The sequence below is a fragment of the Numenius arquata genome, chromosome 25 (assembly GCF_964106895.1).
Source record: "Numenius arquata chromosome 25, bNumArq3.hap1.1, whole genome shotgun sequence".
NCBI lineage: Eukaryota > Metazoa > Chordata > Aves > Charadriiformes > Scolopacidae > Numenius > Numenius arquata.
In genome coordinates, this window is record NC_133600.1 from 2353711 (window position 1) to 2467388 (window position 113678).

General features: G+C 48.2%; 3 protein-coding genes across 5 annotated transcripts in view; 2 read left to right on the forward strand and 1 right to left on the reverse strand.

Moving 5' to 3' along the window:
- ACER1 (alkaline ceramidase 1) overlaps positions 1-2936 on the forward strand; it is a 10091-nt gene extending 7155 nt beyond the window's left edge. The window contains exons 4-6 of the mRNA XM_074163868.1: positions 1114-1251; positions 1821-1958; positions 2768-2936. Coding sequence (XP_074019969.1) covers positions 1114-1251; positions 1821-1958; positions 2768-2936 — 445 coding nt within the window. The remainder of the gene's footprint in view (positions 1-1113; positions 1252-1820; positions 1959-2767) is intronic.
- A 16836-nt stretch (positions 2937-19772) lies between these two features.
- MLLT1 (MLLT1 super elongation complex subunit) lies at positions 19773-47769 on the forward strand. Its single transcript, XM_074163770.1, has 12 exons — positions 19773-19882; positions 22958-23138; positions 25881-25963; positions 34691-34834; positions 36477-36602; positions 38338-38883; positions 42671-42758; positions 43586-43697; positions 44986-45085; positions 45311-45382; positions 47090-47161; positions 47641-47769. Exons 1-12 carry the CDS (start codon positions 19871-19873, stop codon positions 47767-47769), a joined length of 1665 nt encoding a protein of 554 aa, XP_074019871.1. The 5' UTR covers positions 19773-19870.
- Positions 47770-54172: 6403 nt separating this feature from the next.
- Positions 54173-74243, reverse strand: ACSBG2 (acyl-CoA synthetase bubblegum family member 2). Of its 3 annotated transcripts, XM_074163649.1 has the most exons (16): positions 72034-72040; positions 69792-69925; positions 68301-68325; positions 67442-67492; positions 65822-66066; positions 63944-64032; positions 63223-63343; positions 62412-62492; positions 61648-61797; positions 61293-61469; positions 60094-60275; positions 59613-59846; positions 58713-58930; positions 57687-57826; positions 56176-56422; positions 54173-55797 (listed from the first exon to the last, which is right to left on the reverse strand). In XM_074163649.1, the coding sequence occupies exons 1-16, from the start codon at positions 72038-72040 to the stop codon at positions 55682-55684; spliced, it is 2217 nt and encodes a 738-aa protein (XP_074019750.1). In that variant the 3' UTR covers positions 54173-55681. The 3 variants fall into 3 exon arrangements, with proteins under 3 accessions (XP_074019750.1, XP_074019752.1, XP_074019751.1); XM_074163651.1 differs by lacking the exons at positions 68301-68325; positions 72034-72040 and adding an exon at positions 74170-74243 and having other exon boundaries at positions 67442-67518; positions 69796-69925; XM_074163650.1 differs by lacking the exons at positions 68301-68325; positions 72034-72040 and adding an exon at positions 67647-67649 and having other exon boundaries at positions 67442-67518; positions 69796-69937.
- Positions 74244-113678: the final 39435 nt, after the last annotated feature.

The window sequence follows — 113678 nt, forward strand, 5'->3', positions numbered from 1 at the left end:
CAGGCTCTGAGGGGAGGGCTGGGACGTTGACACTGATGTGTGTGACCCACAGATCCGCCCCCCACCAGCCCACAGCCAGGTCCCCTGCAAGGGGTCAGTGCTGAGGTTTCCGCAGTTTGCTTTGGGACCAGACCCTCCATCACTCAGTGGTGGATGTGCTGACAGAGGAAGAGTGAGAAACCTTCCCACAGGGAAGGACTGGGCTCCTGCCGACTGGAGCTGCTTGTCTTTGCAAAGCTGCAGAGAAAACTTAGCACGGAGAATTTAAAAATTAATTAGGGAATTAAATGTTCCTGAGCACTGACATTCAATTACCCATCCTCTCAAACTGTGATAGCATCCCCTGCCATCCACAAGGAGCTTTCCCTGAAGGCTGGTGGGGTTTCCCATAGGATGAGCTGGTCCAAGTTAACACCCCACATTTCAGAGGCTTTTTGCAGGAGGACTGGCTGGGCTGGAGGAGCTCAGCAGAAGGGATGGGGAGACTGGGTGAGCATGGATCAGCAGAAACAGGAACCCAGCAGGGCTTTGCTCAAAGGATGGTCTCACTCTGGCAGGTTTGCTGGAGCCCTCTAAGCCAGCCCAGTTAGAAGCCTTGCAAAGGCCTGCTCCAAGTCTGCTCTTCCCATGGGGAAGAGGAGGTCACCAGGAGTTCACTGTGGAGATATGGCTGGGGGAGAGAGGAAGGGACTTGGGAAGGGATTTGCATGTGAAAGGCCCCTCTGAGCCCTATTGTTGTTCAGTCAGCCCAAATCTACATGTTTGCACAGCTCCAGCCCCTGCCCCGGCTGCTGGGACTCCTGCTTTGCAACCCTTCCCTATGCAAAGCTGATGTCTTTGCCTCTCCATGCTCTGGCACCACCACGAAAATGCACAAGTTACATTCCAGACTGTGTTCCCCGCTCTGTCATGGACAAACTGGGGGGCTTTCGGCAAAGCACAGATATAAACAGACCTCAGCCTTCCTGCCAGGCTGAGATCAGCCATGTGCAAACAGGTTGAGGTGCTGGAGAAGGGTTTCCTCTCTCGGGCAATGAGCAGGACCTCTCCCATCCTTATCCTTCCACACTGTGAACCTTGGGGACACTAACACTCACTCCCAACTCTCTTTAGGAAGCATTTCTTCTGGTTGAGTGGTGTCACCACCGTGATCAGTACCTTGATGTCCTTCATCAAACCAGCTTTCAATGCCTACGTGCTCAACTGCATTGCCTTCCACCTGCTGTACCTGACATGGCGTGAGCTGAAAAAGTAAGGAGGAGGCCAAGAGGGGTTCTCTGCAGGTCCATCGCATGCTCCTGGCAGTAACTCTTTGCCCAACAGTGAATGGAGGATGCCAAGACTTCATCAGCCACATGTTGGACTATCAGCTCTGTAAAGAATTGGGGTGGCCTGGGAGGGATCCAGGAAGAGGGACAGGCAGGACTGTGGGCAGTGTGGTACAAGAAGGCCATCTGGCCCAGGTGCCATGCAGAACGGGGACAATCCATGGGACAAGTGCATATTTTCCTCCTCAACTGCCATCTCTGCAACTCTTTCCCCTTTGTGGGGGATTTGGGAACCGGTGTGGGATTGGGAGAACCCCCCAGGATCTGGGGAGAAAGACAGGAGCACCCTGGCATCTTCTAGCATCATTCTCACCCACAGAAAGTCAGAGACCCCCTCCACAGAGCCACACTTCTCCAGTTCTTGTGGTCAGAAGAAACTTGCTGGGTTTTGCTCTGTTGCATTAGCACTTGCAGACAGGAACCAGCCTTCTTTAAAACTCTCTTTCCTTCCAACACGATACTCCAGTCCCTCTCTCTCGCTGTGTCTTCCAGGTGCAATGACAAAAGGGTTCACCGGATGGCCGCGGTCATGGTCGTGTGGTGGGTACTGGCCATCAGCAGCTGGATAAGCGACAGATGGCTCTGTGGGCTCTGGCAGGCCATCAACTTCCCCTACTTCCACAGCTTCTGGTAAGGGCTCCAGCGCAGAAGCAGGAACCCCAGTCCAAACATTTCAGCAGCTGAAGGCCCGCAGCTAAGGAGAGATGGCAGCAGGGACGTGATACTCCACCAAGGAGCAGCCGCATCTCTGCCCAACCCTCTCCCCCTTTCCTCTGTCGCTATTGATGCTGCTCCTCACCCTGGCTCCAGCCCAAAGATTTGGTCCTAATCACTGCTTAATATCCTTTACCTCCTCCGCACCAGCCAAACAGTGTTTTGCAAGTGAAATTGAGTTAAAAGTCCCTCCAGGTAACAGCTTGCTTTCAAAGGGCTGCATCTGCTCCCAGGAAGCTGCATGAAGTGCAATGTTCTTTGAGTTACTACGATAGACAAACTGAAAGACAGTAATTTGCTTGGGCAAGACATTTCAGTGCCCGGCCAAGCGTAGCTGCAAGTGCCACACACTGGGCACATTCTCAGATTCATCCTCACAAATCACTGGGATGACTGGGACAGACAGCCAGCGCTGCTGGGCTAGGCCAGGTGAGGTGGAATGGGTGGTTTGATTTGGGGCTTACGTCCCCTGTACCAACCCACCCTCTCTGCCCCAGCCCCGGCTCACAGGGATCTTCTAGGATTTCCCCACAGGCACAGATCCTGCAGGACACACACTCCCTGAAGCTCTCATGCATCACAGGGTTGGGACCTTTGCTTGCCATTGCCGTACCCCTTGGCTTTAGCCACACGGTGGCAATGCCAGCCACACACTGCTACAAGGAGCAGGAAGAGCAGATGGAATTATCCCTGTACAACACGTGTTTTTTTGGTTTCCTTGCCAGGCATGTGCTGATCGCCATGTCCCTCCTGTACTGCTGCCCACTGGTCATCTACTTTGACGTCAACTATGAGATGCCATCATTCAAGCCGAAGCTAGGATACTGGCCCGGTGACTCTTGGCCTGTCGTGGTGCCTTACGTTGCCCTGGAGCAACCCCACAAGCAATGCTAGAGCTGGTTGCCCTCAGGGATCCCTCGGGCACGGGGTGCGGGATGCGCACGTGTGCATCTGCATGGGGAACCCCTCGGCTGTGCTCCTGTTCTTCGGACAAGGGCAATGTGGCTAGTGGATGGGGCAGGGAGCAGCTGAGGCCTCATGATGCCGGGCATGAAGCAGGGTGGGAGCCCGCAGGTGCCTTGGAAGACTCTGCCCAGACTGGCATCCGGGGAACTGAAGATCTCCTCCTCCAGCAGATCCCCACTGAGAAGGGGAGGGAGACGGTTCTTCTTCCGTGTCTTCTGCATTAGTCAAGCGGCGGCACCCCTTGCTGACCAGGGCACAGCGGAGAACACAGAAGCCAAACTGGTGACAGCTGGGTTTGTTGGGGCTGCTCTAACTATCATTATTAATTTTATTTATTGATGTATGTGATCTCGCTCAGGAGAGCTGTGCATTAAAGCTACGGACACTGACTTGCACTGAGCCCCCTTTTTTAACCCTGACTGCACCACATCCCCTGTCATCTGCCGGTCACTCCCACAGACAGGGTGGCCAAAGCTCTCTCTGACCTATGGAGAGCTGTTTATAAAGAGAAATATCCTCCTGGGTGACAGCCCAAAAGAAGCTCTTCTGGCCCATTTCCCGTGGTGCTCTACCCCAGGCTCTACCCCTTCTTCAGCCCCCAGTGGCCCTTGTTCCCCCCCAGGTCCGACAGTCTCCAATGGCCATGTGTCACCTGGAGAGTCCTCTGCAAGGGCTGGCTGGTGGCAGAGTGAGGTAAAGGAGCCAATACATTAGATAAACATGTCGGTACCTTTGGAAGAACAAAGAAAAGATGTAAAGCCTCAGAGAAAGACCACTGCTGTGCCACGGGTACAGGATGATGCTTTCCAGGCTCTTCCCACCGCATAATGGTGAAGAAGTTGCTCTCATGGCCATGGGACACGCTCCTGTTCTCCAAGCCTTGCTGCATCAGTGAAGAGTTGAACCATGTGTGGGTCTGGGTCCTTGCACAACCGGTGGGGACTGTCTCTGGAGAGCACCATGAGGCTGGCTCCCTGCAACGTAGCCAGAACAAAGTAATGTCACCCCAGGGACCACCAGCTTTTGGGGCCCCCATGAGTAAACAAGCAGAAGCACCCTGAGCTTAGCCTCGGAGGCAGCCACCATGCAGTGCCCAGGCCAAGGCCCTCCCGTGGCCACTGCTGCCTCGTGGGTCCCTCTGCAATGGTCCCCAGAGCCACTAGATGGCAAATTTGGCTCATGAACCCCAAGCAATATTTCACCTTGGGAAAGTGATGCCCTGTGCAAGGAGTGAACCCTCAGGCCTGGTCCCCCTGCCCTCTCTATCCGCTGGCACTGGGGTCAGACACCTCTCCACCAGCACAGCCACCGATGAGACACCTGCACAAGGTGCAGGACAAGGGGGACTCAGAGCCCCAGCCTTTGTATGCCCTTGAGTTTCCGTGCTGGTGCCCACCTCCTTCTTTCTTGCTTCTTTGTCTCTCCCACATGCCATCACTCTTGCCTCTCCCTCCACCACCTCGTCTCCCTTTCGCTGACCCTCCCCATTTCACTCCCTCTTGCTCTTCTCCCCCCTCCTCCTCGCCCCTTCCCCAGCCCATCACATTCTTCTACAGCCTATTAATAACTTCTGGGCAATTGCACCGGGTCCCTGCTGGGCTCGGCCCCTCGGCCGCCGCAGCCCCGCGCAGCCACTGAGCACGCCGGCAGCAAGTTCAAAAGTGCAGCGGGGCTTTCACAGCCCCTCTCCCCGTCAGGGGGTGGAGGAGGCCGCTGGAAAAGAAAAGCCGCGTTGCCAGGGAGCCTGGCACAGGAAAAGGGGGTCACCTTCACCTCCGAGGGGTCCGCTGGAGATGGACAGGCGCCAGCAGCCCCGCGGGCCGGAGATGCTGGGAGACCCATCAAGGGATGGAGGTGGGATGGAGGCGAGGAGGGCTAATTGGCCGCCTCCAGACAGGGAGCTGGTATGATGCTCGGGGGAGAAATCCAGCGGCAAAATCCCCCGTGTGGTATGGTAATAAGGGAGGTGTCCCGGGCGCCGCTGCCTCGAGAACAATGTTGCTGCAGTTGAGTGACTGTAACAGGCCCCGATGACAGCCGGGGCCACGTTAAAAATGCCTATTCAAGCAGATCAAGACATTGAGAGGCCTCGTGGGGATCTGAAACCCTCAGGGATTTCTGGATGAAGCCAGAAGCTGAATCGCCAGCCCTGGGAACCTGGGGGAAAAAAAAAAAAAAAAAAAAAAAAAAAAGAGAGAAAGAGAGAAAGGAAGAAAAGAAAAGAAAAGAAAAGAAAAGAAAAGAAAAGAAAAGAAAAGAAAAGAAAAGAAAAGAAAAGAAAAGAAAAGAAAAGAAAAGAAAAGAAAAGAAAAGAAAAGAAAAGAAAAGAAAAGAAAAGAAAAGAAAAGAAAAGAAAAGAAAAGAAAAGAAAAGAAACCCACAAAGCAGCTTTAAAAGGACTGCAGCACCTGAGGCGGGGCCTCCTGCTCCAAGCGGGGCCATAGCCCGAGAAAGCAAAACAGCCCCAACACCAGTGTGTGACTGCAGTCTGGGCATCCCCGGGGCTGCAGAGGGTTACCTGAGGCTGGGGTCGCACCTCCGAAAGGTCCCTGAGCTGCTGGGGATGCTCTGTCCTTCCTGCCATGGAAGCCCCAGCTCCGGCTTGTTGGGGCAGCACTGACAAACACCCCATAAAAACGAGTGGGGCTGCCAAAGGGACAAGTCAGGGCATTTTTGCCTTGACTTCCATAGCTGACACCCCTTCCATCGTCCTGCAGAGATGAGCAGCACTCTGAACCGGTCAAGCTGGCAGCCCTCAGAGGGTGAAAGGCAACAGTGGCCCCTTCTCATCCCCCCCGCCAGGCCATGGGGAGCTCTGATGGTACCTCCTGCACCAAGACCCTTGGCCGTTCGAGTCCCTCTCTGCGTGCAACCAGAATAACACAGGCAGGGCAGGAGGAGCTGCAAACCCCGCACACAGGGCTCTGAGTTAAGACCGGTCAAAATTAAACCTTTCCTTATTTTTGCCAGATGAGCCCTAACCCGCATCATTTCCCTGCTTTGGTTCGCCATGTGGCTGCCTAAACCACAAGAAAAGAGGCAAGAGAAGGAGCAGGAATGAGGAAGAGGATAGAGGTTGCTGCTTTCAACCGATGCCAGATTAAAAAGGTTGTGAAACGACAGCACCAGTTGAGTCTATTCGGTGCAATTGCAACACAAATGAAATAATAATGTTAATAACGCACCAGTCCGGCGGCATCAAGGATTAACACTTACCTGTTCTGCGGCACGGAATTGCCTCCTGCTGTTACAGATTTTCACTGCAGGATTTGGCTCGCCGGCTGGAAACTTTTCAAGGCAGAGTGATTTATCTGTAAAGGACATTGCACATTCATGGATCTACATAAATAATGCAAAAGTAATTAATAATAACCCAGGCCCCGCTCTTAACAATGCCAGGAGGAGAAATTGCTTCACTGGAGTGTCTCTTATGCCTTTTGCAAAAGATCTTTATTTGTTAACTGTCTCAAAGAGAAGGGAAGATAATGGTTTTGAAACACGGGATGGATGTCGCTGGGTCCTGGGATTTTATTGCCAGCCTGGCAATTTTTACAATTGATTTAAAGAACCCTCTGCCAGAGTCATGTTAAAACAACATCGAATCAGCTTTGATTTTTTTTTTTCCCATTTTAATCTTCTAGGTCTGCAGTCAAAAGTTTGAAACCATGAATGCAAAGGGCTAAGAAACCCAGGAAGGGAAGAGATAAGTTCCAAGAATTATTACCTCTAAAAGTCTCGTCCTTTCAAGTCTAAATGCTACTTTTGAGGTTTGACACAGGATTTCCAATTCAGGGGCTGGCAGTTCTGTTACACCCACCCCACAGCTGCTAGGAAAGCTGTTTCTTTTTATTTTTTTCACTGTTTTACCTGCATCCTTACTATCCACTTTTCATATAGACAAAATTAGCCACAGGTACATAGAAAGTGCCAGGATTTTCCAGCTATGGATGGCTGTTCTGGACAGATGAAATGTATCAGGTCCTGATTAGCTGGAAGTCGTATCTCAGTGAATAATCTATCACCGTGTTTGCAGCAGGGTCTTGAGGTCCCCTGTCTATGTTTTCCTGTAGTAGCTCACACGGTGGCTGCACACATAATCAGGGCCGGTTTTGACCAGTGATCATAGAGGAGATACGGGTAAAAGTCGCTTCTCAGTAAGGAGAAGCACGGCCATTACAGGGCCAAATAAATGGGTTGATAAAAAATGATTTTTAATCAAAAGACCAAATGATATCCTCAGCTCTTTCTATAAACCCCCCTGATTTGGTTCCACTTAGTAAGACATTCTCACTGCTATTTCCAGAAGGAAAACAAGCAGTTCGCATTTGTCTGGCAAAGTGGTTCAAATAACTTCAATTCTCCAGTAATGGCTGCTATCAAAATACCCAAAATGGAAGGATCGATGTTCCTGTGCCTTCACGTTACAGCAAGGAACATGGTTTCAATTAGGACTGCTCTCTACTTTTTATTTATTCACTTTCTATGAACATTCAGTCACTTGGGTCCCAATTCAGGAGCTCACTTAAGCACACGATTTTTTATAAATGTGGTTAAACGTAAAGCTCCAAAAACGGGGCACTTAGTTTCAATGTCTCAAATATTTAACAAAAGGCAAAGATTTATCCCAAATCCTGAAGTGTTCACCAAAAGCAACATTCAGTTGTGCATCGGGTTATAAAATTCACAATCTGCAGTCGATGCTGCATTGATTTAGACAGACCTTCCATAAGAGACCAGCTGCCTCAGTTCACTAAAATGCTCAAGCATATGTTTAATTTTAAGAATATGAATAATTCCATCGATATCAATGGCACTTGCTTGCACTTAAGAATACATTTTGCTGGGCTAGAGCCAGAAATAGTGCCATGTAATGCCAATAAAGTGCAAACTGCAATATTTCTCTAAGTGCTTTCTGAGATCAATTTAAAAATTAATCAATGAAGAACTGTAATGTGAAAATGCAAAAATTAATATATGTGAGATTTTGATGTTTACTATCCTAATATTGCCAAGTATTAACATCCACCAGAGCTCTGCCAAGTGAAATCAAAACCAAATCTGTGAAACAGAGCAAAAATGGCAACAAGTCGGATTTGTTATTCATCATGAATCATCCCATGAGACTTAAAGATTTGCTCATGTAACATTGAATAACATTTACGATCCTTAAAAAAAGATGGAAAGACGGGGTTTGACCCCATTTGTACCATCCCCAATCCATACGAACTCTACCCAGCCCAGAGAGCCAGACCAGTTTGAAGTGGATGCTTGAAAGAGAGAAGAGGATTTACTCTGTAACAGCAGAAATGTGCCTCGAACAAGGATGACTTTAAATGATCAAAACATCATAGAGCACAGGGTCACTAAAAACATGATTTTGCTCTCCTGCTTGCTGTCCCTCACCTTGCTGATGATACCAAACTGGGAGGGCTGGCCGACACTCCAGAGGGCTGTGCCGCCATCCAGCGTGACCTGAACAGGCTGGAGAGCTGGGCAGAGAAGAACCTCATGAGGTTCAACAAGGGCAAATGTAGGGTCCTGCACCTGGGGAGGAAGAATCCCAGGCACCAATATAGGTTAGGGGTGGATCTTCTGGAAAGCACTACTGAGGAGAAGGATCTGGGAGTCCTGGTGGACAGCAAACTTTCCATGAGCCAGCAATGTGCCCTTGTCGCCAAGAGGGCCAATGGAATCCTGGGCTGCGTAGGGAAGAGTGTGGCCAGTAGGTCGAGGGAAGTCATTCTCCCCCTCTCCTCTGCCCTGGTGAGGCCACAACTGGAACACTGCGTCCAGTTCTGGGCTCCCCAGTTCAAGAGAGACAGGGAACTACTGGAGAGAGTCCAGTGTAGGGCAACTAAGATGATTAAGGGATTGGAACATCTCCCTTACGAGGAAAGGCTCAAAGAGCTGGGGATCTTTAGCCTGGAGAAGAGAAGGCTGAGGGGAGACCTTATCTATGTTCACAAGTACCTAAAGGGTGGGTTGAAGGAGGATGGAGCTGGACTCTTTTCAGTGATTCCCAGTGACAGGACGAGGGGCAACGGGCACCAGCTGGAACATGGGAAGTTCCATTTAAGTATGAGGAGAAACTTCTTTCCGGTGAGGGTGCCAGAGCCCTGGAACAGGCTGCCCAGGGAGGTCGTGGAGTCCCCTTCTCTGGAGATCTTTAAGACCTGCCTGGATGCCGTCCTGAGTAATGTGCTATAGGAAATCCCGCTTTAGCAGGGGAGTTGGACTAGATGATCTCTAGAGGTCCCTTCCAACTCTGGAAATTCCATGATTCCGTGATTCTGTGATTCCACAAAACTCCATGAATTGCCCTGTTTTGAGGAACTGACGAAAATTTCCAGGCACCAAACACTCTAGTAATTTGTACTTATTCTTATAACCTTACGCATCATGAATCCAACAGTCCTGATGTTGCCAGTGACATACATGGACTCGGGACATTCCCCTTGTTCCCAAATGATGGTACCATCATAGAAATAGCTATATATCCATATGCAAATCATTGCTGTTTTCAAGCTGTTCGTGAGCGACCTTATACACTGCCCATACGGTACGGTAATATGTTTTCCACATATGTCAGATGTTTCATGACACATTTCACGCATATATTTAAAATAGATTTCATAGCATATAAAAACGCACAGGCGACAGAAGAAAATGGCCCGCATCTGCAGTGTTTACATAATGCACTTCAAAACGGCATGAAACGTGGCCAAATTGATTGTATTCTTCATCTATCTAAAATATTGATGGCATATAAAATGTATGTGTAATGGATTCGCTCATGAGCATGTATTACATGCCTTGTTTTGATGCCTGAGTAACAAAGGGAAAGAATTTGTTACAGCTCTGCCTCCACAGCGCAGCTACGGAGATAATTCGCAATTCTCCCTGTGTTGGTCGAAATGGCATTTGTTGCATGTATAAGTCGCTTTATATTCCATCCTGACTCCCTCGAAACTGCCCTGGCTGGGCTTTTATGCAACAAAATCAAGCCCCGAGGCGTTTGAGATGTGCCACGCTGCTGAGATATGACTTTCCTGCAATCAGGTGCACTGTTGTCTCACGGGGAGCGATATCAGCGATAAGGCTGGAGTTTCAGTGGGACAAATTTCAGCGCGGTGGGACCAGCCAAATTCCCTGAGTCACAGGCAAGTTTGCATAGCCCATACTGCAGCGTGGGGGATTATCTGCGCTGCTATCGTACCTGAGCTAGCTAGATTAGAGGTGGTTTGCATACATTTACATATGTGGCAACCCCACCTCTGGTCGCTGTATGGACAGGTGAAAGCTCATTTCATATGATTCCAACAAAACAGCTTAGTTTTCCTGGAATCTGTGCTGAGAGCAGCTGACACAGAATCCACAAAAATCAGGAGTTCATATTAATTTGAATGTTACGGGGTCTGAAACACTGCTCCGCCAGCTCTGGGATGTCTCACAATCAGAGTATAGAGAGGAACAAACCGCCAGGCTGGGTATCTGCTGATGTCGGAAATGGCCAGTTGCTCTGAAAACCACCGAGCTGATTTACTGGGGGTTGGAAATAGTAGAAACACCAGTCCTGAAAGGAAAAGGCACCACGCAATGTTGAGCCAGAGCTCAGGATGCTCAGAAACGTGGCAAGCATGAGCGCGCAGCCACCGGACTGCTACGTTAGAGCCCTAGGAAACTCCAGCCACCGGGAATACCTTGGGAGAGGTTATATCTCACTTTTTGGACTCTTTTCAATCCAGAAAGCAATTCAGAACAGGCTTTTTGGTGCTGGTCAGACTCCCCTACTGCACTCCTCCTGTCACGTCCTATTTTTCAAGCTTTTTCCCCCATCTGGTATTTTTCAGTGGCCTAATCACAGAATCTTCTTGGTTGGAAGGGACCTTTGAGATCTTTATCCCATCTAGGATGAGAGTCACCAGTCCTCTCCCTGAGCATGCAGATGAGCACCTCTCAACGACTTTGGCATCAACCAAAAGAAGCCCCATACAAAGCAGACACAAATTTCGGCAGTGAATCTCACTCCCTCCTATTGTACTGTGATTGTGTTTGCTCCAATGGGCGCACAAGGTGCCTGGGACCGTCTCCTCCAGCCTGCGGTTCTGCCAGGGACTCGTATTCAGCATTGGACAAATCCAGGCTGTGAAACGCTCGTCGCGGCAGGTCCGAGATGGTGGGTTTGGCACAACATAGACCGTTACATCACTTGGCCAAAGCTGACCTCTTGTCTGGAGAGCACAAGAGAAAGGTACCGTCATCCAACAGCTGCTCAATAGCTGGGCGAAAGGAATTGATAGGTGTCGATTCAGCCTGCAGTGGACCAGTAGCTACATTATAATGCCAACCTCACCTTCGGTGTTAATGAGGCCCCTTCATTAACAGCCTTGAGCAGGAGGGGTCAGGGACTGAATAGAGACAGGCTCCTTTCTCACCCAGAAAGCTGGTCCTTCTCATTCAGAATTGAAGCACGTTGGCGGGGCAGTTTGAGGACGCTTGTGCTGCCCATGCTGCATCTGCAAGGGACGTGACGTATTTGTGACTATTCATCTGTCTCTTTTCACCAGCATTAAATACACAGAAAGAATAAAATAAATTCTCATTGTGTTCCCGCTTACTAAGAAAATTTTCTCTCTTCCTTCTGATTTGGAGGGTTATTGTACGTTAAAAGCCTTTTGCATTTAGTACGCTATAATTTAGATTTTCCTCAGGCGCAAAAGAACTTAGTTAAGCTAAACTGTATTAGTGTGGGTTTTTTTTTTCTATTAAGTCCTTCATTAATGAGTGAACTAAAGAATTTTCGAGCTGCCTGTAATTTTTCCCAGATGCAGCTAGTAGTTGCTAGGAGTATCTTTTTGGCAGTCAGAGTTTTTGGCTATTAAAAATCTGGACTTTGGCTATACTACCCTGGTGTTAAATATGTGCTGTGAATACTGGAGTGTGGAGTGTGAATTGGAGAGGGAAGAGAAGGCAGAGAACAGGCAAAGCAAAAATCATTCTTAGAAAAAGAAATATTGCTCGGATTAACAGCTGATTCGAACGAACACGCGTCCCTGCAGGGATCCCGGTGCTGATCAGCAGACCAGGAGCCCTGCTACAGCAGAACGAGCATCGCTGCGAGCAAACTCCCTCCTCCTCACTCACAGCTTCTCTCTCTGCCGCTGCCTGCTCTGTTTTTCCCCTGGCAGCCAGCACGGACAAACCCTGCGGTGAGTCTGTGCCTTGAGCTAAGGACAACAAAGGCCACAGCCAACCACACACAAACCAAAGCAACACCTCGGTGCCACCAGAGAAACTGAATCCTCTCTTGACTTCAGGTTCAGGACGTTTTCTGAGGCTGCACGTAAGGGCTGCTGTTGGCAAAGCCATGGTAAGTACCAGGAAAAAGATTTCTCTCCCATATTACCTAAAATATCATCAGTTCACAGAATCACAGAATGATATGGGGTTGGAAGGGACCTCTGAAGATCATCTAGTCCAACCCCCTGCCAAAGCAGGTCCACCCAGAGCAGGTCACACAGGAATTTGTCCAGGTGGGTTTGAATGTCCCCAGAGACAGAGACTCCACCACCTCTCTGGGCAGCCTCTTCCAGGGCTCTGCCACCCTCACAGCAAAGAAGTTCCTCCTCATGTTTAGATGGAACTTCCTGTGTTCAAGTTTGTTTCCTCTTGTCCTGTCTCTGGGCACCACTGAAAAAAGATTGGCCCCATCCTCTTTACACCCCCCCTTTAAGTATTTATAGGTGTTGATCAGATCCCCCCTCAGCCTTCTCTTCCCCAGACTAAAAAGACCCAAGTCCCTCAGCCTTTCAGGTTCTTTGTTTCGACTCCAGGTGTCTTCATCCTGGCAATGCCACAGAGTATTGTGGCTCATCAGATGTGCTTCATGAGAGCAGATGAAGATCACTGTCATCAGAGAAGGTGATAAAGTGACTTGCACATGTCCAGAAGAGAACTAAGGGGTCTTCCCACTCTGTCATGTTACATACGGACACAAAGCAGAGGTGTGTATTTTCTGAGAGAAACCCTGTTCAAATGCAAGATTTGTGTCTTAATCTTTAAGTCTGTGGGACTATTAGAAGATCATCATTTGAGACAGCCTTGCTTGTTGGCTGGCTGGTGTCCAAGCCCCTCAAAGCACAGACTGACCGCAAAACTTGTGGTCTTCAGTTCCGAGTGGAAAAAGGGGAAGATGCAACTAAATGAGTAATGAGAAAATAATAATGAGTGACAACAAAGAGTGAAACAAACTCATTTCTCCAGGGATAGGAAGGGCAAGCCACAAAGATACAGATGCACAGATATAAACTGGCGATGGGGCCTTACAGCCAACCATCCCGAGGAGTGACATTAAGCCTACAGGAAAGTAATTTTGCTGCAGCATGAGAGATGGTGGTTGGATACTGGCAATTGAGTAAGCAATTGGGGCACCTTGGGTTGCATGGCAGTTGGGGTTGGGTGTTCTCGAAGGGTCAATGTTGTGTTCACGCAGAGAGAGGGAGCCGAGGAGGAGGAAGGAGAGGTGCCTCCAGGAGCAGTTGTGACCTCTCTTGCCTGCTCCCCAGACAGAACCTCGGAAAAGCTCTGGGGCTCTGTCACAGCCTCCAACCAGTCCTGTCCAAGGAGGTGTCTGTGGACACCCCAGCATGTGCTGCACTGTCCCATCTCACACTTGACATGACTTTCCCCACCGAAGCACTAGGACTAATCATCTCTTCCCAAACACCCCAGTTGTTGCCTCCTTCACTCACACTCCCCAAGACCAGCGAGGTTTGGCCTATACAGCAGCCATAGTGTGTACAGGCAGGAAAGAAAAGGATGTGTTTCCCCTTCCCGGGACTGTGGATTAGCCTTTTCTGGGGGAAACTCCCCAAAAATCTTCCCAGTCCCTGGGTTTACCCGGCCCAGGCAGGAACAAGTGCAGTGCAAAGTCTTTTTTCCACTTTCTTTTCCACTGTTCCCAACTCTCAGGGGACAGAACCAGCCCTTGGCGTAGTCCCCTACCGTGGGCCAAGCCAGATTAAACACACACCTTTCAGGCCAAGACAAGGATCTCTGAAGCAAGACTCTGGAAAGGAAAATAAAAAGCCCAAACAAAAATGAGGGAGAGCTGTCGTGTTTCATTTGCATATTTGAATATGCAAATAAGATCTGTTTCTTATCCATTGGCACTGGCCCTACTGTAGATGGCAGCAACACAGCAGATCTCTGCCAGCATACAGTGCCACAAAGAAAGACGCTAATTGGATTTGCAGACGCTTATTGCAGAACCCAGAAGTTGCTGGAATAGATATAAAGAAACAGGAGCTCAGCCCACGGCTGCCTCGGGTGCGAAGGCGCTCAGCTGACAGCTTGTTAGCTTGAGATGGCCCTGTAAAATTAGAAGTTTGGAGGAGCCTGGATGGCTGCTGGCTACACCTTCCCCAGCGCTACCCAGCACCTGAAACTCCCAACACACTCCCAAACAGCCTGGCAAATTCTTTATCCTTGGCTGTGGGTTTTTTTTTTGGAGCTTGAAAAGCAAATGGGGGCTAAGATTGATCAGTCCTTGGGCTGGAAACTGTTCAGAACTGGGAACTACTAGTGGGGCAAAAGCTGGTTAACGGAATTTCTCTCCTTGAGTATTTTTGAGTCCTCTCCTTGAGGACTTGGGGGTGTTGGTGGATGAGAAGCTCAACACGAGCCGGCCAATATGCACTGGCAGCCCAGAAACCCCCCACAACCTGGGCTGTATCAAAAGAAGTGTGGCAAGCGGGGTGGGATTCTGACCCTCTGCTCGGCTCTGAGGACACCCCACCTGGAGAACTGCATCCAGCTCTGGAGTCCTCAGCACAAGAAGGACATGGACCTGTTGGAACAGGTCCAGAGGAGGCCACAGAGATGCTGCAAGGGCTGGAGCTCCTCTGCTGTGAGGACAGGCTGAGAGAGTTGGGGGGATTCAGCCTGGAGAAGAGGAGGCTCCAGGGAGACCTCAGAGCCCTTTCCAGTCCCTCAAGGGGCTCCAGGAAAGCTGGGGAGGGACTCTGGATCAGGGAGGGGAGCCACAGGAGGAGGGGGAAGGGTTTGACACTGAAAGAGGGGAGATTGAGCTGAGATGTGGGGAAGAACTTCTTTGCTGTGAGGGTGGTGAGAGCCTGGCCCAGGTTGCCCAGAGAAGCTGTGGCTGCCCCATCCCTGGAGGGGTTCAAGGCCAGGTTGGAGGGGGCTTGGAGCAACCTAGTCTGGTGGGAGGTGTCCCTGCCCAGGGCAGGGGGTGGCACTGGATGATCTTTAAGGTCCCTTCCAACGCAAAACAATCTATGATTCTATGATTTGTTCAGTTGAATGTGAGGAGCTACCCCAGCACATTTTAAATTATCCACTTGCACTGCTTGTCCCAGCACAGAGCCCTGAGGTGCTGGCTTGGAGCAGGCGTCGATATAATGATGTGCTTACATCATGGGGCACCCCAACTTCTTCAGTATAGTCTAACGGGCACATACCGGACTGCTGAGGTGCTGCAGAAGCCGAGGCGTCTGACTCAGGGTTTCCCATCCCTGACTGGGAGGTTCTTGCTTGGATCTGACCCCTGGGATCCGGAAGCTGGAGGAGCGACTTGTGTCCAAACCAGCAGAAGTACCTATGGGTGTGCTGAAGTGGGAGGACAGTCGGAGTCCTGCACTGGGAGAGCAGGAAAACAACCGTTAACACCAGGCTGGGCAAAAATAAAGGCACAGAAAAAAATTTTATCAATGGAAATTAAAATAAAAAGCAAATTCTAATGATGTTTCAGAGGAAGCAGGAATTTTTGAGGAAAGGGAAATTGAGGAATTTTTCAGGAAAGAGAAAAGTTCAGGGTCTTGTGTGTCTGAGCAACATCTCTTGCACAAGGAGGAAATTCAACAGAGCAAGAGTGGAGGCAAACTTGGGAAAGACAGAGGCATTTCCAGAAAAGATTCAGGCCTGGGAGCTCGTAACCACCAAGGACTGTGACTCTGATGAGGCTGCGAGTGAATAGCCAGGATTGGGAGTTGGAAAATAAAAGATTTAGACCTAAGAGTCACGTGCATGGGAATAATGTCCACAATTAAAGATATCAATGAGAACTCCCGGAGAAAGAGGCCCTGTCTCAATGGAGAAGAAAAGAGACTGTCCAAGGAGATGTCTCTTGGGACCGCATCAGAGAGAAACATGGAAAATTAAAACTGGGGCACTTAAAAGAATCCAAATCAGGCTCTTTTTTGTTGTTGTTGTTGTTAACTGAAGCGATTAAGCATTTTGCTTTACTAATATCCTCTATCAGGTTGATGAGGTAAACTAGCTCTTTAGAATGATTTGGGAACCGATTAATCCTTGCCTGTGGCTATCAGTTAGCGACACACACAGCGTTATTGGCTAACAGGCATTTTTCTGCTGCCTTACAGAGATCAACAAACTATTTCAAACAAGAAAGTTGCACGGAGAGAGAGAAAAAAAAAAAAGAAGAAGAAATTCTGCCTTGTATGGAAAAGAAAATTTGGGCAGAAACAGTCACAAATCGCACTTGTAGCGACAGCCCCGCGGTAATTTAAAGCTGACAAAATTGAGCGCAATAACTTGTCATTTAGAGCGCTAAGAAAAAGGTAAACAAAACCCCACTTTTCAGATGCAAATGTCAGGCTCGGAGCCGGCGGTGCTGAGAAACCCGCGTTTGCGGGGCCGCCGGCCTTTAACGCTGCCCCCGCCGCAGCCGGGACAGTGACCTCCGGGCCCGTCCCCCAGCTGAGCCCGCGGCTGACACCCACCGCTCCACTGAAGGAATCCCCGCCTCCATTTGCATTGCAAATACCCCCCGCTACAGACCAGAAAACCAGATATTGTTTTCCCCCCCCCGCCACCTCGCCGTCTCCCATCGCAGCCGCGGAAGGCGGCGGGCGGCCCGCGGGGCCCTGGCCCGGGAGCGGCGGCCGCCGGAGGGGGGCTGAGGGGAGAGCGTGAGGGGGAAAGGCGGGAACGTGAGAGGAACTGCGGGAGAAGGAGGGAAGGTGAGGGACAAAGAGGAGAAATGAGGGAGACTGAGGGGGGAACCTGAGAGAAAATGGGGGAGACCGAGGGGGGGGAAAAATGAGATACACAGAGCAAAATGAGAGAGGCTGAGGGAAAAATGAGGGAGACTGAAGGGGGGACTAAACCTGAGAGAAAATGGGGTGACTGAGGGGGAAAATGAGATAAACAGAGAAAAATGAGAGAAATTGAGAGGGAAATGAGGGAGACAGAGGAGAAACCGAACCTGAGAGAAAATGAGGGGGACTGAGGGGGAAATGAGGGAGACCGAGGGGGGAAGTAAACCTGAGAGAAAATGGGGCAGAACGAGGGGGGAAAATAGATAAACAGAGAAAAATGAGAGAAATTGAGGGGGAAATGAGCGAGACGGAGGAGAAACCGAACCTGAGAGAAAATGAGGGGGACTGAGGGGAAAAATGAGAGAAACGGAAAAATTAGGGAGACCGAGGGGGGGAAAAATGAGATACACAGAGCAAAATGAGAGAGGCTGAGGGAAAAATGAGGGAGACTGAAGGGGGGACTAAACCTGAGAGAAAATGGGGTGACTGAGGGGGAAAATGAGATAAACAGAGAAAAATGAGAGAAATTGAGGGGGAAATGAGGGAGACAGAGGAGAAACCGAACCTGAGAGAAAATGAGGGGGACTGAGGGGGAAATGAGGGAGACTGAGGGGGGAAATAAACCTGAGAGAAAATGGGGCAGAATGAGGGGGGGAAATAGATAAACAGAGAAAAATGAGAGAAATTGAGGGGGAAATGAGCGAGACGGAGGAGAAACCGAACCTGAGAGAAAATGAGGGGGACAGGGGAAAAATGAGAGAAACTGAGGGAAAAATGAGGGAGACCGAGGGGGGAAGTAAACCTGAGAGGAAATGGGGCAGAATGAGGGGGGGAAATAGATAAACAGAGAAAAATGAGAGAAATTGAGGGGGAAATGAGCGAGACGGAGGAGAAACCGAACCTGAGAGAAAATGAGGGGGACTGAGGGGAAAAATGAGATACATGGAGCAAAATGAGAGAAACTGAGGGAAAAATGAGGGAGACTGAAGGGGGGACTAAACCTGAGAGAAAACGGGGGTGACTGAGGGGAAAATTGAACCTGAGAGAAAATGGGTGAGGCTGGAGGAAAAATGAGATACACAGAGCAAAATGAAAGAAACTGAGGAAAAATGTGGGAGACCAAGGGGGGAATGAGAGAAACTGAAGGGAAATGTGGGAGACTGAGGGACAAATGAGAGAAAATGGGGGAGAGTGAGAGCAAAAAGAACAGAGACCGAGGGGGAAACAACCTGAGAGAAAACGAGGGAAACTGAGGGGGGGAAATGAGATAAATAGAGAAAAATGAGGGAGGCTGAGGGGGAAATGAGGAAGACTGAGGGGGAAAATGAGATACACAGAGAAAAAAAATCTATAAACTGAGGAACAATGTGGGAGACCAAGGGGGAAACGAGAGAAACTGAGGGGAAAATCAGGGAGATTGAAGGGGGAAAGAAACTGAGAGAAAATGAGGGAAACTGAGGGAAAAAATGAGGAAGACTGAGAGGGGGAAGGAGAGAAATGGAAAGGAACTGAGGGAGACTGAGGGGAAAATGTGGGAGACCAAGGGAAAAAAAGATGAACAGAAAAAATGAGAGATTAAGGGAAAATTGAGGGAGACCGAGGAAAAGATGAGAGAAATGGAAAAAAAATGAGGGAGACTGAGGGCAGTTGAGAGGAAATGAGGGAGAGCAAAGGAAAAATGAGGGAGAACAAGGGAGAATGAAGGAGAGTGAGGAGAAACAACGGAGTAGAGGAGAAAATGAGAGAAACTGAGGAGAAATAAGGGATATGGGGGGGGAGAAGGAGGCAGGGGGCATTGAGGGGGAAAATGACGGACAGCGAGGGGAAAAATGAGACTGAGGGAAGACGAGGGGGGAGAGATGGAGGGAAAATGGGAAGGAAGGAGGGAGGCTGAGGGAGAACAAGGAGAACCGAGGGAGAACAAGGAGAACCGAGGGAGAACAAGGAGAACCGAGGGCGAGCAGTGCCGCTAGCTCGCTCCCTCCCTCCCCAGCCATTCCGGACTGCCGTGCCCGCTGCACTGGGAGCTGTGGTTTCCCTTGTTCTCATTTGTGTAGGAAATTAATAAAGGGGTGAGATTCGCTGCCGCCAGCGGCGGGGAAACGCGGGCCAAGGGAGGGGAAAAGGGGCGGGTTGGCGCGGCCCGGGGCGCACGACAAGGCCCAAGCACTCGGTCCCGGTGCCGGTTACCGGCCGAGGAGACCGGGAACAGGCCCGGGAAGGGGCCGCGGGCCCGAGCCCAGCCACGCCGCAGCGCCGCGGGGGGGGGGCCGGGGAGGCGGTGAGGCCCCGCTCCCTCCCACCACCCGCTTGACCCAGCGCGGACCCCGCCCCTGTCCCCGCCCCCTCGGCAGCCCGCCCGCCGCCGATTGGGCGCAGGGGCCGCCCGTCAGGCGGAGGCGGGGAAGGCCGGCGGCGCCCGGGCGGAAGCCCCGCCTCCAGGCGTGAAGCGATGCAGCTATTGGCGGCGGGCGGGTGCCTCTCTGGTGGCGTCGGTTTCCGGTTCCGCGGGGCGGGCGCCGGGGGGGTGGCGGGGCTGCTGCCTGTGAGTGACACACAATGAGGCGAGCGGCGGCGGCGGGGCCGTGAGGGGCCGCGACCGAGGAGGCGGCGGCGACGGCCGAGGCGGCGGGGAGGGGGGTGGGGGGGGACGAAGAGCGGCTTCGCTCGTAGAGGGGGGGAAGAGAGGGGGGAAAAGAGACCCCCCCCCGCCGACCGGCCAGCGAAACCTCTGCGGTGGGAGCGAGCGAGCGAGCGGGGCCCGCGGTGCTGCGCCCAGCCATGGACAATCAGGTGAGGGGAGCGGCGGCGCCCGCCCCACCGCGCCGCCGGGGGGGTGGGGCCCCTCGGCACCGCCCCTCCCCCCCGCGAGGGGGGCACGCGTGGGGAGGGGCTGGGGCCCCCCTGCACCGGAGGGTGGGGAGAGTGCATCGGGGGGGGGCACCCTGTCCTGGAGATGGGGATGGTTGATTCCCCCCGGTGGTGTTGGGGGGCATCGCCCTCCCTTTGGGGAGGCACACCCCCTCCCCACACCCCCTTTTGAGGAGGGGGGGGGGGTTGCTCAGCCCTCGCCCCTTCATGGGCGGCCGCGCTGCAGCCTCGCCCGCGGCGGGGGGTGGCAGCAGCATTTCCCGCAAATTCCTGCCTGGGCTTATTTACGGGGAGGGGTGGTGCCGGCGTTGCTACCCCCATCAGCCGCGATGCAGAGGGTTAATGCCACCGAGAGAGTTATTACCGCTGCGGGGAGGCGGGTGGGAAGCCGCCCGGTAGCGGCCGGGTCGTTGCGGTGCTGCAGCGGGCAGGGATGGATGCTGGAAGTTTACCTGAGGTGATCCAGAGCAGGCTGGCTTGGGCCTTTTGTGTGCAGGCGAGCTGGTAACAGGTTACCTACCAGCCTGAGGTTCAGGAGGTGAGCCCCGCTATCCTTTGAATAATCATCCAAAGGAGAGCGAATGGAAGCTGGTTATGGCTTTCAGGCAATTAGCACATCAAACAAAAAAACCCAGAGCAGCCTTCAGAATGTTTATTGAGAAGTTGAAAGGCAGACTCCTTTGTATTATTACAAATTGTTTGAATAGGATCCTGATTTCCCTTTGTTGAGAGACACGCTTGGAAAAAAACCCTCCATTTTCAGCGGAGCAACTTTGCATGTTTGTTATGTTAGGAGATCTTATTTTCAAATGTGTTTCAACTTCTGGCTTAATTCATAGCGATCGTTAATTGGACCGATATGCGAGGAGTATAGCAAGTACAACTTTCACTCTCAGTTAAACAGTTCTCTTTTATGTTTAATTTTGTTCTCTTCTACATAGTCCCATCTGTTTCTCAGCTAAAATTTCTCAGCCGTTTCAACTAGAAAGGCAAATCCTGTAGACTGACACAGTCATTTGCACTTCTCTGGAGAGGGGTAGTAACTGGCAACAGTAGCACAATTTAAAGGGTAATTATGGAATCGATAACGTGAAGCTGCCGAACAGACTGGCTCAGTTGATGTGAATGCTTGCGTGAACGCTGTGGGAAGTATCCCAGATAAAGCAGGCCTGCAAGCACCCTCCCATGCCAGCTTGGGATTGAGGCAGACTGTCTCCACGAAATGCTCTTCCACCACAGGAGAGATTGCTGTGCTTCGAGCGAAACACACCTTGCCTTTTTTTCTTACTCCTTAATACGACATGAAAGAACAGGCGGCTGCGTACCTTCGTTTTTAGCACAGGAGCGAGGTGGAGCCAGCGTGGATAAGCCCTAAAAGCGCAGAATGGGGAAAAAATGGTCTGCCAAGGGAACTTGCAGAGGAAGGGAACCTGAAGAAATGTGGTAGTAATACAGGTGAAAGAATTAATTAGATGAGTTTGTCCCTGAGTCTTAGAATTGATGTGTTGGATGGCAGCTGAAGGTATTTTACTATAAAGATAATTTCCTGAGAGTTGAAATTAGAACTGGACTGCAATTTGGGAGGTCGAGCTTTGATGCCTGGTGGGGTCTGTAGACCTCCTGTGTGATCTTTTTACAAAGAAAAGAATACTGAGATTGCGTGACTTCATCTTTCTCGGAAAGTATTAACCATGCCCTGAAAAACACTTCCTCATAAACTGTCAGGTTGGATACTTTTTGGATGCTGAATACTTTTTGACCATTAATCATGGTCGCACTCCTTGTTTGCAGTTCCTCAATGGGAAAATGAGGATAATACTTTTCCTAAACGTTTAGTCTAGAGCTTGGGAAGCTTTCCCTTTCCATGTTCATTGTCTAACATCATGCCCTCGGTTTGGCTCTGTGTCCACCTGTAATGTAGGTAATGACAAATAATGTTGCCTCTCCCAATGGTAATTGAGAACCGCCAGAAAAACAAGGCGCTTATTTTCAAGCCTTAGGTGAAGAAAGGGGGTAAGGACTAAAAACTGCCCCATTTTTTATAAGTTCCAGTTGCTGAAGCTGGGTTTTGTTGGGTTTAATTTGAGATGGCTGTGCTGCTGGTCTAGTTTGTATAACATATATTCCCCAAATTAGTAAGGAGTTGGATACCTTAGGTGTTATTCCATGTCTCTACAAATCTTACCCTGAGATTTGTTTGCATTAACTTGTGCCTGAATCGCATTTGCCTTTCCTCTGCTACATCTGTTTAATTCACTTCCTTTCTTCTGACCATGAAATCTGCAATAATATGTGCATCTTCACAATTAAATTAATCTGTTTTTAAGACATTTAATGGGATTTTTGTGCTTTGAATGAGACATTGACTACACCTTCTCTGTTAACCTATGATTAGAGTAGGATTTGGGAGTGCAAATCAGAATTAGGTCGTTTTAGTGTTGGATACTGTGCAGGTGTGTTATGTTAGTCTTGGTCTTTGAAAGTGTCTTAATAAAATACATTTAAAAGAATACCAGGAGCACCAGAGCTGTGTTCCAATGGATTACATATTCTGGAGAACATCATAAACCACCAATTCATGATCTAATTTTTCCTGCTTCAAGATTAGTTTCCTGTCAGTGCTGTGAATTCTGTAAGCTGTGAACATCAAGTTCTGTCGCTGACACTTTCTAGAAATAAAGATTCTGCAATTAGGACTTTGCTGACAATTTAGTTGATAAGTGAGGCAGATAAACCTATCCCTCTTCTAAAGCTGTTTTCTCTGCAGTGCTAATATTGGGAAGAAAATAGGTATGAAATGGTGCTGGGAGCTATTTTTGTGATACCTTTTCTGTTGACAACACTGTAGTTTTCAGAATTAGATTAATCTCTCTCCATGGAGGCTGTTGTATTCCTCCCCTGCGGTGATCTAGCGTCTTCTGTCTGTGGGGCTCAGCGTTATGCATAACATCTAAGTTGTTTCATTTTGCTTATGGTCTTACCTCTGTCCTAAAACAGTGCACGGTTCAAGTTAAATTGGAGCTGGGGCACCGAGCCCAACTGCGGAAAAAGCCCACCACCGAAGGCTTTACTCATGACTGGATGGTGTTTGTCCGGGGCCCGGAGCAGTGTGACATCCAGCACTTTGTGGAAAGGGTGGTCTTTCGGCTACATGAGAGCTTCCCGAAACCCAAGCGAGGTGAGTGTATTTTTGAAGACATGTTGTTAAGTCTTCTCTGTATGAAGAGCATTGTGCGAGTCTAGATTGTCTTGGGCTGTCGCTTTTCTGTAAAATAGCTCCTTAAAGAGGAACAAAATGTACATTTTGTGCGCTTCAGCTTTAACCTTTACCGTCTTTAGCTGAGGAAGGTCAGGGAGAATGGGACCTTTCTTCTCATGAAAGGGCCGGAGGCGAGATCCTTTCTCCTCTTATTTAAGCATTAGTACCTGCAGGTTCTCAAGATGCTTAGTGACAGCAGAAGATAATTCATGTTTCAAAATGGGAAAGATGGGTTCGATTTGTTAATATTTGTCATGTGTTTGCTGAGAGATGCTCAAATACTGGGCTCGTATCCGTACTGGAGTGTGTAGAGTTTTGCATTGGTCATTAAGAAGCCATCAGGATTCCTGCAGTTTCTAGTCTCGGGTGCCAGTTCAGGGAGTATGAAACCCAGCAGAAATTAGTGATGCCAAAGGGGTGACAGTCTCTTTGCCCCTGGCTGCACATTCGAGCTGCAAGCACACTGCAGTCAGCGTGGCTGGGGAAGAGTATACGAATTGTACTGTGATTTTCTGCTGGGTCTGTTCTTTGCTCTTTCTGACTGTGCGGCAACATGAACCTTATTCTTGGCACGGGGTGGCAGAAACGCCGTGGTTCAGGTGGAGGAGCAGGAATTGCCCTTTTCGGCAGCAGCGCAGAATTAGATCTGCTTAAAACTGTGTGACTGCGTCTGTGGTGTTACTGTTGTGTGGTGTTACAAGGAGCCCTGCCTGCCTGAGAGTATTGCTGTAAATCACTTCGTAACGTGCATTCTTTGAAATATTTCTTTGGAAGGCTTCTGGTCACACAGGATGTCTTAGAACTACCTACTGCCTTGGTTATTTGTGAGAGGCCACAGTGGAAAGTAACTCAAAGCTTGTGCTTGGCTTGTGAGGATGTGATTCTAGTCTGTATGTTAATGATACCTCCTTCAAATCGATGTAGTAAAACTGATGTATGATAAGCAAGTGCAGCACCGAGCTAAAAACTAATTTATAGAAGAAAAGTTACAATCTGCTGTGCTACAATCCTTGTCAGCTGGTGTAATTACTTTATTACAAACAACTGTGTTGGGATAGTACATGGGCTTTGCTCGGTGGGTTGCCGTATCATTTACCTTCAAAGAGACGTGTTTTTTTCCAATCTCTAGATTTTGCACAGTTTCTTGAGCTTGCTCGTGATGCCAGCTTACTTCTGACCAAAGCATGGGTTGTGCATAAATGGTAGGGCAGATGCATACTATTTCTAGATTTGTTTGAAGGGTTTCTTCAGATGATTCGCTCTTGCTTTTGGAGCAGAATCTACTGGTGAAGGTGGGCTTGTGCTGCCAGCTGATCGCCTGCGTAGTCGTTTTCATTTGTTAGAATAGAGCGGCAAAGGAACAAAGGCTGCTTGGCAGATAGTCTTAAGATTCCTGCTGCCATACTGGCACTCTTCTTTGGTTTTGGGCTTTTTCCCTCTAAATGATGGGGTTCTTGTATGAAATTCAAGTTAAAGCAAGTCTAGAGGTTTTGGTTATTTTTAGATATGCTTTTTATTCACAGTTGAATTTGGAGTACTGCTTTCTAGCACCTTAATGACAGTAGAAGTACTTAGAGCTGGGGATCATATATCTACATTAAAGGAAAATAATTTGTGTGCTTTTTAGGTTTGAGGTACTGTTTCCTAATCATATTAATTACTTGGAATTCTTTAGAGAAAGTAAAAAGATTTGCGCAGAATTCCTCTAATTACTTAATTGACTTTATTTACATATATTGTAGTACATAAATTCTATGCAAGTGCATCCGGTTCCTGGGAGGGAGAATATCTGTGTTGGTCTTGTGTTTCTTCTGGCAGCTGTTGTGTATAGCTATGTCACCACCAAACAAATGATCCTAGAATCCTTCGAGTCGGCTGTCACGCCACTGAAATGCAGTGGGAAATGATAGGAAGGATTCAGTAGTGTGAAGGTACAACAGGTAGGGATGGGGGAACTGAGGCAGGAAGCACGTAGGTTAATTTCTTAGAAGCGATTAAGCTTTTGTAGTCGATGTTTCTGCAGTAGGCAGCGCCGTGACCTTAGCGGCAAACTCTTTAACCTTTCTCCATTTCCTTGTGTGTGCAATAAATAGCAGCGCTTACCCTTACCTGCCCGTCAGGTTTGTTACCCGGTTTGGATGAAGCAGCTTCTAGTATGGCTCTTACGTAATTGCAAAGATTGAGCGTTGCAGGAGAGCGTTTAAAGGGGAAAAAAAATCCACTCATGGATTTTGATTATAAACATTGGCATCAAAGTACATTTTACCTTTCCGTACTGTTTAAATTCCCACCTTTTGGGTCTTTGCCCTTTTTTTTTTCTTTTTGCAAGTTGGCTTTAACTGGCAGTTTGCATTGTTGTGGAACAGCCCAGAAATGTAATTGTATCTCACTGCAAAAGGGGGGGAAGAATCTCACGGAGACTCTGGCGTGGAGTGTTTTATGTTTCCTTTCCATGGGAGGAGCTAAGAACAGATTTTCATGTTCTTAACTAAGCCCATGACCACCATCTTACTTTGGTTTTTTTTTTCCTTTTTTCACAAAGGTCAGTCTTTTAAATGTGCCCTGAGTTGTCAGAAGCCCATTTCTCATCTTGCACCTCCTTTTTGGCTCAGATTAAGTTACGTTATATTCGAAATTAACGTTTGTCTGTTCTCTTTTCAGTGTGCAAGGAGCCCCCTTACAAAGTGGAGGAGTCTGGCTACGCGGGCTTCATTATGCCCATTGAAGTACACTTCAAAAATAAGGTAGAATCTGATTTCTGGTCTTCTAATTGTTTTGAGCTGTGCCAGAGCCTGAAACTGCCTGACAGAAAGACTTTTAAATTATGTGACTGTTTTATGTGTGTGTTTTTTATTAGTCTAATAAATAGAATTTAACTGGGAGTTGGAAGCTCCTGCCAGACTTCAAAAGAAAGCTTTTGGCAGAAATGGAATTGTATAGAAAGGTAATATCAGGACAGTGTGATGGTCCCAGAGATTCTGCTCAGAGATTGTACCGCTCGTAACAAGCTGCTCTACGCATGGATAATATTAAAGCAGTTTAAAATATTTCATGTAAGTAGGGAAGTAAATAAACATAAACCGCTGATTTTATAAACATTTGTAAATACTGTGGTGACTGGCAATATAGTAAACAATCCATTTTTTTTATTTGCAATCTTATTAAATTAACTGTACAGGTATAAAATTTGTATGGGCCCGAGACAAACATTTGCATGTATAGGACAAGTATTTACAGCTATATTAAAAATATTGTTGTTCTGATTCGGTACTCTTCCAGAAAGAAAACACGAAATATTTTAAATCTTAAGATGCGTTGCCAGCAAGTATATGAAAGTTAAAATTTGGGATTTATTGCTTGCTTGAAGTCTTACCACAGAGGTCACACGCTACATGACTTGAAGGAGGTTATGAAAATAGGGATTTGGGCACTTGCCTTCATATTTACTCCGTTTTGGTTAAATTGTTTTGTTAAACATGGATACTGAATCTTTCTGGTTTTGATTACTACTTAAATAAAAAAACCATAATGTTCTGCTTATTATTCCTCAGAGGGAACGTAGATAAAGTACAATTTGACCATTAAGCCACACCAGTATAACGCACGCTCTCACTCCCACCCCCCTCAGCCCTCCAAGCACAAGCCCTTGCCTCAGGTTCTGGTGAGAGCAGACCACGTCTAACAACCTCATTCTATTTATCTTCCCCCATCCTTTCCTTCCACAAACGAATCTGTCTACCGTTTCCTTCTCACCCCGGTCTACTCTCCTGGTGCTGTCACTTGGGAATAATTAACATTTTATTTTGGTTTTTTGGCCTATCACATTGCTCTTACCCCGCTTCTTGATGAGTCTGAGTAATAAGCCAAATAATGGGACTGAACCACCAGAAGACTTGTCTTCTAACCCTGGGAACATTTGGCCCACAGCTTTCTTTTGGGTGGGTGGGATAAGCCAAAAGGATGTGAAGAGAAGCGGCAGTTAGAGGGTAGGGGATGAAAGTTGTTGATAGAAGCGGCTTTTTTGGCAAACTCTGAAAACTATGACTTGACTGCAAAAAAAACCCTCAAAAGCTTAAAAGTAGTTGACTTCTGGTGGCTTTTCTGAGGTTTTGGGTGGAAATCAGGAAACTCTTCATCCGCACCGTGTGTTGGCTTAATTCAGGTTCAAAGCCTACCTTTCAATTCCTGACCAAAAATGTCTTCTTCACCCTGATTTCTTGTAAAGGCAATCTCTAACGACTGTCATGGGTGAACAGTGTTTTGTTTCTACTCTTGCCTTTTATTTTTCTTTCCTTTTTTCACCTAATCTTTTCTCGCACTTGCCTTTTCCCTGCAGGTCTTTGTCTTTCACAAGTCCCCAGATCTTTCTCTCATTTCAGCCTCTCCTGTATTTTTTTGTAGGTGCGTTTGTTTGCATTGACTGTTGCCTGCGTTCATGTGTTTTCTTTCTTTCCATCCCTTATATTCCTATGCTCCTCATAGAATATGGAACTGGCAGCTTTTCTGGATATAACTTGGTTTCACACCCACTGGGGTCATCACTTCTCGTTGTTTCTGTAAACATGTGACTGCATAGTTGTTCTCTCTAACGTTAGGGATAGGATGGCTTTTATAAATAAGGGAAATAGGTGGTCTCTCTTTTTAGTGGAAACAATGGAAGTAGCAGTTAATTTAGGAGAAGGCGGTTCGGTTTTGGCGTTTAGGTCTTCAGAAATGTGAAAAATAAATAGGAGAATAAGTTTATTTGCAGACTTGTTCTCAAAACTACAAATCTTAAAAACACTCATCTTTGCCCTGTTTTTTAGATTTGTGCATTATGGAGAAGTTCTTTTCCACTTTTAAGCTGATTGAATTGACTAATTAAGGAGCTTCAGACAGCACTTCTCATTATTAAATTGGGGCAAGCGATGGTTGAGGGAAAGCCTGATAGCTTCCATCTTCCAGCACGTCATTTGAACAGAGATGTGTTCCCAGGTTCAAGCATGAACTTGAAATACGTGAGCTATGCTGAAGTTGTATGAAATTTGCTTTTACCACTTAAAAGTAATTTTTTTCGTCCTTATGTCAGCAAATGCTATATTCTCTGCACATTTTGGAAGTTAAGCATGGTACTTATGATTGCTGGGAGCTTAGAAGCTGCCTGATGATGTGAAGAATTTGGCTTCTCTGACCACTCTTGCCCGGTGATAATGCCATCTTGAAATATGAAGAGCTATGATTATTTTCAGTAAGTGGAGCTGAAGGGAATGTAAGAGGTGAATGCTTCTGCAAGGATAGAAATGCAAAGATGAAATATAAGCAAAAACTGGGATCTAGTAGAAATTAAAAAGATTGTGAAAGAGGAGGAATGGCAAAGGCTTAGAATACAGCTCGTTTCCTCCTGACTAAAGAATGTGACATTAAAGCACCAAATAAATAAGTCTTTACTACTTTGAGACCATATGTTCACTCTGATCTCTGTAAACCTGTTGACACTGGTGGGGATCAGCTGTTGTGTGCGGAGCATATATTGTTTTGAATTTGCCCGAGTTGATTACGGCATTTGGGACTCATCCTTGAATAACGCTTTTCAAGTAGATGTTACGGATTGATTCTGGGAGTGGGGAGAAAATGCTGTTTCATAGGTGGCTGGGCAGGAGGGGTCGGGTGGCTCTTTCTGGCCATATGCTCCCCACATTCTAGCACGTTTTTGTTGATGTGTGTCCTCTCAGTTGAAACGAGAGTTGCAAAGGCTTTGGGATTTGTTTATCGATGCATGTTTAGCTTTGTAAAGGTGAGAAGAGAAAGGATTTAAAGAGGGAGTGAACTAATCTGGGGAGGCTGATCTTTGCCATGGTTGGCTGAAATTTTTTTTTCCACAGTTTTAAGCCTCTTTTCTTAGCCGTTTCCTTTCCCTGTTCTAATTTGTTACTGGGATGATAAATAGTGGTTGTCAGAGCCAGTGTACTCTTTGCTTTGGCTAAAGAAACACGGGCCTGTTCACTGCTAAGGAACAGTTTTACTAAGAATGACTTAAAAATGTTTTTGATGAACTGCATCAGGGATTTTTTTTTTTTTTTAGGCAAGTTTGCATAAAACTGCCCGTTAACTCTTTGTGTTGGACTGCTCTTGTTGTTGTTGTCTGGAGTAGGAAAGTCAGTGCTCTTGGCCCCACTGAAGCTTTTGGTGCCTTTCTGTCAGACAGGGAAGTGTCAGCAGAGGATTATAAAAGGTGCAAGAGCCTGTTCTTCTCCTGTACAGACAGAGTTAAGCCCTGCTGGCGTGTGCTTGTCCTTCCTATGCTGTAATTCAGTTTCTCAATAAGTAGGTGCTTTGTGCTTTCTCGGTCTTGTCATTTGAATTACAGAATATTTGGAATATTGCTGTGAACCTGGGCAGTTTGTATATCCGAGCTTTCCAGAGTATACGCGGGCCGTGGGACTTGCAGTCCCCCGTGGTATTGGTGGCCTGATGGAGCCTTTGCCTCTGTAACTGAACCTGAAAAACACATGGCAGGGTCTCAGCAGGTTGAATGATAAAGCTTTTGAAAGCACGGTTGACTAATGATAGCGGATCATTTGGGATTGTTGGACTGAAAATGTTAGTATGCTATTTTTGTTTTAAAATCCTTTGTGTTCCTTCCTGTAATGAGGGCTGCTGTTAGTGGCTTCTGGTGCTTGAATCAATACAAACCGGGTACAATAAATGCGTTGCTGTTTTTTCTACTGCTCTTCCCTTTCCCTCTCCCCCACTCAATTTCAACAGTCTTGAGGCTTTTTCTCGTGGCCTCATTGTTGTCTCCAAATACATCTCTTACGGTGGCATATGTTGTAATCTGGAGGCTGTAACGCAGGTATGACTTTGGTATTCATCTCCGTTACATTTTTTGCATCCTAATCAAATTAGATCAATCCCCCCACCTCCCCACGACAAAAGCTAAAGGTCTAGTATACTTTCATGCTATTCTGATATAAGGCAGATGATATTAATGCAACATGGATAAGATGTTGCATTAAAGTCTGTTTAAAGATACTACCTCCCAATTCCGGTGCTAGAGATAAAAGGCTTCCAGCATTTACATAATGGATACATGTAACTTGGGCTTTTTCTGTGAGAGAAAAGGGAGATAAGCGAAGAAAGCAGAGAAATCTGTTTGATTTTTTTTCCAGTTGGGTTCAAAATAAAAGCCTCCATATTTTACCCCTTCTGTGATATTTATAGGCCTGATATATAAAATACATAGAAAAATACTGGAGAAGGGAAAAAATATGTGTGTTTTGGAGTAGGAACTCAGTAGAGGCATTGTACATGGATGCACATATGGCAGGGTAGGTGAAACGGGAGATCGGTTACAACTACGTGTCAGGATGGTGCCATAAGGAAGGTATCAGCTTGTGAAATACTCCTAAGGAAGGCTGCTGACGAGCCTGCGTTTGTGTGAGACATTTGATTTTACCCAACAAATGCTGTGGTGTTGGGGCAGGGTCTGCACAGGTTTGAAGAAAGGAGTACATTTATCCTGTTAGTATTTATCCACTGTTGCTGAAAGCTGTGGAAGGAGGAGTAAATTTTGTCATTTTGTCTAGCCTTTAAGCGGCAGCATTTGTTGCTCGCATTTTTTTAGCTCTGTTCTGTATCATCTTACCAAACCTGTGGCATCTGCTTTTCTGCTGCTGATGAGTGGTGAACCTTTTTTTTTAACCTTTTTTCCTTCCATAAATTAATAAGTATTATCAGTTTACTCATTCTTCTATCTGAGCGGACTCTTCCTGGCCGAAACACCTGGGCTGTGTGTGTTTCAGTAGCCGTTCAGCGTGGCACATTGAGAGGCATCTCCATATGCTGAATGGATTACAGATAGTGCCTGGCAAGGAAGCCTTGTCAAACATAGCAGCTTTACTAGCCGTGCCAGCATCGTATCTGGTTATTTGTAAGAGCTCGTAGATTATTAAATGCTTGTCTTTGAGCAGTGAGTATATTTTCCTAATTTTCAAACGAAGTAATAGCTTTCAGATGGGGAAGAGTTCCAAAGTGCTGTTCGCTGTTATTTTACTTAACCCTGTAGAATCTCAGAAAAAGATAAGGGACTTGTTAACAGAGTGTAACATAAGGCTGCTTGCCTCAAAAAAAGGAATATTGGGCTATTCGCTCCTCAATGTCCTGTCTGGAAGCGGGGCAGAAGACTGGTCAAACGGGTTGTACGAGCCTGGAAAAGGGGGTTCCATTTATACAGAAGTTATGAACCGGTTACGGATAAATGACTCCGTCAGGCCAGATCTATGGCAAAAGGGAAGTAGTGTTAGATGTTATAGTTATTGAATAACCATGAGCCTGCTTCCTTGGTGTGCTAGATTTTTGTAGATAATTTTGTTTTATGGCTTTCTAAAAGTGATTTATGAGCTTTATGCGCACGCTACCAGTGAAATTCTTTTGATTTGTGTTTAAGTGGCAAAGGGCACACCCTGCCTTAAAAACAGGACAAGGAAATTTTAACAAAAGACTTTGAAAAATTCCTCCTCTTATGAAAAGTGCCAAAAGAACTTTAACCCATTACTTCAGAAGAAAAATAAAGCAACTCCAATGTTTGTAACAGGGCAGTGCCAGACAGGAAGCTGGAAAACTGGAAAAATAAAGCATAACGTACTCAGCTTTGGAGATGGGAGGTGGAGTAGCTGGAGCCACCGGATGGAGGGAAAGTTACAGCAGCTGTGAGTGAAGCTTGGCCTGAGCTTTGTGGTACATACTGCTCCTTCACTTCCCTGGCATCTGAGATTTGAGGAGCAGACAGAACTGGAGGTTCTAAGGTGGCTTGCTCAGAGATCCCATACCAGGTTAACCATATCGTGTCCAAATTGACCACTGAATTTGAATCTGAATAACTACAATATTTACCAGTCAGAAATGGATGTGACGCATCCTTTTTAAAGTCTTTCTTGGAAGTAAGACCCTTTAGAAAAGCTTATGGTCTCGGAGAGCAAGAAATTATCCACACAAAGTAAGTTTGTCCCCTTTTCAGTGTTACTCGTTGACTTGAAGGGTTGAAGGCTTGGCTTGGCCCTGTGTGGGAAGTGGTGGTGCGGTGTGAAAAGAGACCGCCTGGGCCTAAGTTTGCAGGGTGAAAAAGTACCTACCCTCTCTTGCAGCTCCAAGCAGCAGGATGTGTAGATCCCAACGTGTTATTTAGGAAGGCTTTGAAGTGTGGCACTGTGGATTCAGTGTGGCTTTCCGTTTAAAGTTAGAGGATGTGTAGGTCCAGGTCAATTGTGAGAGATTTTCCTTGGTTTTCTTTCTTCATTACTTCTTTTCTTTTTTTTTTTCTTTTTTTTTTTTTTTTTTCTTCCCCCCTCTTGATGGTCATTTGGAGGAAAGAACCTTTTAGGGAGGCCTGGATGGGTCAAGCTTTGGAGTGTCTTGAGCTGTAATCATTAGCTGTTGGTGAAGGCAGTAAAGGAAAGAATGTTTATTTGCAGCTTTTTGCTTTGAGACTTTTGTACTCGTTCTTTTAGGAGTGCTGTAATCTTAACTATTCGCTTAGGTGGGGGGCTTCCGATGGCCTCAGACGGTACAAAGGATATTTTAATGATCATGGTGCTTGGCTGGGACTCGGTTCCCAGGGCAGTCGTAATCTCCGAGTTGGAGAAAAATCACATTGAAAAACTGGCTTAATTTTACAAAAAGTGGAAGCTCGTCAACCGGGGTACGATAAGTATTTGGGAGATTCTCTGATGCTTTTGAGTCTATATAATAAATGGGATACCTAAGATAAAAGGGAAGTTAATCTGCTGCCCTTTTCCTGCTCTGAAATGTGATGGCGTAACAGCTTTTGACTAAAGCCTGCTTTTGCTAATATATCCAAAATCAATTTTTTCTATGCTATCAACTAGGAAAAGCATTTTAGAAACTGGTTTTAGGCCACATTTGGGTTTCTATTCATCCTTCATTTAAGTTTATTAGACTTTGAGGGACCCTCTGTAGCTGCTGTTTGAACTCCAGTGTAAGCACGCACATGCAGAGCTCGCTAATGATTCAGTTAATGAGAACGGTCGTAGAGGAGAATGACAAGGGTTTTTGCGAGCATTTTCCTCCTTCCCATGCATGTGTTTTAGTAGACATTGAACCCTTTCAAGTCTGCATGGATTCTCCAGGACTTTTCCAAAGGAGGGTCTGCAGACCCTTGTGTTGGCAGCATGTTCTTGCTCATTAATGGGAGACAATTCTGTTGTACATGTCTGCTTAGACGTCTGCCTTCCCCTCTTTGGGGCGTTAGGATCCAAGGCCTTGACTCCCAGGTGGGCTTAGGGTACTGATTTTGATGTAAACCAGGTGCGGTTACCACACTTTTTATTATTTGAGGTGTACTTTGTACAAGAAATGGCTTCTTTAGCGACGTTAGTACCCACCAAGCAAACAGCAGGAATCGGGGTGGTCTGAAGCCGTTTGACGCTTCAACCTATTTTCAGCAAATCTAATGGCTTGGGCTGGAAGCCTGCGGCGTCTGTTCCCATACAACAATGCCACTGCACCAGGAAATCAAGCTGCTGGATATGAATTGTGGAAAAGACTGCTGTGCAGCTGCTTGGGGTTGCACATTGAATGAGGCATGTGGGATGCATTCATGTAAATACTGAATGTACTGTAAGGCTCCGTGTGGTTTGCAGGAGAGTCTCTTTTGCCCCGTTTTGAGTTTTTTTTTATCTTGAAATGCAGAATACAAGATAATACCAGGAAATTTCATGTCAATATTAGTAATACACAAGTAGTAGGCAGTATTTCAGGAGGAAAAAAAGGAAGAGATTTCTTCCATTCTGTGCTGCAAATGCAGAGTGTTTGCTGTGCTTCTGCAGCAGGTGGAACAAAACCAGTGAGGCGCAGATGATCCCCAACTTGCATACAAACTCCGGATTTCTTCAGTGAGAGTGCCCTTGGAAAGTTCAAAAGCCTGGGATATCTTCCCATTCAGCCCCTGCAATATGCATATTGAAAAGGATTTTACAAAACGAGTCATCCTTTTACCGTTGCGTTTAATCTTTTCTCAGTACCCGCGGAGATCCTGTGAGTTCAGAAGTTGTTCCTTCTCTAAATAAAGGATTATGCTTTTCTTAATATCGATACTTACAGTTCAGTTGCTCGCCAAAGGAGATAGGATCTGAATTTCAGTGAAAAACAGAATAGTGGATAAAGCTCGTGAATCTGCTTTCCTACGGTGACTTGAACGACTTTAAAGGGACAATTGAGGGTCAGAATCCTTGTCCGTGCGTTTCTTTTGCAGTGAAAAGCCATGCCTGAGTTTCTGATGAACGGTATGTTAACTTCAGGCACTTTGGGCACAAACAGTTTATTTTCTAGCTCTCTGATCTCATGATGGAAAACTCTATGAATGCAACACTTGCTCAGTGGTTTATTCGGGATTTTCGGGAGTAACTGTGTGAATCCTCTGCCTTAGTGTCCTTGCCAAACTTCGTCCATTTTCCCAAAGTCTTTCTTGTTTTTAGGAGGAGCCGAAAAAGGTTTGTTTCACATATGACCTGTTCTTAAATTTGGAGGGAAATCCACCTGTGAACCACCTTCGTTGTGAGAAACTGACTTTCAACAACCCCACCAAGGAATTCAGACGCAAACTCATCAGGGCTGGAGGGGTAAGTGCCAAAGGGGCTGGAGATCTGAAGAGGTTCTGCTAAAATGTGTAGCGATCTCGTTTTGTTCTGGGCTTTCTTTTTAGCTGCAGCCCAGCAGGCTGCACTTTTCCACCTTTGTCTAAAGGATGACCCAGCCAATTTTTACTCCTGGTTATATGACTGCAGCACTTGAAGCAGAACTAAACCATTGCTTGTGTGATTGGTGGCACTTCATTTTCAATTTAAATGTGACCATTAATATCAAAGCACTAAAACCTCTCCGGAAATGGAGATCTTCTGTGGATGTTGTGTGCTGCCTGTCAGGCAGTTACAGTTATCCGTGACCTTCCTAGTGTTGCGAGCTGTAGCAGTACAGAAGAGCTTGTGAAAAGGGAGAGGCTTCCAGTCTATTCCTTATCGTTCTTGCCAAATGAAAGCTTAATACTTAGTGCTTCCTGGTCAATAAATGTCCTCTAAACCTGAGATCAGCTGCTTGTGGCTTAGATAATAAAAAAATTAAGGAGGAGTTAGAATTTAGGGTGAAAATGGACACAGGAGGAAAAAAAAAAAAAACAGATACACTCTTGAAGGCGCTATAAGATATGGGTTGCTACAGTGGATGGACTCTTACTTCTGAGAAAGTAATATGCAGTGATAGATTAAAGAAACGATAACTACAAGATCGAGGGAAATCGGCGCAAGCCACAAAGTGCCTGATGTTCTTAACCAGACAGAGAAAGTCAAGACTCTTTTCTGAGACACCCGTGTATATAGTAATACATCATTACAATCTGCTCAAGGACTTTATTCAAGATGGTCTTAATTGTTGGCAAAATTTTCTTCTGACAAAACATGTTTCTAGCTTGAAAAATTAAAAAAGTAAAAATGCTGCAGGGAAGTTTGTCAATAATAAGTCACAAGAGTAGAAAGTATTCCAAGCTGATCTGCCCAGATCTTCCTCAGTGTCCCAGTGCTTTTCCTCACTGGGCACAGAGAGGAGAGTACTTGTTCCTGACGTAGGATGACTAGAACATCATTTGCTTTCTAGGATTTTTACAGTGCGTTATTGTATTCCTTATGCGTTGAGATGTTTCCTCTGTGAATCACCTCTGATGTCATTCATTTAGTGGAAATTTTCAACAGGTTTGTTCTGACAGAATAGAGGGGGGAGGTAAGAAGGAAAGTGTTTCACGGAGCTTAGTGCTTGGTGTTAAGATGTTAAGGGAGAGACCCAAGGCCTGCTTTTTTTTCTGAATGAGTGAATTCAGCTTCTCCCAAATTGATGAAGTCTTGCTCATTCCTTCCAGATTTACTTTGCTCCCCGTTCGCAGGATAAAAGCATTTGCAGCAGAACACACAGTTCTTGTCCAGAGCTTTATTGCCTGCTTGTGCTCGGAATACTGGAGTTCCCTTTGGGAAAGCTACTTGATATTGCATGTTGCCTTTCATTTATTTTTTTTTGTGGTTTTAATGTTCTGTATTTGAGGAGTTGCCTTGAAACCAAGCATTACCTACACAATATCATTTTATGGCCTTTAAGCAGGGGAAAAAACATCCAAAAGATGAATAATAGTGTGTTAATTGAGCAAGTGACTTAACATAATCATGTGTTAATAGTCCATGCGACTTTACTCTATATAATTTTTCTCCTCTTTATTACTAGGTGATGGTCATGCCAGAAGGAGCAGAAACTGTTTCAAGGCCAAGTCCTGATTATCCGATGTTACCCACAATACCACTCTCTGCCTTCTCTGATCCCAAGAAGACCAAACCGTCCCATGGGTCAAAGGTCAGCGAAGCACGCTTTTGTGTCACCCGGGGGTGAAGAAGTCTTTCAGGACTTGCTGCTAAGAGCTTGTTTAGCAGCTGGTTTTGGCTACTTTTAATTCTGAAAACGTCTTCCTTGTACTCTGTAGTTCACTAGCTAATGGTCTGGAACTTATCATAATTTAGGAGGCCTTTTTATGATTTGCTAGGCTTCTCTGCAGGGAAATTCTGAAAAGAAAACTAAGTGTCCAAGACTGGCATTTTTTCATGAACCGTGTCTTCCTCCCGATCTGCTATCGCAGATAAAGTTGAATGAAGTCTCTCTGATTGTTCTGACTTGTATCCTTGATACTGAGGATGACGTGGATCTTTTACTGGCTGCCATGTAAAGCTGTACTCAGAGTCATACTCTTTGCAGCAAGGCTGAGTAGAGAGTCAGCATTTCCTCTGTCATTAGGACTACTCAGGGAAGTGGTGTAAAGACCTTCTGGTAGAAGGCCCAGAATGCAAAATAAGATGCACTTGGTCAAACTAGTGATTTCCCAATTTCACGTTTGCATCCAGCAGTATCTAGTTCTGAGACTTTCTGAGTTCTTGAGTTTTCCTTTTTTCAGCTGTGCAATGAATCTTATTTTGGTGGAATTCTGCATAGAAGAAACAATCCACAGGCGCTGTGTTTTGAAGCAGATTACATACGCTTTATCAGCCTGAACAGTCACAAATACTAACAGCAATTCATTCTATGATGTAATTCAGTTCTGGTATCCATTTGGTCCAGTGCTCTAAACACTTTTGGCACTTCAGTCATGTCTTCTGATGTTGATGTTATGAAACAGAATAAAGATGACTTATCTGTTAGTGGCTGATTTAATTTTGGTCAGGAATTAAGCATTAGAAAACAGAAGGCAGAAGAGAAATAAAGGGGCTTTGACACCAAGCTCTGGTGAAAATTGCCGGTAGCTAAAGAGACGATGCTACTCTCCCTCCAGGCTGCCCTCGGAGGTGCGGGTGTGTTTGTGTCTCAGTGTGTTCAGTTCAACACACCGGGGTCTCCTCACAAGACCCACTTCTCTAAGTGTTTTGAGCTCACATAGAATTCACGAAGAGAAGTGCTCCTTTGCCTTCCTGCATACCTGACTCTTAGCGTAGGCAGGCTCCTAATGGTTGGTGGCTTAAAGCTCTTATTAAAGGTGATAAAACGCCTGCTGATATCAGAGACTTTGGCTCTCTTATGGTTGTGGGGATATTCAGTATTTTTGTCACGTTGCAGTCTGGTTGATGTGGTGAGCTGGGGACTAGGCAGCCAACGTAAATTGCCATGGATGTGATTTAACCTTAAAAAAAATCTCTTTAGGTGCTGGATGTTTTTCCCTAAAACATGATTTGAAGCATAACTCTGTGTAACAGCTTGAGGGAGTTTCCTCTTACCTGGCTTCAGATGTTAACTCTACGGATTATATCTGAATAAAACATCTAGGTTTTAGACCTCCTTTTACAGACCATGGAAAGGAACAGGCATTAATGAAACGCGTTTCATTCTGTCCTAATGTAGATGTTTAAGTGGCTGCTGTCAATTTCTGTCCACCAGCTTTAGGGAAATCTAGATGTCTTCCTCGGAGGTAGATAAGGACAAGACGTGTGGGTGGATGTCTACATGAAACAAAGGCTTCAATGTGAATGATAAGGATGTGTTTTATAATTCTGTGTAGAGCTTCAGTTTCATACCTTGCTTGCATGTTTCTGTTGCTCAATTTTAGGATGCAAACAAGGAAAGTAGCAAGGCGTCAAAGCCACACAAAGTAACCAAGGAGCACAGAGAGAGGCCGAGAAAAGACTCTGAGAGTAAAAACTCCTCCAAAGACCTTGAAAGAGAACAAAACAAGCCTCTGAAGGACTCCTCCAGAAAACCAACTGAGAACAAACTGCCTAAGGAGGAGAAGGCACCTCCAAAAGCTGCTTTCAAGGAACCAAAACTGGCCGTGAAGGAGACCAAACTGGAGAACACTTCTCCAAAGGGTGGGCCGCAGCCGGAGTTGAAGTCTTCCAGCAAGAGGCCCTCCAATGTGGAGTCACCAAAGCCTAGTGCCAAAAAACAAAAAAAGAGTAGCTCCAAAGGGGTAAAGAATATCCTAGGGACATCTCCCAGAACCTCGTCTTCCTCGTACCCAGAGAAGAAACAAACCAAGGAGAAGATGAATGCCAAAGTGGAAAAGGTAAAATCTGAAAGTGAGGCCAAGGAGATCAAAAAGCCTGTGGAAATGGAGGAGTCAAATTCAGAGGATGAAACTTCTTTCAAGTCAGAGGTGAGTAGGGATTTGTCCTTTACCAGAATTTTGAAGTGTGCTGCTCAAATCCCTGCCTGCAAAAGATGTTGAAAAATATTCCCTCAGATAAGATAGAGAACCAGATTGGCAAACGCTTAGGCTGGGCTGTGTCTCAAATGAAACTCTTCTTTGAAAATCTCGTAAATATTAATCATTTCTGCTACCCGGCTCAGCTCCTGTTTCAGACAGGCGGTTCTGATTAGATTTATCTGCAGGCAGAGTTACCTAAAAGTCAGGAGTTTAAGGTTATGGTCTCTCGTTCGTTCCTTGCAGTGGCATTTATAGAGCTGGGGTATAGTAGGCGCAGATACCCTTTTCTACCTGCTTATGATAACATACTGGTTTTGAGCGTGATCTTAATTCAGAAGAGGAGGAAATAATTTCAGTTTTGCTTTGGAAAAAAAACCACCAAAACAGTATTAAAATGTAAATAAAAAACCCTATTCCTGACATGGCTTGTAAGAAATGTGCTATTGGCTAAAGCTCAAAATACAACCACACGCCACTAAACCTAAATAAGTTGTGTTGTAAAATATAAAACAAATTATGTTTTTGTACTACTATTTTTAAAAGCTGTCTAAACATTTTTTGCTTTTTACAACTAAGAACATTCCTCATCCTCTGTCTTCTATAAATCGTTTTCCAAAAGAAGGCAAAAAAAAAAAAGAAAGTAGGAGGTGAAAGACGCGACTTAAATCCAAACTCTCACAGCGTGAGAGTTTGGATTTAAGTCGCGTCTTTTCCCTCCTATGTATATTTTGTATTTGCTATAAAGAAGCCATATATCTTCTTGTGGGATTCACAGGATAATATCACATGAATTTTTGAACTCTTTCCTACTGACCGCTTTTAGAAAAAATTGTTTCACTACAATAAATCTTCTAGGGACAATTTGTATTATGATTTAATCAGCACCATGATACAGTAAGTATCGATGTGCTTATTTCAGAAAGGATTTTTTTTTTTTTTTTTCCAAAAGATTCTCAGGAAACGAGTTTATCGGGAAAGTGTTAATTCAAGTTACTCTGCAAAGATCTTTTCCAGATTGATTAAATGCGTAGCTTGTGTGTTAGGAAGAAGCAGCTCCTCTCTGCTTTTAGCCTCATACCTGAATTGTATCAGTGTGTAGTGAGCCTGTCAGTTCTCTACCAGATACATAGCCCTCCCTGCGAGTCCTGTACCCTGCTGAGCTCTGTGACATCCCGAGTGTCTCCTACTTCATTATTTCTTAGGTGACATCCATCCCCTTGGGACTCGCCAGGCAGCTGTAAGCCGATAGTGCTGGTTAGACTGTCCCGTGAAACCGCAAACTGTGGTTGTGGTTCCACCGTGTCTGCTGCCGTCCTGTCCTGCCCCCACCAAGCTTTTTGTGCTTCTGTGTCCTCTCTTGCACCAGCTCTTGTGGCTGTTGGATCCTCGACAGAGGTATTTGAGTGTTAGCCCAGGAGGAGGGCAGGAATACTCCGTATGGTGGAGGGGGAACCGTGGCAGCTGCCAGTCACATCAGCTTAGGTTTCTGTGGAACTTGAAGCTTAAGGGTAGAACTGCATAATGCATTGGCATCAGCAGAGGAGACTGTTTGAGTTCCTTTGCCACCCTGGGGGGTTCTTTTTGCTCCCAACCCTGCCGTTTGCTACTCCATCGTTTGTACTGGTACAGCTGGCTGTGGATCTGTGTGGTAAGCCACATCACTAAAGCGAATGAGCAGCTGGAGGTGGACCGGGGCCCGGAAACTCTTAAATCAGCTTTGCTGCTGCAGCCAACGTATTGTGCAACATGCTCTGAGGCTGCGACTCCACGATTGCTTTGAGTTGACATCTTTGCAGGCTGCTGTTGAAAGGAACAGTCTTGCTCTCATTTGCGCTGCTGGCATGAGAGCTTGTGTGACTTTGCAATGGGCCGGAGGAGTTTCTCCTTCCATTTCAGCTCCTGCTGAAAGTTAGTTGTCCTTTCTCTCTTTTTTTTTTTTTTTTTTCCTTCCCCCATCAAGTCCAGTTCCCTGAACTGGCCTCATGCTTGGCTGCCTAAATGCTAGTGCTGACAAAAGAGAGGGGCTGAGATGTGAGGGCAGGATTGCTTTTTTCCATTGTCGGCGTGTGCTTTTGTCATATCGTGGTGACAGTAACTGCAGCCTGAGCATGCAGAGCGTGTCCAGCTGGGTGCCTCCCGAGCGGCTGAAATAGCTGAGAGGGTTAATGGCAAAAGGAGAAAGAGGGTCTTTACAGCTTCCAACTTCTGCTTCTTACCTCCTAATCAGTCATTTTAGGGGAACACCTGCTAGATTATCAGGAATAAAAGATGTTAGGATTGAATGTGAGGGTAAGACACGAGCTGTGCTCCCTTATCTTGAAAATATTGCTCTTTCCTTTCATGATGTAATTTTTCTTTAAAAAAAAATAAAATAGGGCTGCTGCAGTGTGCCAATACATCAGATATTGGCATTGTTGAATTATTCTTCTGTGCTACTGAATAATTTACAAGGGTTGTAATAACCCTTTTTGACGCTTTTCCCCGCCTTCTTACAGTTGAATAAATGAAACTCTAACAATACTTGGGTGATAAATTATAGGGAAGGGTGGTATTGGGATGAAAGTCCTGCTACTGCTTTCATTTATTAATGCCCGAAGCTGCTGATGTGCCTTTTTCTACCCATTTATAATGTTTTTATAGTATTTTATAGTATTGGCACTTCCATAATAAAGTTTATTGATCAATGGGAATGTGTGATTTTTTTTCTAGCATCAGGATTTGGTAGTGGAAGTAATAGGTGGATTCCCAGGAATGGCGCAATGAAATTGAAATGATAAATTTCCAGGGAATTACTTTAAAAAAAAAAAAAAGGAAGGTGATATTACGATTGTGAATCTTTAAACTAGATCTTACTGAGTAACAAAAACACCTTGAAGATTTTTGTACCAGTCACTGCTCCTGTTGGGGGCGAAATAGTTGATTTAGCCTTCGCTGCCACCTCGTGGTCCTTCAAGCTAAAGCATGTGATTGCTGTACAATAGCTGGGTTTACGTTAAAAACATACATAGCATTAAAACTTGGTTTCTGGATGCTGGTATTAGCAGTGGTTCATGGTATCTTTTTACTCACTCTTACTGCATCATGTGCTCCTGGCATCTCTGCTGGATACTGGCAGCGAGTGGTGTTGGTTTCACAAGAGTTTAGCTGGCTTCTGTTACGTTTTCACAATAAACTGGAAACGGTACAGTGGGTCGCTCAAATTGGCGTAGAAATGACTGGTTTGAGGGTATAGTAATAAATCAGAATTAATTTTGGAGTCAAGTGAGCTACTTGGGATAGGCGGCCTTTCCATGTGTAATGATCAGAACGAGGTGTTCAGAGGGAATGTTGGTGGCTTACAATAAATACACTTTTGAAGAGGGCTTTGCTAACTGTGCTGAGCTGCGTGCCAGTCATCTTTCACATTTCAAAGTAAGGAATTTTTCACTTTGACATTTTTCAGATGCTGTTTGTCATCACTTGAGGCTATTTGAAACTAGTGGCGTGAAGGGTTTTCTTGGGAGCTGCTGCTGCTGCCCGGGAGCGCTGAACTTCAGCTCATCAAAGTTCTCATAAATGTTTATTTACCTTGCGTTTTGTATATTTTCTGTAATTCTGAGAACTGCATTCAGTGATATATGATGTTGTAGAGTGCTCAGATGCTTCTGTCTCACTGTGCTTTGTGCTCTGCACTGGTTTTCTGGATTAGAAAGGTTAAGATTCTTTTTCTTTTTTTTCCCTTTTATGGGGGGTTAAGTCTGTCCAGTCCAGCCCTTCCAACTCCAGCTCCAGCTCCGACTCCAGCTCTGACTCTGATTTTGAGCCGTCTCAGAACCACAGTCAAGGTGTGTTGCAAGAAATAAAATGTGTTTAAAATCTTCCGTGCATAACCTTAAAAGGCTCATGAGAATTAGATCTGTTTTCCCAGCACTATATATATTTAAAGCTAATACGGTTTCTTGTATGCAGCCATATGTTGGAGCTGTGACACTTCAGCAAGAAAAGGCAATAATGTCATAGCATAATCATGAACAAGTATTTTTCTTGTTTTGGCAGTTAATTTATGAGTACAGTATCTCTCTGGATTTGGTTCTTTCCCTGTTGGCTTTGGTTTCTGCCTCAGTTTATAAATGTGTTTGCTGCTGCTTGATCTATAGTGTAACCAGAGTATTTTTCCTCCAATCTCATATATGCTTTATTAAAAATTATAGATGTGACATTCATCACTTTGCCAGTGGATAACATAGCTGCTGTTTCAGATTCCTCTGCTGATAATCCAAAGAGATAAACTGTGGCAATAGTAAATGTTCTAACCTTCGCAAATGCTCTCTTGCTACAAACGCTGTCTCTTGAGTGACATTTAAAATAGTCCCCAAACACATGAAAAATGTGTCCTTTTGTTTTCATTTGAAAGAGTGTGGGAGGATTTGGGGGGGAGGGGCTAGGGTGGTTTTGCGGCAGTTGTAAAACTAAAGCAGAGTTGACAAACTTTGAGATTGAAATACAGTGTTTTTTAGCAATATCTTTGTGCAAAATGAAACTACCAGTGACATCTTATTGAGAAATCTTGATGTATCTTCATAATAACTAATCCAGTTTAGATCAGAGAGCTCAGATGGAGTTCTGCTGCACGTGTCCTTGTGTTGAATTCCTTTCTCCCATCTCATCCCAGGCCCACTGCGCTCCATGGTGGAGGATCTGCAGTCAGAGGAGTCAGACGATGATGACAGCTCCTCTGGAGAAGAGGCAGCAGTCAAAGCAAACCCCGTCAGCCGGGATTCCAGGTGGTAACAAATCAGGAAGAAAGATCTTTGTTTGTTGTCTTTTTGCACTCCATGTTTGGTGTTTTAGTGTGTCTTCCTTTTGGAGGGAGGAATCAAAGTGATGGGGGGAGGAAAGTGTGAAAGAAGAAGAGAAAGGGCAGATGTGTGGAGTATTTAGCACGGGGTGGGGACACGGATTCCATGAAAACAGCAGGGTGAGAACAGAATTGGATGAGGAGAGATTAGCGGAGCTCAAAGAGAGGAAGCCACTGGAAGTGGTGTGTTTGAGCGTGCAGGTGTTAGTGACTGAGCCCCTTAAAATAGTCACCTAATTGTTGTCTTCAGATCTCTGCTGAGCTGAATGGGGTGTGACACCTTTGATCTGCGGAGATTAGAGAAGTGTTGTGGAGGCTGTCAGTGTGTGTGCTCTTCTTACTGCGTATGACTGACACCAAACTGAGAAGTCTGAGTCTTTGCCGATAGTGCGTGCTGACAGTTGGTTACTTGACTCCTCTGGGACTTGGTTAACAGCTGTTTCCTGCTTTAGTCAATGGAAATAGTTGAATTTCATCCTTCTTCCCTCAGGAAACGTTGTTGTAGCCAAAACCTGGAGTCTCAGGCTCAATATTTGAAACCAAACCCTTGGCCCAGAGAGCAGCTGCAAATTTCTAATGATGCTTGTGTTCCCCAAAAACTAAACAAAATAAAATAAAATCCATTGTTGCACTCTGTCACTGTCAACTAAACAGGAATGGAGACACTAATATTTTTTATACTGTTAGGGTATAGGTAATAAGTTTTTCAAGTACATCAAAAGTATTATAGCAGGTATCCTACATTTGTAGGGCCACAAGAAGAATGAGAATAAACAGGAGATCTCAAAGGTCACAACAAAGACAAGATGCATTCTTTTGCCTGTGTTCTCCGGGGGGGTCTTGGAAAACTTCTCATGCAGGTACTCGGTGATCTTGGAACGAACCCTCAAAAAGAACAGTTGCCACTTGTGAAAATCAGGTGGTATTTTTTCCAGTTGTTCTAAAGGGACTTGTGTAGGAAGGAGTTGAGCTGCTGGCTGTAGTGTGCAAACTGAAACTCCCTGCTCTGCCTGCCCAGGGAATTGACGATGGCAAAAGTGACGTCAACTGGGAAAAAAGGGATTCTTGGAAATTACAGACTGACCTTCTCTCCCAGACAATTGAGCAGTCTGTAAAAAAGACGAGAATTTCATGTAACTGTGTGTGGTTCAGTTGACAGCGAAGTGAGTTTCCTATTATCTGGTGATGCTAATTCTCTGCTGCTTGTTTTTCAGACTGAGCCTTAGTGACAGCGACAGCGATAACAGCGCAGATTCCTGCCTGCCGAGTCGAGAGCCACCTCCTGGCCAGAAACTGCCCCCAGCAAATAACAAGGTATTGCATCTTGCATTCCCATACAATGCTTCTTTCCATCGCCATTGGTTCCTCAGTTGTGTTCAATCCATGGTGTTAATTCTGACTTGCACCAAATTTTCCCTATTTCACTGTCTTCATCAGACAGGTAATTTCTCTCTGTTCAGTGCTGTGCGTCCAAGCCACTAAACCACTGTGTTGTCTGAACTAATTTTAGTCCCTAATGTTGATTTCTTTTATCCTCAGGCATCTGGAAGAAAAAGCCCAGAGTCTTGTAACAAGCCAGAGAAGATCCTGAAGAAGGGAACATACGACAAGGTTTGTTTGAGGATTTGCATGTCGTAGAACTGTGGGATGCTCACTAACACTTCCGAGTAGAAAACAGTTTGAATCAGCCCAGGCTGTTCACGTTGCTCTGTCAGCAGGTTAAAAGCTTGAGTATAATGAAAAAGAGATGTTGAAAGGGACAGACTTTGGAGAGTGACACTGCAGAAATCGTGTATATTCAATAGATGGACCCCCAGGTCATTTGTTTGCCCTTTGTCTGAACCATGACTCTGGCCACTGCTGCAGTGGCAAGTGCCTCTGCATTAAAAGGCAATCTTCAGTCTGTCTCTGATCTTACAAATTAAAGATTCTTTGATGCTCTGCTTTGCTGGTTTAGTTGAAATCTTTGTTTATTCAATGAAGTTCCTTCCTTTCTTGCCTCCAAGGAAAGCAGAGCCATGTCCATGCTCCCAAAGCAGAGCTAACTCACCAGCAAATAGCCAAACCCCAAGTTGTCATGAAAGTTCTTCCACTGAGATTTTTTTTTTTTTATATAAACAAATCAATCAAATGGGAGCTTAATACTTTTCCTTCATCTAATCATTGAGGTCCTTGCCGTAGTCAGGGTCTGTAGCTCTCCCTTGTGCGTGTGACCACGTTTTCAGCAGGAGAACACAGCGCGGGGTAATCACTTCGTGTTAGGTCTCAGTGTGATTTTTGGGATACTTGTAGCAAGCAGGAGACTCAGATACAAAATATTCGACCACTAACTCCTGTTAACCATAGCTGGGATGGCTTGTCTGAGGCAAGGGTTGTAGGTAATAGTATCTTTTATTAGATACTTAATATAAAAGGAAGGAAACACCCTTGAGATCGATTGAGTGCCTGAAATACCAGCAGCTTTTCCAGCTCTCAGAGGTTTTATAAAAGATACCGGCTCTCCCAGCAAGCACAGCATCCAGTACTGCTTAGGTGTTTGGGGGGAAAATGCCTTTCTCTGTGTGAATGTGCTTGGGGTGGGGTATATTTCACACATTTGGGGTGGGGGGAAAAAGTTTGGGATTTTACTTTTTTGTTTTTTCTTGGTACAATAGCTTATATGTGTTTGGGTTTGCTGATACAGGCATGAACAACTCCGGGATAGCTTTAGAGGTTAGGAATCCGTGAAGAGCAGTGTGCCAACAGACACTTACTGTATTGCCTGCTTGGAAAAAAAAAAAAAAAAAAAAAGAAAAACCAAACCACCCTTAAATAAGAACAATTCACATGTTGAGCTTGTAAACAATCCTGTATTTCCCAGTAAAACGACCTGGGAACACAGTGCACTCAAAGAATTTTTCCTTACCTAAACACAAACCATTGCTCGGGGATGTTGGTGACTGACGCAGGTATTCTCAGGTAATGAGTAGTTTATTAGTACAACTCCCTGATGAAGAACTCACACTGAAGTTCACAAAGGTTGAGGTCCTCTAAGCTCAAAGGAGGTCTGACCACTTCTTGAAGCTGGTCACAGGTGTTCTTTAATGGTGTCATTAACTCGTCTTGCTGATGGTCTTCAGACCATCCTTATTTGTGTGAAGTCTTTAGTCTCCCAGTACTTGATAATGATGGAGGAGGCGGTAAAAAATGTAGGGAAAAATTGGGAATAGGAACATGACTGAAAGGGCCTCAGGTTCCTCGTATCCTCGGTAGGAAAGTCACTTTGGCAGTCATACAATGCCACGTATGTCACTGTTTCTGTTCATGCCTCCTTTACAGGCCTACACTGATGAATTAGTGGAGCTTCACAGGCGACTAATGGCACTACGAGAGCGCAATGTGCTACAGCAGGTAGAGATCTCTGTCAGCTTTCTGGCAAACTGTTGTACTCTGGTAATCTCTGTGTCCAAGGGTCTCAGCCAGACCCCTGTGATGCTTGACCTTTCACTTGCCTCTCCTTCATGAGAAGGTCTGGTTCACTTTGAAAGCAAAGATATGTAGAAAAAAAAGTCAGATGTGCATGCAATGTTTTTGTTGGAAAAGATACAAAAGTGTGGTTTGAGCACCTTTCCTCTGCCACCCTGGTAGTGATGCTGGGCTCTCTTGATCTAATTTAAAAGGAAAGGAATGTGCCCACATGACTTGCCCGAGTGAGCAGGAGGAGCTGGTTTGCTCTTTTGGGAGAGGATTCGCTTCGTGTTATGAGACGTTCTCATCTCTGAGGCTATTCTAAAAGGATGTGAAAAGGACTGGGATGGGTTGCTCTGTATCTGCTGTACTTAATGTTTATGGGGTCTCTATACATCTTTGCTTGTCTCCTTTCTGTACAGATTGTAAATCTCATTGAGGAAACCGGGCATTTTAACGTTACCAACACAACCTTTGACTTTGACCTCTTCTCCTTGGATGAGACAACCGTCCGTAAGCTGCAGAGCTACTTGGAAGCAGTAGCAACATGACGCTTGGCCTCGGAAGCAGGCTGCTTTTGAAACCAGAAATCCCCTTTATTGGTACCAGGAAACGAACCCATGGAACTAGGCCTTCTTATTCTCTTGATTCACCCGAAGCACTGCCTTAGAGAACAGCCATGCTCTATGAATGCACAGCCAGCTGCACTTTCTTGTAGGCTTCAAACAAGCGCCCATATCGCTGAGTCTGTCCTCCCTAGCTTCATAAGTAACGCTTGGGCACAGGTCCTGAGTAGAGCAAAAGACGTGCTGCACTTAGCTGCACAGTGTGACCTTTTCTGGTTTTACTTCGAGAAACTGTGTTTTAAGAGCACATTTTCAGGTGTCTCTGAGATCTGAAGAAGTGTGGACGATGTTTTCTTCACCAAATCTAGGGACCAGCCTGCCTGCGGAGAGCTTTAGCGAGTCCCGTTTCCTCCAGCTCTGCGAAGAAGCGTTCGTGCTGTGTAAGCGAGATTGGCTTTTACAAAGCCAGCCAAGAGACTGGTGACAGAGGAGGCCTCCTAGGGGTCCTGCTGGTCTGCTGCAGAGGAAGAGTGGACAGATTCCAGTTTTGATCCCTTGCAAGTTAGTTCTGCCACGGTTCGCTACAGAGCACTGCTGTAATTTGGCTCCTGATTCCTAAAGGGCATCGTTCCACACGCAGGACCTTCAGCTTCCTGCAGAGACAGTCCGTGCTCTTTGGAGAGGCCTCTAGAATCTGCTGTCTCCTGCTGGGGTTTTGAGATGTCTTGTTTGTTGATCTGAGCTCCTAAACAAAGTCTCACTCCTTTCAGTCTGCTTTAACTGTAATAGGACTACAAAACTGTAAGCTGTATATTTTATATATATATTATATATATGTATGTACTGTATGTATAAGAAGGGCCTAGTTGGGTCTTATGATCTTAAGGGTGTGTTTTTCTGTTATGTTTTTTAATGGCTATGGCAGGGGAAGGGCGCTTAATAAGATTTGACTTGTTTGTTAAAATGCCTCTTGTGGACAATTTTTAGTGTATGAAAGCTGAACAGCAATCTTCAAAGCATTTTGTGCTCTGGAAGGGACTCACCTGTCGTCTTTTCATTTGTCAGTGTTTAATAACTTTGCCAAAATAGGTGATTGGTTTTGTTCTATGTTCTCAAAGAGGAATCTCCTACAGTGGCCCCTATAGTAGTGGCTGTAATTTGGGAAAACCAAAACAAGGGAGGATTTTTATCTTGGGACACACCTGGAAAACGCTGATGTAAAAACCAAGTGAAGTCAGGTCTGTTTCCTTCTCCCTTTCCCTCCCCGCTGCCTGTTAAAGGAATGGCAGAAAACGGTAAACACTAATCCCAGAATCTTTCCTGTATTTCTAGTGAAACTAGTATTGACTTCCAAGTGTTCTCTAGGTGGGTGTGAGGAAAGTCCCGTAGCTTTCATCAAAACTGGATTACACTCCTGTTCCCTAAATTCAGTATTTTTTTGAAGAATTGCTCTGTTTTTTTCCAATCAGTGTGTGTAAGCTTTTGCCAAATGTTAAGTGGGCTGCAGGCAGCGAGGGGGCGAGCAGCGGTCCAGGGGAGCCCTCCGCTCCTGGGTGCGCCTCCCATATCTGTGAAAGCCCCATGTGGGAGCTGGGGGGGGAGGGAGGGGGTCGCATCGCTCCAGGGTTTGCTGTCCCTTCTCCATTATGAAATTGCAGTCCCTTGTTTTGGGTTACCCCTTTCTTTATCATGGAAATGTTGCAACTAATCAACTTAAGTGGCAATATGATGATAAGCTTGTTTGAGTTGGGTCATGTTGACCCGATTCCCATTAATTTTGTCTTTGTACCATCTTTCATGTGTCTCGTGTGTGTGTGTGTGTGTATATATATATATAAATATATATATATATATAAAAAAAAAAAGTCAAGCTCATGGCCAGGTGCAAACCCTGTCACGACAGTGATCTCAGCTGTTTTCTTTCTTGATGGACAATGCCAAGCCTGGATAGAAACCCTGTGCGCAAATGTACACCCTGAGAAGGTGGAGGCCAGTGGGAGGAGGAGGAGCTGCCGTGCTGTCTCGGTTGGCAGTGGGATGCGTCGCCGTGGAGGACGGCAGCCGTAGGCCACGAGTGTCACAGACTGTCCCGTGCACTGTTAGGCCTAGTGCGTACGTGTGAACTGCTCCTGGTCTCTGTTAGGTCTGTGGTGTGGAGGAGATAAGCCTTGTGTGGGTCACTATGGCCCCAAACTTGGCTCCCTGGGTGTGCGGAGCCTCCTGCGCGCTGCCCCCAGTGCAGGGTGGGGTTGGTGACGTTGTCCTGTCCCCGAAGCGGTAGGAGCAGCGGTGGTAGCCAGAATGAGATCTCCCGAGGTCTTTTGCCTCCTCTTTCCACCCGGATAACCTACTCCCATTGCATCCGTGTCACCCATCCTGGCAGCGTTTCTCCTGGCACTGTCAGTAGCCCCCAGAGTTACCCCATGAGGGATGGGAGGTGCCACCTCCCTTCTGTCCCCTTCTCACGATAAGATCCGAGTGGTCACGCTGCTCCCAGCCGGTCCAAGAACACGCGTGGGAGGGTGTTCCTGAACGTGGCTGGAAGCGCCTGGGGCTCCGGCCCGCGGCTGTGGCATCGTCCTGTCCTGGAACCGACTTTATTCGTGAAGTCTAATGAGCATTGATAGGAATTTTGTTTGGTTTTTATAAGAAGTATTTTACACATGGATTTTTTTAGACTGTTTATAATCTCCTTGAAAACCTGAGATAGGATTGTTCCCCCCAGCAATAGCTCTTTTCCATTGTGTGCACATGCTGATTTGTTACTAAAAGGTTTCTTGCAAGTACTTAGTTGTTCTACGGAGTTGTTGTTTTTTGGGGTATGTGGTAGCGGCGGGGACCGCAGGAGGAATGACTCTGCAAAGAAAAGGATGGTCACATTTGGGCCTCGTCTTTGTGTCCCCTTCTAGTTCCAGATGAACGAGTTCCCTGTGTAGATTCCCTATAGGCTGGCTGAATGCTGTTCCCAACATGCCGTGTACAGGTATTTGTGGATAAAGTGTTTGTTCTTGTGTCACTCTTGAGAGCATGGATGGATTATTGTACTCTAGGAAGGAGGTGGCAGTGCTGCTCTCAGCATTGCTTCAGGTCTTCGAGGATGTGTAGTAGCTTGCGTTGTTAAAAAAAAAAAAAAAAAAAAGGAAAAAAAAAAATAATAATAATGATACCCAAAATCGACTTCTAGCCATAATGGTTTTTCCAAGGAAAACGGACAGAACTCTGTTACTTTTCAGTGTCCTTCGTCTTGTTACTGAAGGCGTGAACAAGTGCTGGTCGGTCTGAAGGCTTTCGGAGTTGCTTTGAATTGAATCGTGTTGGAGGTGAGATCAGGACACGGCTTTTCCTTTGTCCTTGGCCTTTGTATTAAGGGGCAAAAGAAGGGGCAGGAGTATTTTCCTGGTGTCTTGGTCTGCGTATGTATTAAGCCTTGAGGCTTTGATTACTGACATTTACTATTAAAAAAAAAAAAAGAAAAAAAAAGAAAAAAAAAATGAAAAAAAGAAAGGCTAGTAAGGCTGGCGGGATCCCTGGATCCCAGTCCAGCAGCTGAGGAGTATTGGACACATAGGTAACGAGACTGGCTGTGCTGTGGTCAGCCCCAATACATGGAAGTGCAATGATTTTGCCACCAGTTCTTCTCTTGCCGTGTGCGGTGGTAGCATCGGAACTAGCGAAGCGATTGACGCAACAATCCAGAAGCAGTTTTTATTTTTGTCGGATCTTGAAGGTATTTGATGGTGAGAGAGGTTTAAAATTCCCGGAGGGAGCTTTTTGCCCCGTCACGTTCTCCTCAAGCGGGGGGCCCCGAGTCGCTTTGGTTCCGCAGGTTTCACGATGGCGAAGGCACTGGAGCCGCGCTCGCCCGGAGCTTCTCTCTGCTCGCCCAGGTGCCCGGCACTCACTAGTACTTCTGAAAACGAGGAAAATCCATCGGTATTGCTTTCCTGGGGGCGTGAAATAGCCATCAAAAACTGACAAGATGAGTTTGCACTCCTAAAGGAAAAAAAAAAAAATAAATAAAAATGTAAGTACTTCAACTTCTAGATAATTTTTAATTGTATTTCTGCCTAGAGCCGAGGTATTAAATACCTTGTCACTTGAGGATTTTAAAAGTTGTGTTGGGAAATGAATTCTTCACTCGGCTGTAAGAAATTCAGCTGGCCCAAGACTAACTTCAAGATTAAAAAAAATAAATAAAAAAAAAATAAAAAAACTCATGTTTGTAATACGTTACAGGATTGTTTGTCCTGAATTTTAAACTTTTTGTTAAATTTGTGGAACTATGGAGGAATTTTCTAGAAAAAGTGAAATAAAGTAAGATGGAAAAGTAAAACTTCAAGCGTGGTTTTTTTTTTTTGGTTTGTTGTGTTGCTTCTCCATGGGCAGCAACGAGGTTTTCCAGAAGTGCCCTGTCGTTGGAACTGTTTTCCGTGTGAAATCCAGAAGCCGGTGGCGCAGTCGGCTGCTGGGCAGCTCAGGAGATGAAAAGCAAAGGAAAAGGAAACCTGTTTTAAGCGCAGTCGGTCGGGGGTAAGACTCTGATGTTTATTAATTACATGGGTGTTTTAATTTGGTTGCTTCAGTCCCGTGGCTGCTGCAGCGCGGCGTTTGGGTTCTTCAATGTATGTTTTGGATCCTCTTCAATAATATTCCTCAATGACCTGGATGAAGGGATGGAATGTACCATCCTATTGGCATCCCATCCATTCTTATTGGAGCACAAGTCTTGTGAGGAGCGGCTGAGGGAGCTGGGGGTGTTCAGCCTGGAGAAAAGGAGGCTGAGGGGAGACCTTCTTGCTCTCTCCAACTCCCTGAAAGGAGGGTGCAGCCAGGGGGTTCGGTGTCTTCTCCCAAGGAACAGGTGATGGGACAAGAGGAAACGGCCTCAAGTTGCACCAGGGGAGGTTCAGATTGGATATTGGGAAAAATTTTTACCCAGAAAGGGTTATTAAGCCCTGGAATGGGCTGCCCAGGGCAGTGGTGGAGTCCCCATCCCTGGAGGGATTTAAAAGCCAGGTTGACATGGTGCTGAGAGACATGGGTTAGTGATGGGTTTTATCAGAGTTAGGTTGATGGTTGGACTAGATGATCTTAAAGGTCCCTTCCAACCCAGACAATTCCATGATTCTACCCTCATCAGTTTGCTGGTGACACAAAGCTGGGAGGGGTGGCTGACACACCAGAGGCTGTGCCACCATCCAGTGTGACCTGGACAGGCTGGAGAGTTGGGCAGAGAGGAACCTGCTGAAATTCAACAAGGGCAAGTGCAGGGTGCTGCACCTGGGGAGGAATAACCCCCTGCACCAGGACAGGTTGGGGGTGACCTGCTGGAGAGCAGCTCTGAGGAAAAAGACCCAGGAGTCCTGGTGGACAACAGGATGGCCATGAGCCAGCAATGGGCCCTTGTGGCCAAGAAGGCCAATGGCATCTTGGGGTGCATCAAGAAGAGCGTGGCCAGCAGGTGGAGGGAGGTCATCCTGCCCCTCTGCTCTGCCCTGGGGAGGCCCCATCTGGAGCACTGGGTCCAGTTCCGGGCTCCCCAGTTCAAGAAGGACAGGGAACTGCTGGAAGAGGGTACAGCAGAGGACTACAAAGATGGTGAGACTAGAACATCTCTCTGCTGAGGAGAGGCTGAGGGACTTGGGTCTGTTTAGTCTGTAGAAGACTGAGGGGGGATCTGATCAACGCCTATAAATACTTAAAGGGCGGGTGTCAGGAGGATGGGGCCAGTCTTTTTCCAGTGGTGCCCAGGGACAGGACAAGAGGGAACGGGCACAAACTGGAACATGGGAAGTTCCACCTAAACATGAGGAGGAAGTTCTTTCCTGGGAGGGTGTCAGAGCCCTGGAAGAGGCTGCCCAGAGAGGTGGTGGAGTCTCCTTCTCTGGAGACATTCCAAACCCGCCTGGACACGTTCCTGTGGGACCTGCTCTGGGTGACCCTGCTGTGGCAGGGGGTTGGAGGAGATGATCTCCAGAGGTCCCTTCCGATCCCGTATCATTCTGTGATTCTCTGCAGGAGCAGTGAGCGCTGGGTGGAATGAGCAGGGCGAGACACAGGGTCCCTCCCTGTGCCCTCTCCGCTCCCATGGGCTTTGAAGGGGTTTTCCACCGCTCCCAGAGCGTGGTGGAGCTTGGCACCAACCCGGCAGCTCTGGCCCCAGCGTTTCTCCGCTGTGGGCAAAGGTTTAGGCCAGGAGCTTCCTTCCCCTTCCACGTGCTGCGGTGTTTTGGCCCCGGCGCTGCTGTGGGGAGCTCCTGGAGCATTTTCAGCCTTGATCGTGATCAAGGGCTCAGCTCTGGCTGCAGGTTTTCCCTCCATTAAGGCAACTGAACCTTTTTTGGGCAGAGTTGAGTTGTTATTGTGCAAAACAATTCACTGAAGCGTTGAGAGACACACACTGCGGAGTTTATTTATCAGGCGTTCCTCGGGGAGCGGGAGCCATTTCAAACCCGTACAGCTGAGAACACAAATGATTGTACGATTGCAGGTACAACAGCGCGTCACCCGCCCTACAGGGGGAATTTCACCGAGCCCCTATCACATACAATGGTTTAGGTTTAACCCCCCCGCCCTCCCCCTGAAGGTGGTGGGGGGGGTACCCACAGTTCTGGGTGCTGTTAACACCCACCACAGAGGGGTTTCAGCACCAAGTAGTCCTGTAGGAACAGAGCCCCGGCCACCCCAGCCAGCAGATCCTGTGAGCTTTTTGTGATGCCTCTTCCCCTGCAAGGATGTTCCCCTCGGAGCACCCACCATCTCCTGGTGTTCCTCTTCCGGCCGTGGGAAACACCACCCAGAACCGCTTTCCTTCAGCTCCACGATTCCTCCTTTGAAATAAACCATTTTACAAGCAATCCTTCATTTGCCGTTGGGATTAACGGTCCCTCCAGCCACTGTCCTGAGCCTCGCAGGACCATTTAGAAGAGACCTCCAAGAGCTACTGGTGCTGGGTGAGCCCCCCGTGTCCTACAGTCGATGTAAGGCGCCGCTCCACTTGCTCCAACGGCTGATCCCAGACCTTCAATAGAACCAGCCTTGGACCAACTGGGTTCCCAACACCGTCTCTTCTCTCCCAGAGCAGGTACAGAGCCCGTCCCACCGCCCTGGAGTCCCACTGCTCTGGAGTCCCACCGCTCTCAGGAGGCTATAGCCCCCATTTCTATGATTTTTAAGACTACAGACAGGTTTCACACACACACACACACACAGCCTTATCAGTGTCCCTTCGTGTCAAACACCTCTCAGGGCACAGGCTGCGTACGCTACTCTAACACCACAATTTATGGCTTCGTTATAACCCAAAAGAGATAAAACAGACTCAAAATATTGCACAGACAAACCCACCCACCCCCCCAGCGAAGGTGAGGCGCCGCGTCCCCACCAGCGGCCATCGGCTGTGACAGGCGACAGGTCATGGGCAAAGAGAACTTAAAATAACACAGACATCAGCCGCGTGCGGGCAAACAGAGCCCGCTGTAAAAAGAAACCCTCCTCCCCCCAGCGGGGAGGGGGGGACACAGCTCCAGATTGTTTTACATTCAGCTCAGGAAAAGAAAAAAACCTTTGGTTAAAACGTAACACGGGGTACGGATTTACGGTAAACATGGCATTGCCCTTCTAAAAATGGAAAAGACAAAAAAAAAAAAAAAAACAAAACACAACAACCAAGCCACCAAGCGGAGATGTTCAGGGCGCTCTCGGCAGAGACACGGGGAAGCACGGAGCACGGACACGCTCAGCGGGCTGCAGGAGGAGAGCCAAAGGATGTAGAGCCTCGGGATGCAGAGGGGCTGGGCGGTTACCACCCAGCCCCCTTTATTTCAACAGGCCTCGGGGATCGTGGCCCCCCCCCCCCCCAAGGCTGGCTTCAGTCTTCGGCACGGAGCCCCCGCTGCTACTGCCGGAGGGCGGTCGCTGCTGAGGCGGGTGTATCCACATCCGCGTAGAACTGAGCGATTTGGTCCTTGTACTTCTGCGCCACCACCGGTCGCTTCAGCTTCATGGTGGGGCCTGGGGGGAAAACACAGCAGAGGTTTCAGTGGGGACGGTACCCCCTGGAGACACAAATCCGTATCAGAGCAAAGCGAGGAAGAGCCGGAACAAATCAACGTCCTTCTAAATTTCTCTTTGTGATTATTAACATCTCCCTTCCTTCCCCTGTGGACAGACACGGCACAGCCCTCCTGGGACAGGCACCCCAGAACCAAGGGTAAGCGCTGCTCAGCTCAGCTCAGCCGGGCGGAAATGGGATTTCATCCCACCCTCCCCAAAGCCGCGACACGGAAAAGCCCCAGCAGGGGAGGGCCGTGGGTGGCTCTGTCTACTGGGGGTCCCGGTTGCGTTGTCCGCTCAACAGCCAAGGGAGGTGACCCCAAATGCCTCACTCACCGAGCTCCCCACCAAAGAGAGAGAAGTCCTTCTCCAGGAGGACCCACTTCTGGACTCTCTGAGCGTTGGAGACGGCTCGCTCGTTGACTGCCGAAATCCCCTTCTGGATGGCGGCGTAGACGGCCTTGTCTTTGCTGCTGATGATTTCGGAGACTTTGGTGGCCTTGCTGCCCAGCTTCTGGCAGAACTCAACAGCCTCCGGAGAGAGGTCGTCCCCTGGCTCCCCAGTCTCCGTATCCGTGGTGCACTGCAGGACAAGTCACACCAGAGAACTTCATATTGCTGAACGCCTGATTGCCTTTGCGCTAACGAGCCTTACAGCCACGGGAAGCTGCTCTGCCTCCTTCCCCACCCCGCTGCTAATTGTCCAATTAATCAACCGCTACAATTTGCATACACTTGATGCAAACCGCTGCTTGAAGTGAAAACTCATTGAGGCAAAACGCAGATGAAACCCCCTCAAGAGCCATGTCGATACCAAAGAGCAAGCTGGGTACAGAGCTCATCTTCCAAATTCCTCCTGAACTACCCCAAATTGATCCCTTTTTCCCCTGGACCTTTTTTCCAGACCACAGCTTTACCCCCCCTGCACCCACAGCAGTGGAACAGGCTGTTGGAAGTCACCGCATGCGGCACCTGACCAAGACCAGCACCAGCTCCAGGGCCTGGCTCGGCCTCTCCTGCGCAAGGGCCAGGACACTGGCAGTCAGGCTCGCTAACGAGCAATTATCACTGTCTGAAAAGCCACCAGCCTGTGGGGGCTCTAGAGAGAACTCAGTTCAGGCCACCAGAAATGCATCACTGTGAAGTTTAAAACCAGGGTCTTAAAAAGGAATCATAGAATCACAGATTGGTTTTGTTTGGAGGGGACCTTAAAGCCCACCCAGTGCCATCCCCCGCCCTGGGCAGGGACACCTCCCACCAGACCAGGTTGCTCCAAGCCCCCTCCAACCTGGCCTTGAACCCCTCCAGGGATGGGGCAGCCACAGCTTCTCTGGGCAACCTGGGCCAGGCTCTCACCACCCTCACACCAAAGAAGTTCTTCCCCACATCTCATCTCCATCTCCCCTCTTTCAGTGTCAAACCCTTCCCCCTCCTCCTATGGCTCCCCTCCCTCATCCAGAGTCCTTCCCCACCTCTCCTGTAGGCCCCTGAATCACCCACAGCTCCTCGCTGTCCAGGCTGCTCTGGGAGATACTAAAAATGGGTTAAAAAAAAAAAAAAAAAAAAAGCAGAGGGGTTTCTTTTTCCAGTCTCACTTTTAGGTTTTTAATTCTCTCTCTGCGCTGTGTGGTGCGGAGAGAAACAGTTGCCCTGGACAACAGAGGAGCCCGGCCAAGTGTCAATGCTCATCCTTCCATGGGGTCACAGCTGCTGTTTGCAACTCGGCTACATCAAGCCATACTCTACGATGCCCCCCCATCTCTAGAAGACGCTCTAAAACCACGTGACAATTATCTTCCTCACTGGAATTAAACATTCGGGTGGATTCCCGCCCTGTTTTCCCTTACCTTCAGCGTTAGAAGCATGGCCAGGAACTTTGCTTTGTCTCCAACCAACATTGCGTTGCTGATGATGGGAACGGCGTCTTTCACAGCGTCCTCGATTGGAACGGGAGGAACGTTCTCACCTCCCGCAGTGATGATGAGCTCTGGAAAACAGACAAATCTTCATTAATGCTTAGAGCTTTCCCCCGCTTCCCTGACAATCTGAAATAACTTTCTAGACCCTGGTGGACACAAAGGAACTGTGTCCCACCATCTGGAGAAGGCAACGAACCAGGACTCCGGTGGGGCTGGGAGAGGAGACCGGGGTGCACACAAACAGCGCTGCAAAAGCTGCTTTAATGCTCCGGAGAGGTTTGGAATTTGGGAACACAGGGTGCGGCGTACAAGCACCTTAATACCCTGCCACCGTCACCTCAGACTCCCAGGGGCATTAGTTGGTACCCAAGATGTTCAGAAACTGAAGGAAAACATTTTCTGAGGCAAAGGAGAGGTTTTGAAGTTAGGAACGTGACACAGAGCAGAGGAGAACCTGCCCTCCTTGGCTGTCTCTTAGAGATTTCTTAAAGCGGCCCCTTTGCGTGACCGTTTATCTGGTTTTGGTGATTGAAGTCTTGCACGAGACTGGATTTGTTTGGGATTGGTCAAAGCGGTGTCCCAAGCCCTGCCCTCACTCCGAGCCATTTTCACAACAATGCTAAGCTGCTGTTTTCTCTCCGAGGCTGAGCCAGCAAGGCTGGAACTGGAGGGACCCAACAGGTCCGGCACCGAAAAAACAAGTCAACAGAGCATTAACTACCAGTTCTGAAATCAGAGGATTTCTCCCTTGCTTTGCAAAACACACGCGGTGGTTTCAGAGGTCACCTCCCCTCCCGGCACAGCCTCAGGGGCAGCACAATCCGCAGCCGTAGTCACATTAAAGACTTCAGGAGGAGCATTGGAATATTCCCCTGTGCACGCCACGCGGGGTCTGAACACTTCCTACCATAGCCCTGCGTAACCTCGAGGAAACAAAGCCAGGGGATGCATCACCTTTAATTCTGCCCGTGATGTAGAGGAATCCATCCTTGTCGTGCTTGCCCAGGTCCCCCGAATGCAGCCAGCCGTCCTCATCGATGGCCTCCCTGGTCTTCTCTTCCATGTTCAAATAGCCCATGAAGATGTGCCTTCCCGAGAAGCAGATCTCCCCGTTGCCGTCCTTGTCGGGTTTATCAATCAGCGTCCGGCAGCCTGTCATTTCCTTTCCACAGCTCAACGAGAACACAAACACAAACATTTTAAAAAACAAATAAAACTCAACAGCTGGGCAGCAGAGTGAGATTCCAGCAGTCCCCTCTCAAGCTAAAGTGTCTGAACAAAGCCACGGCAGCTTTTTATTACAACTGCTTCGGCGAGGAACTTATAAAAGGCATCTGTTTTTATGTAAGGGGAAGTACAGAAAAGGCTGGTACTGCAGAGAGATGGGTGCTCCCACACCTGGTGTTTTCCACCCATTGTCCTCAGACACCTGAGCTTTGAATGACAAGATTTGCATCCTCGGCACAAGCTCCTACTGATGGTGGTATTTACTCTGCAGCCTGAATAAGCCATTCAACGCAACGGCAGAGTCTTGCTGCCGTTATTAATTTGACATTAAGGTGAGCTCTAGGCTGGAGTTACCAATTCTTCCTTCTTCCCATGAACCCTTTGCTTCCTCCTCAGTTCCTGGAGAATCCAGGCCAAGTTAAATTTAAGTAATATGGCTGTTGTCCTGAACAGATCTCTTTATCGGCAACCTGTGGCCAGAGGAACTGGCTCCCCAGTCACTTTTTTACCAGCAGCAAGTCTCAGGATGAGCTGCAGGAGCGGAGACGGACGTGCCGGATGCAGGAGAAACCTTAAAGCAGCTCTTCCTCCCGGCCAGTAGAGCTCTACCTACTGAAAGATATTTACCTGCTAAGCTTGAAGGCGTGAGGTAGAGAGATTGTGTGAGGCCCCGAGCTCTCGCTCATGCCGTACAGCTCCAGCACGGGAATGTTCAGGCTTAAGAAAAACTCCAGCGTCTCCCTGGTGATGGGAGCAGCCCCCGTGTAGCACTTGGTGCATCGGTCCAGCCCAATGGCCTTTCGCACCTTCTTGTACACCAGGTGCCTGGCTAAGCGGAAATTCACGGGGACTTCAGAGTACCTAGAGGAGAAAAACGGTTAGAAGATCTCAGTCCTTTCATCTTCCTCCTATTTTATCTTATTCAGTTAAAAAAAAATAAAATAAATTACTCTCCCCCTCTAGTTCTTGCCGCTCACCCTCTGGTCCAACTGCAACACTTGGCTTTTACCATCCCTAAGTCTGGCCTGTTACATGGGATATAATTCCGGATCTGACAGCAAAGTTCTCCTAATATTCGTAACATCCCTTAAGAGTAGTTGGTAATTACCCATTCATCCGCTTGAGGTTCGTCTGCAGCCCAACTCCCTTGGCCCATGATGCCACTTTTCTTCTGAGCGTTGAGGATTTTGCTCCTATGGATTTCATTTTTTCTTCCATTTTTTCCCAGACGCGAGGAACTCCCAAGAAAGCAGTTGGCCTCACTTCCCGCAGGGTGTCCACCAAGGTGCCCTGGGCCAAGCAGAATTTATTACAGCTTTCAGAAGTGCTTCGATCTGGACTTCAGGTCAGAACTGGTCACTAGCCCAGGCCTAGGACTTGGCCATCAATTTTGAGGAGTTTATACAGAATCACAGAATGATCTGGGGTCGGAAGGGACCTCTGGAGATCATCTCCTCCAACCCCCTGCCACAGCAGGGTCACCCAGAGCAGGTCCCACAGGAACGTGTCCAGGGGGGTATGAATGTCTCCAGAGAAGGAGACTCCACCACCTCTCTGGGCAGCCTCTTCCAGGGCTCTGCCACCCTCCCAGGAAAGAAGTTCCTCCTCATGTTTAGATGGAGCTTCCCATGTTCCAGTTTGTGCCTGTTCCCTCTTGTCCTGTCCCTGGGCACCACTGAGAAAAGACTGGCCCCATCCTCCTGACACCCACCCCTTAAGTATTTATAGGCGTTGATCAGATCCCCCCTCAGTCTTCTCTTCTCCAGGCTAAACAGACCCAAGTCCCTCAGCCTCTCCTCATAAGAGATATGTTCTATGCCTCTAATTTCTCATTTTCAAATGCAGTGCCACCAAGAAAAAGGAACCCCAGGAGCCTGCAAACACCACAGTGGTTTTGAGAAGACACCAAGGGTCATTCAGTGCTAACGCTGACACAGGGCCAGGAGAAGAACCGTTCCCAGGACAGGGATTTAGTAACGGTGGCATTCTGCAATGTGGACAGAGTAAATACAAAGCCGTTGCTCAACCAGGTTATTGGGGCGGAGAAGTGGTGTCAGAGACACCGAGAAGCTCCGGTTGTGAAGTGCTTGGTCAGCTCGTCCCAGATCACAACGCGGAGTCAAAAGGCAAAGGTCAGAGCGGCTGCACTCATCAAACCAACTGACCCTTAAACAGGTCACTGCACAAATACACCGAGTTAGCACAGCTTTTGGGGTCAGGAGATGACCAGCCACGTGTGTTTTCACGCACCCACCCAGCTACAGGCGGGTGGAGGGGTGTAGAATTTTTATTTTCTTCTGGTTTTACCTTTAATGCATCTGGCTGAGCAAAGAAAACCTGGGCGCCGAATGCCATTGCCGACCAAATATCTGACATCTGAGCGGCGATGTGGCTGAGGGGCAGGTAACTGACCACCACCTCCTGCTTCTCCTTGGCGTCTGTCAGCATTATGAACCGCCCGGCCGCCGCCGCCGTCCACGTCAGCTGGAACGAGAAGCCACGGCGGCGTTAAGCGACAGCTCCTCTGAGCAGGTGCAACACACAGCTCACAAAAACGGTCTACAGTTTGTGATCTTAACATCGGGGGTGTTTTTCCAGCTCCGCCTTCCCTCAGAACCCACCTGAGGTCAGAGAAAGGGTGTTTGTGCATAAAGGTACTTACATTGTCGTGACTGAGCATCACTCCCTTAGGCTGCCCTGTTGTCCCCGAGGTGTATATTAGCGTACAGCACTGGTTGGGCTTCTGAGAGGCAATGATTTCATGGAGCTGAGCATCTGGAACATCTTTGCCAAGGTCCCGGAACTCACTCCACTGTGTATAGAAGAGAAGAGCTCCATCACTTTGTGGGTTGTCGTTCCCATGTGAAATTAAAGCCTTTGCTACATGTAGATTCATAGAACGGTTTGGGTTGGAAGGCACCTTAAAGATCATCCAGTTCCAGCCCCCCTGCCCCGGGCAAGGACACCTCCCACCAGACAAGGTTGCTCAAAGCCCCGTCCAACCTGGTCTTATGAAGAGAAGGAAGCTGTTTCCTATGTTCCAAACCTCTGGGAGAGGTTGTCAATATGCATTGTCAGCCCCACACTGTGTTCTGGTTGCCACAACTTACATGGGGAGAAGTAGAAAAGGAGAGGGGCCCACCCTGAAGAAGCTTATTAGCTCTGTAGCAATCCCAGTACACACTGGGTGTAACTGGAGTCACTGTGGGACTCCCAGAGCTCAGCAGAGTAACAAACACCCCCCCTTACAACATGGGATTATCCAGGTTTGGGCAACAGCAGACATCCACGGCTTCCTTGGAAGCAATCCCCACTGAAACCAACACAAGCTCACATGGGGACAGTCCCGGGAAGGTGACAGTCACTTGCAAGCCACCAGCTGAGCACCACCCGTGGTTACAGGCCATCGCGATGCCCAGTACTTACAGAGTACAGATTTGGCCTCTTCTCTTTCAGCTCTTCCCTATACTGGATAATAGCTTTCAGATGAGGTAGTTTATGCTGAATCTGTGTTAAGAAAGGAGATTTTGTAAGAAGGAGCAAACCCTGCTTGTCCCTTTCAGGCCTAAGTAACCGCTTAACGTGCTGCTGCTGCCTGCCACTGTAAGGAAAGCAAAGAGAATCTCATCTGTGATACTGAAAGAGGACACAGAGAGAGAACTTTCTCACTAGAGAAAGTAATCATTCAGACTGGGATTCTGCCTGATGACCCTGGGGATGATCAATTGTTCATTTTGGCTTCTCATGTTTTAAGCTCGAGGCTTCGCTGAGCTGTGGAACCAGCGTTTAACCCCCTCTTAACCTCTTGTGAGACTTAGCACCGGTGACCACTCACCTGGCCTGAACAGGGAACACACCAAGTATCACAGAATCACAGACTGGTTTGGATGGGAAGGGACCTTAAAGCCCACCCAGTGCCACCCCCTGCCCTGGGCAGGGACACCTCCCACCAGACCAGGTTGCTCCAAGCCCCCTCCAACCTGGCCTTGAACCCCTCCAGGGATGGGGCAGCCACAGCTTCTCTGGGCAACCTGGGCCAGGCTCTCACCACCCTCACAGCAAAGAAGTTCTTCCCCACATCTCATCTCAATCTCCCCTCTTTCAGTGTCAAACCCTTCCCCCTCCTCCTATCCTAGTAGGCTCCATCAGTTCACCTCTGCTTTCAGATCCAGCATTTACCCCCCCACGTCTGTCGATAGGACGCTGGAGCCCCCACCATTTCAAAAGTGTATTTTACCTCTAAGATTTTCTGCAGCTGTTTATGGTTTTCCACAACCACCACGTTCGCGCTACAGTTCTCTGCCACGTAATGACAGGCCTCGGGAGAGTTCGTGGTGTAGATACCGACAGCAAATCCGCTGCAAAAGGAAAGGAAAACCAAAACGGAAAAGCACAACAGAAAATTAGAGGATGAGCAGAGCTGCTGGCAAAAGTCTGACCATTACAAACTTTAACAGAGGAAAAAAAAACTTTAGGAAGAATATCCCATAAAACAACAACAAAAAGCGGAGAGCTTAATTCCAAGAGCAAAGGCTCTGTTTTGGGGCATGGGAAGTGTCAGAATGGTGTAAGGAACCAGAACATCTCAGGTGGAATCCAAAATCCACCAATACCAAAATCCAGTGCTGTGATTCTCTGGCTTTTCCCATCATATTTTTAATCACACTGTAATTAAGCACTTCCTTTTGATTAACCTACTGTTCATCTTCTTTTGAGAGAAGTCCCTGGCTAAAAAAAAAAAAAAAAATAGTATATATATTTTGTCTCATTAATTCATAATGAATTAAAGATAGAGTTTAGGTTCTAGTTAAATTCAAATATAAGCAGTTGGTTTTGGTTTTTTGTGGTTAGTTTCGTTGGTTTTTTTCTAAATAAAAATCTGCTTCTCACACAAATACTGAAATTACTACCCAACTGCTAAAGCAAAATGCCTGTCAAGAGATGCCACTCGTTCTTACCCTGCGAGGATGGCTCCAATGTCAGCAATAAACCACTCCGCAGAATTAAATCCCAAGATGCAGACTCCATGGAAACGCTCCAGCCCCAGCTGTAAACAAGAGATGAGATTACAGCGATCTTGTTTTTTTCCTTTGAAGAACGCTTAGAGTTAATTTACAGATCTCCGCTGCCAGCACAAAGTCAAGGGAAAAGTTCACGCTATTATATACAGTAATTCACATTGAAAAAATTCCCAAGACCAGTGAAGAACCAGTGAAGTTTTCGATCAGACGCTGTCCCACTTTAGCGGCAGGCAGGAAAAACCAGGATGTGCTTAGGTCTGCGCTGGGTGTGAGGAGCTCACGGATGCTAATGGTGCTGTAAAACTGTGGTTTTACAATCCAGGTGGTTACCTGTTCCCTTTGGGCTGGGAATGAGAAGGCAGGAGGTTAAGGTAGACAACACCTACTGAGACATTTAGTCATAGACTCAGGGAATGGTTTGGGTTGGAAGGGACCTTAAAGCCCACCCAGTGCCACCCCCTGCTCTGGGCAGGGACACCTCCCACCAGACCAGGTTGCTCAAAGCCCCCTCCAACCTGGCCTTGAACCCTGACAGGGAACTGCTGGAGAGAGTCCAGTGTAGGGCAACAAAGATGATTAAGGGATTGGAGCATCTCCTTTATGAGGAAAGGCTGAGAGAGCTGGGGCTCTTTAGCCTGGAGAAGAGAAGGCTGAGGGGAGACCTTATTAATGCTCACAAGTATCAAAAGGGTGGTTTGAGGGAGGATGGAGCTGGACTCTTTTCAGTGGTTCCCAGTGACAGGACGAGGGGCAACGGGCACAAGCTGGAACATGGGAAATTCCACTCAAATACGAGGAAGAACTTCTTTATGGTGAAGGTGCCAGAGCCCTGGAACAGGCTGCCCAGGGAGGGTGTGGAGTCCCCTTCTCTGGAGATCTTCAAGACCCATCTGGATGCAGTCCTGAGTGATGTGCTCTGGGCAACGCTGCTTTGCCAGGGGAGTTGGACTAGGTGATCCCTAGAAGGTCCCTTCCAACTCCAACAATTCTGTGATTCCGTGATTCTCTGGGAAACCTGGGCCAGGGTCCCACCACCCTCACAGCAAAGAATTTCTTCCCCAGATCTCATCTCAATGTCCCCTCTCTCAGTGTCAAACCCTTCCCCCTTGTCCCATCAGTGCTTTCATAGCACTTTGCTATGGAAGCCCACCTCAGGTACGTCAGACATCAATAATGACAACAGCAACAAGCTCCAGTGACAGCTAGAGGCTTTGCTATGAAATTCCAGCTGTTCAAGTCCCAGGTTTTAAATCTCTTCTCAGCCAGTTTTGTCCCAGGAGTGGAAGACGGGAGGATCCCACGGTGGGAATGCAGAGAGAGAGGCCTCGACTTCCAGAAATAAGACTTCATAATGTAACTGAGTACACGAAGCGTTGGTTTCTCTCTCTGAGTGTCTTAACTTGGTCCAGGCAAAAAAGTTAAGCTTTTTAAGCTTGGCTGAGCCCAAACTCAGCCAGTTTGGACACTTAAATTGGATTAATAAGCAACCCCCTTTGAGTTTTTTCATGGAAATATTAAAATTTATATGCCTCATGTCCAGCTCTGTCACGTACCTCAAACACCTCGCTTTTACAAAATGTTCCCCTACCTGCTTTTTTTTTTTTGTTTTTCCAGTTGCACGGGGAAACAACTTGTGAGAAATCCAAACAAAATCACTGCGGTTGTTCCCAAGCTCCTCGTGGCACGTTCAGGTATGTCCCCATCAGTTTAAGGTTCACCCACACTCTGAGAATTTGCAGGTTTTAGACCCAGTTGGCTACAGCCATTTCAGCAGTTAAACTGAACACCAACGAGGAGAATCCAACAAAACCTTACCTTCAGGAAGCTTTTTGCTGCTTTCCAACACTCCTCATAGTACATCTTGTACGTTAGTTTTGTCCAGTGGCCGTTCTTTTTGGATGCCAGGGCGTAATAATCGCCGTATTTACTGACAGCTTCCCCGAGCAGCTCGTGAACCGTCTTGGGCACCTCGCTGCCCGCGCCCCGCTCCTCCATCCTCAGCCGGACCTCCCCGTCCCGGCGCGTGGTCCACACGCTGGAGGCGGAAGGCGAAGAGGCTCCTTCGAAAGAAAAGTGTTCAGCATCTTATATTTAGAAAACTGCCTTAGCAGAAATATAAACTCAAGTATCAAACACACTCAAGCAAATGCTGTTATACCCCGCCCCCCTGCTTTTTTTGACCTTTCATTGTGAGTAAGTTTGCCAGGTGACTCCCAGTAATTAAACCAGGACTAATGTTGGATAAAACAGGACTAATGTGCAGCACCTTTCAACAAGGGCAAGTGCAGGGTGCTGCACCTGGGGAGGAATAACCCCCTGCACCAGAACAGGTTGGGGGTGACCTGCTGGAGAGCAGCTCTGAGGAAAAAGACCCAGGAGTCCTGGTGGACAACAGGATGGCCATGAGCCAGCAATGGGCCCTTGTGGCCAAGAAGGCCAATGGCATCCTGGGGTGCATCAAGAAGAGCGTGGCCAGCAGGTGGAGGGAGGTCATCCTCCCCCTCTGCTCTGCCCTGGGGAGGCCCCATCTGGAGCACTGGGTCCAGTTCTGGGCTCCCCAGTTCAAGAAGGACAGGGAACTGCTGGAGAGGGTACAGCAGAGGACTGGAGCATCTCTCTTACAAGGAAAAGCTGAAGGACTTGGGTCTTTTTAGTCTGGAGAAGAGAAGACTGAGGGGGATCTGATCAACGCCTATAAATACTTAAAGGGTGGGTGTCAGGAGGATGGGGCCAGTCTTTTTCCAGTGGTGCCCAGGGACAGGACAAGAGGGAACGGGCACAAACTGGAACACGGGAAGTTCCATCTAAACATGAGGAGGAACTTCTTTGCTGTGAGGGTGGCAGAGCCCTGGAAGAGGCTGCCCAGAGAGGTGGTGGAGCCTCCATCTCTGGAGACATTCAAAACCTGGACACGTTCCTGGACACGTTCCTGTGGGACCTGCTCTGGGTGACCCTGCTGTGGCAGGGGGTTGGAGGAGATGATCTCCAGAGGTCCCTTCCAACCCCATATCGTTCTGTGATTCTGTAATAGATGATGCTTCTAAAGCACTTTCAAAATTTTGCAAAGCATTTCCCATTTCCATCCTCCTCTAACCTGCTCTCCTGCCCTAAAGCTCTTCTACTGGCAGCTTCCTGCAACAGTCACATACACCCTACTTTTTTTTTTTTCCCCCCCTCTTTTAAGGAGGGCTGAAAGCAGTCCGTTATTACCTGGCAGACAAGCACTCAGCAGTGACACTACCTATTTTACTCCTCGAAGCACCCCTGTGCTTTAAGGTCAAACTTCAAGAGGCTTCTGGATGGACCATTCTGCAATTTGAGTTTCTCCTCCCGTTGTTATGGTTTGATAAATTCCTCTCATTTCAATAATTAAAAATAATAATTAAAATAATAATTTTATGCCAACCACAGTAAGTAAAAATCCCTTCTGCTTACCTTTGAAACCCAGCATGTCTTTCCGATGTCCCTCTGCCTTCCTGTCTTCAGCTGGCTCAGGGCTGTGGGCCTCAGCTCTGCAAGGCAAAGGCCATTAGTCCCAGACAGGCTTTAGCACATAGGCTAAAGAACGCCCGAGGCGTGCTTACTCCATCCCTTAATTATATTAGTCCTTGGATGTGAACAAGGATTGGTGGTTCCTGACGTTCTGCAGGTCACTTTATTAATTTTACCAGCCTACACGGCCACAGCACCAAGACAGGTCCCTCTTGGAGACTGGGCAAGCTTTGCCTGCGCTGCCTTTAAACACGTGCGTTGTCCTGATTGTAACTATCATTTCAGATGAACCACAGAAGGATCCATAAACATCCAGAAAAGAGAGATAATTTAATACCACAGGTCAGCTCTTGGTGACTGGAACAAAGATTCTGGAGCGGGGAGAAGGAGCAGGGCAGGACGGGACAGAAGGACCCGGCGTTTATCCCCTCTCCACAATATGGGAGTCACACGAAGGGAGGCTCCCGCCAAGAAGGACATCATCAACCCCCCCTCGTCACCCGGCGGGGAACCCCCAGGGGCCAGGCCAGCTGGAGAGCAGGAAATGGATTTAACAGGAAATCTTGTTCTTCGGTATTCTGAATAAAGTCAGAATAAAATAAAATCTGGCTCCCACCAGATGTTTGGGAGGAAATGGGAACAAGCCTGTCCCCTGTCTCCTTCAGCCCCACTCCTCACCAGGAGGTTCTGCAGCACCAGCTGAAAGTCATAGAATCACAGACTGGTTTGGGTTGGAAGGGACCTTAAAGCCCATCCAGTCCCAACCCTGCCCTGGGCGGGGACACCTACAGGAAGGTGACACTTGTTCCCCTGCCCTGGGCCATACCCTGCTGGTACCATCAGGTCCAAGGTTTTGTCGACCCCAGAGAGCCCAATGTCCCTCTTGCCTTGATGAAGAGCCCTCCCGGGGTGCTTTCCTCCAGGCCATCACCAAGGTGTTGGTTTCTTCATGCCAGCACCGGGTGTTGACTCTCCCCCATGTCTGGTGCCAGGTTGCCCTCCAGCACCAGCTCCTGGGTCTTCTAGAAGGGCTGCACATCCCTGACATCACAACAGCCCCAACCCCATCCAGGGGCAACTTCGGGGTAAAAAGAAGCCTCCTGACATCCCTGCCTGTCACCAGTACACCCCACCTGCAGGCAGGGGGCCCTAGCCCAACCCAGAAAGGTCCCCCCAAAGCCACACATCTTCTTCCCCTTCTACTAGACCCACGAGAAGCCAGGCCAACGCACAGCACTGCCTGAGTTTCAGCACAAGGGGTAAAGCGTTTCCCTCTGGTTTACTTTCCCTCTGAATTGCTAGGGAATAGTCAACCATTATTACTTTGGGCACGTGATAAGATTTAAGACCCAAAAAGCAGAACTGCTTCTCCCACCCACTCCGAAAGCCAGAAAGCAGAGGGAAGTAAATCAATTTTTTTTTTCTCTCTTTATTTCCCCCAAAGGGATTACGAGATGTTCCCTACTACGCGTTTCCTCCTCATTATTGAGAGCATTTTTCAGCACAAATTAATCCTCGGTTGCAATAGTTCCGCACCATTTCTCCACCAGCTTTTATGATCAAAGCATGCAAATGACCGAGTAATATCAGCAAAAAAAGCCCCAGCTGTTCCCCTCCCAGTGACTCACGTCATCTTTTTCTCCCCCCCCCCCCTTACTACATGCAATGCAAATGCAGCCTGAAAAAAAAAAATACAGTAGAGTTTTTTTTGTCAGCTATATCTCGTTATACTGTGGTGAGACACAGACCCTTAACTATTAATCTGCTCTTTAGTAAGAGGCTGCTCAGATTTACAGACAGGAGTCTGATAAATATCAGCACAGAAATTATCCTCGCCAGAGACACGCCTCTGCTGCCAGGACAGCGACGCTCCACTACCAACGCAGGACCTGCTCGGCATTCGAAGTATTCCACCAGTGACCTTCCAATTAAATAGGTTAACAATTACTCAAAGGTCCTTTATAAAAGGTGATCTTTCTGTCTATGCAGAATATCCTGCCATTCCCGTGCTTTAAGTTCATAGGAAACGCAGACCGCTCTGTGCTCTGCGTGGTGGCCAGGTACAGCAAATTAAATTCTCTACCTCTTCTTTCAAGAGGAGAATTTGTAAGATTTTCAAGATTGGAGATTCAGCTTTCAGATTTTGGAAGCAGTAAAAAAAAAAAAATGTTTGAAATGTCTTCCAAAAAAAAAAAAAAACCCACCTTAATTAATCTAAGTAAACATGATAGAATACAAACTATATCCTGTGTATAACAGGTCGCCATAGAGAAAATAAACATTTCAATAGCACAAACCTAGTTGCAGAGTTGAGCCGCACATCATCCAGCGACACCTCACAGTCCCCTGCGGGATCCGAGTTACAATAAGCCGTGGGGACCGGTTCCGCCAGCGCCATCCGTGCGTCTGACTCACACAGCATCGTCCCTGCGAAAACAGGTTTGGAAAAAAAAAAAAAATCAAAATACAAATCAAACACTAGAGAAAACGCAGGTTCCCCTGCAGCAGGTATTTGACCAAGGCAGCGCCGGGGCAGGCAGGGCTGGGGACTGCTGGATTTGCATAAAATACGGTAAATTCTCACAGCGGACGTGGCACCTCATCGCCCCGTTCATTTGAAAAACCCCCCTCGGGGGTGGGTGATACGTCCACATCTGATACCTCCATCCCCGCGTCTGAAAAGCGGCGTGACAATCACGGCTTTGACAGAGGACAAATTTAAATTTTACTCTTCCTTTACCCCTAAACGTCCCCGCTGGGCTCTCAGACCCACCCCCCCACCCCCAGCCCATCCCTGCAGGGCTCCGGGTCCAGCCGTACCCCGCATCGCCTTTGTCCAGCCGTTCCGCACCGGCACCGAGGAGGAGGAGGAGAAGGAGGAGGATGATGTGTAATATCCTTTATTTTTAAACTAGCGCCCAGGAGGCAGATCTGGAGCATCTTATGTCATGTGCTGCCTGCCTCGCAATTGGAAGCGGCTCCTCACCCCACACCGCAGCCTCTTAAGGAAGCTCCAGCCCCACGCCTGCCCCGCACCCCGCCAGGGATTTAGGGGTCCCCCTCGGGGAGAGACACCCCAGAGATTTAACCTGTTCCCGGAAAAAACTCAGCGCTTTCGGCAGCCGTTGCGTTCACGGTGGCTCCTACGGCGCTGCCGGTACTTTGTCGTGCAGGGATTTCGTCCCCTCCACGAAGCGTTTCCAACCCCTGAGAGCAACGTCAGCCTTATTTAAGGTTTACATTCATCACAAGCCCTTTGATGCTTCTGACTCCACAGGGTGAGTTTTAATTGTTGCAGGGAATTTCTAACTGACGGGGGACGAACCTCATTACCTTTCATCTTTTTTTAAAAAAAAAAAAAAAAAAAAAAGTGGATTTTTAGCATCCTGTTTCGTAGCTGCATTAGAGAGGAGGTATTTAAAGCGAGACACGTGAAGAGCGCGGTCGCCTGAATGACGGGAGGAAAAGGGAAGAGCCCTTTACTCTCGTAAATCCATCACAGCTCTCTCTGCGACGGGTGGGCAGAGCGGTGCCCGGCCACCACGGCAGCCACAGACCTGCCACCAGCCCCGGAGAGCACGTGTGTGTGTGTGTGTGTGTCACCACGCAAGGACACGTCGCCGCTCACGCCACACTCCAATTCACAGCGTGAAAACCCAGTCAAATTCACACGCAGCTGAGAAAGGGATGTCTCCAAAAACGCCAGCCCTGAGATAACCAGCAGACGCCTCCCAACGCCCCGTTCTCAGCTAAAAGAGTAGCTTACTCTATTTATTCTTATTTTTCTTTTAATAAAGACAGCTGTTAGAAAAGGGGCATTATCTCCACAGAGCAACCCAGCACTAGGAGCTGCCACCCAGACCCATGAAACCTGGTTTCAGTCCCTTCCTCAGCCTGGAGGGACCCAAACCCACATCTGGAAGGACCCGCCGGTTCCCAGACCACACGGTGCCTGCTGGAGGTGCCACCACCACCACCTTCTCTTGCTCAAGGAGAGACCCAGGCATGAGGCGAGGAGGAACGTACCGTAGAAGCTGTCATTGACCCCCTTTCGCAATACTGTCCCCGCATTCCTTCCCAGCGCCCCACAACAAGGGGTTTGAGGCTCCGCGCCGCCCCTGAAGGAAGCTTTTCTCTCTGCACTAATTACAGCCTCTCTCTTGCCATCTGCTCTTTAATGGAGCAGGAAAGTTTCAAGCGAAAGGGTGGAGGTTTCCTCACACCAGCAATCCTGCAGCACGGCCCGGCAAGCTCTTGGGTGGAGGAGATTGGTTGGAAACATGTTGGGCAAAGAAAAGCCCAAGTTTCATCTCCCAGACACTCAAGAATCACAGACTGGTTTGGGTTGGAAGGGACCATAAAGCCCAGCCAGTGCCACCCCCTGCCCTGGGCAGGGACACCTCCCACCAGACCAGCTTGCTCCAAGTCCCCTCCAACCTGGCCTTGAACCCCTCCAGGGATGGGGCAGCCACAGCTTCTCTGGGCAACCTGGGCCAGGCTCTCACCACCCTCACAGCAAAGGATTTCTTCCCCACATCTCATCTCAATCTCCCCTCTTTCAGTGTCAAACCCTTCCCCCTCCTCCTAGGGCTCCCCTCCCTCATCCAGAGTCCCTCCCCAGCTTTCCTGGAGCCCCTTGAGGGACTGGAAGGGGCTCCGAGGTCTCCCCGGAGCCTTCTCTTCTCCAGGCTGAACCCCCCCAACTACAATTTAGGATGGAAACAAAGGTATGAGGACATATATATACACTCTGAGGAGCTCTGCTAAGCACTGCAGCCAGTCCCCTTGGGCTCTGGTGCCCAGAGCTCTGCTCCACAAGCCCCTGGAAAGCCCCCACACGTCCCCAGAGCCTGCTCAACGGCTGGCAGGAGCTCCCCGGGGGTCCTGAGCAGGATCATGAATGATCCTCCCCCCGCCACACGCCGTTTGCGGAGGAGTTAACACACCACGATGCACCACGGGCGATGAGGAACACGCACCCAAAGAACACGCTGAAGGAAAACCTTCCTTTTAAAGAAGCCCGCGTGGCACCCCAAGCCATTTGAATACAAAGCGTCTTCTGCTCTTGAGGGAGCGCTGGGAGAACTGGAAACCGGGGAGGGATTTCATAGCAACCACCACAGAGCTCCACAGACAACACAGACCAGGAGCCCGATGACAAGCAAACTCGTGACAGTCAACGGGAGCGAAGGTTCCTTTATAACAGGCTCCGAACACACCTTTACTCCAAAACACACACCAGAGCCCCCCAAAACACCACCCGAAATTCAAATTACTGCATTTACCAGCCGCCCTGAGCCTTCCCAGTACAGCCCAGTTCGCTTCCTGCTGCTGGTATGGGTGGGTTTTTGGGGTTTTTTTTTCCCCCTTTTTACTGGTAAAGGCACCACGGATCAGCCCTAGGAGATCTCCGCGTTACCTCCCCGCCTTCCCGCGTTTCCACCAAAACTGAAACTTGGCCTTTTTGTACCATTTGTTTTCCTTAAAGATTTACGAGGCGAGGAAACAGAAGCCGAGGAACCCGCTCTTCCTCTTTTAAGATAAATTCCATTTTTAAAAAGGGCAGCCGCACAGACTTCCTCGGCACTACACACAGGTTTCCTCCCGGGGCGTCCGGCCGCGCCGGGAAACCACCCGGTGCCTTCTTGACGCAGGAGCGGGGAGGACATGAGGAAAAATGACTCCCCCCCAGCCCCTCGGAGGATAACACCGCGCCGATGACCCACACGCTGTCACAGACAGGTGTCGGGGTCCGTCATGGCGCCGAGCCCGGGCTGGGCAAAGCCAAGCTGCCCACGGGCCAGCCGCCGCGGAACTCACCGTTCCAAATTCTCTTCTCCGGGAGAGCGGGATATTTTGGGTGAATTCCCCAGCAGCGTGACTTACCCCGAGCCTCGGGCCTAATGCCCTCTTTCTGAAGCGGCTGGTGGCCGGGGAGCACCATGGCACCCCTGGGTGGGACACCCCCTCGGGCAGGGGACCGGAGTTGGGAGGGAACGGGGGGGGGGACGGGGTACATGCTCCCAGAGACACCCCACCCCCGGATCTCCCACCTTCATCCCTGCCACCGGAGCATCCCCTGGCACTGGGGTGACCCCATGGCACCCCACCGGGGGTACGGGGCCCGGGCCTTCCCCTCACATCCCCCTCAGCGCTGCCCCCTGAGAGGCCCCAAACGCACCGGGAGGGGGGGGGGTGGGGGGGTGGTTACTTATTTAACCAAAACCCCCACGTTTTGGGGGTCCCCCGGCCAGGCCGCCCCCCCCCCCCCCCCCGGGGAAAGGCGCCTGGAGAGCAGCTTGGCTCAGAAGTCGCCAGAAAGGTTCATTTGGGAGGGAAAGAGTGAAAAGAAACCCCTCCCGGAGGCGGGGGCTCAAGGCCCCCACCCGCCACACGGCCGCCACACGCCGGGGGGGGGGGCCGCAGGGACATGAGGTGAGCAAGGCCAGGCCGCTGCCTCCCACCGAAACCCCCGCGCCCCCTGCCCGGGTTTCCCGCGCTGATTTTCCCGCGCCACGAGGGGATGATGAAGCCCAGCCCCCCCCCCCCCCTTCCTCCTTCTCCTCCCCCCCCCCCCCCCGCCTCACGCCCCCCCCCCCCTCCCTCCCTCTCCCCCGCCCACTCGCGGGGGCCGGTCGCGCGGGGACCGCCCCGCGCGCACGCGCCGTTACCTCAACGGAGCCGGCGGGAGCGCGCGGAGACCCTCCCCCCCCCCCACAGGGCGGCACGAGAGCAGCTCTACCGCGCGCCGCCACGCGGGGCCCGCCTTTAGAGCGCTCGCGACGGGGGGGGCGGGGCCATCCCCCTTCGCCCCCGCCCCACCGCCACGCCCCCTCGCGCTCGAAAGACCCGCGCGGCCACGCCATTGGTGGAGGCGGCGGTCGGAAGGCGGCGAGGCTCCGCCCCCCTCCTCCCCCCGCGCGCGGCGGGGGTTACCCGCGGTCATTGCCCCGGCGCGCCGCCGCGCCGGGAGGCGGCGGGGCGATGCCCAGCGCCGGGAACCGGGAACGGAGCGCCGGGAATCGGCACCACCCAGCGCCGGGAACGGGCACCACCCAGCGCCCCGCGGCCCCCCGGGCTGAGGGCAGGATGGGCTGAGCCAGCGCAGCGGTAGGAGAGGCGTGAGTCGCCTCACGGCGCCCCCCCCCCCACCACCACCACTGTCTCCTCTCCCAAGTAACGGGCGAGGGGACAATTCCATGGGGTTCAAGAGGGGCAAGGGCCAGGTCCTGCCCTTGGGTCACACCAACCCCATGAGCGCAACAGGCTGGGGGAAGAGTGGCTGGAGCTGCCCGGCATAAAACGGGTCGACAACCATCTGAAACAGGACGAGAGTCTGCACAGAAAGAGTGGTCAGACACTGGAACGGGCTGCCCAGGGAGGTGGTGGAGTCACCATCCTTGGATGAGTTTAAGAGTCACTTAGATGTGGTGTTGGGGGATGTGGTGTAGGGAAGAACTTTGTAGAGAAGGGTAGGTGGTTGGACTCAATGATCCCAAGGGTCTTTTCCAACCTGAATGATTCTATGATTCTAAGAGGGAACGGGCAGAAACTTGAACATAAGAGGTTCCATCTAAACATGAGGAGGAAGTTCTTTCCTGTGAGGGTGGCAGAGCCCTGGAAGAGGCTGCCCAGAGAGGTGGTGGAGTCTCCTTCTCTGGAGACATTCAAAACCCACCTGGACACGTTCCTGTGGGACCTGCTCTGGGTGACCCTGCTGTGGCAGGGGGTTGGAGGAGATGATCTCCAGAGGTCCCTTCCGACCCCAGATCATTCTGTGATTCTGTGAATCTGAGCCAGCAGTGTGCCCAGGTGGCCAAGAAGGCCACCAGCACCCTGGCCTGTATTAGGAACGGTGTGGCCAGCAGGACTGGGGCAGCGATCGGCGCTGGTGAGGGCCCACCTCAAGTACTGTGTCCAGTTTTGGGCCCTCTTCAAGAGGAAGAGAAAGGAGGTGCTGCAGCAGAGGGGGAGGCTGGCCCCGAAAAACCAGCCCCACCGCAGATGGTTTCCGATCAGCCCGAGCGAAGGAAATGGGCTGGGTCTGCGTGAGCAGCGTGACGGGCACGAACGTGGGGCCGTTCTGGCCGTGGCAGCAACGGGCGCCCCGTTACCAGACCCGGGGCAGAACCTGTGACCTGGTGCCACCTCCACCATCCCCTGCCTTCCCTGGGTCCTGCTTATTTAAACTGAAGTCCGATGGCTTTTAATTTCTTTAAAGTTTTAAAAAAGTTTTTAATTTCTTTTTTTTAGAGGTTATTTAGGGGTTATATTTTTAGAGGTCACGTAGATGGTCTAACTGTTCTCAGTTGTTTCTAGCTGATAAAGTTGCAGGAAAGCCAGAGTTTTGTTTATCCTCTCAGCAAAACAGCTGTATCCGTCAAATGAATTATTGCTGCTATTTTGCCAGTGCGGAGCAAGAGTTCCTAAACATTGTTTGTTTGGTTTTTTTTTTTTCCCTGTGAATTCTTCTCTCCCTCCCCCACCGCCCAGAGCTATTCCCAACTCGCGTGGGGTGGGAAGGTATGGTTTACGCCATCTAGTTGATGAGCAAACCTAAGGGATATGTCATCGGAGAAGCTCGGGGCCGCAGCTGGAGCAGCGGCAGGTCCAGAGCACACGACAGCGCTGAGGATATTGCAGCTGCAGACGAGCAGCAGCCCGGTCAGATGCCGAGTGAGCCCCGGGAGCCGTCTGCGGGTCCAAGCACCCACCCCTTCTTGCTCTTCGCCATCTCTTGTGGTCTGAGCCTTCCCTCGCAGCCCCCCCCGCGCTCCCCTCCCTGCCCCAGCTACCTCTGCTCCCCTCTGCAGCCTCTCCAAAACCCCCCTGCCTGGCTCCCTTTCTGCTCAGACGGCAAATTTATTCTGAAGAGCAAGGATAGAAACAGCATCTGGAAAGCTGGTGAGATCTGTAAACTTAGCAGACCCCTCACCCTCTTGCTCCAGTCCTGCCTCGGTCGTTGGCCGGTCCCTGCTCTGCTGACAAGGGGCACGTCGTCGTCAGCGAACCAAAAAAAGCTTCAGTGGCGCGACCCGAAGGTCAACTGAAGTGGCAGGAGTAACCGGTTCTATTTCTGGCGATGCCCGCAGCCAACAAATTACCTTGGGCGAGCTGCTTTTTTGTGCTCCCGGCGTCCTTGTGTGTCCAACTGAGGTTGCAACGCTACCAAGGTGCGCTTGCGAAACCCCCCCCTCGGTTCTGGGACCAAAGGGGACCACGTTACTGGTGAAGGACCAGAGAGGAGCGAAGATAAGTGCAGATGGTCCTCGGGCGACTCTGCCACGGGAGGAGAGGGACCGTTCTCGCTGCCTGCGGGGCATCAGCTTATACCTTGGCATAACTACAAGAACCCTTATAATTGATTGATGGTAGCCCAGCCCTTTATAAACAAACTTGGAGTTGTGAAGCTCGAACTAGCGAGTGCACCAGGGTGACTGCTCCCTGTGTCGAGTATCGCCTGTGCTGGTCTATATTTACTAGTAATTAACTCGAGTGGAATCCCAGGTTCTCATTTTTCCAGGCACCAAGAGCAGAGTGGCCTGAGCAGCTCCAGGAAATATTATCACAGTCCAGAATCGCTGGCCCGGGGTGAATTTTAGCCATCTCTGGCCAGGCTGGGAAGGACTGGGAAGTCTTTGCGGGTATCATTTTTTCCAATCACCAGCTCCTGATTGATCTTACTGAATTTTCACGCCATGAAAATCACAGCCAGTATGAGTTATATACATTGGCATGTGGGAAAAGGAAAAAAAAAGGGGGGAAAAAAAGGTATTAAATAGATTAGTCCTTCTTTTGTTGGCTACAGGGAGGAGAGAGGCAAGTGCAGAAAAGTATAATAGTATAAAAGTACAGTGTCTGCACAGACATTTTTCAGTCTCTGGGACTTCAAAGGGAATAAAAGCCAGTTTCTCATCCGGCGCCAATGGCCACAGCTCTGCAGAAGCCGTGCCCTGTGCGCGCTCCCTGCCAAGATCAACACCCAAAGCCCGGCTTCGGTGTTTTACAGTAAAGGAGCAGATAAGGAGGGATGGTGCCTTTGGGGTCGGCTCCGCAAAGCAGACCTACCCGTTGAAACCCGTTGCCTAAACGATCAGCCCGCGTCAGAGCGTTAATAATAGATTTTCCAAATCGAATAAATCGTCAAACGCTAAAATAAAGTTATAATTTTAGTCTGACTCGGGTTTGAAGAACTGCCACGTCCGCTGCCCCCAGAAAAGGCAGGTCGTGGTGGTGGGTGGGGGGTGGGGAGTAGTTCTTGGTGACAGAGTCTGACTGGACCGAGCTTCCAGGAGATATTGGGCAAATGGGGAATATTCAAGAAACGCTAAAAAACCTTCCCCTTTGAAGGTGCCTTTCCGTTACAGAGTCGCTCTTAGCAATCCAAATTTGACATTACCTTTAAATTGTGCTTGTGACGGGCGATTGTGGGAGGGGGGAGAGGGCTGCAGGTCCCGCAGCCTCCAGCTCTGTTGATGACGGGCTCGACCTCGGAGGGAGGACCGAAAACTCCACAGAATCCATTTTGTTCCTGTCGGTAAATTTTATGGTGAGGAATACCCAGATATCTCAGCGAGTTGAAAATGCAGATAATGACACGATTTCGATAAAACCTCCAGCTAACGGATCCCTTCCAGTAGGACAGCAGCATCTTCGCTGTCTGTGCCTGGGACGTTGCAGCTTGTTGACCACTGCGATGCGAGTCACCTTTTCCTGAGTATAAACACAATCCCGGAGGGACATGGTGCTGAGGGACATGGTTTAGTGGTGGACTTGGCAGTGTTGGGTTAACGGTTGGACTCCACGATCTTAAGGGTCTTTTCCAACATAAATGATTCTCTGATTCCTTCATGTTTCTATCCTGCCTTGACATTTGCGGGTACTTAACATGCTGCAGCAGAAGACTAAGGGGGAGGAAGATGCCATCGAGGACAGAGGTGTCCCTCACGAGACAAGATCGGTAGGATCAGTGCCTTGACAAGGTCCAGGATAAATGCAAATTGGGGACGTGGTACTTTAGGCTTGTGCATTTCAAAGATGGGTCAACGTGGTGCTGAGGGACATGGTTTAGTAGTGGTGTTGGGTTAATGGTTGGACTCGATCTTAAATTTCCCTTCCAACCCAGACGATTCTATGATTCTATGTCAAATCACCCAACCGTGGTTAGAAAAGCTGGTGAACAGACAGAATGGTGCTTCCTGAGAGGGGCTGGTTTGTCGGCGAGGCATAGGCTGGCTCTGCCGAGAGCTGCGTTCTTCATCTCGGCCACAGGTTTCCTGTCACCTGCAGAACATCACTCTGCTTTCTGGTGAGACAGAAGAAATTCCATTTGCAAATTCTTTCCTATCTCAAGCAAAGAATCATCTCTTCCACAACTGTGGATGCAGAGAGAGAGTGGAAATAAGTTTCTTCTTCAGCTTAGTCATTCCCCGTGTGGAACAAGTCCCATCTGCCCACCTGCATGACCCAAGAGAGTTTACACAACTTTTCGCTTTTACCACCCTTCCCATCCAGCCCTGGCATTGGATCTGTGAGCTATTCTGGGCTAGCATTCCTCTGATAACTCTCCCAAATTTCCAATTCCAGAGTCACTGGGAGCCAGTGACTCAACCCAAGATGCCGTTGCACCCCAGGACATTGACTTGAGAGATAACGGGGTGGGGGTGGGGGGGGCAATTCACTCCTTCAGAAATTTCCACATGAAGTGCAACAAGAGGAGAAGGAAGGCACTGAGACAATGCACTGGTGAAGATGCCGTCACGAGGAAGGAAGGGAGGCAGAAGAGTCTGTTTACGGCATGGTCGTTTCTAAACTAAACAGCTCACGTCATCTTTCCCACCAAGGACTTGCATCATCTTTCTGGTCATGTGAAAGGGTCTACAGCAAAGAGGTGTAGGTGTCGCTGGAAAAAGAAAAAAAACAACAAACCCAAAAGCAAAAAAAAAAACCAACCAAAACCCACCACACACAATAAATGAGACACACACACACATTAAAATTGCACCCTCCCCAAATTAACTTTGAGATTCCAGTCCAACTCTCTCAGCTGTCACAAATCAACACAACTTTAGCAAGGTCAAGGAGTCTTCCCCAGAACGCACCAGCTGATGATTGACCTTTATCTGCCTCAGTCTGTAATAACAAGACTTCTTCTGCAGTTTTCTTCTCATAAATAAAACCGGAGCAAACAGCATTTGCCCTGTCATAGGCACAGACACCTTTTTATGTTTTTAATGCTCATTAACACCTGCATGTTGGTGGGTTTTGGAACAACATTGTACAGGCCAAGGGTGTTTGTTGTTTTACACAACATGCAACATTCAGTATATGGCATATGCATTTATAAAGTGTGAAAGGCAGTGGAGAATTAGAATCTCTAGCTTATATAATAACTTAGTTTGATGCTAGATATCACCTCACTTCGGAGGTCTTGCCTATATCCTCTGACCGTTAAAGCTAAACCCAAATCGCAATGCTATTTATGCCACGGGTGATTCCACTTTTGAAAAAGAATTTGATGGAAAGCCGTTGGCTCCAAAAGGAGATTCATGCAGAAATTGCACATGCAAGAGGGAAATTGTTTCCAGCAGCTCAGAAAAACAGAGCTGTGTTTCTGGAACTTCAATAAACTGAAGAATTAGATCTTTTCTCTGGCTGCTGTAGGACGAGGACAGTGGGTTTGCTTCCCCGTCCCCAAGCCAAGGGACTCTGTGGCAATGGTGTCACAATATTTGTCAGGCAGGTCTAGCCCAAAGCAGAACAAGGCTGTGCCCTGTCTGCCCTCCCCGTTTAAACTGTGGTGTAACCAGGAAAGGGATGAATGTGTAACCAGAGTCAGAGAGAGTAAACACGCTCTATCGCCTGATTACACCGGGCTCAGATACCACGCCGTGCCCTGTGAGACCATACGAGGAGCTGATGATGATGGTTGTGATGGTTGACTGTCATTGGAGTGCGGTGCGAGACCTATGCACCTGCAATTCAGGCGGAAATGTTAATAATCCACAGGGCTACTTGATGTTTTTCTGCTTTTTTTTTAAACATAAACTCCCTGTAGTAAAAAAGTTACAGAACTTTAAAATGCTCAGAGTCATGAGCGTGTTGAACTTCCCAAAAGGAACCAGCTGAACCTTTCTGTTTAATATTCAGGTTCTGAACTTCTGTAAGACTTCAACTTTTTGCCCCAGTTCAGGATGGAAGAAGTGACCTGAAACACTGAAAACACTCACAGAGTAGGCAGACAGAAGGTAGTTGTCCTCCCACGGTCTGGTTTTCCATCTAATCCTTCCCTAACTAGGGTCAGCACGAGTCGCACTGTGTCCAGCCGTGTGGCCTTTGCCCCGTCGCTCCTCGTCCTGAGGACAGCCAGCGCTGCCCATACAACCACCCCAACACAATTCCCAACCAGGATTGTTTTGTAGAAGACAATTGTCCCTCGTCCAAGGGCTCGAAGAAATCATGCCATAGCAGTTGAAGTCGTTATTGCCTCTTGTTGTCCCCAAAGACTTACTTTGCTGCCTGTCGAGGCTACAAAGCCAGGCTTTGCATGGAGGTGGCCAAAGTAGAAGCATCCATAGCTTTCTCTTGGCACTGCTGGGCAGCTGATGGCTTTTGGAAGAGTGTTGGAATGGAAAGGTGAGGATGGACACGGCAATTCACTGCAGCCTGTCCATCAAAACCTTAAAGACTCAGCTGTACCTCCCTTAAATACAGCTGGAGCGGTTTGCTGCCATCCTTCTTCCAGCAGCCCACTGGTACGGAAACCCAACGGCTCTTCCCACCTCCCCGCGTGCAGTCGGGCATCTTGAACAGCAGATGAGGAGTGAGATGAGGAGATCACAGTGCGCTCAGAGCCAGCAGATGAGGAATGAAGTCCTCTCCCCAAGCTCCCACCCACACCTGCTGATCATCAGCCCTGCACATTTGCTGATGTACAAGCGTTTGCTAAATCATCGCAGGCAAAAGCAACTGATACGGCTTAAATCATGCAAATGCTGTGTCTAAATTCGGGTGGCTGATTTTGCCCGATAGCCATTTCGGCGATCGGTTCTCAACTTCACTGCTGGTAACGTCCACCCCCAAAATGCAGGAGAAGGTGGTGAGAGTTTAGGGCAGTGATCTTTCCACCAGCGTATCAGATTCTGGGAGGCAAACTGCCTTAGTGGAAGCCACAGAGAGAGGTGGTGACTGATTTTGCGTGGCCGGGGCCAGGGCAGGGGTCACACACGCTGGTCTGCCAGGAGAGACGTGGGGGAAATAACCCCACCTATCAGGAGACAACAAACTGTAACATCTTCAACCAGAAGTTGGCTGATGTCAGTATTAACTAGAAGAAAGAACCCCAAACCAGGACTTTTTTTGCCAGCATAGCTGCATTCACGCATCTGGAAGCAGTGACAGCTTGGAGGTCAGGGGTTTGGTTTTGGGGTTTCTTTTTCTCCACTCTCAGAGAACATCACTGCACTGTCTGAATTTGGAAATATAAACTAGGTCCTCCTTGGCCTCACCCCCAGCAGGTATCATTGAGGAAGATCTCCAGGAACCTGGAGTTTGTGCCCTGCTGTACTGTCCCTCCAGCAGCTCTCAGGACAGTTGAAGTCCTGAGAGCTGAAGTCCCCCATGAAGACCAGGACCTGTGAGCACCAGGTTGCTCCTACCTGTCTGTAGAGGTCTTCAGCCACTTGTCACTCCTGGTCAGGCAGCCTGTAACAACTATGATGCCACCCCTTACCTGTCTCCTCTTGAATCCTCACCCATCCCCAGGTGAGCTCCTTCTGCAGAGCCTGTATCCCCCTCTTGCCGCTCTCCGGTGATGGGAGCCATCCCACCACATCTCCACCATATCTCCGCTATCCCAACCAGACCCTGCACACAGGTCTCCAGCTCCTCCCGTTTGTTCCCCGTGCTGCTGCTTTAACTGGGCACTTCAGAAAGGAACTCCAGCACCATGACTTCCTAGAAATGGTTTTGGGAATTTCTCCACAACGGTGTCTTATAAGCACTTCTTTGCTCACATGCAAATGCTGAAGGTGACACCGATTAAGCCGTTTTGTTGATTTTGTGATCCCTTCCCGTCACATCACCCAGGCCCTTGGCTTCTTGACCCTGTCTGTCACCCCCTCCCAGGCTGCGGGTTCCACTGTCCCTCCCCATCGCCCTTAGTGCCGGTGGTTTTCTGGGAAACAGGAGGAGACTCATTTAAACATGCTTCAGGAGAAAAGAAGTTCTGCGTCGTACAGAGCTTCCACTGAAACCTTACGCCAGGGTTATTCCCTCACCGAGAGTTTAATTACACAGATGTTGCCTCCACACAAAAGTCGTGTTGACAGAAGCTCTATTGATTCAGTTATTTCAATATGACCACCTTTGATTACATCCACCTTGGGGACACATCCTCCTCTAGCTCCCGCGAGCTCAGGAGGTTACAGCTCCCTGCAGGGAGTGGCACACAAAAACCCCACATACACTGGTTTTTCCATGAAAACCAGTGCTTTTTGCAGAATTTCCAGACAGCTGTGGCCAAAGCAAACAGGTAACACTCCAGATAAATGCTTAGTCCTTAAATTCTGCAGAAAGAAAATGTCCAGGGGAGGGGGGGCGGGGTGGAGAAGAGAGCGTTTGAGTTTCTAGCTGTGCTAAAAACTTGTTAGGGGGGAGACATGAGGCTGGGAAGAGTAACCCCTTCAAAGTCCACGTCCTCAAAACAGCGAGCGGGGAAACCTTTGCCGGGGACTGTTGGGATCCTTGCTGCCACCCAAGGGAGACAGAAGAAAGGGCAGGGGAAGGGCTGAACCCTCTTTCTTCGTTCTTCAGCTCCCCCCTGTCTGCTTTCAGGCTGGAGGAAAAGCAGAGCTCTGGGATGCTGTTGGAACAGGACAGAGCATCCTGGACCAGGGGAGCAGCAGCCGCCTGGATTTCATTTTCCTGCTGCAGAGACGCGTGGGCAGCGGGGGATCGGTGCCACCGGGAAATTCCAGCTTGGCCTTGGCACAACCGCACTCAACAGATTTCTCCTCTTAAGCCCAGCCAAAAGCACTGAAGAGGGTTGTTGTCTGTCCAGCAGCAAATTCAGACACGTGTGATGCAGAAGACAATGCTCCTGGGGCTGTGACCAGAGCAGGCTCTCCCCCGGCATTATCCATATGCTCCAGAGCTCGAGGGACGTGGAAAAGCCATCACTTTGGTTTGATTCGGTCCCTCTGAAGAAGTTTCCTCAGGAGGAGCTGGTGTGGAGATTTACTCTCAAATGGTTCTCTTGAGCACCTACCTCGATGTAGGGCTGTGGCTGCCCCATCCCTGGAGGGGTTCAAGGCCAGGTTGGAGGGGGATTGGAGCAACCTGGTCTGGTGGGAGGTGTCCCTGCCCAGGGCAGGGGGTTGGAACTCGATGATCTTTAAGGTCCTTTCCAACCCAAACCATTCTGTGACTCAATGATTCTACCTGCCTACACAACCAGAACCTACCCCATCTGCATCACACTTGGAAATCATTGTGAAGTTAAATTTTATCACTGATATATTAAAAGAAAATCCATTATTGCAAAATCCATCCTCTTCTTAGCTTGTGTGGGATGATGCTGTTTATACAGTGGACACAGAGAGCCACCAGTCCAGGCTCCTTATATTTTGCAGCAGAGACACTGAGAGGTTAAGTGATATTAGTTGTTGAGCGTAAATAAGTAAATTTTAATTAGAATAAATTACTTAGGATCATAATATGGTGTGATTTACACTAAACAACTAATATCCCTCAACAGATATCCCTCAGCAATGATATATTGCTGATATATCACTGATATATATTGATATATACATTGATATATCAGTGATATACAGGGGGGAACCTGACACAGAAAGCTTTCAGGTGGGGAAGTGCTGTGCTGGTAACTGTATAAAAATAGGGATTTTCCCCATGAAAACTGGCTGAACACAAGCAAACTTTTTTTTTTTTTTTAAAGCAAAAAACCCCAAAGGCAATTTTTTGTTTGAGTTTGGTTTTAATCCTCTGGGAATTTTTTCATTTTGTCAGTAAAACAATCCAAGGGAATAGCTTCATTTAAGGTTCCGTTACCAGCAACCAAACCAACAGAATTTTTCACGGATAAACATGACATTTCAAAGGATCCCACTTTGCTGGGGGTTTGCAAAAGACGGGTTTTTATCAAAAGACTAGTTTTTATCAAAATCTCCCTTTACTGAAATCCAGTCCAATGGATGGATCCTCTGAGTGGGATTGCATTTGAGCTGAATCCCCGTTTGCTTTGAGGAACGTGCCCTCCTGTGGGTATCTGCTACAGCTGCAGCAAACGCGCTGCTCTGCGAGCAGTCGTCGTTTCTTCTCTTTCTTTACCAGCAGCTTTCTTCAGAAAAGATTAAGATTTAAAAGATTTAAGATTTAAATCCAGCTCCTTCCCCGAGACCCACCCCAATACTGCACAGAGGGATCACGGAATCACGGAATTGTTGGAGTTGGAAGGGACCTTCTAGAGATCATCTAGTCCAACTCCCCTGCTGAAGTGGGATTTCCTATAGCACATTACTCAGGACTGCATCCAGGCAGGTCTTAAAGATCTCCAGAGAAGGGGACTCCACGACCTCCCTGGGCAGCCTGTTCCAGGGCTCTGGCACCCTCACCGGAAAGAAGTTTTTCCTCATACTTAAATGGAACTTCCCATGTTCCAGCTTGTGCCCGTTGCCCCTCGTCCTGTCACTGGGAACCACTGAAGAGAGTCCAGCTCCATCCTCCTTCAACCCACCCTTTAGGTACTTGTGAACATAGATAAGGTCTGCCCTCAGCCTTCTCTTCTCCAGGCTAAAGAGCCCCAGCTCTTTGAGCCTTTCCTCGTAAAGGAGATGTTCCAATCCCTTAATCATCTTAGTTGCCCTACGCTGGACTCTCTCCAGCAGTTCCCTGTCTCTCTTGAACTGGGGAGCCCAGAACTGGACGCAGTATTCCAGTTGTGGCCTCACCAGTGCAGAGCAGAAGGGGAGAATGACCTCCCTCGACCTACTGGCCACGCTCTTCTTGATGCACCCCAGGATGCCATTGGCCCTCTTGACGACAAGGGCACATTGCTGGCTCACGGAAAGTTTGCTGTCCACCAGGACTCCCAGGTCCTTCTCCTCAGTAGTGCTTTCCAGAAGATCCACCCCTAACCTATATTGGTGCCTGGGGTTCTTCCTCCCCAGGTGCAGGACCCTACATTTGCCCTTGTTGAACCTCATGAGGTTCTTCTCTGCCCAGCTCTCCAGCCTGTCCAGGTCACGCTGGATGGCGGCGCAGCCCTCTGGAGTGTTGGCCAGCCCTCCCAGTTTGGTATCATCAGCGAACTTGCTGAGGGGACACTGTGTCCCCTCGTCCAGGTCATTGACGAATATGTTGAACAGGACTGGGCCGAGTATTGACCCCTGGGGGACACCACTGGTTACAGGGATGAAAACTGGTGTATGCCACAGGTTGCAAGAAATGAGGAAAAATTAATTCCAGTGATCAGCTTGACGCAAGAGGTGTCAGACGGGTCCCTTAATTAAAAATATCAGCCCTGTGATTACTCCTCGGGTCCCCAGGAGGGAACTGGCTAACTTCCAGGGTTTGTGGGACTTTATCAAAGGTTGTGTGCGGGGCTTTATCGAGAATTTCAGGATATTGCCGGCAGGGTAAGGCGTGAGAGGGAACCTCTGCTTTGGGTTTCGTACAATAATTGGTATTTTGGAAAGAATAAGAGCACACACAAATGTGTTTTATGTTTCTTTCGCAGACATACAGATGCTGTGCAGTGGGGAATCGTGCCCTAAAAACAAAAGCCGTAACAGGTCTGCAAGGCCACGTTGCAGGTGATGCTAAACTGGGAAGGACTGGGGGCACCTCTGAAGGGTTTCGTTAAGCTCTCAGTAAATTTGAGTGATGACTCAAAATAAACCTGGTGCAATTCAACGTGGCCAAATGTGAAGTATGGTTCTTAAGCACGAAAAAGTGACCACAGTAATGCAGGATCAAAAATAACTATTTATGTAGTGCTTCTGTAGGAAAGGCCTGGATTTTTCTTACAGAAAAACCAGAAGATTGTTTAATTTAGAAAACAAGAGATTGAGGGAAGAAATGGGAACAACCTTCAAACACATCAGAAGGAGCTATAAAGAAAAATATATTAATCTGGTCTCCATTTCCCATGGTAAAAGTGGATGTTTCTGTGCATTAGATGATGTCTCAAAAACTATTCCCTCTCTATTTTCTATTTTACTGTTTATTAAGCAATGCTACCATCACCTAAAGGTTGATCTTTTTAAATATCCTTAGCCCAAGGGTCTACAACCCATTAAGAGACAGACTCATTATTCTTTGGAGCATCTCAGAATCTCCCCCGGCAAGTCCTTGGTGCTCAGACACACAACTCTGGGAATTTTTCCAGTATAAATCTTGTAGTAACGTATGGAGAGCAGGAATACCAACCCCAAACCTGCAGACAGACCACATGCTAACCAGTAAGCCCAGTCTCCCCGATTTATCTTGCCTCCCTCCGTCACTTTCTCTCTGCCTCTCCCTTTTCCAGTAACTCCTTTCCTGATACGTTAGGTAAGAAAACTAATAATCCTGTGGGATTTGGAGCTGGCCGTGTTATTGGAGTCTCCATGGGTACAAATTCCACACACTTCCTTGGCTTAGGCTGGGACATACTTTTCAGAAAACGCTACAGCAAAATACATCATAAAAGCTTTTTATTGCATGTCAATAAGGTGAGCCTTGAAATCTTGAAATGTCCAACGGGGATTTTTCGAAGCGATTGAAAAGCGCACGTGGTGATTCTGCTGGGTTTAATGGGCTGGGGGGGACCCAAAAAAATCCCCCACAAATGAAGGTATTCCGAAAAGCTTTATAAAAAAGTGCAGCTTTTCTTGGCAGCACCTGCCTTCAAAACCCGGAGAGAGGAACTGGGACCGACCTCGAGCACGTGTTGGTTTTCAGAACTCAAATAAACAGGGAGACCGTGGGGAGCAGAGCATCTCCCTCTCCCACTATTAAAGAAAGTGTCTTAAGCCACCTTGGATCTATCCGGCATTTTATACTTCCGAGAAATGCCTGGGATAAAGGATGGGGTTAACTCTGCGTGGGGCAAGCTGGCTCCAAAGCAGCCAGAGGTTGATGGGTGCCGGTGGGAGGGTTTCTTTATCCCTCCATTCATAATTTCTTCTTTAGGAACAAAAAACTGTATTAAGCCATAACCACAAAGCTGTGACCAGGCTCATCGTCATCATCATCATCATCATCACGCTATCAAGACCCTTTGGTTGCGAAGAGAAACCTCTCAGAATCTGAACAACCGAATCATCTTAACTTTCAAATATGTTTAAATTCATCACCTGTTACAAATGCAAGGTGAAAAAGGGAAAAATCATCACACTAATAGCAGTGTCCGTGTTTCCTCCACTGTCTCTTTCTTAGGGCCAGACGCAAAAACTCAGCCGGCATGAAATGCCAGAAAAGAAGAGGATTTGGCCGTTCTTTGCAAAAAGGCCGGGACACGATGGCTCAGCACGAGCTGGGCTTCTTGCAACCACTTACTATTAATTTCCAAGGGAGTTGCTTTACCTGCCTGGAAAGGTTTGTACATGCTGATTTGTTTTTATAGGAATGTGTATCCAGAGGAGCATCCCAACCCTGCAGGGGCAGAATTTGTGATGCCCACTATCAAAAATCCCATTTCCCGCCCCTCGCACCACCACCCTCCCCCCCCCCAAATGAAGGAATAAAGGCTTCCCTTATGGATGGATTTAAGTCTGTGTGAGTCCAGGACAGCAGCCACTGCCAGGGGGAGCGCTGGCATTCATTCGTCTCCCAACTGGAAAAGTAAGCTCAAGGCTACAAATCCCCTTCTTCACCCAGCACAATATTTCCAGCCTCTCCTCATCACTCAGGGAAGGGATTTCAAGGGAACCTCACCTGGAATCTGCTGAGCTTCCAGCCTGAGGCATTCCCAGGTATGGAAGCAGGGGATGTCCGTGCTGGATAACACGGATTCTCACCGTGTATTCTCCCCGTGAGCCTCAGACGCAGCCGGGATGTTCATTTAAGGGGAGAAAGAGCGGAGCCGAGGGACCTGCTGCTTTTGCAATTCTCCGCGTCCAGAGGCTGTAGTTTGGGCTTCGTTTTCTCTCTTCCCACCCATGAACTGTGGTGGGTTTTCCCCATTGCAGTATAGAATCTCAGAGTCACAGACTGGTTTGGGTTGGAAGGGACCTTAAAGCCCCCCCTAAGTGCCACCCCCTGCCCTGGGCAGGGACACCTCCCACCAGACCAGGTTGCTCCAAGCCCCCTCCAACCTGACCTTGAACCCCTCCAGGGATGGGGCAGCCACAGCTTCTCTGGGCAACCTGGGCCAGGCTCTCACCACCCTCACAGCAAAGAAGTTCTTCTTGAGATCTCACCTAAATCTCCCCTCTTTCAGTGTCAAACCCTTCCCCCTCCTCCTATGGCTCCCCTCCCTCATCCAGAGTCCCTCCCCAGCTTTCCTGGAGCCCCTTGAGGGACTGGAAGGGGCTTGAAGGTCTCCCGGGAGCATCCCAAAGCCTTGTCACGCTGCGTGTGCCAATATCTGTATCTGCGGGGTGAGCGGATCCCGCACACGTTCCGGGCTGGCACACGGAGCCGTTCCATCCAACTGGCAGATGTCTCCTCCGGCCACGCTCCGGTTCCGCACAGAATTCCATGGCAAACCCACTGGGGGGGCTGCAGCCCTTCGGGGCTGGAGCCCAGCATTTTGTGGACTTAACCAATGGTTTCAAACCCGTGACGGAGGCTCCATCGGGAGGCGTTTGCTGCGAGACCCATAACTTGGTGTCACGGGAGGATGCTGCTGCTTCCACCCTCACCCATCGCATCACCCCCCGGTTTTTGGGCTCCAAGGGGTTGCCGGTGCCTCATTCCACCTGCGCCAGGGCGGGAAGTGGGAGCACATACCCGTGCGTAGGGATGCTGAGCAGCAATTCACTTATATTTCTATAATTTGCACTAAACCAGGACCCCCCAGCCCGGTTTTTCCATCAGCTCCCCCCCCCCCCCCTCCTCCCCCCCCTTCAGAGCTGTGACTTCAGAGCCGGTTGCTATGGAAACGGTTTGATGTCACGGGGAGCTCAGGTAAGGAGAAACTCGGAGAAACGGCCACGGGAACTTTAAAATATTAAATATTAATATTTAATAGGAAATATTAATATTTAATAGGGGGGAAATTTAACTACTTCTTTTTTTCCCCCGTTTCAAAGCGCGGACCTCACCGGATCGCTGCGTTATGCCCCTCCCCCCTGCCCCGTTCCCCCCCCCCCCATGCCCCGTATCCCCCCCCCGCCCCGTGTCCCCGTGTCCCCCCCCCCCGTCCCCGTCCCGCTCCGTCCCACGGCGGCCCCTCGCTCCCCCCGCCCAACCCCCCCCCCCCCCCCGGCCTCCCGCGCCCGCCCCGCGGCTGAGGCGCCAAAGCGCGCGCCAACTCTTCGCCCCGCCCCTTCCCCTCCGCCATTGGCCCGTCCCCGCCTCCTCCCGCCCCTCCACCGACGGACGGCCGCTCCGCCAATCGCCGCGGGCGGGGTGGGCGGGGCCGGGCGGTGACGTGAGGGGGAGAGGGTAGCAACAGTTGCCTCGAGACCCGGCGCCAGGCGCCATAGTGACCGTAGCCCTGGAGACTGTTACTTGCCAACGGCAGCAACGCGCGGCCCCGGCGGCCGGAGCCCAGCGCAGCCCGCGGCGCCCGGCGGGGAGGGCAGGTGAGCGGGGGCCCGGCCGCGGGGGTCCCGCCCGCTGAAGGGGGCCCGCGGCGGGGTGGGGGGGGGGGACACGCTCTGTGTGTGGAGAAGGAAGGGGGGGGGGGGAGGCCTTCGGGGGTCTGTGAGGCGGAGGGCGGCCCCCCCACTCCGCTGGCCCGGTCCCACCCGCTCTTCAGAGCGGTTCCCCCCTCGTCTTTCACCCCCCGGGGTTGGAGGAGCTCCCTGCGCCGCCCCCGGAAAGTTGGGAGCGGCGTCGGGGCCGGGCGGAGCGGGGGAGGCGACACCACCACCACCCCCCCCCCCCTCCCCTCACACACACCCCTCCCCGGGGGCACCGCCCGCAGCCCCGCTCCGCGCCCTGCCCGCCCAACGCCCATCCCAACCGGCGTGGGGGGGGGGGGGGAGCGGGGAGCGGGCAGCCACCCACCCCCCCGGTCCCCAACTTCTCCCCGGGTTGTGTTTTCCCTTTCCCACCCCCCCATCCCCCCCCGCCCTCCCCCCGCTCCCAGCAGCGGGGTCCGGTTCAGCAACAAACCTGGGCTGGTGCAGAGCCCGGCGGGCTCCGGTCCCCGAGCCGGGCAGAGGGGACAGGGGGGGCAGCCAGCCCCTCTGCCTGCCCCTTAAAAAGCTTCTTTACCTTTTGTGTCGCCTCCTTCTCCCCCCCATCCCCGGGCACTCCTCCCGGTCTTACCGGGGGTGTGTGTGTGTGTGTGTGTGTGTTGGGGGGGTGATTTCAACTCCAGCTCAGCCCTTTAGTTCGCCAGAGCTCTGAAATCCCCGCGCTTGCTTTCTTGTCGGGCTTAGAAACGAGGGAAAATTGCGAGAAGACCTATTTTTAAGCATCTGCCGTCTATTCTTGCCTTGGTTTCTCCTGTTTGTTTTGAATAAAGTACGTTGTGAAACAAGACTCATCTCCTGTTAAAGCAGGATTTTGTCTGTGTGCCTATTTCAAGCGTGAGTTCCTGCCGTCTGATTAAATCTTTCCATTCTTTGACTTAGATACTACTCTAAAGTCTTTTTTTGGTTTTGCTATTGAAAGAGGCAAATCTTACTAATTAAAGAGCAAAGTGGAATAAATTATAATTTTTAAAATTTTACATTATGTTTTGGGGCTTGGAATATCCTTAAACTGACCGTGCTCAGCTTCAGGTTCATTGGTTATTCAAGGCTTTTTTTCATCCGCTTCTGCCCAAACTTTTCAACTCTCCCTCTCGGTTACAAATCATTTGAGAATAGAGAGCAATTGCTGGCTTAAAAAAAAAATATAAATAAATAAAAATCAGTGTCCAAAGCCTTAAGCTTTGGAACCTTAAGCTTTGGAGCTCCCTTAGGCTGGGGTTCCTTCTGTGCCTCTCCTGTTTGGTTTTTCGGTGTGAGTTTGCTTCAGTCAGTTTAAGAATAGTTCAATCTTAGGTTTTATTTTAAAGTTGCACATCTTGTGGAAGGCAGGCGGTGTGGAAGGGAAGGCATCTCGGGAGGCCCTCCCATGGTCACCTCTTTCGGGATGGGCTGAATCAGGCTCTGATGGTCTCCCTCTCTGTTGAGGGAGCCAAGGATGAGCAAAGTTTGACTCCGAGAGGGGCTGAAGGAAAAGCCACACTTTTAGAACCAATTTGTGGGTGCGGGCGATCTGACGTGGGGAACGGAATGCGGTGGCTCCCGCATTGACACTTACTGGTTCGTTTTGAAAGTCTTAGTTCATATTTTAAAAAAAAACCCAACATCAAACTGGTTCTTTACCTCTCAATATTGCTGTCCCAAGGGACACGAAATATATTTGAATTTTGTGAGATGTTTTGCATTTGCCTTCCGGCCTATACAGATGCGGGCACGCTCCGTTTGTTTGGCTGAAGCCTTTAGAGTTTGTGTTCTCAAAGGTGTTCCCGTACCGGTGAGGTTTGGAAATACTCATCTTTTTCAATGGAATCTGGCTTCTCAGGTAACAGCAGCATCTTGGCCTTAAGGCTGAAAGCGCACACAAAAGCAAGCCAGGGGTTGACAACTGGAATGTCTTTGTCCCTGCTTGCTTTCCGCAAAACGGGAACGATCCCAGTGCGTTGGTGGATGGTGATAAGAGCGTCCGCTGCCACAGAGGAATGCAAGAGCCAGGTCCCTCGGACTTCGCATGGGGATTCCGCAGACAGGCCCTGCTTTGCATTTCCCTGCTGTGCCATTTGCATCTCATGAATTCCTCTCATAGCACCGTGTCCCTGTCCTGGGGCCCCGCGTGTCCCTGTCCCAGGGCCCCGCGTCCCAGCTCTTCTCTGTGGAAGGGTCCCAGCGAGTGTGAAATCCCAGCGCTGCGCTACAGCAACCGGAGAGGCTGGAAGCCCTTCAGGTGACACACTGGGGGCCGTGGCCATGGCCCAGCGCAGGAAATTCTCCCTTAGCATCAGATCCGTCCTCTCAAGGAGCATTTTGTAGGTTTAGTGTATAAATTTGTAGGTTTGGCTTATAAATTTGTAGGTTTGGCATATGAATGGAGGCCCATCTTCATCAGGGGACTGGGCACCACGTGTCCCATTGAGTCCCCCGCAGCAGCAGTGGGAGGCAGGGACTGGGTCACCCATCTCAAAACTTGAGGCTGAGTGCGGTCTAGAGAGAGTCGCTGTTAAATCACGTGTTATGTATGTGGAGGTACATTAAAAACACGCTTTCTGTATATTTTTGCATATGTAAATCTGAAATGGTAATTTAAAGCTGAAGACTCGAGCAGCCAGTGCCACTGATGTCGCGTGTCCTTCTTATCTCTTGGGGTGAATCCTCCTGTTGAGAGTATTCGTTGCCAGAAAAAGTCACCTTGTTACCCCCTCTGTGACAACTTCAGGGCTGCCCCAAATGTCGAGCCGCAGTCAGTCGTTAATAACTGTAGCTTTTCCCAGCTCCATCGCAGCGAAATAGATGGCGCCAGTCATTGTCTTTAAATAGTCTCACGCTTGTAACACCTCAGAGCATTGACAGCTGTTACGTTTAATCACAGCATGTTTTCCCTTTTAATACAGGCACGTAAACATAGCTGTTTTAATGTATTTTAGCATATTTTCCTTGTTCACTTTTAGTACTCCGGAGCTAAAAACGTCCTGCGGCGCGTGGAGTCACGGTGCAGGCAGGGCAGTGCTGATTCAACAGGCGTATCTTCCCACCCGCCTTCTCAGCCAAAGTTTCTGCTGGAGGCTGCCGAGTTATATTTAAACCAAGTTAGTGGTTTTTTTGTTTTTTTTTTTTTTTCCTCCCCCTTCTTTCCCCTCCCTCCGAACAAATGCCAGCGCAGCTCGGGGGGCTGGCCGCCGGCCAGCTGGAGCCAAGCGCTGCCCGCGCCGGCGTGCCAGGGCTCGCCGTGGGTGCTGCGGAGAGGAGCGCCTCAATCTCCCCGTGTGTGTCAGCTCCGGGATCCGGGATCGTGTTTCTTGATATTTGAAACACATGTGAGGTTTTCCTCCCGTAATCTGCGCTTTGGGACTGGGTATTTAGTCTTATTTGGACTGGCGGTTCTTTATTCCTGTGTTCAAGACTTCACAAATCCACTTTATTGTCAAAAAATGCGCTGGCTTTCTCACATTAGGCTGTTTCCGTCTAAGTAGCGGATGAACTAATTAAGCCATAAATACATAAATAAACAACAAAACATTATTCAGTGCAAGCTGTGCACCCCTTAATACACCGAGCAAAGAGGAATCCTTTTGCACAGCACAGTATCTACAGAAAATCACTTTTCTTAACAAAGAAAGCATGGAGAAAATTATTTCAGGGCACATCAGTCCACAAACTGTTCCCAGTTTGGGGGGGAAAGGGGAAAAAACTAAACCCACCTTCAGCTTTGGGTCGTGTTTTTATGAAAGGTGGCTACGGCCGCGTTTCACCCAGCTAAAACAGAAGGTCTAGAAAAGTTTAAATGTCCTTAATTCAGCCAACTTGTTAAACCAATATGTAGTTATGTGTAGACATGTGGTTTCATGTCAATGAATGCAGAAATCTTCCTCTTCTGATGACTTTCCTGCTCACTTACGACACCGGGGGTTAGGCGGTATCTATCCAGAGACAAATTTACATGGAGTATTTTAAATTGGAACAGAAGCAAGAGTCTTCCCAAACAGAACTTTATAAACTGTTTTGGTTTGTTGACCTGGTGTTACACAGGCGCTAAGAGCTGTAGAAATGCCAAAAGAAGACTTTCGAAAAGTAATTTAAAGGCAACTGATCAGCTTGCTTTGTTTTCCCTAAATTAGATTTCTACTAAGAAATTAAGAAATTTGGAGCTTAATAAATAAGAAATCTCAGCACAGTGCAAATGTCTCGTAGAGATGAAGCCTTGAAAGAGATTAACAATTGAACATTGCAGTTGCTTTCGATAAACTGGGGTCAGAATCTTGTACCCATGATGACTTTATATAAAGCCAGTGCAAAAAAAATAAATATTGGATTCTTTATTTTCTTGTCACAAATCCGTACTTTGAAGGAAATTCTGAGGGTCTCTGGCAAGAAGGTGACAGAAGAAATAATTGCATTGGCTGCAGCGGTATTCCTCACTGCTGCATCATTTAGTTCATTGATGCGTATTATGATTGTCCAGTCTCCACAAATTATTTTTTCTATTTGAGTTGGTTCTTTCCTGGCTTTATGTGCGGGAATGGGAATGTCTGAGTGTGTATGAGGACAATCGACAGCAGGTACCTGTGTGTAGGCTGTGATGGAGACCAGCAGTTTGAGACACGTCCCTGTCTTCTGCAGCAGAGTGGCTCCGTGCTCAGGTTCCTTCAGGGCGACTCTACTTTTTACAAAGTCTCTAGTCCTTACAAAGAAAATGCAGAACAACCAGAAACAAGGAAAAGGCTCCTGTGGATGTCACCACCTCCAAGATGCGTGCAGCAGCGTCTCTCCGTGGAGACCAGCTGTTCAGGAGTTGTCCTGCCTCTTGGGGCAGCCCAAGCTGAGCTGACAAAAGCACTTTTCTGGTGCTCACTGCATCTATGCCGTGAATTTTGCTGCCGTACGTACTGCCAAAGGGGGGTGTTTCTTTCTGCACCTTTGCCAGCTGATGCTGTTCTCTTGGGAGAAGTTCACAGTGTGGGTCGGGGTTTCCAAAACATTGCCTGCCCATAGGGAAGGACTCGGGTTGTCCGGTGGTACGTGGCAGCAAGCTCCAGGGTTTGGGGCAGGAGACCTGCCTCCAGTCTTGCTGCCGCCTCCCTTAGCCACCAAGCGGCTCCTGGATGGAGATGTTGGCAGGTGCAATTATATTTTCCCTGGATTTACTCTTTTCCCATACAATTTTGGAGTGCACATTTTTGCCTTTCCCATCAGGAACTGAACCGATGCTGGTACACACCTTGGTGGGCACGTTATAGAGGGGTGAATCCTCGTAAAGTCCACGTGGCATGGGTGAATCTGGATGTGAAGAAAGACCTTTCTGTCTCCATAGCCGAGTTTTGTAAGTGCCCAACTCATTTGGAAACGCTGGGATAAAATCAGTGTCGAATCCATGCAGTGGATTATTATTCCAGTTATTCAGGAGTTTGTCTGGGATTTGTGGTTGGTGGTTCTTGGAGGTTAACACAAGGCAAAGGGTCCCATTGAACTGAGCCCATAATTAAGGTTGCTCTTTCTTTTGGAGATGTCACTGGCTAAGACTGACAAGAAACATCAGGGGAAGAAGAGAGAAAGGAAAAGGCGCGGGTGGAATGATTATAAGCAAACAACCTAAGTATAATAAGCAATTTCCTTAGCTAGTCATTGTGAGACTATTCTTTAGTATCAGCTGAAGATCCCATTGCCACCATGACAACCCCGGAACTATTCTGGATAATTTCTGCCTTAACACACAGCTGATCAAACATTCACCTTGTTTGGGGAATTATATTAGTTATTCTGTTTCTTCTGATCTCTGGTGGAGGGGATCTGGGATGCTGGGAGTTCAGGGGGCTTTAGAAAAAGGAACCTTACGCTGACAGATAATACCCCTACCTGGGCTAGATAAGGCAACGTTTTAGGAGGAACCTAAATCTTCATGTTTATGAGCATAATTGGGAGTGTAAAAGAAAATTCTCATGTGGCATATTAATCCACAGATAGCCAGCTTTGGGTAGACGGGGTCATCTATTTTTTACGCTTCGTTAGTGGGACATTTTACAAGGATGTTTTTTTCCTAGACCAGTGCTATAGTGATTAGACAAATCGGGGCACTGAGCATTTAATTTTCATTGTTATCATATATAGGCATCCAGCAGCCCTACACTGCGATGCAGTGGTGGCCTGAATGCAACACTGGTTGAAATTATTCTGTTCGCTTGATTTGGAAAGGTTATTTATGGTCATTATTATGCATATTTCTTCTAGAATGGCACCTTTTGGAAACAGTGTTCAAAGGCAGAAGCAGTCCAGGTGATCTGAGCATGTTGCATCTCATGATCGCTTCTGCACAAAGGATTTCCCATGTTGTGTTGCTCCCAGGACTGGATGCCGTCGTGGTGGAGGTCTAATTAGTTCATGGGAAAAGGCCTTTTTCTTTTCCTTGCTTGGCTTTCTCCAAGATCTGATCCTGAGCTGAACCAGTGCTTGATGATGTGTGGGTTGGATTAGTTTTTCTTGTGGCTGGGATGGGTTTACTGGCTGCTGGTGGACAGTTTCACTGGTCCTAAGCATCCTCTACTGGGTGTATAAACAAGGCTGTGGGAGTGGTTAACGAGGCACAGGGAACAGCAACTCCGAATGCAGATGACATTCCTTTCCCCATCGACCCATGGCCGTGGTGGTAGAGGGTGTCACTGGTGTCTGAGGACAGAGCTGAGTCCCCACCTGGACAAAGCAGGGCTTTCCTGAGAAGGGTGGAGAAGGCAGCCTGTCCTTACCAAGCAGGGTATCGCTGCCTTCCTCGGGTGAGTGTGCCCGTTCTCTGCTGCTCAGCCAAACCCTTCCAGTCTGCTGCAACCCAGGCAGAGAAGGGAAGGGTTTGGAGATGAGGGATTAGGTGGACAAATGGCCCTTCTCCATCCGGTTTGGGGATGCTCATAGGAGATGATGCTGACGGATGGATTGTGCACAGATATTTCAGTTGGTTCAGCCAAACCTGGGGCCTTTCTGGCCCCCTTTCTGGCAAGGAAGCAGTAGTCTCGGATTTTCTCTTACCCAGACTGTTTTCTTGTTTGGGCAGCAAAGAGAATTCGTGCATAGCCTCTGTGAGATGAAGCTTGCAGAAAGCTGGGAGGAAGCAAGTTCTGAGATAAGCCCAACCTCTCGCTGTGTTATAGGTACACTGTTTATCAGTGTTGTCACCTTGCGGATCAGTGCAAGGATGTCTTTCTCCTTCTTTTTCCTCCCCTAAACTGTTTTGGATGGTACAGTTAAAAAAACAACTTGAAATCCATCTCTGGGCTGTGAAACGTGGGGGAAGATGTGAATAAGTGCTCGTGGACTAGTTCCGTCTAGTTTATCTTCAGTCCTTGCATTTAAACAAAATAGTGCTGTGTAAACCCCCACCCTCTTCCTCCTAAAAGATGAAATGCAGATCTTTTCAAATATTCATGACCTTAAATGACCAATCACAGGAGGAAATTTTTCTTTAATAGGTAGACATAATATGAGAAATAATGATTCCTGGTCACCAAGCTAATCTTCAGAGCTTCCTTCTTCCCAGCAAATATTTATTCTTCTTAATGTGCTAGATGGGCACCGTTGTTCAGAAGATTTGCATCCACCGGGAAAGTGAAATATCCTCCACCTGGGTCCTAAAACGCGTGAAGAAACAGGGGCTACCTGTCCTCCACAGTTGTTTGAACTCGGAATGTAGATTTTTCTATATTAATTACCTTCCCTCAAGCCATAAATCCAAAATTCACCCTTTATGTTTTAGGCATCAGTCTCTGCTGAGGCTGACAACCTGCAGGGGCTGGAGCGTAGCCCCGGGGATCTGGTGGTGTCGATGGTTTCCTTTAGGAATAGCATTTACTGTGGTAGTTCCCGTAAGATTGCTCCCATCGCCGTGATCAGATAATATTCAGCAGAAGAAGAGCCGCTGGCCGGCAGGAAGCACTTTAGATGGTTAGAACTGCTGCTTGCTGTGCTAATAAATGGGCTTATTTAAATTTCAGAGTATTGTCTTGTTTGCTGCAACCATCAGAGATAATTGTGTGAGGTAAGGAGTTGTGAGCCAGATAATTCATGTTTCGAATCACACCCGAGCAGCAAAAGTGCTTTTTGATTCTTACCACTGCTGTTTCCCACGTTTTCATTCTTCCCAACCTAGATGCTGCTCAGAACTTAAAAATCTTTAAGAAAAAAACCAACCAACCAACCAAAACAACCCCACAAACAACAAAACATCAAAAAAACCCCTAACTTGTTTTTAGGTCCAAAGTGCAGTCAGTGTTTCTCTAACGTTTAATAAACTATGTGTTCCCAGAGGTTTACCTGCCTGCTGAAATGTTGAGTCAGTTCATGATTTAATCTTTCTTGAGGTAGAAGCACTAAGTAGAAATAGCTTCTTTTAGACTTATTATCTGATATCAGTTAAGAACCATGAACGTTTGAGCTGTTACAGTGCCGGGAAGCCCCGGCGTACCCTGATAACCCGTTATCCAGGACAGCGGGGCCCGTCTCTGCCCCAAAGAGCTCGCAGTGGTTTCTTGGGAGAGGCAGAGCAGAGTTTGTCTTCCGAAAGAGATGGGGGGTTACTTATTTTGTGCTGGCAGTGTGTTTTATCCGTCACAGAAACCTCCTCTGCAGTCCCCATCCAAGACATTCCAGCGCGGTGCCTCATCAGCTGCTGCTGCGTCATCTCTGTGCTGTTGGGAAGAGCCGTCGCCACAGCCCTTCGTTACCAGGGAAGAGCCCCATGTGCCTCAAGTGAGGGATATTCAGGCTATTTAAGATACATAACCCTTTTAGAGATCAACTTCCCTGAGAGCAGACAGCCTCCTTTGCCCTCATGGAGGAAACGCAGGCTTCGTGCATGTTGGTGCTTCTTAAACTACAAACTCCTCATTTTTAGAGTTGATTTTTGGGAGTCGGTGTCTGGTTGTATCCATCCCGGTGGGAGGATGGAGCACACACGAGTGTGGGGCAGGCAATGCCTTTCTGTTTATTCCTCCGTATCCATTGTCACGCTGGATTTCAGCTGAGCTGGGTAGTGGATTGCAGGGTGACCCTCTCCTAAATACACACTTTTCTGCATCTTTTTCATGGATGCAATCACTCAAGAAAACATGTTCTGCCTTATTGTAATGCTGAGGAATTGTAAAGTCCCCCACTGTTGCCCTGTAGGGAAATGTGCTTTGTCTTTCGCTCCACAGGTACCCCTCGAGATCTTAGTATCTCATTTGTAAAAAGCACTAATCATCACTTCCTTGATAGGGACTGAAAGGCTACATTTTAATATCAAAACACCTGGGGTTTCTGAGCCACCTTAGAATCAGAATCTCCCCTGTGCTCTGAGGCGTAAGTTAGTCTGACCTAGCAAATCCCACCTAGCAAGTCCCATCTTTTTTTCCTGATCTGGAATCCACATCTATTGGTACTTCTGAGTCTGTTTTGGGGAAACCTTGCTTTATTTGCTCTGTGCTTTCATTTCTATTTTCCGTTAGGGAAAAATTCAATACCTGCCTTTTTTTCCAGGAGCCAGAAAGTTGAGATGGGGAGACTTGTAAGGATTAATAGTTGTAAAGAGCTTTGAAATCCTCAGATGATTGCAGTTTTACTCGCTGATCAAAATTACATATGCCTTTTTTCGGATGGTGTAGTTATTAAAGGTCTTTTCCAACCTAAATGATTCTATGGTTATGGCTCTGCCTTTTCCCCTCTGGACACTGAGAAGGGGGGGAAAAATATTTGGGAGCATGAACTTTGGTGACACTCCCTCTCTTTCCACATTTCAAGAGACAATTTTTGTTGAGGATGGAATTTTTCCAGCTGTATTCAAACCTCATGTCCTTAAAACTTGAGCTTTTTTCTTAAATGCCACCAAATAACTGAATTAATACATCATACGTTGCAATTCTTATTCATGTTCCCCAAAGAATTACTTAATACTTTGGTGATGAGTCTCTTATTAGTCTATCATTAAGGAATTTTTGTGATAGCTTTCATTTTGGCAGCAGCTCGGTTGAATTTCTGTTGTGATGTTGGACAACAAAATGTTCCACGGTGAAAGTTTTGAATGCATCTCCTGATTTCGAACTGCTTTCTTCATAGGTGAGGGTTGAATTACGTGATTAGATAGAACATTACGGAATAGTTCTGCCGGAGAAAAGTAAAGTGTCTGTGGATTAATTTCTCCTTTTAATTTATTTACATTTTCATTTACCTTTATTTAAATTTTTATTTATTAAATTTTAATTAATTTACACTTCTGGTTTGTAGCCACCTTAGGCTAATAGGGAATTGGAAGTTGGTAAGAATTGGTAGCCTGTGGCCTCTCATTTTTATGCCTTTTTCTCAAGTTTATGAAAATTACACTAATTTTCTTGCATCAGAAAGTTAAGGTAAGGGTTGAGCTACTGCCTGTTCCCTGGAAGTCTGATTTTCCCCCAAACCAGCAGTAGGATAGGCTGATCAGTTATAGAAGGTATGCAATAATACAGTCCAAGAATGTAATAACAGAGTATTTTAATTTTAAAAGTCTGTCTCCCTCTCCATCCCCTGAAATCGTACTCAGCTGGGCGCAGCGAGTTGACAGTGTTGTTCCTTTGAGACAACAGTGTGTTGAAAATCTGTTTTGGAAGGTAAACTAATGTCTGTACTGATGCCATTTTATGAGTTTCTAACAACAGTGGGAGTTTTCCCACTGCAGAAGCACAAACACCCTTCTCCCTTGGACACACGTGTGCACACACCCACGGAACTGGAGATTAAGGCTGCAAATGCAGGGTTTTTTTAATTTCTTTTTTTTTTTTTCCCCTTTGCAAATGGCTTCTGGCATCATCGCTGTAACTGCCTCTATCCTGGAGACAACGGTGTCTCTCGGGAACTCGGTATTAAACCGCTTGTAGTATTTCTTCAGGTCCGTTTCTTGAGTTGTATCATTGAAAGATCCCCGTGTAGCTCCGTGGCGGGGCTGGAGGGTGAGCCAGCTGACTTTTTGGCGTATAACGATTGCAGGAGGAAAAAAAAAATAATAATGTGATATGAACGCTCAGCTGAACAATGTGCATTATTTCTAGTGGAGTGCTTTTTGCCTGAGCAACATCAGTGCAGATGCAGAGATGAGGATGGTGTTTTCCTTTTTCTCCTCCATCTGCAGAAAGTAGAACTTCCCCCACGAAGAAAATTAATGTAATACTTGATTTTTAAAACCTGTTGTTAATGTCTCGACTGTGTGTGCTCCTCTGACCGATACCACCGAACTCAGCCCATTCGCTTTTGATTTACAACACGCTAAATAAGAGCAGAAACCGACCCTTCTGTTTTGGAAGATTGAACTGGAAATCCAGGATTAACAAAATCTACTTTTTTTTTTGGCCTTTGAAGTAGGCAGATGGGATCATTTAACATATCATTTGCTGAAGTTTATTTTGACTGAAGTCTGATGTCAAGTAGCATCCCGAGCAAATATTTAAGAATAAAATACCATATTGCTGACTTACAACTCTGTTGCTGTTGGTTTAAACTAACTATGGTTATAAAACGACTCCGATTGGCAAAGGTTCTGTTAGTAGAGCCGTAATTGTTTGTATATAGTATTTTAAACCAGTTGTGTTTTCTGCTATTACACTAATGGAAAGCGTGTTTTGACATCTTCCCTTTAGCTCCCTGGCTAAACTGTCTGGATTTGGAATTCCATCTGGCTGCGCTGAGGAAACTCTTCCCTCTATTCCCCACCCGAAGCTCTTCTTGGTACATAAAGGAGCCTCTGAAAAGGTTAACTGGTTTTTAAGAGTACAAATCATTCTGCTTTTAAAATTGGCAGAGCGATGGCCTTTGCTGGCTACCTGCTGAACTGAGGCTCTCTAGAGGTATTGGAAGCTTTTTAAAAATGCTTTGAGTTGTTTGAAGCACGTTTGGCTCATAAATACCTGCAGATCATAGCCCACGAGAGACCTGTGAGTCAGGGAGCAGGAAGGGGTCAAGTGTGGATGTTGTAGAAACCCCAGTCCAATACTTCAGGTAACAGAATAAACTGATATTTCGTTTGACAGTGCCAAACCCCATCCATAATTAATGCTCTTTGACCTGTCCTCTCTCCCCTTCATAAATGGCTTTTTTTTTTTCTTTGTCTATTTGGGGAAGAACGCTGCAAACAGGGGATTTACCGTACGGGATGGGCAGGTTTGTGTTAGCATGTCTCTTCTGGCTTTCTTTTTGAAGACTGGTTTATGCACTATAGTCAATGGAAGGAAAATTAACCGAGGGCAGTAACGGGTCGATAGCTAAACAATTCATAATTTACAAAGGGAAAAAAAAGAAGCGGATCCCAAATACCACTGGAAAATATGAACGTTGACTGATTCCTCCGACGTTTTTGAAGCTGCGCAGCTCAGAGAGGAGAATCGCTTTGAGGTGATTTAATCAAGACACCCGGGCACTCTCTCTTACGGAAAAAATCCATTGGGAGCCTCCCAGCCCACACACAGGAGCAGGGTCTTGGCTCTCAGTGTCTCAGACCGTTCTCCATCTGCTTCCTACAATGACAAATCTTCATTGTTCTTTGCAGCAGAAGAAGGGGGGAAAATTGCTGCGGAGGGTTCAGAGCAATTCAGCGTTTCTTCCGCTGTGTTTTTTGCAAAAACACAGAACGGGTCGATGCTTCGGGCAATTCTAGAGGATGCTTAAAACCAGTAGTATTCAACTGGTGCTCCTGGAGGCACGCCTGTCTGGGTGCTAAAGCTCCAACGACATCCTTCCACCTTCTTGATAGTTTCAGAAAGAAAATAGCTGCTTTTAACAGAAGTTTTGAAGTCAGCTGGGGTGTCGCTGTGAGGGAGGCTGACCTTGCTTATAACAACAGCAAGTTTTGTTAATCCTTGAGCTGTTAATTAAGCTCTTTGTGTGAATTTACAAACATCACGGTGGCCGAGGGAGTTCCACATTCCTCCAGGAACCTGGCAGAAGAGGCCCTATTCCTCCTTCCCCCCCCCCCCCCTTTACTCCATCTCATTCATACGATTTAAGAATGAAAAGCTGTGTAATTCTTACTGCCGAGGGCCCGGGAGCGCGTGGGTCATCGCCGTGAGATGAACACAGGAGCATGGTGTGGGCTGCTTCGGTGATGGAGTGGGCACAGGACATTTAAACTCTGCCTGAATTTCACTGAATTTCACTGAATTTTTTTTTAGAGTTGGAAGGGACCATATAGATCATCTAGTCCAACTCCCCTGCTGAAGCAGGATTGCTTAGAGAATGCTGACAAACAAGAGTGACAGGCTGTTGCCATCTGAAATATCTATTTAAAAAAAAAAAAAAGAATAAGCAGGAAAAAAAGGTGTCCCAACCGCCGAGCCTCGTGGTCACTCACTTTGTCACATCAATTCACTGTCTTGTGTGATCACCCAGGAGAAGACAGTGATGCTGAGGATGTTGCTTCTCGCTCTGCTTTACCTGCTCCTTTGTAAAACCTTGAACATATAAAACGTGCTCTGTTACAAAATTCTGTTCATATTTCGGACTGCAAGAGTATTCCCAGAAAACTTTTCTCTTTGTTAATGTTGCGGCACTTTTCTTCTGGTATTTGCTTTGCTGATTATTTAGCCTGAGGAGGGTGGTTACTTTGTTCTCAGCAGCTGAGGGCTTTCCTTTCTGGAGGAGATGGATTTGGTTTTTTCCATCCCTGAATAATTTAAATACTATTGATAGCTTAAAAATGTTATTTTGCAGAGTAACTAGGTACTTGCCTTAGACTGCAAGTGAATACTCTTCTGTATTTCCACCTGCAAATTGCAAAACTGCTACGTGAAGTTTATTGTTACAAAGCTTTAGGGACTCCAATTTAGTTTTCATTTAATCAATTTATTTTGTGGAGGAAAATGTATATCAAATCTGGCAGTCCTTTTAATAGGTGTGTTTCAGAAATGAAATGATGTCTGATTCGGGTTCCAAATGTGCTGTGAGATTAGTGTTGAGGAAAAGAAAACCCAACAACCAACAACCAAAAAACCGCAATTAGTCCTTTTCTTAATTGTGAACTGGGCAGAGTCATTGTGTATAAAGAGATTTGTTTTAATTTTGAAAGGTTTTGTCATCCTCAGCTGTAGCCCACTATTGTTGCTTACGGGTGCAGCCCCAACCCAAAAAATGTCTCGTAATTTGAAAAACAAACATTTTCTGGCTGGCCTGTATTAGAGGAAACATTTAGCCTGAAAACTTGAACGAAGATGGTGACATAAATCAATAGGATGCTCTCAGTTGAGGCAAACACTCCCCTTCCTGGCCTGTATCAGCCGTGGTGTGGTCGGTGGGACTGGGGCAGTGATTGTCCCCCCGTACTGGGCACTGGTGAGGCTCCACCTGGAGGGCTGTGTCCAGTTTTGGGCCCCTCATGACAGGAAAGACATTGGAGGGGCTGGAGCGGGTCCAGAGAAGGGCAACGGAGCTGGTGAGGGGTCTGGAGCACAAGTCTTGTGAGGAGAGGCTGAGGGAGCTGGGGGTGTTCAGCCTGGAGAAAAGGGAGCTGAGGGGAGACCTTCTCGCTCTCTCCAACTCCCTGAAAGGAGCGTGTAGCTGGGGGGGGGTCGGTCTCTTCTTCTTCTCCCAAGGAGCAGGCGATGGGACAAGAGGAAACAGCCTCAAGTTGCGCCAGGGGAGGTTTAGGATGGATATTAGGAAAATTTTCTTCACTGAAAAGGGTTGTGAAGCCTTGGAAGAGGCTGCCCAGGGCAGTGGTGGGGTCACCATCCCTGGAGGGATTTAAAAGCTGGGCAGATGTGGTGCTGAGGGACATGGGTCAGTGGTGGTTTGGGCAGGGTTGGGTTGATGGTTGGACTTGATGCTCTGAAAGGTCCCTTCCAACCCAGACGATTCTATGATTCTAGTCCCTGAAAGGTTGCATGCATAAAGGAGGAGTGTGTAAAGATGTGAAGCAAAGCACACCTGATCTCATTCCTCACTGGCTGGTGGCTTGGCTGAACGTTGCCATTGCTTGGCAGCTTTTGTTTTGGCTGCAGTGAGGCCTTCTGCATCTGAAGAGAGGGTCTGCCACCAGGACCTTCTGCCACCAGGACCTTCTGCCACCAGGACCTTCTGCCACCAGGACCTGCTCTGTACTGGGACTCCTTCCCAGGCTCCAGAGGTGTGTGGCTGCTCCAGCTCCTGGTCTTCCTCCTGTTGCTGGGTTTGCATGTGGAGGCATTCTTAGCATTCCTTCCAGTCTGCATCGGAGCAGTACAACATCTAATTACACTTCTTCACAACAACTAGCCAGCAAATTAACATTATAATGGATCGTAAGGTTTTGTAATTACTCAAAAATGTCACTGGGCTGGAAGAGAGCTGGGCTCTGCCTCTCAGGAGCCTTTCCTCCCCACTTCCTTCTACCTTTGGAGTCTTCCTGCAGGTGAAAAATGTGTTGTCCTGAGGCCTTATTGTCCGTAGCAGCACGTTCCTCCTTTGTTCTAAAGGGTTGTTCTGGGAATTACTTTGGATACAGGAGTGTCACCTAAGTCTGTCAAGGGGAGATGAATATGTTACTGAATTTCTTTGCTGACCTGAAGTATCCCTGCCATTTCTAAACACTGGCAGCCGCTGCTTTCTTTTGTCCTGTCCCAACTTTGATTTGCTGTTTCTTCAGGCAAAATGTCTACTGAAATTGCTGGAAGAGTTGCCTTTGGCAACGATGGGGGTGGTACTTGCCAACTGGTAGGAGAACTGGTTCCCCCCAGAGGGAGAGGAGCAGAAAGCCTCGCACACTGCGTAGTCTCTCAATTTCTACCTTGGCTTGCCCTTGTGTGGGGCAACAGCATCCTTTCTGCTGTCCATCTCCCCTGTTTTGGGACCTGTCCTGGCAAAATCAAGGCTTTATTATCCCAGGAGGGATTATCCGCTCCGAAGGGACACCTCTTCCCGTGCAAGGGCTGGGTGCAGCAGGAGCAGTGGGGCTGTTTGCATCGCTTTGCTCCAGGCACTAAACTTCAAATCAGGATTTTAGAGTCCCTGTGTAGGCAGCGCAAAGGCAGTTACCTCCAGGGGTTGGTACACCAAAAATTAGGACTTCAACCCCTAATGAGGGTGCTTGGGGTAAGTGGCTGATGCTGGAAAACCCATGCATCCTGTAGCACCTGCATCGAGAGCATCCTATAGGTAAACTGGGTATTTTCAACCCTTACAGAATCACAAAATCACAGAATGATATGGCAGGGACCTCTGGAGATCATCTCCTCCAACCTCCTGCCACAGCAGGGTCACCCAGAGCAGGTCCCACAGGAACGTGTCCAGGTGGGGTTTGAACGTCTCCAGAGAGACGTTCTCTGGAGAGTCCAGAGACTCCACCACCTCTCTGGGCAGCCTCTTCCAGGGCTCTGCCACCCTCACAGCAAACAACTTCTTCCTCATGTTTAGATGGAACTTCTTATGGTCAAGTTTGTGCCCATTACCTCTTGTCCTGTCCCTGGGCACCACTGAAAAAAGACTGGCCCCATCCTCCTGACACCCACCCTTGAAGTATTTATAGGTGTTGATCAGATCCCCCCTCAGTCTTCTCTTCTCCAGGCTAAAAAGACCCAAGTCCCTCAGCCTTTCCTCATCAGAGAGATGCTCCAGGCCCCTCATCATCTTTGTAGCCCTCTGCTGTACCCTCTCCAGCAGTTCCCTGTCCTTCTTGAACTGGGGAGCCCGGAACTGGACCCAGTGCTCCAGATGGGGCCTCCCCAGGGCAGAGCAGAGGGGGAGGATGACCTCCCTCCACCTGCTGCTCACGCTCTTCCTGATGCGCCCCGGGATGCCATTGGCTTACACAGCTTTAACTCTGTTTCCAGCTTAGTTTAGCCAGCACTCGCTTTTGGGAAAAGATCCTCCTGCCATGAATTGAGGTTGCTGCCTTTTTGTAGAAAGGGAGGGGGGAAGGAATGAAATAATAGTTAATACTTAATACATATGAGCAGCACTGCTGCTCGGGTTGCCTAGCAGCCGCTTAGACAAGCAGGAGAAAAAAAAGGGCTGTCTGAGTGGATGTGGTTGGAGCTGGTTTCTCGGTTTGCGGGTGGAATCTGACCCATGCAGTCCCGTGTTTTTGTTTTTTTTTTTGTTGGGTTTTTTTTTTTTGGGGAGGGGGGAGGAGATGGTGGAATTTACCACTAATGGATATTTTAGCTCTGTGGGATCATCTCTATCCACTCCCCCACCCCCCATCTGTTTTTCCTTTTCAGTTTTTCAAGTGTAACTTGGAAAGCTTTAGCCAAAGGGAGGTGTTAAAGTTTTGTATGGTTTGTGGAGATGGAATGGGGGAAAAAAAAAAAAAAAAATCTCTCAAAGTGACTTTTTTCTTCTATTTAGGACTGTATCTCGAGCAGTCTGGAGATCGTTAGCATTTCACGGCCTCTGCAAGATACTGCTCAGCGCAGGCAGTAAATGCTGTAGAGACTGGAAATAGCTCCTGCAGTCACGCTTAACGCTTCTAACATCGCTCTCGTTCTTGCAAGAAGTGGATGTACATTTCATTTTCTGGAAAGCAAAAGCAGAAAGATACTTTAAAAAAAAAAAAATTGGGGGGAGGGCTTGAGCTGCTGTATGATTGCAAATAACTTCTTCCTCCCCTACGAGGCCAGAAATTCCCCAAAGTATAAAGTTAGATTAAAAACCACTAGGAGAAAAACATAAGGAAGGTTGACTGTTTAAATAGTGACTTTCTGAAGTTGGGTTCTTCTTTTGACTTTTTCAGTAAGAGTTGGAAAGCTGGAAACCCTTTTTCTTGTCAGGCAAAGCTCTGTGGGAGTAACAGGATTCCAGTAATTGGAACCCTAAAACCCCCACTAGCATCCACACGGGAGATGAGAGGTGTCAACTCTCAATTTTAATGTGTTTTCCTCATCCCGGGGGTAACTTTTTAGCATATTAAAGCAGGAATGAGGGCACTTAGCAGAAAGGAATGGAATGAGAAGAATCTTGGACGTCATTTGCCCATCTTAATAAGGAATAAGAAGTGGCTCTTTCAGGGCAGCGAGCTTCTGTTACACTCTGAAATGAGCTGATAGGTCTTGGGTCAATGCCAGCAAAGATATCACTCCAGGAATTTTTGGTGGAAGGACCAAGGAGCGAGGGGGTCTAGACAGTGAGTCTCACGGGCTGGCATTTGAGTAGGAGCGGAGTTATCAAGAGGTTGGTCACATTCATCTGTACTTCTGCCGCTGGTCATGGCTGAGATGTTCCTCTCAGCCAGAATTATCTTTTGAAGTCCCTAACTTGGCCAAATATTACAACGTTAAAGCATCTTTTAACTGTATTTCACACAGCGTGGAGATGTGGATGCTGAAGCCTACTGTAGGACAACAGGTAGGATGTGCAGGGATACTGTTAAGTTAAGGAGCTTACTTTGAGGTTACTTTTTTCTGTAGTGACTGCAAATGCTGCCAGATCACCCCAAAAAGCTACCAATGGTGCGTATTTTATCCCTTTGCTGGGGAGATTCTTCAAGTGATGATACTTTTTGATTTTTAGTTGTCATTTTTAAGGTGCCAAGCTATGCCAGACTCTTGGCTGTCGTGCATGAGTGTCTGCTCTCTGTTGAATGCTGCTCTGAACATCACAAGAAAAAGATCAGGTACCTCTTTCAGAATGTTCCTGGGTCTACTGTTCTCATGCAAGAGGCACCTGAGTCCCCCTGAGAAGGAGATAAATGCAATCGAATGCTAGAAGACCAAGGAGTAGGTTGGGGGCTGAGGTCAGCAATAGTTTAAAAAAAATAATCCTTAAACAAAGAACAGAATTATTGAAACAGAATCACGGAATGATACGGGGTTGGAAGGGACCTCTGGAGATCATCTCCTCCAACCCCCTGCCACAGCAGGGTCACCCAGAGCAGGTCCCACAGGAATGGGTCCAGGGGGGTTTGAATGTCTCCAGAGAAGGAGACTCCACCACCTCTCTGGGCAGCCTCTTCCAGGGCTTTGCCACCCTCACAGGAAAGAAGTTCCTCCTCATGTTTAGATGGAACTTCTTATGGTCAAGTTTGTGCCCATTTCCTCTTGTCCTGTCCCTGGGCACCACTGAAAAAAGACTGTCCCCATCCTCCTGACACCCACCCTTGAAGTATTTATAGGCGTTGATCAGATCCCCCCTCAGTCTTCTCTTCTCCAGACTAAAAAGACCCAATCCCTCAACCTTTCCTCAGCAGAGAGATGTTCTAGTCCCCTCATCATCTTTGTGGTCTTATTTAGACCTTATTTAGAAAGTACCGGGTCCTAGGACTTTTTCTTTTTTATCCAGTGGATGAATGATTTCTGCTTTTCATGCCATCTGCCTCAGAGAAGCGGGAGCCTTGCTGCAATTCCGTTGCAGAGCCCTGGAGAAATCTGCCTTTAGTAGAGAAATACCAGAGAAACGCCAAGAGAAGCCCTAAAAACACCCCGCACTTGGAAATGAGCAACTTCAGTGATAAACTTTATGGTTAATCACTGTGAAGGTGAACCGATGTGATGCCTAAGCTTAGGTTTAAAAGTCAGAGGGGCAAATTCTGCCCAAATTCTGCTCCTATTGAATTTGGGAACCTGTGATGGCAGCATGTGGCCTTAATGATGATTAGCAAGCACAGCAGAACTTTTATGTTTTAGATCATACCACTGCACCCAGGACAATGGTCCCTTTCCACCAGCCCAACAAAAGCCTGTCTCTAGTCTTTATTTCCACAGAGAGCAAGCTCTCCCTTCCAATCCTCAGAGTGGTGATAAATTTTTGCTTATGATTAGTTGCCTCAAATTTTAATCTAAAAAGATGCAAAGTAGAGAATGTAAATTAGTTTCCCGTGTTTGTGGAACTAGAAAAAAAACATCTTTCTGGTGAGTTTCTCCTCTTCGTTAAATCAGAGGGTGCTCAAAAACCACACACGCCCTCTCCGAAAGCTTATTCCCCGCCAGACTCCCTTTCCCCGGACTCACAGATACCCCCAGGAAAAGGAAACCTGTTTGAAGCAAGCGAAATCCCGCTTTAAAGGGATCTAAATTCTGCTGGGAAACTTCTAGGAATCTACAAATAGGTGGAAAAAAAACCCTTAAGTTGAAAGAATACTTGCTCAGGGAGTTGTGTGTTTGTGGGTAGCTCTGGCCATGGGGTGTGTGTCCCCCCCCCCCGGCAGCAAACTGGGGACACGGGGGTTGTTGTAAGGACCAGTTACTACTGCCTCCAAAAGAGGTTAACTCCTTAATAATATTTTTAAAAACACACACAAAAAAAGGTTCCTTTCCTGGCCATCTGTTTTGAAGAGCACTGTCGAGCCTGTTAATCCCTTTATCCTGAACTAACAATTAAATAAAGGAAAATAAAACCAATACAAAGCACCAAACCCGGCAGTCCACCCCCCCCCTACCCCCCCTTCGCAGTTACTATAGCAAAGAAATTATTTGTCAGTCCTCCCGGGCTTCTGAAAATACCCGCTGACATATTTAGTGCGCGTTCCCGGCGGGCGGGGATGGGGATGGGGATGTTTGGTTTGGGAAGCGCTCCCCGCGTTGCCTAGCAACGCGCCCTGGACACGGGAGGGGACCGCGTCACCCCTGGCAACCGCTGTTGCTCCCCAAACAGCTCGGGCTCCGCATCCTCCCCCTGCTTCTCCCCGCCATCGGCCTCTTCCTCCGCTTCGGGTGGGCTCGGGCTCCTCGGCTGCACCCTGCGGGGGGTCCCCCCTTCCTCCGTGACCCCCCCAGGCAGCCTCAGAATTAGGGCTAAAGACAACCCCAACCCCCAATTAGTTTATGATTCAAAAAGGGCTTAAATCTTCCCGCTCGGCTCGATAGACTCTAAGTACAGTCCTGGAGGATGAGCTTTTAAAAACTACAGCTTTGCTTTGTCCACTTATTGAACGGAGAAAAAAAAAGTTGTTTTCTAGGTGTTGTGTGACCCCCCCCCACCCCCCCGTCTCTGGCCGGACAGCAGAAGAAAGTTCAGTGGGCTGCGATGTCTGTCGGAAAGTCACCCACTCCTCTCTCCAGGCCAAAAATACTGCCCGCAGGAATTTGTTGCCTGGATAAAAGATATAACTCGGTTAATTCTAGTACGGTAACAGTCGATTCTCTTTCTGTGGGAGAGTGTGAACTACCAGAGCAGTGTACAATCGGTGAAAGCCTTTATCTTCTCCCATTTATCTAGAATTCGGGCTGTCCTATTACTGTCCTCACCAAAACCACAGCGGTGCCTTTCTCCAGGGGCAGAATACTCAAATACGCATTCCCAAAGTGCGTTTCTAGGGGATCTGAAGCAGCCTTCTTATTTCTTTGCCTTTCCAGGAAGGACTGCGCGTCTCTAGGTAGTTTGTGTCTTCGTTTTGGGGTCTTGTTTAGTCCCGGAGCCTGCAGTCCCGGTCTGTATGAACCTTTGATTTCCACAGGGAAAAACCCCAGCTCGTTCCCCCTCTTCACTGGTAGCACTGGTTTGGAAAGCGATTGCTTCTGTGCCGTTACTTGCTGAAACATGTACTGAATACTGTGATGGAGCAGTTGAATAACAACTGTGAGTTTAGTTTTGGGACCCCCCCCGCCCCGTGCCAGCCTGTGGCTCTGCTGAGCTCACTTGTGATGCACAAAGGGAACGGGGATCGGGAGCTTGGGGCAGTTTTACTGCACGGGTAGAAGCAGAACCATCAACAAGCACATCCCTAACTCTGGTGAGAAAAGTTTACACGTTCCCATGAGGATGTTTTAGTCTGGCACCATCACGTAAAGGGTGAGACCCTGTTTTCTATGGAGTGCAGGAGCAGAGCCCAGACGTCTGTGGTGGTTTCTCCCCAGTAACACCAGTCCCTGGTCAGGGCGACGTATGGCCAAGTTAGCACAGCCTGGGAGAGCATCTTGTGTGCGGGCGGGAGGATGGTGGAGTCAGAGCTCATGCAGGTGTTTGTGAGACAAAGCAGCTTGCCCTTAGTGTCAGGAGAGAGCAAACAAGCCCTTCTCCTCCTCTTCCTCTTCCTCTTCCTTCTCCTCCTCTTTCTCTTCCTCCTCCTCCTGACTGCCCAGGCACTACCTGCCTTTCAGAGGAAAAAGTGACCACTTCTTGTTTCTCTCCTCACTCCAACTCTCCTTTCTGGCTTCTCAAACTACCCACTACAAACCCAGTAACGCTTGTGACCGCTTATTTGTCCCCTCGTGCCATGTTTCATTCCCTCCCATGGTGGAATCTCTCCCGGAGACCTCGAGAGCACTGACTCAGCTGCTGCCGTAAAATCTGAGATGAAGTTGTTTCTTCTCTGAACGGCCACAGTTTATGTTTGTGGCTTGTTCCGCTTGACTTCGTTAAGTACCACAATGCTTCTGAATGGTGCTGTATAAACAAATAACAATATACTGGTCTGTGTTGGCAGCGGTTACTTCTGCGTTTGCTGTTCACCGGATAGGCACGATGGAAACAGCTGCTGCTGCCGCCCCACATCTAAATGAAATATTGCAGCAAATCTCCCACTTCACACTTAAATTGTCAAAAGGCTGCCTGGCCTTAAGACCATGGAAGGGATCGTCTAGTCTAAACAAGTAAAAGCTGATGGCTGATGAACATAGAGGTTTGAATTAAGCTGATCTCTTGGAATTAATTTAAAATAAGCGACATATTCCTTATCTCTCTGCCATAGGATGAGCTATAAAAAGCAGGTCTTGCAAAAACGCAGCCGAGTACCAAGGTTTGCTGTTTCTTCTTCCAAAAGGAGCCCAGTTCAGTCGCGGGAGGATTAGCTGTACCCAGGGACCCGGGATCATCCTGGGAGCGTGCAGAAGCAGAGCTACAGTCCGCAGGGGCAGAATAACCAGGTGTTCTGGTTTTGATTGACGATTGAAACCTTAAGATTTGTCCTAGAAAGGAACCTTTGAAATGGTTTCGTGGCAGATTTTTGCTTTACGCACTGTATTTCCCCTATTGAATCACAGCCCTGGGAAATCCCGACAGTGCACTTATTAAAAATATGGGAAAGCTATTAATTTGAGCTCAGAACTTGTGCTTGCTTTTAGCAGGTAGCGGCAGCGCATATGTTGCGGTAATTAATAGGGAAGAAACGAGGAGTTTCGAGCGACTTGTTGACAGGGTTGTGCTGGGCTGAAAATCTGGAAGCTGTTGGAGTTTTTCTCTTAAGAGCAAACAGCTGGGACGGGCGCAGGTGAGTCTGCGGGAGACGGAGGGGAAATGCAACGCGGCATTAAACGGGTTGTGTGCTGGCCTCTGTATTTCTGTGCACCAGAAGGGATACGTTTAGATCTGAAGGAATCCAGTCCTGGCTTTTGACGCTCAGAGAGCGTTTGTGTTATTAACCCATAAAGAAAATGGGACAGGTTTTTATATGGGAGGGAGTTTCACGACGTTCCTTTGCCCGTGTTCAGGTCTGA

Excerpts from the sequence above, each read along its gene's own strand:
- ACSBG2 (XM_074163649.1), bottom strand. Across the intron at positions 67,493-68,300 it reads GGCCCAGGGCAGGGGAACAA|CTGAAGACAGGAAGGCAGAG; the intron begins GTGTCACCTTCC and ends GCCCTGAGCCAG. Across the intron at positions 61,470-61,647 it reads TGATGCTCAGTCACGACAAT|CTGACGTGGACGGCGGCGGC; the intron begins GTAAGTACCTTT and ends TTCTCGTTCCAG.
- MLLT1 (XM_074163770.1), top strand. Across the intron at positions 25,964-34,690 it reads AAGTACACTTCAAAAATAAG|GAGGAGCCGAAAAAGGTTTG; the intron begins GTAGAATCTGAT and ends TCTTGTTTTTAG. Across the intron at positions 47,162-47,640 it reads AGCGCAATGTGCTACAGCAG|ATTGTAAATCTCATTGAGGA; the intron begins GTAGAGATCTCT and ends CTTTCTGTACAG.